General features: G+C 41.2%; 7 protein-coding genes and 1 non-coding gene across 12 annotated transcripts; 2 read left to right on the forward strand and 6 right to left on the reverse strand.

The window, feature by feature from the left end:
- Nucleotides 1-2,595: 2,595 nt before the first annotated feature.
- agla (amylo-alpha-1, 6-glucosidase, 4-alpha-glucanotransferase a) lies at nucleotides 2,596-29,707 on the forward strand. Of its 2 annotated transcripts, none has more exons than XM_046408412.1 (35): nucleotides 2,596-2,725; nucleotides 5,505-5,632; nucleotides 6,928-7,138; nucleotides 7,995-8,164; nucleotides 8,947-9,150; nucleotides 10,840-11,021; nucleotides 11,687-11,798; nucleotides 12,355-12,481; nucleotides 13,186-13,288; nucleotides 14,049-14,146; nucleotides 15,002-15,141; nucleotides 15,220-15,407; nucleotides 16,194-16,317; nucleotides 17,156-17,319; nucleotides 19,543-19,644; nucleotides 20,329-20,484; nucleotides 20,632-20,782; nucleotides 20,973-21,097; nucleotides 21,198-21,310; nucleotides 21,440-21,574; nucleotides 21,683-21,813; nucleotides 22,307-22,443; nucleotides 23,137-23,270; nucleotides 23,412-23,587; nucleotides 23,771-23,873; nucleotides 24,006-24,129; nucleotides 24,929-25,030; nucleotides 25,135-25,246; nucleotides 25,447-25,582; nucleotides 25,827-25,939; nucleotides 26,058-26,269; nucleotides 26,358-26,455; nucleotides 26,559-26,646; nucleotides 27,029-27,162; nucleotides 27,330-29,707. In XM_046408412.1, exons 2-35 carry the CDS (start codon nucleotides 5,545-5,547, stop codon nucleotides 27,445-27,447), a joined length of 4,611 nt encoding a protein of 1,536 aa, XP_046264368.1. In that variant the 5' UTR covers nucleotides 2,596-2,725; nucleotides 5,505-5,544; the 3' UTR covers nucleotides 27,448-29,707. The 2 variants fall into 2 exon arrangements, with proteins under 2 accessions (XP_046264368.1, XP_046264369.1); XM_046408413.1 differs by lacking the exon at nucleotides 16,194-16,317 and adding an exon at nucleotides 16,602-16,725.
- Nucleotides 29,708-31,792: 2,085 nt separating this feature from the next.
- Nucleotides 31,793-37,464, reverse strand: LOC124068995 (putative ferric-chelate reductase 1). The gene is made up of 7 exons (XM_046407640.1): nucleotides 36,936-37,464; nucleotides 35,131-35,335; nucleotides 33,820-33,897; nucleotides 32,809-32,885; nucleotides 32,584-32,681; nucleotides 32,209-32,299; nucleotides 31,793-32,120 (listed from the first exon to the last, which is right to left on the reverse strand). The coding sequence occupies exons 2-7, from the start codon at nucleotides 35,333-35,335 to the stop codon at nucleotides 32,061-32,063; spliced, it is 609 nt and encodes a 202-aa protein (XP_046263596.1). The 5' UTR covers nucleotides 36,936-37,464; the 3' UTR covers nucleotides 31,793-32,060.
- An 868-nt stretch (nucleotides 37,465-38,332) lies between these two features.
- On the reverse strand, nucleotides 38,333-61,446 carry si:ch211-267e7.3 (ADAMTS-like protein 2). Of its 4 annotated transcripts, XM_046407637.1 has the most exons (21): nucleotides 59,461-59,710; nucleotides 55,292-55,381; nucleotides 54,585-54,688; nucleotides 51,474-51,549; nucleotides 51,211-51,313; nucleotides 50,638-50,783; nucleotides 50,343-50,466; nucleotides 49,146-49,226; nucleotides 48,148-48,323; nucleotides 47,889-48,023; nucleotides 47,612-47,801; nucleotides 46,927-46,995; nucleotides 46,194-46,524; nucleotides 45,724-45,824; nucleotides 45,347-45,473; nucleotides 44,061-44,274; nucleotides 42,746-42,901; nucleotides 42,429-42,599; nucleotides 42,137-42,313; nucleotides 41,458-41,611; nucleotides 38,333-41,264 (listed from the first exon to the last, which is right to left on the reverse strand). In XM_046407637.1, exons 1-21 carry the CDS (start codon nucleotides 59,551-59,553, stop codon nucleotides 41,116-41,118), a joined length of 2,967 nt encoding a protein of 988 aa, XP_046263593.1. In that variant the 5' UTR covers nucleotides 59,554-59,710; the 3' UTR covers nucleotides 38,333-41,115. The 4 variants fall into 4 exon arrangements, with proteins under 4 accessions (XP_046263593.1, XP_046263592.1, XP_046263591.1 ...); XM_046407636.1 differs by lacking the exon at nucleotides 59,461-59,710 and adding an exon at nucleotides 61,187-61,446 and having other exon boundaries at nucleotides 47,612-48,023; XM_046407635.1 differs by having other exon boundaries at nucleotides 47,612-48,023; nucleotides 59,461-59,711.
- rnf2 (ring finger protein 2) lies at nucleotides 60,964-72,050 on the forward strand. Its single transcript, XM_046407639.1, has 9 exons — nucleotides 60,964-61,100; nucleotides 64,253-64,349; nucleotides 64,669-64,829; nucleotides 66,220-66,302; nucleotides 66,432-66,564; nucleotides 66,653-66,752; nucleotides 67,145-67,317; nucleotides 67,711-67,900; nucleotides 68,499-72,050. Exons 2-9 carry the CDS (start codon nucleotides 64,263-64,265, stop codon nucleotides 68,598-68,600), a joined length of 1,029 nt encoding a protein of 342 aa, XP_046263595.1. The 5' UTR covers nucleotides 60,964-61,100; nucleotides 64,253-64,262; the 3' UTR covers nucleotides 68,601-72,050.
- Nucleotides 72,051-72,479: 429 nt separating this feature from the next.
- LOC124068996 (actin-related protein 2/3 complex subunit 5-A-like) lies at nucleotides 72,480-76,580 on the reverse strand. The gene is made up of 4 exons (XM_046407642.1): nucleotides 76,305-76,580; nucleotides 74,370-74,442; nucleotides 73,716-73,892; nucleotides 72,480-73,271 (listed from the first exon to the last, which is right to left on the reverse strand). Exons 1-4 carry the CDS (start codon nucleotides 76,442-76,444, stop codon nucleotides 73,209-73,211), a joined length of 453 nt encoding a protein of 150 aa, XP_046263598.1. The 5' UTR covers nucleotides 76,445-76,580; the 3' UTR covers nucleotides 72,480-73,208.
- Nucleotides 76,581-79,913: 3,333 nt separating this feature from the next.
- LOC124069290 lies at nucleotides 79,914-85,780 on the reverse strand. Its single transcript, XM_046408307.1, has 7 exons — nucleotides 85,531-85,780; nucleotides 84,046-84,190; nucleotides 83,839-83,934; nucleotides 82,510-82,654; nucleotides 82,223-82,368; nucleotides 81,960-82,099; nucleotides 79,914-81,608 (listed from the first exon to the last, which is right to left on the reverse strand). The coding sequence occupies exons 1-7, from the start codon at nucleotides 85,628-85,630 to the stop codon at nucleotides 81,460-81,462; spliced, it is 921 nt and encodes a 306-aa protein (XP_046264263.1). The 5' UTR covers nucleotides 85,631-85,780; the 3' UTR covers nucleotides 79,914-81,459.
- Nucleotides 85,781-89,741: 3,961 nt separating this feature from the next.
- Nucleotides 89,742-104,436, reverse strand: c13h5orf22 (chromosome 13 C5orf22 homolog). Its single transcript, XM_046408306.1, has 10 exons — nucleotides 104,119-104,436; nucleotides 102,965-103,110; nucleotides 101,367-101,516; nucleotides 101,068-101,201; nucleotides 94,925-95,226; nucleotides 93,517-93,579; nucleotides 91,992-92,113; nucleotides 90,573-90,639; nucleotides 90,204-90,343; nucleotides 89,742-90,098 (listed from the first exon to the last, which is right to left on the reverse strand). The coding sequence occupies exons 1-10, from the start codon at nucleotides 104,185-104,187 to the stop codon at nucleotides 89,942-89,944; spliced, it is 1,350 nt and encodes a 449-aa protein (XP_046264262.1). The 5' UTR covers nucleotides 104,188-104,436; the 3' UTR covers nucleotides 89,742-89,941.
- On the reverse strand, nucleotides 99,686-99,846 carry LOC124070103. Its single transcript, XR_006845148.1, has one exon. It is a non-coding gene; the product is annotated as a U1 spliceosomal RNA (small nuclear RNA).
- Nucleotides 104,437-131,910: the final 27,474 nt, after the last annotated feature.

Here is a 131,910-nt window from a genome sequence, read left to right on the forward strand (position 1 = left end):
GAAAGCAGCAAATTCTAATATTCCAGAAGGTGAAACCATGAAGACTGACTTGAAAGATGATCAAAATTTCCATTTCTTCTGCTTTATCCAGGGCCGGGTCACGGGGGCAGCAGCTTGAGCAGGGATGCCCACACTTCCCTCTCCCCAGACACTTCCTCCAGCTCTTCCGGGTGGACCCCAAGGCGTTCCCAGGCCAGCCGAGTGACCTAGTCCCTCCAGCGCGTCCTGGGTCACCTCCCCAGGAAGGTGTCCAGGAGGCATCCGAAACAGATGCCCAAGTCACCTCAACTGGTTCCTCTCGATGTGGAGGAGCAGCGGCTCTACTCCGAGCTCCTCCCGGGTGACAGAGCTCCTCAGCCTATCCCTAAGGGAGCGCCCCGTCTCTCACTTACTTGTTCATGAATAATAATTTAAGAAAAACCTTATGTCACCAAGTTTGATTTCTCTCAAAATCTCTGCTATATTCTATTTATTTACATGCTCATCCTGACCTACTGGATACTTTCTAGAATTGTCCTCAGAAAACACCTAATGAAAAGTCATTACTATACAGGATCAGCTTGTTGACCTAAATATGTTTTCACGTCTTGTTTATGCCTCTCCCACATCTTACCACATGATGGTAGCAGGGGGCAATAAATGAAACTGGGAGCTGGCAGCTGAAAAACCTGTGGCTTGTTCTGATGTTCACACTTAACACACTGTAAAGGAAGGTAACTGGACTTGAGTGTGACCCATTGGTTAAGCTGAAGTTAGCTGAAGAATGACCTCCGACTATGCTGACTCCTGGAAATGTACAGTCACATTAGCTGTCAGCTTTCCCGCATTACGCCTTAAACAAAGATGTCATATGTGATGTGGGTCTACTGTCAAAGAGTGATGCTGTAGTTTGTGGTTTGTGTATCACTGTTGTCTTTTGTTTACTGAATAATGTCCAATTTGGCGGTAAGGGAATCCTGTAAGAGATTCAGGAATGTGTTGAGACAGAATTGTTTGAAAACTTGAAATTTGCATTTATACTGTAATATTTGTTAACTGAGAAGTAGCAAGCCATATAAAAGCTAACTTTGAATAATTTAATCTTTATTGTACTTCCATGGTGTGACAACGATGACAACAGCACTCAACTTAACATTCTGTTTGCAAGAGTTTCTTAGCTTTCCTCAAGTTGTCATTTCATTTAATTTTCATTTTCTTTTCATCGTGGATGAATGACAAACTGCAAAGGCAGAATTAGTAGCATGCGAGTAGGAACAGCTATACATACATTGTTCAGAAAAGGACAAAAATGTCAATGTTAAAAAACATTTTCCCACTGCCTCGGCTTCTCTGGGTTCAGCACTCAGCTGCAGCTTGGGATTTTACTCTAAATTTGAATTTGTTTGTTTTGTGGAGATATCATTCACCTCATAATAACATAAAGTACATAGTACCTGACGGTCATTTGTGTGTCTTTGTTCAAATCATGTTCACAGACCCCTTGTGAATGACATAGTCACTGACAAGTCTCACCACTTGTGAGTCAGGGGTCTGATGACACACAATCTGTAATAATTCACAGTCTGTGAATTATTTTACCATTAAATATGCTGCTCAGTGATGCTCTGAATGAATGATTTGTGTATCTAAAGGCAGTAATAATGTATCCCAGCATTTGAAGGCTTGATAAGTCACCTTCACTGGTCATGTGAAGTTTGATCAGCGGGGGTTACAAATTAAAGCTTTAGTTTCCCCTGACAGATCTGTGACTAATGTCTAAAAATGTCAGTGTTTTTCAAAGAACGAGGCTTGCTTTGGATGGTTGTGTGTGATGCTGAAAGATATTGTGAATGAGACAAGAGACGTCTATGATAAAACAAAAGTAGAGATGCTCAAAAATTTTATTTATAACAAATCAGTGACAGTAATCTGATCACAGAGGCTATGAGGTAATTATATTATTTCAAATTATTGTTTAATTGACCTTATCTGTGTCAACAGATGACATAACCCTAGCCAGTTACGAGCCAGTGCTCTTACAGTGCAGGCCCGGTGTGCTGCTTTCAGCCCAACAGCTGCACTGCAGTGTCGGGTTATGCAACTCCCCTGTCTGTTTGTGCTTGTACGTGATGTGTGTTTGGTTCTGGTAAAACTTCGAAATTGCGCAAAAGAAAAGGTGTAATTGAGGGGTGTGAGCATTTTGGTGGTGGTGGCTCTATTAAAATAGTTATTGCTGTAAATATACGAAACTGCATTATACGCATACCGTTACAATTAAGCACAGTCCATTATCTACGCAAGACTTTATTAAAACGATTGACTAATAGGCTAGATCACGACTTCGCCTCTTTAAACTTCTGTAAAAATTCAAGCAAGAAAATATGATTGTGTCCATTTACAACCAACCCTAAATGTCCATATCGGAAATATGGGTTTTTTTGTCAATACAGAGGCTACGACACGATGGTTCGTCAACAAATGCACGCGATAAAGGTAGATAACTTCGTTCACTTCTTAGGAAACGTCCACCTTAATTGAGCTAAGACACCTTTAACACAGCAAATTTACTTATTGCATTGTTGTTCCATTTTACTGGAGTTATTACGGTAAAGGACGCTGTTTTGGACTCCACCCTCCAGTTCAGCCACTGTCCATCCAGGAAAAATAGAGCTGTCTGCATGAACGAATCTGTCACACTGTAAGCTGTCCTCCTGTTGCTGTGACTGACCGAAAACACAATTGGCAGGTGAGCAGGAGTGGATATGCATGTTTTTGCACTATCGTATTATTGTCAAATTTTACTAAGCTTCTACGAGTTGTGTTCACCGCCAGTGGCTGGCAGGTCGGAAGATAAATCGATAGCTACGTTAGCTAACTGATAAGTTAAAATAACTGTTACCTTAACATGAGAATTTTGATTTTGCGCTTGGCAATGCAGCTTTACAGGCTAATTCTGGAAAATACATACGGTTGCTTTTGGACAACGAGTGTTGAAGAACTCACAATTATCTGTTAGTTAACGTCTGTAAAGTGACCTTGCGTAATGACGAAGTTATCTAATGTTGCAATACAATCAATTAAAATGTAAAGCACGTTCTGAAGTTCCAAGGCGATCCGACCGCCGCTCATTTACTTTCTTCAGTATATTTCCAACTTGACGGCACCGCCCACTGCAGGGCATTCTGGTGAAGGCGACTGTATGAAGTGCCAAATGAACCACGATTTAACTATGTTACTATATTGAAATAAGGTGCCTTTGGGATATTATACGTATGCCGAATTGTTAAATGGCTACTACAAATTAAATCGGGTGTTTGCAATATGTTTTATGGTGAATGAAAATATCCCAATAAGCGAGGCAACTCTGCAGTACCACTGTTTTGTATGGAATTTGGAGTCCGGCAGCGAACGGGACGTTAGCCTCACAGATTCCTGCATCATCGCGGCGAATTATTATCTGCCCCCATCTCGATGTAATTGCACGTCTGTATCACAGTTTGTCACACTGTTTCGGTGCTGACTCGATGTTCCAAGCGAGAAGGACGAGCTTTATAAATAGATTGTGTGACATTAACGGCCGGATTCCTGACCTTGTTCTGGTCGGAGCGAAGCACTGCGCAGACTCAGAGCGAGGATTCAGTCGGGTTCAGTGACTCCGGATGCATTAACCTGCTCCAGTTATTACAGAACTGAACCCAAACTCAAAACCCTCAACATGTGGTGCTGTGTGCGAGTATGGACTAGTGTATGGCTACTACTGTAGTCATTCAGGGAGTTCCAGGAAGTCATTGGCAAAGTAAAAATAAAAATTCTATTGGTCGTGCAGTTTAATCAAAATATTTCCATGTGATTTCACTGGAATAAAATCCTATGTCTGTGGGACATTAGCACAAGAAAATATTTATGGATGTATAATGTAACCCCATCACATAATATAATTATATGTAGTATATCATTTGTTGTTGCTAATGAATTATGTGCATGTTTTAATGTTGTAGTTGGTCAAGGCAGAGATCATTTTAATTACTTCATAAATACTGATTCTGTGGCAAAGCACCGTTTCAGGTACTTGTTTTTACTTGAAATACTAAAGAAAAGAACAAGTACCTCAGCACTGTACTTAATAAATAAAGTACTTGAGTAAATATATGTAGTTACTTTCCAACAATTGATTGTTGTTTTTATTCTTTCCACTCATTACAGTTTCAGAGGGTCAGTCACACCAAATTAGATCACATCACACAACATATATCTGAAAAAATCTGAATCACCAAGCTCTCACAGCAGTTACATCTGATTTGTAACAGATTATTATTTGGAGCCAGTTAAAATACAGTTCTTCTTAAAAGGTAATTTATAAAGTTTTAACTGCTCCAGCGTCTGACTGATGAGTCTAAACCGCCAGCTGGCAGAATGAGGAAAACTGGTGTCCAGAATCAGTACAGGCAGCTATTGTCTGTTTGAACTAAAGCGCAAACTTCATGTGCTTCCTTGTCCTGCGTTCCAACAGTTTGCACAATGCGTGTCTCAATCAACTGATTGCCTAAGAAATCTTGTTTAACATTTAACCCTTCTTATCTTCGTGCCACTTTGCCAAACTTATATGTGCTGCTTATGTCTGTCACCTGGTGATCAGTTTCAGCTGTGAATACATCTCATTTTATTCAGTCCATCTTGTGTTTGTGATGTGTTGTCATTATTTCCCACGTCTTTCCCTTTGACTTGTTAAATTTGCAGTTTTTTGAGTGATGCATCCGTAGTTTGATCACAGATGCTTCTGGCCTGTAAGAGCTGTTGAAAAATGTACATATCCATCAGATCCCTAACAGCAAAGAAATGCAGACAGGTAGCACTCAACCTACAGCAGTATGAGACACTTCAGCAGCAGGTTTTCTAACTTGTAACTTGTTAACTTCAGAGTTGAAATGCTTTTCTTTGAGACAAATTTGTCTCTTTATAGGTAGTGGCTTAATTGTCGGTTGGTTCAGATCTTGGATTAAAGGGATTGTCTTTGCTCCACATAATCAAAAAAGCTCTACCTCTGCATACCTTCAGCTACAGTCAGACTGTTAACTGGTCATCTAAGTATTAAAACAGATGGTTGGTTAATTGGGTGCAAAATAAATAAAGACAGGGCTATTTAAAGAGGATCAGTATGGTTTATAAGTATAGCTTTGTTGTTTTTGGAGAAGTAAACTACAGTAGGACCCCAGACTACAGCCAGACATTACTATTAAGTTGAATAATCAGCACTATAGTACGTGCTTGATGATGTGGTGTTAATTAATATTAGTTTTAACAAGAAATTCTGCAATTAAATAAAAACAAAACAACACAAAGTATCTTAATAAGGTGTCAGCCATGAAACGCCCAAAACCAGGTCCTTGTCATAGTTTCTGCAGGTTTCTCTGGAACTCTGTTGGAGAGATGAACAGCAGTCTTCCAGAACATATTCCCTCATTTGGTGTTTCGATGATGAGGCTGGAAAAAAGGCTATTTAGTAACCAGTGTTTTTCTTTTTACAGGAGGCCGGGGATCAACTAACCTTAAACAGACGTTCTTAATATGTTGCCTCAACACCTGAAGCAAATCAGAGTCCTGATGCTCAATGACAAAGAGAATTTGCAGAGGACCCTGTTCAGACTTGAACAAGGTAATGTCTCTTTTAAACAGTGGCACTCTCAGGTGTTCAGCTTTACGTAATGGCTCAGTGAGTAAGACAGTCTCCGGCTGGGTGGAATATGTGATTCACTGCTATGCCTGGCCCAGTCCGCAGGTGTCAGAGTGCAGGTAGGCTGAAACCCTCAGCAGCCCCGACTGTCCTGGCTTTTATAGCCGTTCACAGTTGCTTTCTTTGGTTTTGGACTGCTTTGGATGGTTTCGGAATCCTTGGCTGGTTAAGAGGAGATGACAATCCCATACAAGGGACCACATTTACAAATCAGAGTGCTACAAGGAGGGAAATCCTATCCTTCTCATTTCTCTGTTTGTGCCTCCTCGTGTCCTTTCTCCTCTGCTTTCCTGTGTGTGACCCAGAAATCAGTGTCAGCATACCGTATTTAAGTTTGTCTCAATTCCTAAAATGCATCTTGGGGAGAGAGGAGGGAGAAGGCTTAAGGAGGTGACATGAGTAAGGATGCACAGTTGTATCCTTTACAGAAGCCTTTTTGGTACCATATGAAAAAGGTGTGACACACAGCTGGAATATTTAAACCATGCTTTGTACTCATAAGTACAATGTCTGTTAATTCTGTATGTGTTACTGTATGTGTTGCTGAGGTGACATTTATTAAAAATGGCGTCACTGCCCTTATGTTGTCCTATTCGGGTGTCATGACACAAAACTGTTTAAGAAGTCCTGCTTAAAGTAGTACATTTAATGATTAAAATAAAGACAAATTGTGTGTGTGGTGTGTGTGTGTGTGTGTGTGTGTGTGTTGACTGATAGTTGTGTGGGAGGGAGAAGTGTACCTTTTGACATTTGCAGCACTCTGAACCTGATATGGATTTTGAGGGTTGGCTGTTAAACTGAACTATTTATAGAGCACCATGTCATGGTCCAGACTCTGGAAGTTCAGAAAGTCTGTCTTTTTGTGGCTAATCTCACATGAGTGACTTTCCTTTTTGTATATTTCAGAGCTGCAGAGCAGTCGCTATGTGTGTGGAGTGTGTGTGTGTGTGTGTGTGTGTGTGTGTTTGTGTTTGTGTTTGTTCTCTGGTGAAAGAGTGGAGAAACCATAAAAGGACCAGTGTGGATGGGAAAGTGAGCAGAAAACAAGAGTTTATCAAATGAAACTGATACTTTCACCCACAAAAATCTCACAAAAATGAAATTAAAATTCAGTGCAGAATGGAAACAAAGTAGTTGGATTTCGAGATACCAGTTTGTCTTTCATGGTTTCATATGTTGAAATAAAGCAGTTAGTTAAAACATGTCTGTCTCCTCAGGTTTTGAGCTCCAGTTCCGCCTGGGGCCCAGCCTTCAGGGGAAGAGGGTCCTCGTGCACACCAACTATCCGCTTGAAGGACAGAAATTTGAGCGAAACAAATTCCGTGTTTTGGCGTGGAACAACCCAACTGGAAGGGAGGATGACTCTGATAAATTCTGCTCTCTGGACCTCAAGATAGCTGGGTCCTATGAATACTTCTTTGGATGTGGGTAAGTCCCTGCAGGTAATGGGCTAACTACAAAACCTCCATTTAGTGATGAAGACAGTATGCTAAGGATGAATTGGTTGGTTGGGGGCAGCCGTGGCCTAGAGGTTGGAGAAGCGGCTTGTGATTGGAAGGTCGCTGGTTTGATTCCCCCACTGGACGGGCAGGAAGAATTTGTGTGTGGTGGAGTGATTTATGTGAAAAATGCTCCCCCTCCTCCATTAGCCGGCTGATGTGCCCTTGAGCAAGGCACTTAACCCCCCAATATGCTCCCCGGGCGCTTGATGCTGCCCACTGCTCCTGTGTGTGTTTCACTGCATGTAATTTGCCGGGTGTTGCATGTGTGTGTTCAACTAAGGATGGGTCAAATGCAGAAGACGAATTCAGTGTGTGTATGTAAAAATATATATACTGTCAATAAAGCTGATTCTTCTTTTAGAAAGTCCTGGAAAAAGTTATAAAGTACACCTTGAGTTAGGATGGGTGACGTTTTGCTAAGAACTCCCATTTCAGTCACTTTAATGTATATTTATCTTGTAGGACAAGTCCTGTTTTGCTTCGTTTTTTTCGTTCCAAGTCCTATCCAAGTCCAGGTCTATACTTTTCAAAATGTAGTTTTTGGAAAATTTGATTAATAATGATTGAAATAATAAAGTAAAGCTATTAGACTGTGTTTGACAGCCATGTAACTCTGCATTAAGAAAAAAATAACCTGTCCATTACAATATTACTCAGTGTTCTATATTATTATCATACTCTTTGCTGCTCAATCACTCTGTGGCACCAGTAGTACACAATTTAGCTGGTAATGCTAAGCGTTTCTTCAACTGAACTTTTCCTATGATTTTCTTTCCCCACAGAGACACAGAGCGTTCAGGAAAAGGATACATAGTTGTGGACCCGGTCCTTCGGGTTGGAGCAGATGATCACGTCCTTCCACTGGACTGCATCACTATCCAGACATACCTGTCCAAATGTCTGGGACACTTGGATGACTGGGCAGATAGACTGAGAGTAGCCAAGGAGTCAGGTGTGTGTCTATTTTATCACTTTTTTTTTTTTTGGCAGAAATGGGTCAGTGCCATGGATGCAGCAGAGCCTCAGAGTTGTTAGCGACTTCAGGAAAATACAAACCCTTCAACACATTTCAAACAGTTTGGGACAGTGACAACAAAAGATCTGCTTGGAACATTCCCCATGTGAACAGGTTAAAGTTAGAGTTGGTGAGACTGAAGCAACCAGCAAGAGCAAACTAAACTTTAAATATATCCAGCTGAAAACATCCCACCCTCTCCCATCAGGCCTCTCTTCAAAGCTGCTCCTCAAAAACACACGAGCATGCGCTGCCTGACTTCACTCAGCTTTCTTTTTCTTTTTTTTTGTCAGAGTGAATATATTGATTGCTGTCAGAATGTTAAGACATTTTTATAAGCATAACAAACCTAGTGATACCAACCCTTGCTACCAGCTACTACCAGCTGCTTAGTAACAGGTATTATGATTGGATATGAATGAAGCATCCTTGAAAGACTCAGTCATTCACAAGCATGGATGGGGAAAGGTTCACCAGATAATACAAGTAATCTTATTATTTCAACCAGGTTCACTGTCTGAAAGAAGGAAGAAAAACATAGTTGTAAGAATGTGATCCTCCACTCTAACCTGAGAGGTCCCCTGAGGTCACTGGGTAATACTGATGGGCGTCCCCTTGAGCTTAAATGGCTGAATACGGATGAATCATTGCCTTTGTGGTGTGCACATTATCATTATTATCGAACAGTATGAGATGTTGTTTGTGTGTTTCTCTCAAAGGATACAACATGATCCACTTCACGCCACTTCAGACCCTTGGAGAGTCCAGATCCTGTTACTCTCTGGCAGACCAGCTAAGCGTTAACCCCGATTTCAGTCCCAAAGGACAGAGCTATGGCTGGGGAGAGGTGGGGGCGCTAGTGGAGAAATTAAAGAAAGAATGGAACATGCTGTGTATTACAGATGTGGTGTATAATCATACTGGTGAGTGACTGTGTGTGTGTCTTTATGTGTGTGTTTAATGTCAAACCAGAATGAAGTGCAGACTGAGATACAACAAACTAACAACATTCAGTGCATATTATATGAGTGCTTAACTATGGAAGGTTCTTGAAACCATGGCTTTAATACTTGTACATACTTCTTGAGTGTGTGGAGTGTAGGTGGTCTACTTAAAGAGCAGTTGCATCACCTGTAAGTTTCCATTTCCATTTTTAAAGAGCATCTTGCAAATTGAATATATTCCAGTGCTTGTAGATCAGGATACTTTTACTGTTAAAAGTTTTGAGGTCACATCAGGTGCAGGGTCAGTAGTCCATGGGCCTCTTCCAGAGTTCAGTAACCTTATTCTATGTTGACTGTGTGTTTACATGAGTGTAAAGGACATAGGCAAGATCAGATCGGGTCAAATGATTTGATCCTGGAGTCTTGAGACCAGGTCTCAGTAAGGATGCAGCAACAGATAACAAAAGGTGCCAAACTGTTTCAGTGTTTTCACTTTTAAGCTTTCTGGGGAGGGCAGGTTGTTGCTGACACAGGGTGGTAGAATTGTCAAAAAGTTTAATTCAATTTTTGGATTTTTATATTTCCTTGATATTGATTGATTGATTGATATTTCCTACATACCGATAAGTTATTGAGATTATATCATCATAGTTTTTCGTATAGTTTCACACTTACTTACTTGATCAAATGTGTGTCAGATACTGTATACTGGCACGCCGCTGGAATCAGCGCAACATATTTTTTTAACAAAGCATGATGGGAACTATTTTTTCCCCCAATTTCAGAACCAAACAGAAACAAGAAACTGAAAGAGCAGAACTACACCCCGGTTTAGGGGAAACATTGAGGAGAGGAATGTGACCTCAGTAAACAAAGTGCTACACAAAGTACTGTATAGCATTTGTGGACTTCATAGTCATACAACGTTTTGACACAAGACCAAGAACACATTCATTTGTAATCTAATGATGACAGATTTAGTGATTTATTAGTGACTTATTTTAAAAAGAAAAGTCTCCCTGAAAATATAGCATCAAACCATCGTGATGTCAGATTTGTTAATCACTAATAAGAGTAAACAGAAATCAATCACAGACTTTTCTGGAGGTCATTTATGCTGATTAAAATGCATGTAATGATGTGTAGCTTATGAATAAAACCTGACAGTGCAGCTCTGCACTGTATGTGCTGTCCTGTGTTAACATCATCTACTTGTGTATCCTTATCCCCCATCGTACCTTTCACAGAAAAGGTCAGTAAAGGGCAGTAAAATGAACCTGATTAAAAGGTTAAAGACTGACTGAGTGGTTGAGTTACTGTCTGGCTAAGTCTCAGTCTATCTATAGCTCTCTAGAAAGTTGCTTTGCATATGCTAATCCTTTCTAAATGATTTAAATAAGGTTCACTGATGATATGCAGCTGAAAGTACGTGATAGTATTGTGTTGTATATATGTGTGTATATATTTGTATATATACTTGTTCAATGCAGGGAACAATGTTAAAGGATTTTCCAACTGTTAATAGAGTCATTGCATGGCTACTTTTTCACTCATCCTCACCATGCCAAACAGTTGTGTTTTTTTCCAAGATTCATAATTAGGACAGATGAATCACTTATTAATAATGCTAAATGGTGGTTCTGTTGAAATCTGTGTTTCTCTTAACAGCTGCTAACAGCATGTGGATCAGAGAACATCCGGAGTGTGGCTACAACCTGGTGAACTCGCCCCACCTGAGACCAGCCTGGGTCTTAGACAGAGCTATCTGGCATTTAACCACCAGAGTAGCAGAGGGACGCTACAAAGCTAAAGGACTTCCTGCTGACATTACCAATGAGAGCCACCTGAATGTGAGTAAAGAGTAAAGTTCAGCTGGGGACTCACTATGGACAGAGTGGACTTGAGTGGACATGACTGGAGTTCCACTGCTGTGGAATGGAATTTGTGTATCATATGAATGCATTAATTAGTCCTAACAATGACATTGCCATTGGGATGTAACCAAGGTCATAATACTAAATTTAGGACTACACCCTTTGACAGTGTGGCGTGATACCCATTGTAGAGCTGGGCCAAGGTAAAAAAATTTCAGATCTTTGATTTCAAGCCAAATACTTCAACGGTCCAAATTTTTCCATTCCATTCCATCGCATTTGCCTTGAGTGGAATATACTGAGAAACTACCCAGGCTAGCTCTCTGCACCTATACCTGACAAATGTCAGTCCAGTCGGTTCGCCTGTTTAACTTGTAGAAGCTAGATTAGAAGCCTACCTAACCCAAATGTCCACACCACATCATGAAAGAGATGACAAAATATTAGTTCAGTTCAACTCTTTCTGTTATTGACTGTTAGTCATGCACACGTTCAGTAGGATTACGGACTACCTCATACTGATGTGTGAGATACAGCTGACTGTTTAGGACTGGAGCACTCTGTGAAACTGCTTTTGCCAAACCCTTGAGGTATTGTTAATGTTCTCTCTCTGTCCCTGTATGCTGACGTGTGTGTTTCAGGCCATCCGTAGTGTGCTGTGGGAGGATGTGTATCCTCAGATCAAACTGTGGGAGTTCTACCAGGTCAAAGTGGACACTGCCGTAGAGCAGTTCAGAGGCCTGATACAAAATGGTTAGTACTGTACAGCAGTTAATATTCAAAGTATTTCTGCAAAAACAAAGTAAACACTGCAGTCGTTGCAACACTTCATGTCAGGTTCAGCGAGCGCACAGAACTGCTGTGTAGGTCACCTGTGTTCAGCAGGGCTCAGAGTCACTGATGTTACCCATTTGAAAATGAAAAAAGTAGCCCTAAAGTGTAGAAGTGCATGCCTCCATAAATACCTGAGCTGAAAATAGAAGGCTGTTGGTTCTGCTTGACCCACATGAGACTGATAACTGAAAAACACAGCTTTGTGTAGGCAAGACTTTACAGTTAAGAACTTTTGTTTTAGTGCAGCTCTTTACTGTATGCAAAGAGTATTCTAGTAATCTGTTATTTATAGATGAGGAGTCTCCAGTATATTGTACAGAACTTACTGTTGTGTCAAAAGAATTCAAATCATAGACAAAATGGACAGCAACAAAGTTAGTGCTAAATGCTAGCTGCTAGTGTGCAGCTAGACTTTAGCTGTAGAGACTGCTTAACACACTTCAGATACTATTGTGTGTGCTCTGTGTGTTTTTAGGCACAAGGCCAGACCATAATAAGACAGGAGGGAAGAAGGGCCTGAAAATCATTCAAGACCCAAATTATCGTCGTTATGGCAACACAGTAGACATGGACTCAGCTCTGGAGACATTTGTACCTCACAGGTCAGACCCATTACTTCAAGCTGCTGGTGTACTTGGAAGTTGGGATGCTACTTGCTTGTCAACAACTGAGCCAAAAATGAATAAAGTTGGTGATGTAAAGCATTTAATAAATTGTCTTTGTACTGTTTTCGATTGATTACATGTTAAAAAGGATTAGCAAATGATCCCACTATGTTTTCAATCAAATGCACCATGATTTGTTACCCTAGTATGAAGTGACAGTTTTAGTGGTTCTTTGGGTTCTTTCATGAATGTATGTCTGTTGATTTGAAAGCTGTCAGGTCTGTATGATGAATCCCTTCAGTTAGGTACTGCTTTCAGCTCTGTGAACGTCAGTCTGTTCTCTTTCGTAAGTGTCCACCTCCAAACCACAGGAAGTGTGACACTTGTGTCATGCATTGCAAAAAAAAAAAAGGAACATAAATGTTTACTCTAAAGTAGACTGCAGGATTATATGTTTGTGCTTCACATTTCATTGTCAGCCATAAATCGTAACAAGAAAAGCTAGAATAAATGCAGCATACAAGTACAGTCTAACTTGGCAATTTCTTACCACTGAGGTAAGTTTGAACAGGTTTGAAAAGCACAAATAGCTCCAGTGAGTTATCTTGACCAGACAGGCTAGTATTTGTGTACACAATATGTATGCATAGAGTGTATAGTAGTGGTATTTTTCATTTCCTGTTACTTCACTCTCTCTACAGCTTTTCCCCACAGCACATTGAGGAGTGCTGTGGTTGGCTGAGACAGAAGCTGAATCAGCTGAATGACGAACAGCTGCACATCGTGCACCAGCATCAGGAACAGGTGAGGTTAAGCGCGATGTCGCGTCGGCCAGGGTTCGAACTGTTTCAGCTGTTAGCCTTTCCTGCTCAGTCCCCACACTGTAGCTGGGGAGCAGAAGGAGTTTATTTTCCTATAGAGCTAAGTCGATTCTTGCTTCAGGACTAACCCCCTTCACCTGTCCAGCAGTTGGGGAAACAACATGCAAGAACTTAATTTTAGTCTTGACTTGGGAAGCTGCAGTGAAGTCCACCTTCATCTGTTGGGAACAAATCACTGGCAGCGTCCATCTGCTCACTGGCTTCTGCACAACCACATGCTGCTTAGGCACACACATTACTCACTGCTCTATTCTTTAAAGGAGCTACCGCTACTCCTCTAACACATCTGTACTGTATTCAAATTGATTTAAAATCCTCAGTAGAAGTTTCAGATATTAAAAATGACTTTCACAGGCCTGTCCTGTATAAATAAGTATAATACAGTACAACAGCATAATGTGAGCGAGCACTAAGAATGATTCACAGGTTTGAGCAGCTGTTTGTGAGTGTATATGGGAGTGCGCTGGAGCTAAACTTGACACTTTTTGTTTGTGGTTCTCAGTGCTGATGTCAAAATGCCTCATATCTTTTATCTGCCAAAATAGTGCACTGTCCACATCAACGCATAATGTATTCTGCATATTGTTAGCATAAAGTGTGGAACTGGAGATGCGCTAAGGGTTCCCAAAATGCATTCTGTGCATCAGTCAATGTTCATTATGTTTTCTTTTTCTTTCCTCAAGGCTGCCAACTGTGTTGTGGGAAATGTAGTGTATGAACGTCTGGCAGACCACGGCCCCAAACTTGGCCCTGTTACCAGGAAAAACCCTCTGGTTACCAGGTAACAAATGGCTTTATGGAGAGAGGAAAAGACCTCTGCCAGACCCCAGCATAGCATCAGTTAAAGTCACTGCAGCTCGGTACTATGTGAAAACACTAGTAGAGAGATGGTGTCACCATACTTTGGTTATGGTATGAGTTTTAGGTGAACGTGCGGTAGCCATTGCTGTCTGCTAACCTGGGCGTGTGGTCATGCCAGAAGGTCAGGAACAGACTTGTGGTCCAGAGAGGTGGAATCACACTCTCTTTGCTCCTCTCGTCAAGACCAGCACTAAAATGGTGGCATAAAGTTGAAACAGAAAAGCAGTGTATAAAAAAAGACAGCCTTAGTAAAAAAAAAAGAAAAAAAATCTGAAGATTGTGGTTGAAAAACACATCAACACACCAAAAATATCAAAATAAAATCAAATAATTTTTAAGGTCTGTTTTTTTTTCCTGATGGAACTGCTATATGAAATACTATACCCTGCTGAGACTTCAAAATAAGTGAGAGAGGAATTAATAGAAGAGATGGGATGACACCAGATGAGTGAATACCTGCTGTAATTCAAATCTTTGGGTCCATTTACACCTGAGAGTAGCATGCTGTCTGCGTCACTGGAGTGCAGGACATTCCTACTTAAAGCAGTTGCACAAATCAGCTTTCTCTCTGATGTTGTATGCAACATGTTCTTACTCAAGACAGCATCTTCCTCTTTTGTGAACTGTAACAGTTGAGGTAGATGATGCAGACACAAATATAAGTGTTACCCCTCCATCCTCCATCCCTAACAGGCATAAGGGGTCTGTGTTAATGCCAGCTGTGAAAGGAGGCTCACTGTTGGTGGACCTAATTGTTTTCATCTGTCTGTCTCAGATACTTCACCTTCCCGTATCAGGACATGACTCTGGAGCAGGAGATGAAGCTGCTGGACCAGCCAGACAAGATGTGTCACTTCCTGGCTCACAACGGTTGGGTGATGGGTGACGATCCACTGCGCAACTTTGCCGAGCCAGGTGAACATATTAATGCGGTTAGATACCCTGCACTAGTGACATTGGACTCACTGTATCAATCTCGGTCTGTGTCTGTAGGCTCCAACGTGTATGTGCGTCGGGAGCTGATATGCTGGGGTGACAGTGTCAAACTTCGCTATGGCAATGGGCCTGAAGACTGCCCGTACCTCTGGGCACACATGCAGAAGTACACTGAAATCACAGCCAAATATTTTCACGGGGTCAGACTGGACAACTGCCACTCTACACCACTACATGTAGCTGAGGTATGGTCATATATTATCATAGATGCCGTTAAATACTCTGAATTCCTGCACATTGCTTTCCAGTACAGCTCTCACTGTAATACTTGCCAGTTTTGTTAGACTTAAAAATAATAGCAATTGCTGACACCACGTCAGAAAGGTTGTGGGGGTTTGTTACAATGTTGTTTATGTTGGATGATGTCACATCATATCCAGCACATATTCCGATTCTGAAATATGTAGCTGGAGTACTCCAATATTAACCAGTATATTATACAATAAATAATTCATCAGTTAATCATGAAAATAATAGTTAGTTGCAGTTGCAGCTTTATTTGATTTTAAAAGCTTATGCTGTCTTGCCTGATGATTAGCTAACTAGCCTTAAAATAAAACAACACTGTTGCTCGCTATGGTCACATTATCCTGACAGCTTATCGTGACAGCAAACTTACCCAACTACACTGACTGACAGACATGTTCACATCAGGGTATCACATCAGGTTCTATAGACAGATAGCAGGTATGGAGTATATATCCTGTGTATTTATGGGGGGGGTTTTTAGCGTTGTAAAAGTTTGTCATCTTAAATCAGGTTAGTTCAAGAAGAATACTCAGCAAGAAATAGTCAGAATAACCATGTAGATAATTTGAAAAGAAAATCTAATCTCATTGCAGAGCGGTTTAATGTCACCGAATGTCACTAAAGCCAAGTGTTCTTGTGTGTTGAAGTGCACTGCACATCAGTGTTAACAACAGACCCTTCTTCTCTCTCTGTCTGTAATGCTGGTGTACTGTCTTGTCCAGGCCATGTTAGATGCAGCCAGGGCGGTCAGACCCAATCTGTATGTGATAGCTGAACTGTTTACAGGCAGCGAGCTCATTGACAATGTGTTTGTTAACCGGCTGGGAATTAGCAGCCTTATACGAGGTACATCTCTCATGCATGAACTAACTTTGTATTTCTGTCTTTCTTCCACTTTCATTCTCTCTCTGTCTTCATGGACTGTGTGACTGCATGTTGTGGTTCCTTGAGGCCCCTTATCACTCACCTGGCTGCATCCCCTTCACATTAACTCTCCTCTTCCTCCACTTCTTTCTTATCTCTTCCTCAACCTCCTCCTCCTCCTCCTCCTTGTCCTTCTTCTCTCCTAATCATGACCTCTTGCTCTCTCTGCACTGGTTTTGCTGTGTTGCCTTGCTGTGGTTGACCAGTTCATGCTGGACGTGGCCAGAACAGTTTGTCCTAATCTGTATGTGGTGGCTGAACTGTTCACCGGCAGTGAAGAGCTGGATAATATCTTCGTAACCAAGCTAGGGATCTCATCGCTCATACGAGGTCAGTCAGTCATTTATATATTAAAATGCACACACACTGCATACACTTGCATATGCATTATATCTGTTAACACTAACAAAGCAGACAGTTTGGGGCACCAAGGTAGGTTTATATGTTGTTCTCCATAGTTCTCCAGTATTATAATATAATGCATAATGACAGACATAATGCCAGATATGTAGTTGAATGTGTCAAAAACAAATGTCAAAATGGAGAATATTTCAGAATATTTTAGCTAAACGTGTTTATTGAAGATAAGCTTGCGTTGTTCATCAGCTCTCAAAGACAAAATACTTGCATTGCCTGACTGGAATGTGGCCCAGCTTGAGTGTGTGAAGTCACCCACAGTGCTGCAGCAGTACGGATTGAGTTGTGATGACTGTCTTCGTGAATTTTTCCTCACCCCTACCCCCTTCTACCCTGTACACAGAGGCCATGTCAGCTGGTGACAGCCATGAAGAAGGAAGATTGGTTTATCGTTATGGAGGCGAGCCAGTTGGAGCTTTTGTTCAGCCCAGTCTCCGCCCACTCATGCCCTCAATTGCTCATGCCATGTTCCTTGATGTAACCCATGACAACGAGTGTCCCATACAGGTGGGTCTCTTACAGGGTCGTTCAAGGATAATAATAACAAATGCATTTTATTTATAGGCGCCTTTCTAGACATTCGAGGTCACGTTACATCATTAATCATAAAAACAGACACAATATTAGCAACAATAAGAGACAGTAAAATACAATTTAAAATGGACAATGCAGTTGTGGTCAGAGGGGGTAGGCTTGTCTTAACAGATGGGTTTTGAGTTTGGATTTGAAATGTGGGAGTGAGTCAGTGTTATGGAGGTCAGGTGGAAGTGAGTTCCAGAGCTGGGGAGCAATTCAATTCAATTCAGTTTATTTATATAGCACCAATTCACAACAAAAGTTATCTCATGACACTTTCCAATTAGAGCAGGTCTAGAGAGGAAGAGAGAGCTCAGTGCGTTGTGGGAAATCCCCTGGTAGTCTATGACAACTGAATTTCCCTGTTCATCTTATCTTATCTTATCTTAAACCTATAGCAGCATAACTAGGGGTCAGCAAATGCCAGCACAAGTATAAGCTTTATCAAAACTCTACTCTACTCTACTCTTAAATGTAGAGAGGGTGTCCCCCTCCTGGACCAAAACTGGAAGATGGTTCCATAGTAGAGGAGATGATAACTACAGGCTCTGGTTCCCAATCTACTTTTGAGAACTCTAGGGACCACAAGTCACCCTACATTTTGGGAATGCAAAGCTCTGGTGGGATAATAGGGTACTATCAACTCTTTAAGATAGGATGGTGCCTGACCGTTCAGGGCTTTATATGTGAGGAGGAGAATTTTAAAATCTATCCTGAATTTTACAGGTAGCCAATGTAGAGAAGCCAGAACAGGAGAAATATGATCTCTCATGCTGGTTCTTGGGAGTAATTGTGCAGCAGTGTTCTGGATTAGCTGGAGGGTCTTTAGGAACTTATTGGGGTAACCTGATAAAAGAGAGTTACAATAATCCAGCCTGGAAGTAATAAATGCATGGACTAATTTTGTGCCAGTAGGAGGTCAGTTGTGACTTTGACCGATGCTGTCTCTGTACTATGATGAGCTCTAAAGCCACATTGAAAATCCTCAAATAAACTTTTACTGTGTAGAAAGTCATGAAGCTGATTGCCGACTGTTCTCTCAAGGATCTTGGAAAGAAATGGAAGGTTAGATATTGGTCTATAGATGCTTAAAATCTCTGGGTCAAGTGTGTGCTTTTTCAGGAGAGGTTTGACTACAGCTGCTTTAAAGGACTGGGGTACATAGCCTGTTATCAGGGACAGATTGATCATGTCTAATAGAGAGGTGCTAAGTAAGGGTAGAGCTTCTTTGAGCAGCTTAGTTGGGATGGGATCTAAGAGGCAGGTTGTTGGTTTAGATGAAAATATGAATGAATTTAGCCAATGAAGGTGACTTAGTGGTTCTTGGGTTCTTCATGACAGTTCAAAATAATGTCCTCTCAGCTGAGGGTGAGAGCTTGGGTTTTGTTCCAGACCTCGACAAAGTGGCAATACTTCCCAGTGCCTTGTACTTCAGTACAGTTGTTTGAAATGTTGATCTTGGAACCTGTAGTTGTTTAGAAATATCTTCAATAGACATCCCTGACTTCTGCAAATCTACAATCTTTTGTCTCAGATCTGCGCTGAGCTCCTTGGACTTCCCCCTTGTGCTTTGTGTATGTCAATGAGTGCTCTGCAAAAAAACCTTTTATTTTGGTACACATTTGTAGTCAATCATGATTGTTAACAGAAAATTAAGGCAGGTTAAAAGACATTTGGAAACTTTCTGTATGATGGGAAAATGTGTCGACTAAGCATTTTCATTGGTTGCACCGCTACATTCATAACATAAAACTCCATATTGTAGAGCAGGCTTGGTCTGTTTTATTTTATTGCTGTGATATTTATCCCAATCACTATACAAATTACCCACAAGTGTCACGTGTCGCAGCGTCACAGTCAGCATCACAAAGAGTCTGATAATGGACTAATACATGTGAGAATAAATAGAGCAAAAACACTGCAGCCAGTGTCCCAGTAAGAGAACACTATGGTTTTAACATTACGTTTAAACCTTTTCATCAATAAATGTTTTATAGTACCTTTGATTTAGATTGATTTATGCTTTGTGCTCAATGTATATACTTTTTACCTTTATTTTTTTTTGCTGAGCATGCTGTGTACACCTTTATTCCAAATTCCAGATGTGAAGTGCATACAGTAACTGCTGCGTGTTTGCCTGTCTTTGTTTAACAGCTGCGTTCAGCACTGGACTCCCTTCCCAGCTCTGCTGTGGTCTCTATGGCCTGCTGTGCTACTGGTTCCACCAGAGGATACGATGAATTAGTGCCACATCAGGTTATTTGCATACATACGCTCACAAGCAAGCTCCTACACAGACAGCAGAGGACAGAAGCAGCACGCCTATAAATAAATGACACCAAAATACAGTAGGGAGTCTATTGGATCTACCTGCATTTGCCACTTGGCGGATGCTAATTTTGGACCCATGGAGTTAACGTTAGTTGTTCCGGGAAATGAAGAAACTAATTGATTCATGACACAGGTTTTAAATAAAATACTGAAGTTTCAAGTGGGAACACTAAAGTCATTAAATTTGGGACTTGAGTCTGGCTTGAATCCAAGTCGTGTGACTGCTTGAGAGTCAGAGGCTACATGATTCGCATTGCGCCGCTCACATTTAACTTTGAATGTCTGTCTTTGCTTAGTGTCTGTGCACAGGTTTGGATGAGTTTAATCTTATTCTGTGGTTTTCTAAACATTGAACATTTAAAAACAGTTCTTTTCTAAAATTAATTAATTTGAAATGTATTCAGGATACACAGATTCCCTGGGTAGTAAATATCCTAGTAAATGAGTAATAAACACTTGCTTATGCACACTTTTCACATGGAAATATCAGCACAAAATAGGGCATAGACTACAGTATATGCAGTATATAGACACACACACACACACATACACACTGAGCTACTGTATCACAGAGTGATACTATCTGTTACCTGCATTATGTGTGTGTAGATCTCTGTGGTGAAGGAGGAGCGTTTTTACCCCAAGTGGAACCCCTCAGCTCCCCCCACCTCCACTGGTGAGGTCGGATTCCACAGTGGCATCATAGCTGGAAAACTGGCACTCAACAAGCTCCACCAGGAACTGGCTGCCCAAGGATTCATGCAGGTACCATAATACACAGTTTGTGTGCATGAATAAAGCAAAACATCAGCTCACGCCAAAAGCGGTTTCAGCTCATTGAGCAATTTTAATATAAAAAGGAAAGCGTAGCAGAAAAATCTGCATCTTTGGTTTTTGCGTCTTCCTGTCCAGGTGTATGTGGACCAGGTCGATGCAGATATTGTTGCAGTTACTCGTCACTGTCCCAGCACACACCAGTCAGTGGTGGCAGTGTGCAGGACAGCCTTCTGGGACCCCAAAACCCACCAGTACGACACCAACGTCCCACCCATGTTCATACCTGGTATGGCAGCGATAACACTGTCACTTTATGTTAGAAATCAAATGTGTGTTTCTGAAAATGTTGCTTGCATTGGCTTTGTAGTTGGCGTGTGTTTCTTTCTCATGCTTCATCAAAATTTTATCAAAGAATCTGTTAGCCAGGCTTCCCATTGCTGAGAATATTTCTCTCCTCCCCCTCTCTGTCTCCCAAGGGAAGATAGAGGAAGTGGTACTGGAGGCAAGGACAGTGGAAAGGCATGCTGGGAGTTATAAGAAGGATGACAACTACATCAACGGCATGCCAGAATACACTGTGGAAATAAAAGAGCATATTCCTGTAAATTATGATCGCTTTTAGGATCTTTGTTTCATTTGTGTGATTGAAATATATGAACTTATCAGTAAAATAATTCTAACATATTAGTATGTATATATAGTTACAGGAGAGTACGTTGGTGAAGCAAGCAGAAGTGATGTCCAAAGGTCGATCAGAATTTGTGCAGGAAATCATCTTTCAGAAGCTGACACCTGGCAGCGTCATTGCCTTCAGGTAATCCACACTCACATTTACACAGACCGTCAGCACAAGTCAAATCAGTAGAGTTTGCATGATTACTGAAGAAACATTTCCATATTGATCACAAAGTTTTCTGAAGCTCTCTCTCTCTCTTCCTCACAGAGTTAGTTTGGACCCCAAGGCCCAGAAGCTGGTGGGGATGCTGAGGTATTATCTGTCCCAGTTCAGCCCAAAATACAGGAAAGGCAGCATAACAGAGGAAAACCCACCAGAAGCACTGCAGAAACCCCTGGCACAGTGAGCACACCTGGACACACACCACTCCTCCTCTGGTCCTGTCAATATCGTGAAGATTAGATGAGCTACGTATTTGTAAAATGTTTTTATCTTATGTTCTTTTGACAGGCTGATGTCCAAGCTGACATTAGCAGACCTGAATGTCTTGCTGTTTCGCTGCAACTCAGAAGAACAAGAAGATGGTGGAGGCTGTTACAGTATCCCGGGATGGGAGACCCTCAAATATGCTGGACTACAAGGTAGTTAAACTAAAGAGAACTGGCCAACACTTGTTCTATTGGGAAAGTGTCATGAGATAACCTTACTTGTGATTGGGTGCCATATAAATGAACTGAATTGATGTAATTATGTAATTTCTTTACATAGAGTACTGAAACATATTTTAATATTCTCCAAAGATGAGCTTTGGACAGAAAACTTGTTGTTGTGCTCTGCACTCAGAGGGATTGTTCCTTCTTGTAGGCAGCATCTTAGTGGATTTGTCCTGGTGCACACTCACAGCACTCACACAGACATTTGCTCTGTGATTCTGCTGAACATGCAGATGAGATAAGGAATCAGTTGCGTCTCATACTTTATGTAAAACACTTGAAGTGAGGGGGCCAGTTGAAGTGAGAGCAAACCTCTCTGATGGTGTTGTCATGTTATCACACTGATAGCTAACCTTGGTATTTCTCACATTATGGCCACATATGACATGAGATTGTACATGAAGTTGTTGTGTGTCTGCAGGTCTGATGTCAGTGTTGGCTGATATCCGGCCCAACAATGACCTGGGCCATCCTTTGTGCGCTAACCTCAGACAGGGGGACTGGCTCATAGACTATGTGTCCAACAGGCTGATACACCGAGAGGGACCACTGGCACAGGTGAGGCTTTTACAGCCTTAAAGGGCCACTCCACCCCAGTGAAACAAAGAGCCAAGGGTGCCTCCAACACTTCTATCTGCAGACACAATATTATTACTATTATTGTTAATATATATATTACATTATAAATTTGGTGGCATGTTTAATTTTCTATGCTTTATTTTGCTTAGAAAACTAAACAAAGTTGTTTGTTGGTTTGTTTTTTTAAAGCCACTCATCTATACTATGGATACATCTTTTCTTGTACTTCTGGTGTCACTTGTCATTGGTTTGAGTGTTATTTCCTCAAAACAACTGAGATATTTTGCATTGCCAGACACAACTAGGTTTGAGGTTGTGTGAGAAAACATGTATGCAATGTAATTTGGGCCATGAAACAACAGAGCCACTTCCCTGCCTGCTGCACCTTTGCTCATTGGAAGGTAATAATTCCTCAAAAGAGCTCAAACAACTAGGAGCAAGTGGCCAGTTGTGATCCGAGGACTTGGTCCAGGCACAGTTCAGTTAGCTATAGGCCACTAGCTCTGTGGCTAACTGAGCTAACTGTAGCTACAGCCAAACGTAACCACAGCAGGAGTGTAGTAAGCAGCAGCTAGAAGTTGCTCTGGTGATATGCTGCCCCATACGTTTCACCAGTTGCCCCTTTAAGCTTATTTGGAACAGTTTATTCATTGTAATATTGTGCGTCTGCAGGTGGGTCAGTGGTTGGGAGCCATGTTCAACTACTTGAAACACATCCCACGCTACCTCATCCCCTGTTACTTTGATGCCATCCTGGTGTCAACCTACACCACAGCTCTGGATGCAACTTACAAACTCATGTCAAGGTGAGACAGACTCTGGAGACTGTGTTTTTCAGACTTTAATTTTCAAATGACTGATGTGTTACAGTCGAGGGTAATTTTCCCCAGCCAAATTTCAACTGATGAACTGAATGAACAACTGATTTTCCATCTCCTCGTCCACAGTTTCATCCAGAATGGCTCCAGCTTTGTTCGTCACCTAGCGCTGGGTTCAGTTCAGATGTGTGGTGTCGGTCGCTTCCCTGCCCTCCCTCCGCTCTCTGCGAGCATCGAGGATGTTCCCTACCGCATCAGTCCAATCACAGGCCAGAAGGAGCAGTGCTGCGTCTCACTGGCTGCAGGTAGCCTAGCAACAGACACTTAGTAGTGCTTTGTGGACAAATTAAACTGAAAAAATAATTGTCTAATGTGAAGTTAAAAACTGTTTCATTACCTTTAGAAATTTGTTGAGAATTTCATGGTTTTAAATTGACAGGAGTGTGAGATGAAGATAAATATGATCCTGATTCTATTATGTTGTTTAGGTCTTCCTCATTTCTCCGCTGGGATTTTCCGTTGCTGGGGCAGAGACACTTTCATTGCTCTCAGAGGACTGATGCTGCTCACAGGGAGACACTCCGAGGCTCGGTATGTTGTGTGTATAGCTGCTTTAGCTGCCGTTTAGCATTAAAATTGACTTTCCCTCAGTCTTATAACAGCATCAGCCTGCGAAAGCACACAGTAACTTAACTCTAAATGAACCATCCCGCCTCTCCACAGTAACATCATCCTGGCCTTTGCGGGGACACTGCGTCACGGTTTGATCCCCAACCTGCTGGGCGAGGGTCGCTGTGCTAGATACAATTGTCGTGACGCTGTGTGGTGGTGGCTGCAGTGCATCCAGGTAGGGAGGCTCTGTAATAATGGGGAAATAGATGTAGACAGGCAGATAAAGGAGTGTAAGTGGGGGCAGCACAACAAGCTGTAAACACAACACTCACATATTACGGTAATACATAATACAGTAAGGATGTTATATTGAATTTGTTAAAAACTGTAACTCTGAAAAGACACAGATAAACTTTAGCTTTCATTTGGACTTTGTGTCTGCCCAATCAATCCACTATTCCCGCTCTTTTAGCTCTGGTTTGGTCTCCACCAGAGCAGATGCTACATCAGCCATATGGTGCTGGACAAGCAGTGTACAGCGATTTTTCACTGAAAGCAGCTGAGGGAAACTGCTACTAATCATGATTTCATATGTCAGATGTAGTAGTTTGACTTGAATTGAAATGAGAAACAAGGAGAATATAGGATTGCTCACAGGCAGACCAAGCTCAGAAACTCTCAGACTCGGTAGGAAAGAAGGCCTTCTGTCACGTCGTAATTTTGCAAAATTTCATTTAGAACTTCTAAATGCCTTGTGTCACATTACATATATTCAGAATAATTTGGTTCAAGCTGTTTAATTTAAGGGATTATCCCAGTTTAATATATTTATACACATTCATTATGCCTCCGTTGCTCTGTTGCTGTAAAGTTATTCCTAACTATATTTATAGCATATACATCTCACTCTATATTTAGTTTAGAAGTTTGTGTCTTAATATTTATTTAGCTTATTATTCCAACAAATGGTTGTACGATCTAAAGTTATGACATTATTACACTTACACGTATACTTATCATGTACTTCTGTTCAGGACTATGCCACACATGTTCCTCAAGGGCCTGAGATCCTCCGCTGCTCTGTTACCCGCCTGTACCCTGCTGATGACTGTGAACCCTGCAAACCTGGAGAGGTGGTATGTACCGCTGCTCGGCGTCTCTCTACTACACTGCGCCTACAACCACCGTGATGCTAATGTTCAACATGTGTGTTTGTGTGTGTGTGTGTGTGTGTGTGTAGGAGCAGCCTCTGTATGATGTGATCCAGGAGGCTCTGCAGCGCCACCTGGAAGGAATTTCCTTCAGAGAGAGAAACGCTGGACCCAAGATAGACATGAACATGAGAGATGAAGGTAGGACAGGCTGTGTGTGTGTGTCTGTGTTAAATAGCCCTGCTTTACAGCACCACCGAACTCACAAAGTGAACTGATCATTTCCTGTTCTTGCGTGGAGCCACTTGGGGGGGGGCTTTAGATGACTTTACAACAGCAGCGTTCCAACTGGTTCTTCATTACCAACCGCAACATTTCTGAGCTCTCCTGCTCCTTCACAGGGTTCAACGTGGCTGTTAAGGTGGATCCCGCCACAGGTTTTGTGAGTGGAGGAAACCGCTTCAACTGTGGCACGTGGATGGACAAAATGGGAGAGAGTGAGAGAGCAAGGAACAAAGGCATGCCTGCTACTCCGAGGTAACACACAAACGGACACAAAGCGCACCTTGATGCTGTCTTTGAATTTTCTTTGGAACAGTCCATCAGCACTTCCAGATGTGAGGCTTTTCTCACTTTTACTTCATTATAGTTGTTTCTGTTGGACATTTTGGCTGCTGGTTGAACACCTTGTTCTGTTTTGTTTGGGTGAACTGTTTCAGAGATCTATGAGTAGTAGTTACAAGTCACCTAATTTGTTTCCTGCGTCACCGTTTCTGTGCAGAGACGGAGCGGCGGTAGAGATAGTTGGTCTCAGCAAGTCGACTGTTCGCTGGGTTGTGGAGCTCCATGCCAAAGGACTCTTCCCTTATGATGGAGCCAAAGTACACAGAGATGGTATTAAACACACACACACACACTAACAGAAACACTGAGGCTTTACCTATATGTTCTCCTGCACTCCTGTGTGAATTCCAGCAGCCATCTCTCATAAACACTTGTCACTGTGTTCCAGGTAAAGAAGTGTTTGTTTCGTACTCCCAGTGGAACCAGCAGCTCCAGCATTCCTTTGAAGCAAATTTCTGGGTGTCTGGGGCCCCAAATGATCCCAATGAGAAACGCCCTGATCTGGTGCATAAAAAGGACATCTACAAGGACAGCTTTGGAGCCTCCAGCCCCTGGTGTGACTACCAGCTGAGACCCAACTTCACCATTGCCATGGTGGTGGTAAGTAGAGTGAAAGCTGCAGCCAGTCCTCTGAATGGTCTTGAGCTAATTTCTAACCGGCTGTTTGACGTGACGCCTGTGTTCGCAGGCTCCGGAGCTGTTCACAGTGGAGAGAGCCTGGAACGCTCTGGAGGTGGCTGAGAAGAAACTGCTGGGACCACTGGGAATGAAAACTCTTGACCCTGAGTACTGTATATTCATACACTCTCAATACACACAAGGAATCTGCCTTGTAAATGCAACCATGTTGTAAAATAGATGCTTCCTGACAAATTGTGTTGGCCTACAGTGACATGGTGTACTGCGGTGTGTATGACAACGCTCTGGACAACGACAATTACAACCTGGCAAAAGGCTTCAACTACCACCAGGGACCTGTGAGTGTGACCCAGCCTGTACTTAAAGCTAAAGCCAAGCCGCCGCTTTATTGATGATGTTAGACAAACAGGATCCGCTGGCTGAAGTCAGCCATATGCAGTATCTTCAGATAAACTCTAGTCTTTTAGCTAGTTATTCAAAGGTTTGGCGCTGAAAAGGTGTTGACAAAACACTGCATGACATATAAATTATTTTTTATCAGGGCTAATTTAGAAGTGACTGCACTTTTAAATGAATGTTTTGCTTTTGTGTAAATTGGTCAGATGCTTCTTTTTAATTGTGGTGTGCAACTTTTTTCTCTGCACAAAACTAACTCTGAGTATGTGTGTGTGTGTGTGTGTGTGTGTGTGTGTGTGTGTGGTTGTGTGTCTGTGTGAGTAGGAGTGGCTGTGGCCAGTAGGCTACTTCCTGCGTGCTAAACTCTACTTTGCCAAAAAGCTGGGAGTTGAAACTTACGACAAAACAGTCACTCTGGTGAAAAATGTTCTGTCCCGACATTACACCCACCTGGAGAGGTAGGACTTTGATCTGTTCATCCACACACTGCGCTTTGTTTCACGTCTTAAAGTCGTGGCAGGTGACATATCAAGAGCAGGATTCAACACATCTAAAGGTTTCACTTTCAGAGCTACGCAATAAGGAGCTGCTTTTATTTCTCACTGCCCCTCTACCTTCTTTTCAGGTCTCCATGGAAGGGTCTGCCGGAGCTGACCAATGAGAATGGCCAGTACTGCCCGTTCAGCTGTGAGACACAGGCCTGGTCTCTGGCCGCTGTGCTGGAGGTCCTCTATGACCTCTGAATGGCCATCACCCTGTCCCCTCTGCTGTGAGGCTGTCTTACTTCCTGAAGTAGCGTTGTTTGAGAGGAAGAAACACACAGAAAGCGACGAGGCCTCCCAACGCTCTTGCTGTAGTGATACAGACTGTGTGTGCGGGAGCTACATCTGATTGGATGCTTCAGGTTACATTTCTTTACAATAAATATTTGAGAGAGTCTCAGCTGTGACAATGTCCCTCCTCTTTAAGGTCACAGCCTGTCTATTTGAATGTTGTCCCGTGCACGACCTGCCCGTCTCCAGCTGTCCCATCAGCCTCCTCATGAAAGACTTTCATAGACAGTAAACGGGAGCTCACCTCTCTCTGTGTGTTTCTGCCCTCAGTCTGTGGTCCTCTGACATCATTTCCTGTGATCAGAGGTCAGTCCACTGCTACAGTCATATCCTTTGAGAATGACTGAAGAGCTTCACAGCTCACAGCAACGACTTGGGAAAAAAATTTTAAGTTAGTTGCTTTTGATAACCTTAAACACCCTTAACTGATAAATGTTAGTTCATGTAGAAAGCTCAGAGTTCCCATAAGACATAAATGCAACATAGTTCCTGGTTGAGCCCTTAATTAAACGTAGTCCTGAGCTGATGTGTTGTCAGTGTTCTTCAGTGTTCATTCTCAGACATACAGAATGTCTGTCTGGCCACACAAGTATTAATATCAACAACTCTTGAACATTTCCTTCTCTGTATTCTGTCACAGTCAACGCAACTGATGCAAAATCTGTATTAATATATAGGAGTGCGACTTCAAGAAGTAAAAATTGTAAAATTAATTACCATAATTAATTAATTAAAATCACCCAAAAATCTTTTGGTCCATCAAGTATATGAACAATTCAAAAAAAAAAAATGTTCTCTTATATTGGGACTGAAATGAATCTTTGGTGTTGATATGTATGTAGTATCATACCCTTATACACTGAAGCACTTTGACCCCACAGCCAGCAGTTGAACAAAAAACAAAAAACAGGGCATAATTTTTTTTCCTACCCAAGTAAGTGCTTTTATTTTCACAAGTGAATTTTATACTGAAATTAGAAAACTTGCCACTGTGTGCATTGACGCCTAGAATCCTACCTCCCAGCCTGCTCTCATGTAACCCATCCAAACAAGTGACCTGAACACCTTATGTCACCCTAAGGTGGCTCATTACATGCTGTTGCACTAGTGATGTCTGTTCCATAAAGCATACAGTACTACACCTTCTACCTGATGCCTTTATACTCACACATGGTCTTCCAGCTGTTTCGCCACATCTTCCCCGCAACACTTATGATGTAGCTCAGTGTTTCTATACTTCAAGTGTGTATTATTGATGTGTGCATGAATGCTGTTTTGGTGTTTCCAGAGGTTTCTGAAGCGATTTCCTCTAGCGTGTAACCGTGCTGTAGATGCGTGCTCATAGCCTTGCGCTGTCTTTTAGCTGTAGATGTTACACATGGAAAGCGTTCTGTGTTTCACAATCCTCCTGACTCGATCACAGCTCATCATCTAGTCTCTTTGGATCCTTGTTCGCTAAGCAGAAAGATTACATGGACTCAGAACATCAGGATTCAGTGTGGCAGCTGCCAGCGTTTGGAACAATGCCAATGGGTATCTGTACAGAGCACAGTACAGCTGCAACAATTAGTCCCCTAATCCAGCCAAGAAAATTAATTACCAGCTATTTTGATGATCAATTAATCTTTTCGGGTTTTTTTTAAATCATGTATTTTTTTTTTTTTAGTCAATAAAGATTCTTTGGGTTTTGGACTGTTGGTTGAACAAAAAAAAGCAGTTTGAAGACTCCAGACTCTCGGAAGCAGCGCTGAACACTGAACTGAGAAAATAATTGACAGATTAATCCCTATGATAGTAAATGTGACTTGCAGCTCTGCACAGCAGCGTCTTACATCCATTTGTAGGAGGTGGACACACTTTGTCAAGACTGGAGAACATGGTTGGGAACCAAGGGATTTTAGAACTTTCAGAAATAAAACTACTCACAATAAAGTAGCACTTTTAATATTTTCCTTTGGCACCAATACTCGGCCGTGCGCTTCAAAGAGTGTGAACCTGTGATCTGGCACTGTTAGAGAACTGTTTTAACAAAGGGATATCACACAGCCCAGTCATGCAGAATCATACTAAGCTCTGTGAACTCAAACCGTGTTGTTTCATCAGTGTGTCTGTGTAATGTTACTGCATTGTGTTACGGTTGTCATAGACAGAGAATAAACTGTTACATGACTTGGCTGTGCTTCTGTGTGTGTGTGTGAGAGAGAGAGTGTGTAATCACGCTGATGTTTAAGGGGATGATTTGAGTTTCAAATAGTTCATGTATCTGAAAACTGCTGCAAATGGCTTTCTAAAATATTACACTTCTGAGCTGTGAAGTCAACTCTTTAGTGAGGACAAATAAATGTCCACCAAAAGACATCATCTCTGAACCTCTTTAGCCTCGTTAGCTAATGAACTGAGGCCAAGAGCAGAAGAGAATGATTCCTTTATTTAATGATGGTGGAAAAACCAGAAAGAGCATTTGGGAGCAGTCAGAGATCCAGCTGCAAAACCACTACCTGGAGAAGAAGACCAAGTACTGCATCAGTCTGTCACTTTGGTATCTGAACTAAACTGCTGTGTGCTGCTCCAAAATACAGATTCGAATACTTTATGCTGACAAGCCAATTAAAGCAGAACCATCACACGCATTTGATTCCCGTGTTTTCATGAAAGCTGGATTGATTTGCCGCAGTGTGGAGCTCCGTCCTGAAACAGACTGTGAACACTGCCAAGGAAGCTACGGATAGTAAGAAAGTAAGGATGCAAACATACACTTAAACTCATGCATGACTCCTGCATCCTATGGCAAGAGGAGGCTCATAAATGTGTTGCATATCAAATTAATCTATTGAGAAACTTAAACTTTCATTAACTGATTAAAAATATGAACTAATCACAGTCACAGTGACTTGATACATTTTTAATGCTGAGCGACAGGAGTTCATGATACTTCCTGAGCTGATGAACACTTACAGTCAGGTATTAGTAAAACATACTTGCATGTGTGTTTTGTACACTGAGGGTTAATGTGACGTCCATGCAGCAAGAACTCTGTCAAATACTGAAAACTTTAGAGCCAACAGCCCTTGTTCAGTGAGGGAGATTTATTTAAAAAACAGTGATGCTAACATTAATTCAATTGAGTTCAATTCAGTTTATTTATATAGCGCCAATTCACAACAAAAGTTATCTCATGACACTCCAGTTATTCCAATTAGAGCAGGTCCAGACCAAACTTTTTAAATAAATTGTAATTGAGAACCCAACATTCCCCCTTGAGCAAGCACTTGGTGACAGTGGAGAGGAAAAACTGCCTTTTAGAAGGCAGAATCCTCGGAGCAGACCCCGGCTCAAGATGGGCGGCCATCTGCCTTGACCAGTTGGGTTGAGAGAGAGAGAGAGGGAGAGAGAGAGAGAGAGAGAGAGAGAGAGAGAGAGAGAGAGAGGAGGGGGGGCGTAAGGAGCATACAAGCAGATGATGCATAGCAGCAGTAATCCATCCATCCATTTTCCATACTGCTCATCCGTCAGGGTCGCGGGGGAGCTGGAGCCTATCCCAGCTGACTACGGGCGAGAGGCGGGGTTCACCCTGGACTGGTCGCCAGTCAATCACAGGGCCACACACAAAGACAAACAACCACACACTCTCACACTCACACCTAGGGGCAAGTTAGAGTAGCCAATTAACCTAATGTGCATGTTTTTGGTATTGTGGGAGGAAGCTGGAGTACCCGGAGAAAACCCACGCAGGCACAGGGAGAACATGCAAACTCCACATAGAAGGGCCCAGACCGGGATTCGAACCTGGGACCCTCTTGCTATGAGGGTACGACAGTGCTAACTAGAAATATTGGAACTGTAGATAATGATAATGAAGTATACAGGAGGTACTATGGTGATTATGATAGCAGTATTAGTAACAGTAATAATGGTAGTAGCTGTACAGAGTAGGAACAGAATTAAAAGTTAGATTGTTGAGCGTACACTCTGCAGTGCTTTGTTAGTGTGGACTGTTTCTACTGTCTGTATGATGTGATATCATGTGTGCAGTCATCAGGTTCGGACCGTCATTTGTTTCTGTTCCTCCACTGCGAGTCAATGTCCCAGTGAAGTTAACCAATGAGTCAGCAGCACACGCTGATGCAACAGCACCACCACGATGCAGTACCACTACATACCACCAGATGGACAACAAACCTGCAAAGCCACAGAGATCCATTTGAAAACACAGAAGTCAGTCCACATCCTGCAAAAGAAGTTTTGAGTCTCAGTAACTTCTACGACTTGTTTGTGCTTTTTAAATATGATTTATTTAAAACACACACACATCCACTTCCATTTTGAGGTGAGCTTCAGTTTTACAGACACAGGATTTTCTCTAACACGACACTGAGGTTTTCTGTTTAAACTCTACAAGAAAATAACACTGGACAGCAGCCAGTGCAAAAAGACATAACTGGATAAGTTAGCGTGGCTTGTTCTGACTGGAAAAACGTTGTCGAAAAGGGATCCCACGTAACTATTTCATGTGTGTGTGTGCGTCAAGAGTTGGCAGAAAGACTCAGCAGAGTGATGAGGAGCAGAGCTGAGGGGGAAAAGACCTGAACGGGAGAGGAGAAACATGTCAGAATCACAGAGCAGCTCCATCACAGAGTCAGTCAGTCAGTCTGTCTGTCAGTCAGTACTCACTCCGGCTGCAGAGTTCCCACTGCTGTCCAGTCTCAGAGCGCTGCTGTTCAGCTGGACCCAGAATGTCGTGTAGTCCTGGACCACACTGACACTGTCATGTTCACAACAACGACACGGACGTGACACATGAGTCAGCGAGTATTATCAAGTCAGCTCTGCTTTAGTTATTTGGGTCCATTTCTGTTTGTGATGTTGATATTTGTGTTTGATGTTGTGTGTTTATCATCAGCTCCATGATGCTTTCACAAGTTTGAACTTTGGTTAACCAGTGAAGTTAGAAGCAGATTTGAGTTTGAGGAAATAGTGTAGTAAGCAAAACCCTTGTGTGTGTGTTGGCGTGTGTGTTCCGTGCGCACGTGCACGTCTATCATCTACCTGAAGTAGATATCTCCATAGTTACTGTTGCTAGGTGCCTCCCAGGTCAGCTGGACTTTCTTCCTCTTAGCTCCTGAAGCCTGACTGACGGTAGAGTTCTGCACAAGGATGCACACACACACACACACACACACACACACACACACACACACATCGTATGGCATCACTGTTGTCATGCCGTCACATTTAGTCAGCAAAGAAACAACTGAAATGCGACGTTCACACCTTCATGTTTTTACAGTGCAGTGCAGTAAACAGGGTGGTGTCGATGTTGGTGAACTTTCCCACAGGCCATAGCAGAGCTGGAAGCACAAAACAATACCTCTAATAAGTCAGTAAATAACACTTTTCTCATCACGTGTCTTCAACTTTATTTAATGACAAAGAAAAACATATATTGTCATGTTTTAATGTAATATTAGAACTGATTTAAGTGTTGGCAGAACACTATAGTGAACACTGAAGTGTTGGGATGCTACTTTAATTAAAACAAAACAGGTCAATTAAGTGAGGAGGTTGGCCTGCCAGGTGTGTAACCATCCATCCATCCATTTTCTATACCGCTTATCCGTGAGGGTCGCGGGGGAGCTGGAGCCTATCCCAGCTGACTACGGGCGAGAGGCGGGGTTTACCCTGGACTGGTCGCCAGTCAATCGCAGGGCCAACACACAAAGACAAACAACCACACACGCTCACACTCACACCTAGGGGCAATTTTAGAGTAGCCAATTAACCTAATGTGCATGTTTTTGGTATTGTGGGAGGAAGCCGGAGAACCCGGAGAAAACCCACGCAGGCACGGTGTGTAACCAGTTTGGTGAAATATTTTGATAAAGACATATGAATTGCTATGCCTGCGCTGTCTACAGGGACACACTTGTAGACAGTGCAGGCGGTGTGGGCGTGCCGGGGCCCACGGAAAGCAGGCCCTACAGTAAAGTGTGGGGTGGAGAACAGGCCCTTGCAAGTGGTTCTGATTGCTATCTCTGATATGCACTTGTGTTCAAAGAAGTGTTAGCAATAGTAATTTAAAATCAGTGTCATTTACTGCCCTCACAGAAAGCCAATCTTCTTTTTGATGTTATAGTTATGACAAAATTATATACTTATTCTACATAAACTGAACTGTGGCATTATGTCATCATTTTCATTTTTTTCCAGCCTTTATTTATTTACATTTTTTTTCACAGTGCAAAACAACACTGTAACACACAGACACGACAGATTTTGTGTTACCGTTTCCCTCCCTGCTCCTGGCCTGTAACAGGAAACCCTGGAACTCTGTGGAGCTGTTCTGAACCGCTTCCACCGTCACTGCAAGGACAGCATCAGGGAGACGGCGTTAATGTGAGGCAGACCGACTCGAGCAGGAGAGGAGATAGTGAGGAGCGGCATTGGCAAACGGGAGAGGAGAAACAGCAAAGTTAGAATTATTAGTTTCAAATGTACGTGCAACTAGTCCAGAGAGCAACTAGTCCAGAGAGCAACTAGTCCAGAGAGCAACTAGTCCAGAGAGCAACTAGTCCAGAGAGCAGCTAGTCCAGACAGCGTAGCTACAGAAATGTGAGGCCGGAGCAGAGAAGAGAGGGACTGGGGAGTCTGGGTGTGAGGCTGGAGCCAAAGTAAGTTCCTCTAAACATGACCTCTGACCTCTGAATTGTTGCACAACCCCTCCCCTGGGATGGAAGGCAGGGTCGGGGGAGAGAATGAAAGGGAAGTAGAAGGGAAGATGAGGCGAAGCCAGAGGGTGAGGAGATGTGAAGTGGGATAATACAAAGAAGAAGAAGAGAGAAAGAGCAGAGTTGGGAGGGAAAGAGAGTTGAATGAGCCTGACAACATGGTTCCTTAATTTCCAAATACAAATACAAATACATCTACAGTTTGACAGCTGAGAGGCCAAACCTTCAGCAGGAAGTTTGCATGGTCTCTTTTCTTTACACTGTACTTTGATGTTTTGACTTCACAGACACAAGGAGGGAAGAGGGGCCATGATGACGTGTAACAGGGCTTCCTGCCCAGAGTCAAACTGTGCACACACACATCAGACTGTGTGCTGTTGTTCAGGAACAAGTGCAATAAGCACCAGTCAGATACTCTCAGCTTTTAACACGGTTAAAATGCGTAAAGAGTGGCTTCAAAGGGGGAAAATGTGGCACGAAGAAAAGACATTCTGAATAATGCATCACTATTTCAGCTGCAGCTGGTGGACTTTCCAGTTTGTTTCCATTTTAAGGGCAAAATTCTGCTGGTAGTTTCATTTTATTTCATCACCATTACTTGTTGACCATGAAAGTTCATCTATGACCTGTGATCTGACACATTATTAGAATTATTGTATAATTTGTTATAGAATATTATTATAATACACAACCAGCAGAACATTATATCTCTTCATTGGCCTGTTCAGTTCAAGGTTATGAGAGCTGTAGTCTTTGCCAACACGCTTTGAGAGGTGACAAGGACAATCTAGAGTCTCCACTTGACCTGAGCTGTCATGTCATTTTACTGTTATGTTGTAATGCTTTGCAGGAAGTGCTCAGATGCTACCTGAAATGACTCCGCCAGGTGTGTAGGTGCTGCTGGATGTAGTCAGTGTGAACGGTGGGCTGCTGGTGGAGGGGCTGAAAGGTGGATGTACAGGCATCATGTTGCCACAGGAGAACGCCACCGAGCCGTTGGGAAAACACGCACACTCCTCTACACACCACACACACACCACTGCTAGAAGCAACACGACGGCTTTAAGGGGCATCTGAAACAGACAGCAGTGAGAAAATGGGTTTGCTTTGTGGCTGGGATGAATGTCCAAACAATTCCCAGTTTTGATAAGAATGTGACATCGGATCTTTAATGAACTACCTTCCTCCTGAACAGCGTAAGCACACTATCAACATGACACCAGGACATGAAGAGAAAAGGCGAAATGAGAGTCTTGGAGACCCCTCAGTCATGGCTGTTGTAGAAAACAATAAGATGGGAATTTCACAAGAATGTAATAAGTGTGAGAAGTGCACGTCCAGAGGCTCAGGGACATGCAGCCCCATCTGGCTTTCATTGAGCAGGTGATGGCTGTCTTCCCACAGGGCCAATAATATCAAATGCTTGCGAGTTTCCAGTCTGGCTCTGAAAGTGCAGTAAAGTCAGATTTACTGCACACTGGAAATGGTTAAGGGGAAATCTAGGATTGTTCCATATTTATCCTATTGTCAGCAAATCCCACGAAAAGAACAAAGCCAACAACGTGTTAATCCGTCTCTGAACACCTTCTGCCTTCTTGCACCTGTCGGTGGCTCTTGGCTTCAGTCCCAGTGTTTCCCACTGAGGACGCAAATTTTAAAATGAATTCTCTGTGTAAACGTTGATTTTATACAAAACCTTTTTTTGGAGCCACAGATTTAATGTACATTTAGTGCTCTAGTGAGTGTTTGTGGCAGCAGGATGGTGTATGTGGGAGTCAAAATAAAAATAAATCAGAAAAAAGCCCTACAGGTTATATACTTATGTACATATCATGTATGTAGTACAATTTTCACTTGTACTTTGAGTACATATTCTGTTATTTTATACCTCTCCTTTACTGCATAACAGAGGGAAACGTATTTGTTGCTGTACAGATTCAAAATGTCATTTAAAAACTGTATGGTAGGCTTAAAAAAATACAACAAATTGTTGAAGATTAAAGCAGCGGTTCCCAGCCTTCTGCGCTGTGACCTCGAACATGAACAACAAGGAATGAGATAACTCAGGCTTTGATAGTCATGTCAGCAGAAAATAACAGCACTGTCCTTTACATACAGCCACTATATTTTGTTTATATATTTTGATAAATTCTGAATGGAAAGTTTCATTCAGGAGCTTGGTTGTCAGAAAATCCCACACCCACTAAATGCACCTTCCAGAGTTTGATCCGCGCTCAGCCTCTTCTGATAACGTTCTGAATGTCGACAAATGGATTTTTCACAGCACACCGAAGTGAGCTGAAGCTGAAGTGTCACTGCAGATCCAACTATGACAAGGTCACAACATGTTTGGCTTTTATTCCTCTGCGTTTGCAAGAGATAACTTCCTTCCTGTTTATTTGGAACGTGTCATTTACCTGAATCATTCTCTTGAGACTTAGTTCAGCTGCCAACTGTCATCATCATCAAAATATTAGCGCGCTTACGGTATTAACAGGCTGCCATTCAGCTTTGCAAGTGTATTTAGACTAACCTGAGTCATAACTTGATTTACATTTCATATATTTAGTATAGTGTATCACAACATAGACTGAATCCCTGGATCCAGTCTCTTACACACAACATGGACCAAAGCTTGAACATCAGGTTACCTGTTTAGATGCAAGTGCTTACCTTGTCTCTGGAGCCGTTTTATTTCTTCAGACGCACACACACAGGTTTCCACTTCTACTAAAATGACAGCTAAATTATTTCAGAAGCTGCTTGTGCCCCAGAGTGCCTTGTCGAGAGCAGCTCAGATGAGTAATTGGTGTTCGTTCATGTGTGTGAGTTGGTTTCACCGAGGAATCATCCACTGGGATCCCATCTCTTGTAACCATGACAATGCTAATTGTTCGTGGTAAGAGGGGGCGAGTACTCTTAACAACACAATGGTCAATTATGACACACTATCACAGACACGCCAGAGGAAGCGGGTCATGTTTCGGCTGATAGTGTAATTAGTACCCACAGTTCTCCTGTGTTAAGTGGTCCTCCACTGAAAAGACATGAAAACCCTACTATAGAAAAACTATTTTCTTCCCATACGAGCCCTGCTTGAATTACTGTGGTGACGCTGGCAGCCCCTGAAATTAAAAGTTTTCACTTCTACTTTGGTAAGCTGCTTGGTTTTTAGGACTTTATGCTGTTCAATAGCCTCCCTCCATATTCCTAACACTACCTCCTGCAGAAAGCTTCATTCACTGCATGTAGTCCAGTTCAGAGTCCTGTGGAGTTTGTCACCAGGTCGAAGAGCAAACAGAAGTCAGAAACAGATGCTTGTCAAAAACAGCTCATCTTTTATTCTTTATGTGTGATACAGTAAGCAAAAACAACAGCAGCTCTGTGGTCAACAACAGGTAAACAACAGAGAGACCAACACTGACAGTTGTGTACACAGCGCATTGGATAGATGGGAGTCTGGCCCTAACAGCTTTCACTGGCAGCCATGTTGGTAAAGCACCACACCTGTGCTTCTAATCTCTGGGATGAGCTGCATTTGCACTATTCTATTTTCAAACCAGCAACTCCTGGGATTTTTCATTCAGCTACTGGTTGAACCGTCTCATCTGAAGTGTTGACAAGTTTCCTCGTCTTACAATTCCTGAGAGGAAGATTATTTGGAAGTACCTTGGAATTCTTGTTAGGAAAATCAGATCATTTTAAAAGAACATTCCAACATCTTTAGAAATGTCCTTGTGCCATCTTTCCCAGAGGCATATGAGAAGACCAATATCAAGTTTTATCTTTGCGTGTCCACTTAAGACATAGATCGTGTGGCTTACACCAAAGACCCTGTTGAAGCAGGGGCAAACAACTCGCTTTTCAACTCCTCTTTGTAAGTTCACATTGTTACTGTCTGCTACTAAGTCAGCTAATCAAAGGTTTATGTTATGTTGTTCATATGTTGTTGTTGTTCAGTCGTACACATCACACAGTGAGAACAGCACTTCATCAGCAGCTCTCAATCAAGAAATATCTCCAGTGTATTATTACTTCAACATGTATCAAACAAATGTGTAAGTAACAGCTGAGGAGAGGGTTTTTTTTTTTTTAGGGCTGTCAAACGTTAACGCGTTAACACGATAATTAATTAATTCCGACAATTATTTTATTGCGCAGTTATTTTTATTATAATAATGATTTATGTCCGTTGCTCACTAGCTATCTAATCGCTGCTCACTTGCTCACTAAAAAAACTGCGTTAATGAGCGCTAAATTAAAAAATAACAATTGTTGGCGTTAATCAATTATCGCATTAACGCGATAATAACAGTTTTTTCTCCACATAAGCAGTTTTCCTGTCTTTATGCTAAGCTAGGCTAAACATACTGGTCATATCTCTTTACTGGACACACAGAAATGATACTTACGGTGACTATAATATGTGTTCAAACCCTTAGAATTAGTCTTGTTTTTTGTCTTATAACATCAAATCACACTGGATTTAATTTTGGCTTTTTTAAAATAAACATAAATATTATTTTATTTCAAATTGAAAACGTTGAGTTTGACGTAAAAAGATGTTTTTCTTTTGGTGAAAGGAAAAACTACTTAAATTCACTAAAACTTAATATTGTAAGACAACCTCCAAGGGGGGGGGGCACATTTTATAGCCACTGTATATTGACCTTCTCATCTCACTCTTGCTAACTCAACACACCCACATTGTACAGAACATCACTGATTCGCAATTACACAACTGTTTCCAGGTGTTGGGGAGTACTATTACTACTACATATGTGATAAAGATGGAAGAAGGCTTTAGTGTCTCCACAGGGAGCTGTGCCAGGTCTGATAAACGTCTTTAAGTAATGTCACTTCAGTCAGTGTTGATTGGGGCTGAAGTCTACAAGTTTGAAAAGATGCAAATCTCTTGGTGTGCTGTCAGATTAAAGTAAGCTTCTCAGACCTCTGTAGCCTGCTGCTAATCTCTGTTGCAGGCTAGAAGCTTCAGGCTACATCAGCTGCTACTGGTATTATAACTGTCGTCAGTTGAGGTGCATTGTGGGAAATGTAGGCATTAGATTTTGGAGAAAGATGAATGTGTGTGAAGATCTACCTCTAGTTCTGCTGCATCTATTTTGATCTTTTTTGTCGAGTTTGACAGTGTTATGCGAGTGCCATGCTAAATACTCTTAAACCAATTACTTAGAGCACTCCACAAGATTTTAGAATGTTTCTGTGGGAATGTGTGCCCATTCATGCAGCAGAGCATTGGTGAGGTCAGACACTGATGTTGGACCAAAAGGCCTGGCTTGCAATCTCTGTTCCAGTTCATCCCAAAGGTGTTGGATGGGATTGAGGTTCTTCCACACCAAACTCATCCAACCATGTCTTTATGGACTTTGCTTTGCTTGGTGTGCTGAAGCATTAAGATTTCCCTTAGCTAGAAGTCAGGGGAGTCCCATACCACACTTGAATTCAACAATACATTTTGTCCCAATACTTTTGTCTATATAGTGTGGGTGTTAATAAACCTATTATTATAGTTATCATCATTATTATTGTTTCAGTGTTATGTTTTGAATATATTTAAAAACAAAAGTATTTTGACTTCTTTAGTCTGCTACTATTACTGCATTTATTACCATCAACTGTTGCCTGTCTTGATGTTGCAGTAGTCTGGATGCAAGTGGCAATAAGCTAGTTTTTTTATAGTTGCTAGATCCAATTTCATTTTGAATGCCAGCTGGATGTATTAACGGGCTTCCTTTTTGAGAGAAGACTGGCAATTTGCTAATTTGGAGGCAAAGTGGAGCCACGCCACGGTCAAAATGAAACAGCAATGAATTTTATGGTACTGTATTGAAAAAAAAGCATGTGATAGTAATATAGTTGGTAGTAACTCTGTTATATTTGTCAGTCCAGCGCAGTAGTAGTAAGTTATGTCTGTTGCATATCGTGCAAATGAAGTTTGTGAGTGGCAGAAAGAAAAAGAATCTAGCACCAGTAGTACGACGTGACCAAGTACAGGGCCAAATATGTATACAGGAACTAGACCAAGGCTGAAGGGGCTCATTGTGGCCTCGTCTGCCGCCACAGTAACAAGCTTCCTGGATATTGGTGGAACATAGCACCAAAAGAACTGATGGAACAGAGAGACTGGAGATATTTACTATAGGGAGCATCGCTTTTAAAATGTGAGGGGAAGTACTTGCGGTGATGGATGAATGGATGGAGACCCTTGAGGGTTTTTGCCCTTAAAATGCTGAATGCCACAGTGAGGTGGACAGGAGCAAAGAAGAAATAAAGAAAATAGGAGGGATGTTGATCAAAGCAATGGATTGCTACTTCTGTTTTGGAGTTAAAGAATCAGATGGACAGTCCTAAAGTCAGTCTTAACCTCATGTTGCTGGGGAGGAGAGGTCAGTGACTGGATATGGTATGGTATGGTATGCTGGCTGAAGGTCAGGGGTTTGTGCCATGAAGGGGTCCAGAGCCGTTATATCCTTATAGCACTTAAAAAAAGACTTCTGGCTGTAAAATATTGCTACAGTGCATAAACTGCACTTTGTTTGACTCTTTGAGGAGGCATGAAGAGTAATTTTGATTGCGTATCTTTACCTGTAGAAACAATTCTATGTGCGAGGAAACAAGATCAAAGTGGCAGCATTGACAGGCACAGGGTAAAGACCACAGGTTTGGCTTTTTTTGTCAGTGAGAGGAGGAAAAGTTACAGGGTTAAAATGAATGCTGTAAGGCCTTACATCGCTAGCAGCAGGCTTTTGTGTAGCACCAATATGAATGTAATGTGACCTTGGTACCAGTGGTTTGTTTTCAGGGGTCGAGGTTAGAGGTTACAGTTAAAACGTCAGGGTCTTGGTGCCTTACAGGACTGGCAGCAGGCCTTTCTGTAGTACCAATGGGAGCACAGTTTGACCTTTAGGACCAGGGCACAGTTAGCCGTCGGTTTGTCTCGACAGGTGTCATCTGCTGCTACTGAAGCTGCTGGGGCTGTTGCTGAATAAACACACAAAAAGCACAAAAAGCCTGAAATAAGACGACAAAGGAAACAGTCTAAATGCTCATTTTGATTCATTAGGGCACCGCAGAAAAAACACTTTCTCACTTTGTCCTCCGCTGATGTACCTGAAAGCACGTTGACATGTTGCATCACCTAGAGCAAACGCGGACACTGTGCTTGTTTTTATACCTGGTGCCTCGGTCGGACAGCTCTGGATTTCGCAGCTCCGTCTGGCTTCTGGCTTGAGGGCAGAGTCACAGCTGTGGCCTCTGGTTACCAGCTCCTCCCCCTGGTAACACTTTACTTCTCGAACCTGGACGCCACTACCACAGCTCTTGCTGCACTGAGGGGACACGAGGGAACGTGACGTTTGTTTTTTTTCCCCTCTACGTATTACTGATGTCACACCTGCACTCAAATACAGTTGGATCTACTAAACAAGATCAGTTAGAAAGGATGGACACAACGCACACTGAGAATATTTATGAAGGTGCAGAAGTCCATAAAATGCGATGGTTGTGTACTGGTTGGTTGACACATCAGTAAGTAGGTAGGTATTCACCAATCAGCTGCAACATTAATACCACTTGCTTAACATTTTGTGGTTGCCCTTCGTGCTGGCTAAACAGCTCTGACCTGTCAGGAGAACACAGTGGATATTTTATAGTCACTGGCATCAGAATGTTGGATCCTTCAGGTCCTGTACAATGTGGGCAATGTGTGGTTGGGTGGTGTGTGTCAAAGAACATCCACATGATTGCCAAAAGGTTTCCCGCCAGAACTTTGCACTGTTAATATATTAATTCACTTCACCTGTCAGTGGCTTTAACGTTGTGTCTGACAGCTGTACATACAGACAGTCAGTTACCTGAGACCAGGATGTGGTGAACCATTTGGAGCAGGGTCTCTGGAAGCAGGAGGAGCTGGTCTCTGGTTTGTTGGTTTGGTCACAACTGGTGTCTGGAAACTCTTTGAACACACCACCATCCAGACCAGCACACACCACCTGACGCTGACGCACACCCCGGCCACATGTAGCATTACACTGAAACACACACATATGGCCCGAGCACGTGGACAAAAAACAGTTTTAACAAATACGCTCTACTGTGGACAGTTTAAGGGCACCACACTTCAGGACTGCTTCTTTAAATGTTTACCGGTTGCCACTCCTGTTCGACCCAGTGGGGTGCACAGTCTTTGTCGCCACAGGGATAGATGGCCAGCGGTCGCAGTGATTGGTCACACTGCTCCTCTGACATCACTACCCCGCCTGAGGATCGACACGTCACCGCACGCACCATCCGTCCTTCTCCACACACACCTGAGCACTGGTACATTCATGGATAGTTTGAACTGAAATGTAAAACTGAAACTACGATTTTCATAAATTCAATAAATATAGAATGCGAAGTGTTAATATGCCTGCTCTGGCGTCTGCCGCTGTGCTGAATGTGTGTGTTGTTGTTAAACTCACAGGTCCCCAGTCAGAAACTGTCCATCTTCTGTCACAGGGCGGTCCTTCACATTCCTGACTTTCTATTGGCTGAGAGGACTTGTTACATAGTCTCATTTCCATGGAGCAACGAACCTCCCGAGTAAGCACACCTCGAGAGCCGCAGCGTGCCGAACACTAACACACACACACACACACACACACACAAGTCAATGATGTTTTTATTTTTTTATAATCTCAGCTGATTTAACAGCAACCTGATATTAACATTATGGGAACCGACTCTCACTGTCACTGGCATCATTTATAGGTACGTTCACTGTGCTAGCAGGGGTCCATCAAGTTGCAGATGAACAACACACGAAGAATACGAAGAAAACTATTGCTAATGTGTTTCCTTTTTAATTCCCTTTTAGTATTGCTGTCAGTTTACTCTGCTCTATTTGACAGCTTCATCTATCTCAGGCACACGTTTGGCCACAGTGATGCAGCTAACAATTACTTTCATTATCGATTAATCATCCAATCTATAAAATGTCCAAAAACTGTAAAAACTGTTGTCACAATTTCCCAGAGGCCAAAGTGACAACTTCAGGTTTCTTCTTTTTCTCCAACCTACATTCCAAAACCCAAAGACTCTTCGTGTACTATCATAACTGACAAAGACAAGCAAACAAATCCTTACATTTAAGAAGCTGGAACCAGCAAATGTTTGACATTTTTGCTTGAAAAATGACCAAAATGATTTATCAGTTAGTGAAATACATGGCAGCTCCTTTGCTTTTGAGCCACTAACTGGTTAATCGACTAATTGTTACAGCTCTGGCTGCCCGTGAGCTCTTTGTTCCAACCTCTCCTACTGTCACAAGCCACAGTCAGGTGTGGTATTTTGCAGTTCTACACAGCCTCAGTGTCACATTACCACAACTTAAATTTGAGAGAAACCAGCTGAGGTGGTGTAGATACGTAGCGTGGATGCCTCCCAGCTGCCTCCTGGGGGCACCAACTGAGAAGACACCCCAGGGAAGACCCAGCATAGGGTGGTGGGACCAGATGTCCCAGGAGGCTTGGCATTTGAACAAACCAATGAATGGATGGCATGGGACTTTTCTTTTATTTCTTCAGTGTTAGGTCTTTACACTCCAGTTTAATTTTACTCTAATATGTTTTTTATTATAGCTAATGATCCAATGTTTCTAGGTTTCTCAGTTTCTCTCAAGTTTCTCAATGTTGAAACTTGAAGATGTTATCAAATTCTGAATTTGAGCCATCAATGTGGAGAACAAAACAGCAAATCCCTTCATCAGGAACACTGAACAGTGTCTTGCTGTATTACCTCTGACCACTCAGACACCTCCCACTGAGGCCCGCAGCTCTGACCAAGGCAGACCTTTCTGCTGGCTGGTTTGTGAAGGTCGTGTGACAGACACAGTGAGTCGTAGACGGAGGAGTCAAGGCCAGGCGACAGCATCTTCCAGCAGCGTACAGTACGGTACTGAACGCCCTCGCCGCAGGTTCGAGAGCACTCACTCCAACCGCTGGTCTCCCATCTGAGGAGTAAGTGGTGATATGTTACACTTTGGTAAGGTCTTTAGCCAAATGTAATCAGGTTTTAGGGATATCTGCTGAATAAAGCCGTTCAGTCACACTAAGAGATGTTATTCATTCTTCTGCCTGTACTTTGAATTTCTTAGGGAAATCTTTAGTCTCAAACTATTATATAATTTACAAAAGAGATAAAAATAATATATACAAATGTTTACAATGATTTGCGTACAATTTCTGGTTACCCACAAATGCATGTTCCAATCCACACAAGAGTCTTAACACTAGTTTGCTGTTATGACAAGGAGATAAACAAGTAAAATAAGCAGCGCACAAAGCTAATAGACTTAGATATACCATAAAGACTGAAATGAAATGTTGAAATAATGAGCTTATAAGGATATTCATATCGCAAAGCGTATGTGTTTTGTTTGCAACAAGTTTTTCAACATAAGTGAGGATGTGCCTATAACAGGCACATGTTTTCTTAGCTGGATCGGATGTAACGTTATCCTCAGCAGAATAACATGGTCACCATCGAAAAGTAGTATAGTATTATAGTATAGTATTTAACCACATGCATTTACAGCTATAAAGTCTAGAGCTGGCAAAAGCAGCTCGCAATTGTTTTAATGATATCTGCACACACAGGAAAATCTTTGAAAGAGAAGATAATCAGATCTGTCAAGTTAGAAATCTGTATGTGAAACGTACTTATTTATTCAGGTTGTGACGTGTGCATCTGTGAAATGTGTAAACGTTTGGTCTAGAACTGCTCTACTTGGAAAGTGTCATGTGATTTGGCGCTATATGACTAAATTGAACTGAAATTGAATTGAAACAGAAAGCTGTTTTACTTGGGTTCAAATTGCTTGGCATTGGTGTGCGGATTGGAACATGGAGACAAATTTCTGAACGTTTTGAGGCTAATTTCTCTCAATAAGATTTTCGATTCAGAGATGCGGGTATGTGCATATGCTGTTCTTTAATTTAGTAGACAAGTTTAATATTTTAAGTTTAAAAAAGACATGTTGGGGGAGGGGGTTACTTTAACAATCAGTCAGTGAGGGTCAGTACCTTGGGGGACACTCCTTTCCAGTGCAGAACTCATGTGTGGGCTCAGGTCTGGTCAGAGAGTCACAGTAACCGTCATCGACTTCAGTACCATCGTACCGTATACACAGGGCATAGCTAGTGGTGATACCTGGAAACACGGTGATAATGGGAAGTGTAGGCGAAGATCAGAAACATACAGCTCTTCATGTGTATTAGAAGAGGATGAAGCTGAACAGAAATAATTTTTTAACATCAGTATTAATTAGAATCAATTTAACCTATACTTAGTTTCACCGCTGAGTTACCTGCTAACGCAATGTGAAGAGAGCGGCAATGATAACGCACTTTTAACATTTCCGCTGTAATTGCACGCAGTACAGGTGCTTACAGGTGCTTACCTGTCGTACAGGTTGAGCTGCATGGAGCATAAGCAGAAACCTTCCAGCGATACATGTCTGCCAGGCTGATGTCTGGGTCCAGACCCACATCAAAGTCATTGCTAGAGAGAGAGACAGAAACACATTTATTTTCCTGTTCATTTTATAGAAACCCATAAATGTATCAGTTGCTATGCTGACAGGAGAAAAGAAGTATGATGTTAATTAAGTTATAATAAAACAACCATGAAGGCAAGCCTCAGCACATACATTGAAACAGTTAAGATACAAGATAGCAGGATTGATCAACAATTTTTAACATGAAATACGTAATATATAATTTACGGTGAGTATTGCTCATTATAAACTGTAAGCACATAGTAAATCTATGATGATTAGGATTATGAGAGTGTATCAGAGTGTAATTTAATATGGACTAAAAACAGTGACCTTAAAGCAAATTTAAATTATCTACAGCTGTTCCTTCATACCTCTCTGCATTAGCTGCCTCGACTGCAGACACCTGTTGCAGTTGCACTAGGATGGCAGTGTGTGTGCCACTTTCTGTATGTCCAGCAGAGTGTGTGTCAGTATCTGAGTGTATTTCCAGCTGTGGGTCTGGGTCTAGTTTTATGTCTTTGGCTGATGTTTCCACATTTGTTTCTGCTCGTGAATGTGAATCCGAGAGTGCATGTTTGGAAGAGTGAGTGTTTGACTGTGCGAGGGTGTGTGTGTGTGACGGCGTCTGATTGTAATGTAAATTCTCCAGTAGCAGATAAGCGGTGTCTTCTGGCAGGGCTGCAGAATGAACACTCTGACTACCTGTGAATGGATATAAACAAATGAATAGCGATGATATCTTTGACACTGCATACCAAATAAAGATTACTGTGACATAATGGTTTGACATCACACATTACACATTGACATTAGTGTGTCTCTTGTAGTTTACTTAGTCTTTTGCCTTTTTGATATTAGCTTTTATAGTAAACAGCCACTTTGTTTTCACTGAAAATGCCATAGTTGGTAGGGTAATTGAACAATATTAAAATGATAATATTTTTTCAAACAAACATTTTTAAAGTGTTATGGTAAAATGATTAAAATCTCCATTCTCGTGACAATAAGCATAACAACAAGAGGCATTTTAGGTCAATGTGTCATTTTCAGTATTAAGTTGGTATTAAGCATTTAAACAGTCAAGCTTCATTTTGTCTGTCCTACCTGGGAAAGAGAGCAGGAGAGTCTTGTCATCAGCAGTGGAGGGCTCGTCGATTGAGTTCGAGGTACTCCCTTAATAAACAGAAAAACACACAGAAAGAGGAGTTTGGAGTTTACAGAGAGGAACTGGCAGCAAGAATTTATTTTCAAAGTCATGGCTAAATATTCAGCAGTCTAGATGAAGAAACAATTCACCTCTCATGAGATCTGAGAGGTGTTTCTGGCTTAATGAAAAGGTCTGTCTCTGTAGGGAACCTTTCTGAGATGTTGTCAGACACTTACAAAACCCATCGTACAAAACCCATCTAACTTTGACTAACTCAAAGGATTATGTTGCAGCCATTGCAGCTGTGTCGCAGCTGCCAGCTGAGGTGATCTAGTGGGCCAATTCCACAACTTTTGTTAAATATTAATCATTTACATACCAAACTATGTAAACATAGGGGCACGGATTTAAAAATACTGGAACTGCTGCTGCTAAAAAAAACTGTAACATATAATGATATCAAACTATATGTTACTACTAATTATATGAAAAAGAGAAACAATCTAAACTTCAATTCTGAAAAGTTTAAGGTCGAGTTAAAAAGGCTGTCTACTGGAGGTTTCTATGCACAAAGTTGTTATCAGGTAAGGTAGGTAAGGTAAGTTATTAAAGGAGGTTATTAGAGATCAATCTATGACTCACGGTAGCCAGATGGCACTGGGGGTCCCTGCTCCTCAATGTCATTATGACTGAATACATGACTGGTGACATCAGAAGGTCTGTAGACCACAATGGCAGCAGGCGGTGGTGGGCTGGGTGTTCGGATCTCCCACTCCACTTCCTTTTCCTTTTCTTCCTGCAGCTGGACATCTGACTGGTCATCAGCTCCGAGCTGAGTGTTGTAGTGATGGACAGATGTCACACTCCCTCTACTGTGATTTGTCACTCTAAGGTGTTCACCTCTGACATCCTCTTTTACCTCATTATAGGTGAGGTTAAGATGGGAGTGGGAGGGGCCTGTGGTAATGCCTTCTGCAGCTGTGATGTCATGAGATGTGTGGGGGATGGTGTACTCATAAGTGATGTGGGGGAGCTTCCCATTCAGGTTGTAGTACTACACATTCAACGACAAAAACAAAAACAAAACATGTGAACTACTTCACACTGGAGATTAAACCGTTCCTTTATTTTGGTAAAATGACACTAATACACTTGTACTGTCTGGGTGTGTGTATTACCATAACATTCAGGCCCTCAATTGTTGGTCCCTGGGCAATGATATATTCCAACCCATCAGAGAACACATTGCTTGGACGTCTGTATTTAAACACTGTTCCTGCCACATGGAAGTTCTGAGGATTGTCAAACACAGTGTTTCCGTTGAAGAAGAAATGGCCAGCTTCATCTGACAGGGCTAGAAAGGAGGGAAACATTGGAGGGGGGGGTAGACAGCGATATTCAAAAACTGGGTCAGAACCGAAACAGAACAACACAGAACTTTTAAAACACAAAGACAGACGACATGACGACATGATAGCTCCCCAAAAAAGGTGTCAAAACATTTTATCGCCCCCTGGTGGCTGGCTCCAGGACAGGTGATAAACTCCTCCCCCTCCAAGACATAGACCAAACTATGGGGCAGCAAATCATTGTTTCCTAAAGATGGTTTCTGTCATTTTAGGCAATTCTTATCATATGTTTGTCGTATGTTCAAGTGTTCATTTTTCTGATAAGTTTGGTTTTAATAAGAAGGAGGTGACATGTCAACACTGACAGCGGAGCACTGCTCCTAACTGAGTGAGGTGGTTGTATTGGAGGGAACGCTGTACTGGGGCTTCACATCCAAATCATTACTGCTCAGATTCTGGCTCCAAATGACATCGGCTGCTAGACGCAAGATGGTATTAGGAATACTTAATGACTGTGTTGGTTATGGCTTCTTTCTAGAAGCTGTAAAGCTTTTTTGGTATACGTGCAAGTAATTCTCAATGGACTGAATAGGCTCCGCCTGGGGGACGCTTTGGCTTCATTTTCGTACATTGTAGAGACACATCGTCCATCTTTCTATAAGTCAGCAGTCCAGATAATGTTTAGAGTAGCTTATTTCAAATGCCCACGTTAAAAAAAACACATGATGCTATAATGAAAACATCCTACTTTCATGCTCTAAATGATTATTTAAATCTGCTGATTTCAAACTCAGTTTATTGACCTTAAAGAAGTTGTAGGTTCTCACCCAGGATGTTCTCAGTCTTATGTCTCTCTACGATCTGAATGTCTGAAGCTCCAGCTGGAACGTTGGTGATGAACACGTAGCCTGATGACAAAAACACCCATTTTAGCACTAGCACGATTGTCTGTTGTGAAGGGTCATCAGTGGGCATTGTAACAAAACTGTGTGTACTAAATGAAGCTAAAGATAAATTATGCTGGGGCAGTTAACCATTTTTTTTAAATTGTTTTAATAAACTTTATTCACCACAGCTGTACTGATGGGGAAGTTGAAACCTGGACTAAATGGACAAAAATGCCCAACATGAGTAGATATCAACACATGCACAAACACACAATTGCTTTAGCAAAAACCTATGAAATATGTTGGTCAGCAACCATTTTCTTCCATAATGAAGATGTATATGAGATGACATTAAAGTCAGTAAGGGATTAAGTTTTTAAGTGACATATCAGGGATCTGGATCTTAATAATAATATACATACAAGATGATTACATTTATTTTCATTAATGAAAAACAGGGGACAAAATTAGACAGACTATTTTTTCAAACAATCCAAATCACCCTTCTTTTCACTGGGTGGCTGTACATTTCTCTTGCACACCCAAATAACCTTAATGGTGACTTTGCACGCCAGCAGCCCCACAGACCATGTACCCTCTATAGACAAATATATTGGGACACCTGACCATTACACCAACAGTAACTGACATCACTGCATTTAAATGCACAGACAGCTTTGCAGATTGAACAGCTTCCACTCTTCTGGGAAAGCTTTCCACAAGAGTTTCAAGTGTTTCTGTGGGAATTTCTGCCCATTCATGCAGTGGAGCATTTGTAAGGTCAGACACTGATGAAAAGGCCTGGCTCACAATCTCTGCTTCAGTTCATCCCAAAGGTGTTGGATGGTGTTGAGGTCAGGGCCAGTCAAGTTCTTCCACATCAAACTCATCCAACCATGTCTTTATGGACCTTTGCTTTGTGCACTGGGGCACAGTCATGCAATGAACGTTAATAACAGTGAAATTTGGTGAGAGGGCTGCTCAAGGCCTAGAAAACTGATTCCTTCAGTGTATGTAGTACAGTTGTGCAAGTGTAACCAAATCCCACCAAAGACAACTTGACTTAAATCATCCAAATGGTACATAATTTAACCTCATATGCACATCTGTCTACATGTGTGTCTGTGTGTGTGTTACCTAACTGTGTGAGTGCCTTCCTGTATGATCCAGAGATGCGCTGGCATGACGTCCCGTTGCCTCCACATACTCCACATCTGTCTACCGTCGTACTGCTGTACAGCTGCCCATCACAGCCCACAGGCTGAAAGAGACAAATTAAAACACTTCAGCTACAGAACTGAGAGAATTGTTTTCATCAACAAGAAACATTCGTTTTGATTTGTGGAAAACCAAAATATATTTTGCGTATTATTTAATGCTTTTAACACATATTAGTAATTCTTACAGAGCAAACAATGAAATGTTGGGTTACCTGACATACTCCCTCAATACACACTCCATGGTATTTAGTGTCGCGGCAGAAGGTACCATCGTGGGCGGGAACAAGCAACTGTCGTTCACCACTGATGGTTGTACACTGCAGGTCACATGGCTTATTGGAGATGCTGATGTAATCAGCTACACAGAAGATTACACATTTAAAAAGAAATGTATTTAATTGGCATTACAGTATTGAATTGCTGTGTAATGAAGTTTACAAAATTCAATTTGTTACATGCTGCAAAGCTGTTTGGTGCAGTTTTAATTGATGGTAGCAGATGAGTAAACTCAATCATTCACATTTGCTGGACAGAGACTTAAATACCCCATAGAAGCAGTCAAACTCAGCCATTATTAGAAAACAAAATTATCGACAATTTACAACAATTTATTTTCCAATTATTCTAGAAAAGACAACATGCAAGTTGTGAATATTAATGCCCAGTAGAGACTGCAAGCACAGTACAGACAGATGCCATACCAAGGCACCATGATTTCCTCTGACTGTGTTAATACCTGAATGGGTGAACAGTCAGACAGACGGACTGACTGATAGATATTATACCTGGGTAAAGAGGTATCCACCGGTAGTATCTTCTTCCAAAGGCTTTAGAATTGAATTGGGAACACTGGTGCTGTTTGAAGCTAACACTGTTGCTGGGACATGGCTGAAAAACACAAGACGACACACACACACACACACATTGAATAGGATACTTGAGCTTAGAGGCTTATAGTTTGTTTTTTTTTTTAAATCATCACCTCATTCTAAGGTTTAGAACACAGAGAATTAATCACAATAGCATCAACATCGCTGTTGTGTCATACCTGGTTTGGACAGAGTTGGTATTGTTTAGGAGAGCCAATGCAATATGAGCTGTTCACATTGTGTGTGGTGGACAGTCTGGGACAGAGACAGGACACATTAAGATCGAGAATACAGTATGGTTAGTATAGTGTGTTACATGGACCACACAAATTAAAATAGATACATTGTATGTACATGTACAAGAATGTCTTGCATCATGTTTCACCTGCTAAGTATATAATGGATGAAATATCATGAGTGAAATATCACTTAACGATAGCAAGGAACTGAACTGCCAGTGAAAACCAAAACTTAAGAGCTGAGCCTGCGGACTGTGAGCTGATGAGCCAAAGCTGGGTGGGTGTTTGGAAATGTCAGAAACCGAGGTGAAGAAAAGAACACAGAGATATGGTACCATTCACAAGCATCTTTTTCCGAAATCGTTCTTCTGGTATATATTCCATTATGCCCACACACAGCTTACAAGACATCTCACACATTTGTGTTGCTTTTGGAATAAACAGTGACTCACTGACGTTTAGTGCTGATAATAATAAGTCAGTATGTTTCTGTAATGAGTGGCTAGAGCAGCTGTCACTGTGAGCAAACGGCACTTACAAACACTTCTCAGACACTTGGCGCAGATTCACCCAACGCATACAGTGCTTTGACTGACTAATGCTAATGTTATGCCCATTACTGTCTCACATTTTATACACTGACTACTTACTAACAAACTTATTACTTCATTACTTCATTCATTGCAGTTTTTCCTCGCCACTGTCGCCAAGTGCTTGCTCAAGGGGGAATGTTGGGCTCTCTGTATTTACAGTTTAATTAAAGAGTTTGGTCTAGACCTGCTCTAATTGGAAAGTGTCATGAGATAACTTTTGTTGTGAATCGGCGCTATATAAATAAACTGAATTGAAATTGAATTGAATTTCCAGTCCTAAACTGCACCTCCACTTTTCAGCAGCTCTTTGAGACAGTATATTGTAACAAAAGATGTTGCTTAAGGAGGTACACAGATACACATACAACTTTACACACACTTAAGCTTCCCCTGAGCAACATTTGTTTCATTAATAATGCGTCAAAATGGCAATATGCGGTATGAGAAGTGACACTTTCAGTGATAAGTTTGGAACACCGCACAGGTAAACAGGTTCATTGGTAACAGGTAGCGGTATTGTCACTGGGTAGGAAAGGGGTGTCCTCAAAAGGCTCAGACGTTCACAAGCGGGGAAGGGCCGAGGTTCACCGCTTTGTCAAACACGTGATGCAACAAGTGTATATTGTCTTGCACGTCTGAAGCAAGTACCAATTTGAACGTGTTTTTCCAACAGCAAGTGAATAAAGACCTCTTTCGTCACTTTACACCAGCTGATAGAAACGCATCTCCAGGGTCTTAGAACTTCACATATTTACAAAAGTTGGCAAAAACACACAGCATGTGTCTGCAAAAGTTGTACCAAGAAAAATCTGAGTGCTGTAGTTTATGGTTAACACAATTCCAATTCTGCATGTGTGTGTGTTGGGAAGGACCTACAGAACTACAACATGGAGTAAATACATCTGTCTTTCATTACCATGTTAACTGCCCCCCCCCCCCCCCCCCACACACACACACACACACACACCTCCTCTGTGTATCTATCTGTGTGTGTCTTTTTCTTCAGCCCATCCTTCTACACTATTTAGACGCTAAAGTAGGAGAGACAGCAGGAAGAGGTGAGCGGGAGGTCACTTTGTGAGAGTGTCACATCTAATTGCTAGAAGGTGATGAGGGTAGGACAGGAGAGGAAAAGGAGAGAGGAAAAAAAAAAGCCTGGGGAGAGACAAAAAAGGGAGGAGAGGGGGTAGGGTGGAAGAAGAGACGAGTGCAGGAAAAAGAAGTGGAGAGGAGAGAAAAAGGGTAAAAAAAAAAATGCAAAGAGTGGTAAACGAGGCAGACATAAGAAGAGAAAACGGGAAAGAGAGGAACAAAGACAGGAGAAAAAAAGAGGTGGTGGTGGGGGTTCAGAAACAGAAGGCCAACAGTGAGGGCAGAGTAGTGTTAATCTTGGTTGACAGAAACTTCCGCAAGTGTGACAGGGGGAGGTCAAAGGTAACAAGATGGCTACAAACACACACATTCTGTCAATGCTCTAACCTTCCTCTGTACAGGGCCATGTCTCTACTCACTCTTCCACAGTGTGCTATTGCTGTGCCCATAACTTTACATGTGTTTCCTTTGTGTCTATACATACACCATGTGCACATGACATGAATGAATCAAATACCCAAGCTGCTTTTGGCACCAGGTTGAATCCCTCTCTATTTTCCCGCCAGCCCAAAGCCATCAGTTGCCCTAGCTCAGTTGCAATGCTATGGGCTGGTAGCCCATTTGCCCTTGTTTGGAAATGTCCTTGTGCTCATTTTGGCATAAAGTTTAGACCACCTCTTATCACAAACTAAGCTGGTTTCAGTAGCTTTAATTTGCAGAGTCATATGATTAAAAAAAAGACAAAATTGATGCATCTCCACTTGAAAGTGTACAAAAGTGAAACCAAAATATCCTAGATACGAGTGCCGCCATCTTGCACATTCTGACTTCACTGGAGTCTACACATGGTCAAGGGTCAGTGTAGAGTCACAGTACTGAATTCCTACCCTCAAACACTCAAACAGACATCAGTGCAATGAGAACTACCTAAAAAATTGTTTGACATGAGTTTTTAGTTTGGTCTACGTCCCTGATAACAGAAGGGGAGGGGTTTATGACCTACACTGCAGCCAGCCACCAGGGGGCAATCAAGATGCTTTGGCTTCAGTTTAGGAGAGCTGTCACATAGTTTCCCGAAGTGACATAAGTCATGGAACTCCAACCGTATATTTAACATACTCTCTCTAAATGTTGCTTCATAATACAGGCAGATCTACCATTACATTCATAAACTCAACTTATGTGAAACATCAATTAAAAATAAATAAATAAATAAAAAAAAACACTGTCTACAACTGACAGGATATTTGGGTTGATGTACTATCTAACTCTGGCATGATGCTGTTATGAATGAAGTGCCTGTGATCGACCATAAAAACAAAAAAGATGAAATACTGCACCCCAGTTTGGTTTTTAAACACACTACCTCTGTATGAGACAGTGTCTTTCCTGACTCCTCACTCCTCCTCCACAGCTCCTGGAACAGGAGGACCAGCTGGACCACTCCCCCCACCACTGAAACACCTCTTCCTGGGAGAAAATATACACAGCACAAAAGTGAGAAATAAACTCGCCGATCGAGCATGTAATTTCCACAAGGTGTAACACCAATTGCAGTTTGGGGTTTGAAGTTAGAGATTTATCAAAATCGTGCTAAAGATTAACCAGCCCTCATAAATCAGAGTAGAGAACACTTTGAGGTGATAAAAACCTGTAGTGATGGAAACTTGCAGCCATTGCTGTGTGGGCTCACCACTGACAGCGATATAGGTATGTGGCTGTCGCCTTTTACATTAATTAAACAGACTGAAGCATGTGATTGCTAGTTCTTGGAAATTGCCAACTGGCAAGAAACTTCACAGACACAAACTGTATTTGCCTGTTCATACCTTGGCATAAGTTTTTAAACAACCCTATGCGAGTGTGACTTATTAATTACAGTCAGACACAAATTAGTCAGCTTCTGCAATCAGGCTAAAAGATTCTTCAGTGCCCTTCACTGTGAATACTAGTTTGTTGTTTTGTGAAAAGAACCACAGCTCGCATTTTTCTGTCCAACCCTGTGTTGTTTTGCTTTGTCTTTATCATTTACACACTTGAAAAGCAACCCGTTAAAAAGTGAAATTACAGTACCTTGTTGCTTATCTGCTTAGCATCTTGACTCCCAAAGCTGTGTGACTGTAGATGGATGTTACGCTGCTCCACCCTCCCTTCACTTCTGTCCTGGCAGACACACGCCACATACGCAGACACAAACATGTGAACATGGAACACATCTGCCGTGTGAGCCTGCATGTGTTGGGACAAATGCACTGATGCCAAGATTAGAAATCTCAGTTTATTCGAGACGAACCATGAATTCACTGGCAAATGTCCTATGTGTCAACTACTATACTGGAAGGTCTTTTTGATTAGATCAAGTCACAGGTGTGGTGATTAGTTAGCACATGTGAGTGCAGTTGTAACACATCCTGAACCTGAATGAGGTCAAATAGAACCATGTCTGTCTCAGTTAAGTAAAACTTTGTGGAAAAGTAAAAAGTAAAAAATTCATATCAATGAGGGTGAAAACGCTTGAGTACCGCTGTGTTAAAGGATGTGGATGAAACTCCAAGGACGCTATATCACTATATAGACAAAAGTATTCGTAGTATTATTATTGACTTTAGGTGTGGTATAGGGCTGTTTTTCAGTTGTTGGGCTGGGCCCCTTACTTCCAGTGAAAGGAAATCTTCATGCGTCAGCAAACAAAGACATTTTGGATGATGCTACGCTTCCAACTTTGTGGCAACAGTCTGGGAAATGAACCCCCCCAGTACAACTGCACCACCAGTGCACAAATCACAGTCCACAAAGACATGGCCAGATGAGTCCAAAGCAGAAGAACCCAACTGGCCTGCACAAGTCCCGACTTCAACCCCATCAACACCCCCAGGCCAAACTGCAACAGAGAGCCCAAAAGCCCAAAGCGAGCAACAGCCCAAAACCCAAAGTTTCTTCATGTAACCTAACCCTAAATGACAAACAAAATCAGCAAATCCTTATATTTAAGAGGTTGGAACAAGCAAATGTTTGACATTTTTATGTTAAAATTGATTGAAGCAATCACTCCATTATCAAAAGAGTTGGCGAGTCATTGTCTTTTGATCCACTAGTTGAGTAACAGACAAATTGTTGCAGCTTTGGCTACTATACTAAAAGCCACAAGTATAAAAAATTTTGTCACAAAAAAAAAATCAGTTCAGCAGTCAAACATCTGTGTCTTACTCAGTCTGACCATGTAGAGAAGGTTATCAATCAGCACTGAAGCCAGCAAGCATTAGCAATTTTGGAATCAAGATGGTTAATAGCAGGTTCCCAACCCAAATTTATATATCCAGGTGTCATTCAAAAGCATGCAACTGTGTGCGGACACTATTTGGACATGAAATTAGTTTTAAGAATTTGATTTGCTTCAAGTCAACTCTCAGTTAAGAGGTATTTTTTAATGCCTCAAATGACAAACTCAAAGACTCACTAATGTGTTGCCTCAACACGGTCCTAAACAAGACCACACAGGCTCCTTACTCTGTCAGATTACCCCCTGGCTAATTCAACACATAAACACATACACCATTACAGTGTGTGTGTGGGTATGTGTGTGTGTGTGTGTGTGTGTGGGTATGTGTGATATTGATGAACTCAAATGGACAGTAGTAGGTTCTTCCTCTCAAAGCTATGGCACTCAAAGTGTTTCTAGGATGATGTAAAAAAACAAACCAAAAGGATTGTAATGGAATTTCACTGCAGCTGCTGGACAACCCGTCCTATATGTCTACAGTAATGTTAGAAGGTAATGTAGAGACCATTAATAACACTGTTTATTAATTAACTATCATATGTTGCAAGGTGAGATGATATGTCAAAGAAACTGTTTCTATATTACAGTTTGTCCACCGGATAAATTGATTTTTCAAGTGTGGAATGTCCTGTTCAGTATTTATCTTTGTCACAATTCATTAATTACCAAACTTAAGGAAATATGTGTAACTGTACTGATTCTCAAAAACACTACATGCATGCAAAGATACTTGTTGTCTGGTCTGCCAAATGTACCTCAAAAGGTCTACGCAGTGAATGTAGGCGAATTAACCAATTCAACTCTATGTCTACTGCTGTTTCTGACTGAGCAATGTTACCACCATTAATTCAACCATTTAAAGAAAACATTACCTCACTGTTGCTGCGATATATTATGTTTGTGTGTAATAATGTGCAATGAGTGCTGTAGAACTGTAAGAAGACAATGTCATTTAATAGTCTTTGCAAAAAAAGGTTCTTAGCACTCTAACACTAATAGTATAACAATAATAATCTATGCTACTTTCCTTTTTTAACGCTGCCATCAGTTTTATGCGTACTCAACTTCATCCACAAAACTCAGCTTAACATCCAGAAACCCAGACGAATTTTAAGTTCACAGTGAGTGAATGAATGAGTTTTTTCTATAATTGGCAAGAGTGAACGGACTGAACGATAAATGCAATGCTAACTCGATAAATATGGGCATTTCAGATATCTCTGGGCCATTAATGTTCAGTCCATTCATGTATATAAACCATGCAGTGTTTATGGTATAGCAGAGGGGTGCTGGTGGTTGCCACAGGTGAGGAAAAAATGTGTGCAAACAATTATTGGCTAGCGTTTCGTTAATGCATCTGTTTAGAATTTCAACCGTGAAGTCCAAAGACTCTCTGATAGGCTGGCTCGTACCATGTTGCTTAAGTCAGGCGAACGTTCAGACAGCGTGAGCCTTTTGGTCGGGCAGCAGATCAATCTGTTGGTTTGTCAGTCAGCTAGCTGGTCATTTAGCCCACAGTAAACAATGTAGTCAAAAGGCAAAGATGTTGTCAATCCTGAAATCTGAGGCACGGTTTCTTCCTTATAGCTGTTGTTCATTTAACAGACTGAAGTACTGAATCACTTATATAATTGGCTGCACGACAAAAGGCATATTGATTTTTTTATTGATTTGATTTTTGTGATGGTGCCCAAACCATGTTTCTTTGCCTGAATGAAACACTGCATTTACAAACTGTTTTCGAGTCATTAGAAGTTGGTTGCGGGCGGGACTGTCACACCAGAATCCAGGGTTCTGTGGTTAGCTTTAGGCAACAAGAGCGCTTCGGTTAAGGCTAGGAATTTTTTTTCGGTTTGTGAAAGTCACAACATTTAAACTATTGGGTTCACTTTAATTATGTTTAGGGAAAGGTTGTGATTTTGGTTATGTGTCAATAAAAAAATCGGTTAATGAAATACTGACAACATTTACACAGTTTTTCCATCTTTAATTCGTAATGTGGGGGAAAAAAAATGGAAAAACCCATGCATATGTATATTGAATTTGTTCCCTATTTCACAAACTGCCAGGATACTGGGCTAACTGTGCAGATGAGTTTGTGAACATATGTTTCAGTAAAAAAAATATATGAATATAAAAAGTCCTGCTTCTGTTACATCCAATGGTAAGATGGTCAAGCTCAGGAAGGCTGTTGTTTATAGCTACACCATCATACACAAACAGGCTAGTTGAAAGGAGGTAAGAAGTACTGTAGTCCAAACATCGACCCCCCCACAACAGAAAGCATTTTAGGCTGGTTATAAACTACATTTTATAAGAGTCCACCTTCATTTGAGGAGATTTGTTTTGACCAGAATTAGAGGAGTAGTAGGAACCTCATTCTTCAGCGTTGTTCTAATTGGTTCGGTGAAAGGATCCACCAAACACCATTTACAATTTACATTATTTATGACATTTCCCTGCTGCCCTGTTTATCGTCTAATGTAAACACATCTTAAGACAGCCGTTTAACAAGTCGTTACCGTTCATTCCTTGACGCAGCATGCATCCAAGCATCCGACTGGGGTTAATTCAAGAAAGTATAAACTTTTCTCGGAGGTTCGCCGAAGGGAACAGTGACATTCCCGCATTTGGTAACAGTTAGCGTACCTTCACACACACAATTAGTTACACTCTGGATAAATGGTTTTCGAAACTCGAGCTACTAGTGATTTCAGAAGTTCAGCTAAGTCATTAACGTTAACTGTCTTAATTAGCTGTATCTAACCGAATGGAAAAGCGGTTCAAAGAATTAATTTAAGGAGGAAACTAGACAGTGCCCTTGGCGAAAGAAAGGCAGAATCAAAGTGACAGACTTAGGAGCCAACTACCCAGACATTGTCCCCCTGCCTAACTTCTAACCATTTTGAAAATGCGCTCAGTTTTGAGAGGGGGACGAACAGCCACTCTGCGAGCTATTTACCTTAACCGGCCAGTTGTTCGTTAGCGGGAGAACCGGGAGGTGTAGCAGGAGAAAGGACCAAACCGGGAGCGCTAAGCCTCCGTTACCGAACATGGTTCATTCATGTCACGGACCGATAACACTTCCCCTCCCATTACCTCCGCTCCCCTCCTTACTCTTCTCCTTTTGCCCTCCTTCCTCCTCCCATTTCGACCCCCCTTTTGATGTAGCTACGCCTTCTGGTCTCGCTCTCTCTCTCTCTCTCTCTCTCTGACACACGTGTGCACGCGCATACGCACGCACACCACACAAGGCATCCCCACTTTTTGTTTCATTCTTCACATCCACGAGAAGTTTTGGTTTTTTTTTTAGAATTTTTTTTGTACACTTGTTTTGTGTTGGTGTTTTTATTTTCATACGAAATTTCCGAATTTATTTTGTATATTTTTTATGATAGGACGAAATGTGGGCAACATTTTAATTTAATTATTATGTCACCATTCTAGCCCTTCGCATAAGAAGAGCTTAGAGGCTAAAGCAAAAACAAAAGTCTTTTCACATTTTTTTTTTATCTTAATGTATTTGAGATTCTTAAAAATATTTTTATTGTTTCAAGTGGTGTAGTGATGATTTTTGATGATTGATTTTAAATTAAATACATTTCCCCACCTGTCATTTTTAAAAAATAAACCACAGCTGTACTGACTGTTGATAGACTCTTCTGAAATCAACACAATATGTGTAGCATTTATGGGAAAAGTTGTTGGGGTCACTTTGCGGTAAACAGAAGCTTTCTGGTCATAGTTCCTAAAATGTTTTTCAACTTGTTGTTCAGTCAAATAATTTAGAGAGTGCTATTGCCCATTCAGTCTCATCATTTTTTACAAGCCAAGTAATTCTATTAATTAACCAGTTTTGCAGAGCCCTTTGTCCTTCTTGGTGTGCAAACAATCACTGTAAAATCACAGGCTACAGCTGTGATGTAACCACACTAATCTGTTGAAATTCAGTGTTGCAGAAGCTGTACGGAATTTGCAACTGTCTGTTTGTACATTAATTAGGACTGCTTTGAGCTGGGATATCTGGTCATTTAAAGGGTGAAGTTAAACAGCGGTTTTATAAATCTAGACCTCCAAAAAGTAATTCCATGCTACCAGTTTAGATGTCTTTTGACGTGCAAGTCATCAAGTTAATTTAAGATACAGTCTACATCACTAATCCATTTCTAACACAGTTTTCTAACACTAAAGCTCTAACGTTTTCTAGTGGTATGACCAGAACCATCTCAGCCTCAGTTTCCAATGTATACTTTTTAGGGAACATATATCTGCTATGTTTTACGATTGTTTTGTCAGGCAATGCATGGGCTTGCATGGTTTCCTAAGCACCTGCTTTCAAAGCGTGATTTATCATGGATTCAATACTGGGGCCATGGACGATGTTTTTTAAATTAAATAATGTAATTTTAGATCTAAAGTTGTTTCAAAGAGGGCTGCCTGACGTTTTCAAAGTACCGTGCGCCTCCATTCTATTCTTATACAGACCCCGGCCCCTCTGGTTTAGTGCCTCAATTTCCCAGATTACATCGCTTCTTTTCCATCCGCCATATTGCCTTCGCCTAAACGCGCTGGCTGGATCGGTTCGTACCCACAACTGAAAATGTAAGTACAGAAACAATAATATTTTATGCAAGGTAGGGATAATATGGTTTTTGGTGTGTGTTTGTGTGTTATGACCGTTGACTTACGTGTCTGCAGTTGTTTAAATTTTGGAAATAAGGTTCCAAAAGCATGTAGCTTGCCTCAGGAGATTGGTGCGTCGGCTCTTTCTCTGTTGTTGTTTTTCCCTCTGTCACAGCGATAAATTACATACACGACTCCCTCGCAATATTTTAGATACTGGCTTTTTGCGTCGTTACCGGTAATATTTAAATTGACATAAAGGAACTGCCCGTCATTCTTTGTCTTCGGTCGACTATACACGCTATATCTTGAGGTTATTTTTCCTTTTAATGTTTGGCTTATGAAGAATAGCTAGCTTGGTGGTAGCTAATTAGCATTAGCCGAGCCCAAAAGATTTTACGTGAAATCTGTGTGCGGGGTCTGTCTAATACCGTTAACTGCAGATGCTAATGTTACGTACCCATAATATGGACCGGAGCAAATTTCATTGTATAACTACTCCTTGTCTTATGCATGTTATCAAAACTAACCTTCTCTAAAATGCAACAAGCGCAGACAACATGAAAGATCATTTAATTGAGTCAGTAACGTTAATTCACTTATCACGAACAGAGCTTTGTTTTGTTTTTTTTAAACATGAATTGATGATTGCAGTGGGGAATGTAGGGTGTACGTTATTGTTTTTCTTCACATTTTTTAAGCTCGTGTGGAAAAATCTGTCTGCCTTCAGCAGCCCAATGTGTTAAATATGGACCACCCCCTCCTCATCGTCTGTCACATGTATGGCAACATGGCCACACAACTGCGGGAATCTGAGAGTAGAATAGAATTTCTCCCATTCAAGTTTCTTACCTTATCTATTTGCCTTTTCTAAATTTTCTTTGACAGAAATGTACAAGTAGCTTGTCTGGCCCAGTAACCGTTGTGTGTGTCTTTGTGTGTGTGGGATCTTTTATTTACTTAGTTGGTACCCAAGAAGATCCATATTTACTCCTGCGGAATAAGGAATAAATTTGACCAGGATTTCTCATCAAGGTGCATACTTCTGTAATGTTGTAAAGCTGGAGGGTCAAGCCAAGGTCTGACCCCTTCTGCGTGGAGTTTGAATGTTCTCTCTGGTCCTGCTTGGGTTTCTCCGGACACTTCGTCTTCCTCCCACAGTCCCAAATACATACACATTAGGCTAACTAGGTTAATTACCTAAATTAATTGCCCTTAGCTGTGAGTGTGTGTGATTGCGTTTTTGTGTGTCAGCCCTGTGATTAACTGGCGACCAGTCCAGGGTGTACACCGCCTCTCACCCGTTGTCACCTGGGATAGACCTCGCTAACCTGTGACCCTGCATGGATAAGCGGTATAAAAAAACATGGATGGATCCCACAGTAATGCCACAAAGATGACCTGTCATTGCATCTGTTTTGCTTTTTTACACTGAACCATACAACATATAATGTACCCAAGTGTGTAATGTTAAATTGCAAGGCGCCATTTCAAAACTAAAAGAGGAGTGATGTGTCACAGAGTGTGTCCTGTCCTGTCCTGCCTTCTCACCCGTTTTATACAAACATTGATTTGGCTCTGTTACTGCATCTGCTACTAGTTTAAAGGTGGAACAATAATGTCCCCGTTCCATGTCCATACCTCTTTTATGCAGGCTGGTGAGGTGGAATAATGGCACAACGTTCCTCCCTTTAACAGGCTGAGTAAAAGGGACTACTGTGTGTAATATCCATTTCTGAAGTCAGAAGTCCTTGAAGCAGCTTTGTGTAAACTTCTTTACCCCATTCATTCGTGTTTCTACCATAAATAAGAATGAAGCAACCTCTGTTTTATTAAATGTAAACTACCACTGTATCATATAGATTTATCAGTCCTTAGATGTGTTTTTGAGATGCAGTTTCTCACAGGAGGGATAATCTTGAAATAAGTAATCTTTCAATGCGCTGTATGCGCATGAATAGATGTTTTGAACGTATGTTAATTTGGAAAGTTTGTCTGTCAAATTCTGTTTATCTCACAACAAAATTATGAATGTGTCCATTCATTGCCCTAATGCTGTTATTAAATTAGTTTAACACAGAACTTTTAAAATAGTCTCTGTTTTGGAAAATGTGTGAGAATGCCAGCCTTTGCAATGCCTGATTCTGTATGAATGAGGCCAAAGATTAGCACAGGGTTGTGGGACGACATAAGTGGGCAAGTATCACTTCTTGGTCTTTAAACACTACCTGGGTGGCAGCCAGCTCTCAGCTTGGGAGCAACATCTCATCCATAGAGGCTTTCTCCATCCACAGCAAGCTTGCAGAGTATTCCTCCTCCCTGCGCTTGCTCCAAAGTTGAGTCAGTTTCAGCTCTTTCCCCTTTTTTCCGTAAACCCCTGTGGCCTCCAGTGCCGCAGCCTAAACACACAGCCCACACTATCCACACTCAAAATCAATGGGAATACTGGAGTTTTAGTCACAATGCCTGAGTTGGTCTGAATAAAGCCTTATGGTTCCATGTCACTTCTGAACATCTTTTATGACAGAGTTGTAGGCCTTTGGATAACAACCTCACATAAAGACGTGGCTCCAGATTTTTTTTTTATTTATTTATTTATATTTTTTTTTTATGAACTATAGCCTTCTGCCCTACTGTCGTCAACTGTAGAAATGGCCTTAAGTGTTTCTCTGGGCTGAACTATTCTTGGTTATATTCAGCAAAGATGTCTTGTACATTGTTATGAAATGACAGATGCTGTATTGTTCAAATGTTTTTTTTTTTCTTTGTGTAGGAAATGCAAAAGACAACACACATAAGATGAATATTATCTAAATATGCAATGACTGAAGTAAACATCAGAAAAAGTTGACAGTGATTTATTAAAACGGGGCAGCTGTATGCAAGGATGTCCGTTGAAGGGACATCCATTATTTGCAGGGCCGGTGATTCCATCCCTCCTGTCATAAGTTCAGGTGTCCTTGAGCATGACACTAAACCCCAGTTCCTGCCGTTAAGTAGTCTGCTAAGGTAGAGAAGTGCTAACAGCAGCCCATTTATTTGGAGGCAGAAACCTCACTGGTAATCATCACCTGGTCATCATTACATCTCAGATTTCAAGAGAATCTAATTAAGCTTTTTTTGTGTTTCAGTGTTGCAGTGATGACTCAGACAGTTCAGACCAACGGGGTTCAACCCCTCAGTAAGACTTGGGAGCTGAGTCTGTATGAGCTACAGAGAACACCACAGGTAACAGTTGATCTCGTCAGTTCTTTCACATAAGTGCCTTATCGAAATCATTTTGCTTCAGTTTGTTTTTATCGGTCATTTAACATGTTGAGATTTGTTTTTGTCTTATATATATGTAAAGCACATTATCAGTTCAGATTGGTATATAGTTATGAGTTAGACAGTTAGCTCCTCTGTGCTCCTGAAAATAGAACACGGACATGTTCAGTCAATCAATCTGACCCATGAGCTGTATTTGTATCAGTGATGAATTGTTCTGTACGTAGATGTATCTTAGTGCGTGCTAACCTTCACCCTGACCTGTTTTGTTCTGGCACAGGAGGCTATAACAGATGGACTGGAGATAGCAGTGTCACCCAGGTCCTTGCATAGTGAACTCATGTGTCCTATCTGTCTGGACATGTTGAAGAACACAATGACAACCAAAGAATGTCTGCACCGCTTCTGTGCTGATTGTATCATCACGGCTTTGAGATCTGGGTGAGTTTTATCATGTAGTTTAAACCAAGAGAGCCCTCTGTGCTCCTGTAGGGCCGTTCAAGTTTGGAAATGTTGGGACTGTGCAAAATGAGTAGTGTTAATACGGTAGTATTGTTTACGATAGGCTCACATTTTTTCATATTTGTACTAAAACAGTACTCACATGGCCAAATGTACATTGAAAGCACCATTGAAGCCTTTAATTGGTCTCCCTGTCCATTCAGGCTCAAAGAGATCCTTGTTAAAGCAACGTCACTGTAAATGGTAAAACTCATAGCTGTGTTTCTGTTAGCCTTAGCTGAACTTTAGAAGGCGTTTCTGCCCAGAACGAGGACTGTCGATTTTGTCCCACATCCCTTACATTCTAATTATTTTAGAAAGGAATCTCTTCATGGCCAGTATTGACAGCAGGAACAGTTAAAGCAACCACCAGTAATGTTCACAGGGGCAATGTACATGTGAGTAATGACAAAACGTGAACTTTAAAACGTTCACTGTTTGAAGTGTCAGGTGTGCTCGGTTGTACACATATTGGCTCCGGATTAGGTGTGTATGCTATTAGATCACTAGTCATTTAAATGTTCCTACACTCGCTAGTCGGCAGCAGTCGGTGATGAAACCAATTATTATTATTTTATTAACATACATGTAGGAGCATGTATGATGTCACATTGGTTGGTTCAGTAGGCCCAGTCGTGCTTTGGGCCGCACACAATGCAGGTTTCACTCGGGGACGGGTGTTTCAAATGGTTTTTTTGAGCGCTACGCTAGGTGAATGCTCAGTTGTTGTATTAGTGAAATGTGTGGTTGTTATGGAGAGCACATCAGCAGCTGCGGGAATTAACTGAGGTTTTTTGTTATGTTTTTTTTGGACAGTGTTTAACCTTATAGATTAAATTTAGCCTAATTTTGGCTGTTTTCTGAGTAGACTCTTCCTTTTAGGCTAGTTTTCACTTCCTATTTCAATGTCAGAGAAAGTGGTTGTTAATAACCTCCCTAGTGTGGACAAGCTACTGCCATCAACCAATAAATCATGGCAAAAAATACAAAAATACACAAGCCTAGATGAGTACATACTCGTTAGCCTGCAGTTCTTTTATTCCTGTAAGCAGTGACATTTGCTCCGATGTTCTTTTGACCGTAAACTCTAAAAGGTCGCTGAGTAAATGTCAAAGAAAGTTTGTGTATGTGTTATCTTGCAATGTGCGCTGAGTTACCCACCTGAATCCTGAAGCACCTGTGCATATTCAGTTTTGACTCTTCTCACACTGATTTACTTTAAGTGATGGTTTGATTTAAACCTTTAAATGTGTTGCATTTCACGCTGTTGCACTGACACTATTATTTTGATACATGATGGTGAAAATGTCTGTCCTTGCGGTCTTTGCAGTAATAAAGAGTGTCCCACCTGTCGTAAGAAGCTGGTGTCCAAGAGGTCGCTGCGTCCAGACCCTAATTTCGATGCTCTGATTAGTAAGTAACAATGGCTCAGGGAGGTCTAATCACTAATAGAAGAAGTGGATTAACTGAAAAATTGTCATGATTTTGTGAGTCAGGATGCTACACTTGAAATTTGATTTATATTAATTTATCCGATCTCAGGCAAGATTTATCCCAGTCGTGACGAGTACGAAGCCCACCAGGAAAGAGTGTTGGCCCGCATTAGCAAACACAACAACCAGCAAGCCCTTTCCCACAGCATAGAAGAGGGGTTGAAGATACAGGCTATGACCAGGTAAAGCTGGCAACCCTCAACACACACACATAACATTTATACACTTCAATGTCTGTCTTCTCCAATAAGTTGAATTTGCTTTGATCAGACTGCAGCGTGGTAAGAGGCACACAGTGGAGAACGGCAGCGGAGCAGAGGACAATGGAGACTCCTCCCATTGTAGCAACGCTTCTGTCCACAGCAACCAGGTATGTCATAATGTTTAACACATTGTCGAACATGTTTGCATCTTGTGTTCCTGTCACTCGTTTTGACTTCAAAGTACACTATTCTTAGGCTAAAATACATGCTACATGCAAAGGAATTGTTAAACCTTAGAAACACTTGGAATCAGTTGTTGTGATGTGACCAGTGAAAATACTTCAGTTGTGGAGCCATAAAGTTTTCGAGCAGGATAATGGTGAGACATTGAGGAACTGCTGAGAGGCCTACTGCTTTTAAATGAAACTGGTGTGGTAATCACTGGCACAATTTGGAAAAACATGAATACAATACATGAATGAGAGATCTTCAAAAGCTTCTCTTCCGGGTGTGTTTTGTCATCGTACAAATCCTGTGTATTTGAACATTTTCACCCAAGGAGGCAGGTCCAAGCATTAAGCGCACCAAGACAAGCGATGACAGCGGTTTGGACATGGATAACGCTGCTGAGAACGGGGGCGGGGACTCTGTGATTGATGGCGGCGCCAGTGAAATAGAACTGGTGTTCAGGCCACATCCCACCCTGATGGAGAAGGATGACGGCCACAACAGGTAGTGTCACACACATCCAGCTTGAATTAAGCCTTGTGCTGATCTCACTGGTTGCTGTATAGAAAGAGAGGCTGTTCACTGTGGTGTACATATAGATCAGGCATGTCAAACTGGTCCACAGGAGGGCCGGTGTGGCTGCAGGTTTTTGTGCCAACCAACCAAGAGCACACCGTTTGACCAATCAACTGTCTGAAGACGGAGATCAGTTGATTAAATGAGTCAAGTCTGGTGTGCTGCTACTTGGTTGGAAAGAAAACCTGCAGCCACACCGGCCCTCCTGTGGACCAGTTTGACATGCCTGATATAGATAGTAAAATTAATAGAAGGTAAAATACTTAATGTGAGACTGTTTGTCTTGACGAGACCTGAATGAATGCATGTGTGTATGTGCAGCGTGGAGTTTGTGCCTCGCTACATCAAGACGTCCGGTAATGCCACAGTGGATCACCTGTCTAAATACCTGGCTGTCAGACTGGCTCTGGAGGAGCTGAGAAGAAACGCAGAGGCCAGTCCTGTTAACGTGGAGGCAGCTTCAGAGAAACAGTACACCATCTACATACCTACTGCTGGAAACCAGTTCACTGTGAGTACACGCACACACAGTGATCACAACTATACTTAACTTATGTGTAAAATGGCATCATTTTTCCTGCCTATTGTCCAATAGGCCTTCTTCACAGAAGACATTTTGACATGTCGCAGTAGGAAACGCGCAGGTGTAATAACAAAATGTAAGGATGGGTTCCATTTAGCTGCTTTAGTTTCAAGGTTGTTATTGTTATTGTTCGCAGGGGTTACTGTCCCTGTTATGGCTTACTGGGACACTTGAACAGACTTAATGTTTTTAGTAACACCTGTGCTTTTGTTTTTGACAAACCTTTAAAGGTTGAAAAATAAACAAATACAGTAATACAATATTTATTTATTTTTTTAAAAATGTATTTCTAACTTACCTTAACACTAAATCCATTTTATGTGAGCTGGTAAATTGCACTAATCGGTCACAACATTAACACCACTGGCAGGTGAAGTGAATTAGGGCTGGGTGGGGAAATAGTCTTGGCGGTAACACGGTAACATTTATGCTGGTAACGATGGGAGTGAAGAGGCTGATTATAGGCCGTCGTGGTCAGAGTGGAAACTCCTCGCGGATGTTTCAACTGTTAAAACTCCCTTCACAGGTTCTGAATGGTTCCTTCTCCTTGGAGCTGGTCAGCGAAAAGTACTGGAAGGTCAACAAACCCATGGAGCTCTACTTTGCGCCGACTAAAGAGCACAAGTAGTCACACATAAAAACACATGCATACACACGCACTCACCAGTGGGAAGTAAACGCATGGACATGGCTACACCTGTGCACACAGAAACAAGAGGAGGAGAATGTGTGTCTGAAGGAGATGAGAGGGGTTAGTGACACCCTCTAAAGGACTCTTGTAAAAAGAAAACACTTGTTTTATATTCTCTGTATCTTTCTCTGTGTCTCTTTCTATCTTCCTCTCTGTAGAAGGTAGCAGATCAGAACAGCAGGTATATCAGAGACATCATTCTCTGAAAACCAGGGTCCATGCTGAACTAGCAATATGTTGTTTTTTGTTTTGTTTTGTTTTTTTTTTCAGGTAAACAAATTGTATTGTACTATATTGGTCTTCAGCAAAGGCCCCTTTTTTTTTGGTCAAGAGAAATGTGATTAAATCTTTGACCTTCCATCCTCAACCATGATCACAGATGTCAATGAGAGACAAGTCCATCAGCCTTTGATTTGGAGCTTTGGAGATCAAGATCACTACCTGTGTTGGTGAATTTAGGACCTGACTGTCAAAATGGGACTGCTGCTCAGAAAATTATTCAGAACACGCTGGCTCGCGGTGACGCTGGAAATGCCCATTGACATGTCCACGTAGCTACCACGTGGGTGTGCGCTTTTCAGCTACACACGCCCGAGATAGCTGAAAGCTTAGCGAAAGTAGTGAAATTTAATCACTAATGAATACTTTGAACTTTGAATACTTTGAACTTTGAAACACACTCTTGAAATTTCAAGTCATTTTAAGATTTACAATTTCTAAAACTATCATTTTTTTTCACAAATTAAAGAGTCTGGGTTTTCTAGTTGCTCATCTGAACTTGTGTTTCTCAGATCAGTTGACTGACACAATGAAATCCCACAGATTCAGATTGATTAGCCTTGATGCTCTGAATTGTTAAAAAATTTCTCATTCTGAATTTTACCCAATTCAGTCTTAGTGGTGCCTTTTAATTTTTGGATCTGAAAATTATCAGCGCAACCTGAGAAGCTTCGGGTGTATTTACTTTTGGAATTGCAATTACATGAGGTGAGCTACTGGACATAGAGGGAAATTCAAACCCCAGACAGAAGAGAAAAATATTCAGTAGTGATTCAATTTCAGTCAGACACAAACTGAAACAAAGATTTTCGTCGACCCATGTGGCAGCATGTGACATGCTGTTATCACACAGTGTGTAGGGGCCCTTGAGAAAGCACCTTTTAAACCACGTGTTGAATAAAACCAAGTAAAATGTGCGTTCACACTGAGGAACCTGATAGTTTTGACGAGCAGCGGACAGTGCGGGTGTCTCCACTTGCATCTGTATGGTAAAGTTACAGAGATTGAAGCGGGCTGCTAAATTTTCTCTAAACTCTTTATTTTATTTTTACATGTGTCTGTAGCCTTTCAAATAAACAGTAGAATTGTGAAGGTTTGAATGAGTGCAGTCTGTGAAAACTGAATCACTGTAACTGGCAACAAGGGAGGGCACCAAATGACTGGAGCTCTGATGGCTCTTGGACTGCCAGTGTGAACGCATGCTAACGATGGTGCCACGCCATCAGCGGAGCTCGTCTTGCTGTAGCTTGTATAATATGGTTTAGTATACAGCGGGAGAGCTCGTCTCACACTCATTGGGGAACCCTGAATTAATGAGAATCTTGTAGCTGTTGTCTTGATCTGTTGCCTGTAGGAACCAACTGTTCTTTAATATCTGTGGCTTGTCCTTTTATAAATGTCTTTTGTAACATGGAGAGGAAGGAGTGTGTGTGTGATTGGAGGTGGGTGGGGATGAGAGGGGCTTTTTGCAGCATCCATAAACAGCCAGACCATTCAAGTATTCACTATTTCCACAAGCCTTCAACCCTTTGCTGTCAAGCCACTACTGACTCCCCAGTGGAAAGTGGTTGTCTGTCACTGGAATATTTTGGAATATTTTTTTTTGTCTTACATGTAGAGAACAGATGTCAACATGACACCCGAGCTGTCTTCATCTGCAGCTCAGACGTGCTCTGACAGAAAACATTAGGCTACGTTTATTTTTGTCGTGTTTCTTTCTAAGTTCCACAAAACTCCAGAACAGCGTCAGCGTGTGGGTGAATGAGTGAGTGAATGTGTGACATACCATAAATGTCCTTTATTTTACTGCCTTGTTGTATTCCACATCTGCTTTGGTGCGTGAGGGTTCAGAACACCCACGTGAACCCCTAACTGGACACAAACTTAACACAATCACGTTAAACCCAAACATCCATGATGTTTGTGGGTAAGAACATGCACCAATTTGCGTGGTAAAGTCTGCATGTGAGAAGCTCCTTCTGGTGATGAGCCGTGTTGCAACAAGGGTGTCAAACATGGCTTGTAGGCACTGCCGTGGGTGCTGCTAGTGACCACTAGGGGGCAGATACACTAATCATGGGTGAGTGGATGAATTAATACTGAGTACTGAGGAGGATTTGGGCAACATGTGAAAAAAAAAGTGTTTTTGCACAGTTTAAAGTCAGAATTCAGGCATTAAATAAAAATTAAATTCACATGTGGCCTGAATCCTCTTCTGTAAATGAGTGTGTTGATACATCTGCATCTGAAGGGAGGTCTTAGCAGGTGTGACGAATCCCTCAGTACAGTCTGTCAGGGTTCATGATGACATCAAGGCCTGGTCAAAAAAAGTATGTTTTAAAGTCAGGCGCAGAATTTATTGTTTCATAAGAAGCTGGAAATATTTCTCCTTGTTCACATGTCACATATTTAGCAGTGCAGTTCCAGCGTAGCTCATTTATTTGATCCGAGAGCCACGATACCTGTAGCGTTTCAGGGGCAGTTGGTTACAGTGATGAATAAGAAGATACAAGTGTTTCACATCAGCAATATCCAGTCAGGTGACCTGACAATCAGAAAACAGTGTTATCTTATAAATATTTCACTACATTTTAAAGAGAATGCAGCCTTTTTTCTGATTGACTGGTTTTTTTTCACTTCAGTCAGTGTTTGTGAGAATATACTACAGCTTCTTTAGTCCACAAACTGGCACTACAGGAGTACTACTGCTCCTCATGAGCCTAATGATTTCTGTTAGTTTGACAAAATCCTCATCAGCAGATGAAGTTTGCTCGGTCGTCTCTATTAAAAACAAAAAAAGAAAAGTTGTTTAGTCAAGAACAGACTTTTACATTTAAATTCAGTTTCTGCTCTACCTGTTAATGTGCCAACTTAGTTACGTCTGTTGATACATTTAAAGTCAGTGCAGGTGACTCATTTACCGCGAACTGAAGGACTCCTAGCTTAAGGAAAAAGGAAAAGCAACAAGTTTGACAGACTACCGTGACTACTGTCTCACTGGGTCCCTGTCTGTCTGATAATCTGTGTGTGTGTGTGTGCGAGTGTGAGAAATGTGTATACTGCATCTTTCTGTTTGGAAAATAAACCTGAATCTGTGTTCAACATGTTGCTTGTGTTCTCACTGTCTGGTCTTTGATGATCCTCTCAGGAAATGTTAGAAATGAATCTGTTCATACCTCAGTTTAACAATGGGCATTTCCAGCAGCTTTGTCACACGGTGCAGCGACAATCAACAATTACGGATGTTGCTGCGAAAAGCTAAAACTGCTTCATGCACGTCTTCAACCCAGCAGCACAGAACATCTATACACTCAGCACAGTTTCAACACGGACACCTGAGATCAGTGTCACCAAATCACCATCTGACCAAATGTAAAATATGGTCCCAGTGCTTTGGTATTCTCTAATGATCTTAAATAAATCATCAGCATAAGCTTTAACTGAATGAGAAATCAGTCACATTTCATGCCTTAAGAGCACAGAAAAAGCTGATTTGAAGCCTGGAGTTTTAAAGTAATAAGACAGAAAAGTAATGAATCCATGTTCAGGTTCAGCACTTTATTTTTGTTGTTCATTTCATATATATTAAAAAAACCCAAAAGAAGCAGTGCAGCCTGAGAGCCAGGCTACACACATAATAATGTGGCTTAAGTAGAAAAAAAAATAGAAAATTAACAACAGGTTCAGATGTTCACAAAGATAGAATGATAAGGGAAGAAACAAACTCCAGTCCCAGCATGCACGAGGCAAAAGGGCAGGGAAACATCCTGGACAGGGTCACCCGTCTGTGATAATCTTCCACAACCTGGGTGACTCAGAATCTGCAGAGGAGGAGGAGGAGGAGGAGGAGGAGGAAGGTAGGAGTTGAGGGGTAGCAATGTTAAAGTGAGCCAGCAGAGGCAATCAGAGCAGCTGTGAAGCAAGCGTGCTGCTTTGGAGACAACGTGTCCGAGCGAAGCATCTGAAATATGTCTGCTCTCTCTCTGTGGCTGGCAAATACAGACAGCTGAAAGTGCCAGCACCTCCCCGCCTGAACGCCAGCACTTCTAAATCCCAGTGGGGTGATTCAAAACAGTAAATGCAGGAAAACAAGAAAAAAAAAAGAAGAGAAAAGAAGTGCATCGCGAAGACGCTCAGCTTCAGTATAAAAATAAACGGGAATCACGTCCAAAAAGAGAAAAAGAAGAAGCTCGTCACTGTACTCAGCTCCGGTCAGATTAATGACTAATGTCTGTTAACAGCTGCACTCTGCGAGTTGTGGGACCATCAGACAGTCTTCCTGGCAGTCAGGACTCGAACTATGGAGCCCACTCCTCCCACTGCCAAGGCCTGTGGACACACACACATATTAAAAGGTAGACAAGACAATCCTTTAATAGTCCCAGAACTGGGGAACTGCAGTGTTAAAGCAGCCAAAAGGACACAGAGGGTGAAGAGCATGCAAAGATAAGAGCAGGTCCAAATCCAAATCCACTACTTCCTCCTGTTGTCACTAGCACAGCTGTGCTTAAGCTATGTATTTGTCAACCACATGTCAACCAAGAGACAGACTGACACACTGATGGATTTGGTCTTTCTGTGGGGTCTCTTAAAATAAGAAAGCTCAGCATATCAGCAGCCTATTTTTGCACTGTGAAATACCATTAATGGCACATAAGAAACATTTGTTTTTCTGTATGTCTTACTCTTCCAGGACAATGACCCTGCAACAAGCTAGTCTGCTCATCCAAAATGCTGGAGGTGGAATTAGCTTTCTTTTAACTCGTTCCATACCTTCTCATGCCACTGCAGCAGCACGGCGCTGCTGTTGTCAGAGGGCTTCTCGAAGCCTCTGTAGATGTACTTCATGAGCAGGTCCACTCCAGCTCTGTCCAGCGAGGCCACAGCCTTCTCTATGTCGCTGCTCTTAAAACTGCTCAGCACTTTGACCACCAGCAGCTCTGCTCGATCCTGTACAAACACACACACACACACACACACACACATAAGCCTTTGTGAGGTTTTGGATCCAAATAAAGTGCTTCGGACCGCAGGATCAATCCACGGACATTCCAGAAACACCCGAGAGAGCTTTTGTGCGTGTTTTCCATCGAGAAACACCAGTCGTATCATTTATGCCAGCATGTGATCCAATCCAAATGAGAGACGGGAATAAGTACGGATTGTATGCTATGTGCACATGTACAGGAGTCGACACCAGTAAGCCTACAAGTTACTGAAAGATGCAGAGAGCTGGAGAGGAAGAAGAAGAAGAAGGTCTCTAAACTTTGCAGAGACAGGTTCAGGATGTAAGAACTGACAATAAGAGAAGCAAAGAAGATGAAGAACATACTGACTCAAAGCGGAGAGGCGTTTCTTCCATCATCACCTTCTCAGAGTATTATTGCACTTATGTAAGAGCACATGGCAAAGAAACACCCCTGATACCTTGGTATTCTGGTTCTTGGTGTTGATTGGAGGGTTCTTTAGCACAGCAAGGAGAGCTCCATTCATGTTGCCTGTGCGGAATAACAGTCAAGGACTACACCATTTCCAATGGACACACAGACATTTGCATTTTCAACTACATAAACAAGTAGTAATGCGAGGAAGTGTTTCCTATCAGGGATGCACCAAAGGGATTTTTTTTCCCCATGGCACCAATAATAATTAGCTGCTTGTTGTGTCCTGTAGTTTAAGTCCACAAGAGGGCAGGAGAGGCTAAGATGTAGTGAGCAAAGAATGATGATTCAATAGTTCTAAGACGTGACATGTTTTACAAATCACAATCGAGTTGTCTTCCCCTCGAACTGTAACTGTCCACTCTTGTCTACACTACGTGGCTCTACCCAGGTACAGCAGCGAGCAACAGCCCACCAACAGCATCCTGTGCTGCTTCTTCTCTTCATTTATTGGTGTGGCACAAACCAACTTTGAAGGTCCATACTGCCACCTACTGTATCGGAGGGAGTTCTTGTTAAAGCGGTACCACACACTGAAACGTATTTTCTGAGCTGGAAAATGAACTGTATGGCCGTACTGGGATGAAACACATCAGTGCTGCTGTTAATGTTGACATTTCTAACCAAAAGTATAATAGGATCACTTCAAGCAGTACATGAAATACCTGAGAGTTTGATCAAGATGTTTTGACTTTACTTTTTGGGAGCTCTCATGTCATCCATCTTTATTTAGTCAGTGCACAATAAAAGTCATGCTGTGCTTCCAACTTTGTGGCAGCAGTTTGGGGAAGGACCTTTTCTTTTCCAGCATGACTGCAGTGCACAAAGCAAAGTCCACAAAGTTTTATGTGGACTTTTGTGTGGAATAACCCGACTTTCCTGCACAGAGCCCTGACCTCAACCCCATCCAACACCTTTGGGATGAACTGGAACAGAGACTGTGAGTCAGGCCTCTTGGTCCAACATCAGTGTGTGACCTCACAAACGCTCTGCTGCATGAATGGGCAAAATTTCCCACACTTTCCACAAAATCTTTTGTAAAGATTTCCCAGAAGAGTGGAAGCTGTTATAGCTGCAAAGCTGTCTGTGTATTTAAAATGCAAAGTCATTCAAGTCCATCTTGGTGTACTGGTCAGGTGCTCCAATACTTTTGTCTATGTAGTGTACAGTTGGGTTTAAACTCCTCTCTACACACCAGTGCTGGAAAACTATCCATTTAGCTGAGTAACATGCTCTCCCTGTTGGTGTAACGGTGTCCCAATACTTTTGTTTATACAATGTATTTGAATCCAGTGAGCAGAATTAAAGGTTTGAAAACGGATGCTCACTTTACGAACACATCAGCAAAATTCAAAATACGCAGAAGTTCGAGTTTGCGTTCAGCCATTTGATGTGCACAACTCAAACTCGTTTAACGCTAAGCAGGCTCGCAGCTCAGTGAGCTTTTTGTTTTTCAAAAGTGGCAAAATTATTCGACACCGCTAATTATTAGCAGCTATTAGCACCGGGTAATTAAAGAGCGCTTCACGGACATATGGACATTAAAGCGTGGTTAAAACACTAACTAATTTCACCGATAGCTTCAAAAGTAAGGGACCACACCCTCCTGGGAACTGACACCCGGAAACGCTACTTTGACAGCTATTCTGCCGACTGCAAACATTATACCAGACAAATATCACCCCTATCTCGTTTAAGATATTATAACAGTTTAAATATCTTCTGAAATTATACAAAACATGGCGCGAAGCTGTATCATTAATCCATATTTTTGCCCTTCTTCCATCCCTCAGCTACACATGAAATGTGTTGCGAGTCCTGACTTTAGCTCACATTATTGTTGTTAAGTGCTGGCTCGCAGCATCTCTCAAAAGTTCTTGTTAGTGCTGGATTAGCTAATTAACGTTAAGTTAAAGGATATTGTCGGAGCAAGCCGTCTACTTCTGCTTCGTCCGGTCCATCTTGGTTCTCTCCTCCATCTTCCTCGTCCACAAACTTGTTCTCGTCGTATTCATCGACGTCTACTTTTCTGAACTTGTTGGAGTCTGTATTTTTAGACATTTTGGACACGACAAGTCAATGCTGTTTAACACAAAACTGAGCGTTATGGACAGCAAGCACAAGCAGCTAAACTGTCCAATTTCCAGTGATAACACTTCCTTACTTCCTCACTTCCTCACCACTTCCTCTACTTCTTCTTCCTTGGAGTTGTTGGTGGTTGGTAAACCAGCGCGCATCTTCATTAGCGCCACCTAACGAACGGGAATGTGAACTAGCAGGAAGCTTAGATTAAACAAGAATTTAATGGAATCAACGAATCTTTTGTTTTCATGAACTCAACATACATATAGTTTTATTTGTTTCAAAATTTTCGTTTTTATTTCCAAACCACTTCACAACTCATGAAATAAAGGTTCTTCTAACTTAAAGTATTTTGAGTAATGCCTTGTATGAATGTACTGCTCAATCAGCACGTTTGCAGACTTCCCAGCAAGCACTGCGTGAGAGTTAAAACTCTCCTGAGACCCTTTTTCATAGGTTGCGGAAAATATGCATGATGGAAACTTGTTACTTGGCTTTAATATATACCTTAAATTCATTGAACAAGTAAGAAACTATTTCCTTGACATATATGTTAATGAAAGAAAATGTGATGCAGTGCTATACAGTCACAGATGATACATAAATGCATCTTGACTTTCTGTATGTTGGTGCGCTGCAGATAATCTGAGTCCCCCACTGCTCTCTTCCATGTCATGGTGATACATCGAATTCCAGCAACTGACACCATTTTATTAAATCCTCTTGCTTATATCCACCAGGCACACCCTATAGGTGTATATCAACCCCTGTGATCAGAAACCCTTGTCTCACATGTAGCGCTCCAGTTTTGCACTGTACCAAAACATATGAATAAGGGTTGCTGTTTTACACTGAGTGTACTTTTTTAATGAAACACAGTTGTTCTTCCTGTAAATGAATATTCCAGTGTTCCTGTTGACATATATTTCTCTGAATGTGCTGTGCATTTCTATGTTGTTAGATTAGTTAATATTAATTGCATGGACCACAGCAGTTATTACTGGATATGCGGGATATTGAAACCTAAAAGCTTTGGTGAACCTTTAACAAACAGTTCAAAACATGAGGGGTTATTTGCAAAAAATGTGATGATATAAATATTATTAATTCAATTTCAATTTCAATTTATTTATGTAGCACCTTATACAATCAAAATTGTCTCTAGATGCTTTACAGAAACCGAGAGCCTGAACCCTCAAGCAAGCAGACAGTGGCAAGGAAAAACTCCCTTTTAACAGGAAGAAACCTTGAGCAGGACCCAGCTCACAAGGCAGAACCATCCTGCTGATGGTCGGCTGGGTGAAGGGGGGAAGAAGAGGTAGACAGGACAGAGAGGATGAAAGAGAGAGAGAAAGAGAGAGAAACATACATGCAATAAACATCATAAATTACTAAGGACAAACATGACAGGTTGTTATAATTGGAATTCTGAAGACTATGTGTTGTATGTATTTGTTTTGTAGCTGATATGTTGTTTAAGTTAGTTATATTAGCACTACATAGAAGAACAACATGGGCAGATGTTGATAGTAGACACTGGGTTATTAAAACTGCATTACACAAGTATGACCGGTAGAGGGCAGAAAAAGGCAAGCAAAACAAAGCTACAGCCTCCACGTGCGACTCAGTGTTCATGTCAAACACGTGACTGCAGCTTTAAATGACAACAAGAGCAGTCATACTGAATTTAAATGAGAGCTGCACTGAAAATGTCACTTAAGCAAAAGTAGAATTGCATAAGCATCAAAAATCAAAGTCGTCACTTCAGTAAAATGTGGCTGGTGTGCAGCTCTATGTGATCTCTTGTGTTATTATGACTCATGCATTAATGTGAAAGCAGGACTCTACTCTTGTAGTTGGTTGGCATGGGGTTAATTTTGAACGATTTCATACAAGACTTCAACTAATAATTATTTTCATTATGGATTCGTCTACTGACTATTTCCTCCATTAATAGATCCCTTTGTTCTAGCCAATAAAGCAAAAAATAAATAAATAAATACAAATAACAAATAAAATGAATTAATTCAAATTCATCGCATGTGAGAAGCTGAAATGGAGAAGTGTTTTTGCATTAAAAATGACTGGAGCGATTAGCAAAATATTTGCCAATTAATTTTCCGCTCTACTTGTGTGTCAAGTTCTTAATTTTTGAAATAAAAGAAATTATAACTATAAATTATATCATTCTTTCTGAAATGTAAAGGAGCAGAAAGCAGCTGAGTGACTGGAGTCGTGATTTATGTCAGAGTCATGGAGCATTTTAAAAACAAACATTAGAGTTCCATCCATCCATTTTCTATACACCCTGGACTGATCGCCAGTCAATCGCAGGGCCAACACACAAAGACACAGACCGGGATTCGAACCTGGAACCCTCTTGCTATGAGGCGACAGTGCTAACCACTGCACCACCGTGCCACCCCAAACATTAGAGTTAATTTATTCATTTTAGTTTGACAGTTAAACATACATGACTTCATCACACAGTCAGATACCATCAGCCAGTGGTGCAAATGATATATTTTATCTTTGTTCTTCAGTGAGCTGCCAATGTGTTTCTCCACTCTCACCCACACTCTTCATTTTCGAAACAAAGATGGCAGGTTAATTTCAAACTCTACCACTGCTGGAATGAAGCAGAACTTGAAAACCTTCTATCTGTTTTATCAACATATTTCCTGCTTCCTCTTTCACTGGACTGCAGGATCATCATAAAACGATCTGCTGACATGCACTTTTAACGAATGAACATGAAGAGCAGGAAGAGTTGTGCTTTGATTTGGAGCTGCACTGACGAATCCTGGTATCACAGCAGCCATCGAGAGACTTTAACCGCTGAGCTGAAGAGGACAGTCACTAAGCTGGAAGAGCTTTCGCACACAGCAAATGGCCTCCATTTTGATCACCGGTACCTCCTGTTGTCCTGTCTCAGTGACTCAGTAGACATCTGTGTCCTCAGTAGATTGGTACCGGGTGTGTCAGTGAGGATGAGACAGTGCCTGTATGCATGGCCAAATATAAACTACAGGAAATTCTTACTGAGGAATTGCTTAAAATCTTACCAATGGACACTTAAGTGGATGTCTAAATCTCTAGCGGAAAGCAAAACATCAGAATTCTTTATGCATAACTACGCTGAGTGGAAAGGATTTTTGCACAGGTCTTGGTGCGATGGTGCTTTTTCTGCAAAGCACCATCTCCAGATGTGTAACAGAAGAAGGCCAGATGTGACAACAAAGTCAAAGTGTTGAACTGTTAGCGGCGGATTCACTTTGAGCAACACGGCAAACGTCGACGTGGGTGAACGCTTGGCTGCGAGCTTCAAGCTGAAGCCAGTTGTGCTTTAACAGAGCAAACACGGGTAAAGGCAGACGATCCGTCAGAACTGGGAAAAAGGTCAGAAGAGCAGAGGAATGAAGGAATGTTTCATGAAAACAGACCGCAATCAGATGTGAAAAAGAAAACTTTAATTGGACATTCAGACTTAATGTAATTAACTTCTTCAGCACTTTTAGTAAGGACGCCTTCATGTACTCGACTGAGCTGTTAAAAGCAAACAAATGTTGGCAGTATATGTGTTGTCGCCATATGGATGGAACATAAAAAGGCCACAAACGGAATCATAAAACTGTCATAAAACATCAATATAAAACAGGATCAAATCACATGCATGCATTCGTGTAAACACTAGTGACGGCGAGTAGTGAGGACAGTGGTAGCTTGTTAGTATTTCAAAGAAAGTTTCAGATGTGAGAGTGTCTTACCCCGCGACCCTGACGGATAAGCGGTACAGAAAATGGATGGATGGAGTATTGTCTTACTGCGGTTTGAGCAGAGCACAGAGCAGACGAGAGGAGGAGAGGTTTTCCCGTAACAGACTTGCAACACCTCCCCTTTCTGTCTCTCAAGACAATTTCAAAGGTTGCGTTGAAAAAAAAAAAAAAAAAAGAACAGTTGTTATCCCTGTTGTTTATGCAATGACTAGTTGAACACTTTGACAAGAGTACAAACCTCATGTGAAAGGTGATGGATTTATCCTTGAGCTTTGCAGTGGATTTTGTGGAAATGTACAGAAGGCAACGTCCACTCTAATGCGTTTTCGTTTTTACAACAGAAACCATTATCAGGAATAATCTCCATCAGTACTGTCACGTCTGATGTCGTTTGAATTATGATGAGGCAGGGGAACGTGACTGCTCTTCAGAGTCCTCCTGGATAATGCTATATTTATTAAAATATGTCAATTCTGTCAATTCTCAGAACCAACAGCCTTGTACTGGACCTTGTCTTTGGTTGAAGTTGATTAGAGCCAGTCTGGACATTCACATTACTCAGCCACCACAATGTCATTTTGATAAAATCGCAATCAACAGGCACTGGTTCTTCATGGTTGGTCCCCCCCCCCCCCCCCAAACCAGGGCTTCATGTAGATCTGATAACTCCAGCAGACATGGACATTGTCCTAAAGTGCTCTAACATTAACCTGTCTCCTGCACATGTAGGCAGCAGACCTGGAAACATTATAAAATGCACATTATAAAATGCAACATTATAAAATGCACAACAGTCAGGTGAATTGATAAGGTCATCAATGCCTGTGAATTTATGTCGAATCAACCTGATTAAGCTTCTCCTGCTTGATTTCAAGAATCCCATGAGAGCAGTGTGACAAATCAGGTTGCGGCCGAAAAAAAACGAATCACGAAGCAAAATGTGTGCTCCTGTGTCATCGTTCTCAAAAGTCCCCCACTTTCTGCTCATCCAGACTTAAAAAGCAACCCCACATTTCGAATTAAAACGCTATCAGCAGCTTTTGCTCCATTTTAGGGGTTCTGAGTGCTGTGAGGACACTGGGCATAAATGTAGCAACAGTTAAAGGTTATGTGTTTGAAAACAAAAATGCATTAGTGTGCATGTAGGCTAAGAGAGGGTCTGGGCTGAGAGATATAAGGCTGCAGTGAGGCAGAAGGTGCTGGAATAGTTTCTATTGTTCACGAAAACAGCTTGAATTTTCTGCCGTCAAGAGGTGATATCATCAGCCGTGCCGAGCCTGGCGAGTGAAGAGGCCGCCAGTAGTTCCTCCAGATGACGGTGCAGACACGGAAAAACAGCAGGACACACGCCAACACCAGCAGCACAACTGATAGAGCACAAAACAAAGAAAAACAGCCATAAATGATAGGTCAGACACCAGAACTTCAATAAACTCTTTAAAACTGGAAATTATTTTAAGGAGTAGAGAAATGGAAGAGTTGTATTCGAAATACAATAAGGATTTTTGGAAGCTACTGTCATGTCTTTTCATATTAAGGCTCTTTTGATACAGCTGAGAGCAAATTCCACGGATAACTTCCACGAACACAGCGTGCATGGATTTGTTTTTGCCCTCTCCGTTCTCTTCACCCCGGAGTCATATATGATAAGCATTAGTTATCTTGTTGAGCTTTGCTATAAAGATAGGTGCTGCGGCGGGTCGTCTTGTTAAACTCACCCATGAACACTGAATTTGCCGTGGGATCAGCTGGGTTAAAATGTTTCATGACGTTTCCGACCAGAGCCACAATCACCACGGGGTAGACTGTCAGGATGTTACGCACCCAACGGTCCAGCACCCAGTTCTCAAGGATGAACCTGTGCACAAAGACAGTGATGACAGAAATGTTATCCCATATGATGTTTCTTATTGGCTAGTCTGACACAACTTTTTCTCCTTTTCAAATGCCCTTCATTTAACCTTGTCCAATCAGAGCTTACCATGCCATCACCTCTCCAAAGAGGATGCACAGAGAGGCTGTTGCTGCTGTGCTCCTGTCCACCCCCCACAGGTGGAGAACCAATGAGAAGTTTATCAGAGAGGCGATGGATGTCCATGTGGTGTACAGAGCCAAACCGTTTTGGACCTGAACATATAAACACATAGAAGAAGAAAAGATCATCACTCACAGGAAACACAGTGGGAGGCTGTTTTCATCAGCACAGTGCACTGAGGCTGCCAACTCTCAGCCTCAGGTAACATCTCTTACACACAAATCAGCTCGTACCAGTATTCTAAGGCAGGCCAGGTCTTTGCGATGGTATGTCTGTAACCAGAGTCCATAGTAATCCGTGGCAAAGCAACAGAAGAACAAAGCACTGTAGTTGGAAATCACTATCATGATTAATACGACCAGAGCTGCTAGCATCAGCCTGCAAGAGAGAGAGAGAGAGAGAGAGAGAGATCATAAATGCAACATATCAGCAGCACGACTGTCTATTGTTTCATTCTAAGTGGACATTTCAAAGATAATTCATGAAATTAATTCAGTTGCACCACGTGACACAACAACAACAGCAACAGGGTGGACTGAGTATTGAATGCAGACGGTAAAGAAGTAGTTAATATAAAAAGACCAAAAGTGTGAAGGTAGGCGTGATGAATCAAGACTAGCTCACCAGACCAAAATACTGCTAAATACATGAGCGTGTGGCAGTTAATAATCCACAGGCAGTTTCTTGGGTTGTACTAGTAGCACTAATAACAGGAATATCTCAAGTCAATTAGAAGAGTAACATGTAGCTACACTGTAGACATGCGTGGTGAATTGCTGTATGGAGAGCAGCTGTGTGTGGAGTCCATCTGATGTCTGTGGCAGCATTAATAACAGAAACAAGCAAAAAAAGAAGGTCATTAGAAGATTAAAGAAACAAACATGTCTGAGTTTGTTGTGACATTAGCTTAGCAGCAACTTAAGAACTTTAAGAGGTTTACGATACTTTACACCCAGATGTTCCGGTTGTTTCTTGTTTGAGATTTGGAGCCATGTTCTGTTTTTCCAGCTTAGTAGAACAGCTTCCTCAGCGACAGAAAGGGTTACCAGCAGATGTGTGTGTTTATTGCGATGCGTTCAAGTACGCTCTAGTCTCCTCGTCTGCTTATGATGGGGAATGCTACACCCAAAAGTGAAAGTTTAGTAGCCTACTGTGTATATACTGTGTCACGTAGTCTTGTGTTTTCATAGGAACTATTTCTTCAGTATAAAGTAGATCTACTGATTCTGAAAAGCAGTTTTGTTGAAATTTTTGTTGAAATAATACACGCTCGTTTTCTTTAATTAAATGTGTTTTGAAATGTTTTGGAATGGTATGAAATTCCTTTCACTTCTAGAGAACTCGCCTGATATCCCGTCACCTCTCAATGGCAGGACATCGCTGACTACATGTAAACACAGGTTCATTTCAGGGTGCGCTTAGTCCTCCTCACTCTCTGCTCTCCATAGCGTCACCAGCCCAAATCCAACTTACTAAGTCTCTTTTGTTTTTCCATTGCTGTTGTTGTTGTTTTAAAGTTTTTCTGTGCCATTAAACATAATAAGTAGAAGTAGAAGACGTACTCTCTGTCCCACAGCAGCAGCCATATCATGTTCATCACCATGTTGGACAGCCAGCAAAAATAGAAGGCGTAGGGAAGCAGACACTGAGCCCAGGATCTATTCACAGGAAGACAAACAGCACTTTCACTTTCTATGTTGCTCCGACCAAAAAGTTCCATCAGACAGATTAATGATACAGTATGTATGAGTAAGTAGATGTTAGCTTACCCTCTGAATACATATGAAGTGATGTATATGACCATCAGGGTGAGCCAGGTATAGATAACACCCCAGATGGAGAAGGTCCAGCCAGCTGGAGTGATGTCTGTCTCATAGCGGGCCGACACGTTGCCTGTAGAGAAATGGAATGGACCTGGAAAACAAAAGAGACACGCATGCATGAGCTCTAGCCCTCAGTCAGCCCTCCAGGTTGTCCCAATGGGACATCAGGGGTAAAACTATTTCATGAAGTAATATTTTGTGTAGTTGTGTAATTTGAGTAGACAAATTACATGAACAGAAACTTTAACCATTTAACCAAGACAATGTTCCCCACTGAAGTACAGCGGTGGAAACAGTAAGTGAAAGTAATTAAGTTCATTTACTCATGTACTTTACTACTACTTTACTACTACTCCACTACATTTTAGTTGGAAGTTTTGTACTTTTCACTCAAGTACTTTTATCTGTCAGCCACAGTCAGCTGGAGTATAGTGTTGAATTTGTACTTTTAAACACTGCTTTAAAGGATACAAACACACTGCCTGTTACCTCACAGTCAACTGTTCAGAGGGACTGATTTTGAAAATAATAAAACTTAAAAACAAAAAAATTTGAAAACTATACATAGTTTTATGACATAAATAAAATCCTATTTTGAGAACTGTACTGACTGGTTAAAAACAGAACACCATATGGGCGAGGACAAAAGACATTAATATGTATCAACACACTCCACAATTTCAAGTTCCCCATCCATTTGAGAGTCTTGCAGTAGATTTCTTCGCCACACCCTATCTATGGGTGTGGGCTTTTTTTCCTTTTAAAGAAGACTTTTTCCACATCTCAGCCACATCTCAGAGCACCGGTGGGTGTGGAGGACATCACAAGCAATCCTGTTAGCACTCTTTTACTTTGTTCTATTTGCTGCTGGAGTACCAACTCTCCTCTAACACCATTCAGTGATGTCCCTTTAGATTTTTCAGTCTAATTTTTGGCGACAAGAGCACCATAAACTAAAACAATCACATTCTGCTCCATTCCACTGCTGCGCAGAGCATCTTTCCCACTGCTCAAAGTTATCGCGTCTGTTTGAAACGAAAACGTCAGTCCCTTAATGAAAAGTAGCTTTTCGGTCGCGTTTTGTTTAGCCAGTAGCTAAACAAGCTAATTTGACGTTAACACGCATGCTATGGAAATAATTCCTCATTGTTTCGCTTAACAACGGCAGAGACGTAATGAACTGCCTGCTACATACCATTAATTAACTGGGAGTCTCCTCCCAGTAAAAATAGTTTCGTAACGAGTGAAAACACAGTTGTGTAACTGTTACGGAGAAAAGAAATAGCATGTGGCTAAACACACTAACATTATGTCAGCCCATAAGAGCAATAAGCGTAGATGAATCCTGAAATTAAAACTCTTTAACTTCAACTGTTCAGCGCACTGAAAAACATTCGACCGTGCGTCTGAATAACGTTATTTTTAACTCACCTCTGCCTGCTCCAGCCAACGCGTTAACAACTAAAACGGCAATAAAAACCGCCGCACATAAGATAATAACAAAAATTCGTGGCAAACTGTTGTCCCTCATTTTGTCGAGTTTGCTGCTCTGTCTGTATTCTCTGTGGCGTCTGCTCCTAGTTTGCTGTCAGCAACCGTCAGGGCGGGCATAAAAGACACACACGCACGTTGACTGAATGAGGCATTCACGTGCTGTATGTAAACGCTCACTGCCCTGGAACAGTTGTAAAAGACAGTGCTTAGTCGTCACCATTAGTCAACCTTTTCATCTATTTATATGACTAGACCTGTTTTTGATACGGTTAACAATACTAATTGGGACTAATGATGGCTTTCGTCATTGTTCTGAGGTTCTAGGCAGACATGTGACGCATATAATGGTGTCCTCGCCAAGAAAAAACATACATCTTCTCTATTTCAACATATTTTTTATTACTTCATTTTTCTATTTCAAGCACATTATTTTGTAGCCTATATTTGAACAATAAATAAAGTTCAGGAAGCTTATTAATTTCAGTGAAAACAGCTGTATAATCCTTTCTGTGTGTTTGGAGGAGCTTTCCCCAGCAAACCGGAGATGTTGATTTGGAAATAAATAATCCGGGAGGGGGTGGGGGGTTTGGTTTGGATCATTCTTTTTTTCCTTTTCTTGTAATATGCAACTTTTTGGACGGGCAGTACTGGAATACTCTTTAATATTTTAAAATTGGTATTTATTTATCTATTTCTAATATTAATATAAAAACACATCTGTTTGATTGTACTGCACCAGCACAGACCATGCCCCAAAAACACCTCTTAGCTCATACCAATGTGCCAGTAAAACATCAAAGTTACAGATATACATGTATTACATTTATGTTTGTGAAACAATGGCATACCCTTAATACAGAAGGGGTAAAAAGACAACACATATGGTTTCATTAGTAATACATCCCTTCCAGTGATGGAATGTAAATGGATGGATGCAATCAAACCATGAAGATGTGAAGTAATGACATAGCTAAGATGGACACTAGCACACACTACAGGAAATTGTTCTCAGTCTCAGTCCTAATTACCAGCTGAGCCACTGGTAACTCTATTAATATCCAACAGTTAAAGCAACATCATCTAACTACTTAACTTTAAAGGAGTAGTACTGATTACCCGTCTAGATTGTTCTGGTGTGAGTTTTGTAGGTAACAGCTGTAGAGATGTGGTGCTCAAAGTGGGGGAAAAAAAACTAATTTGAAAAACTCAACAGCAATGTCATTGCATTGCATTATCATTAATAATCCACAGACCTTGTTGTGAGCTGTTTCATGTGGGAACTCTTTTCTTTTTTACTAAACTATACTGTACCACAGCGCAGAGGGAAATGTGCATCTACTCATGAATGTAAACAACAATGGCGTCGTCCTCGGCTGAGCTGCAGTTTTGGCTAGCTTAGTTAGCTAGCCTCTCATCCATGAGAAAATACACGCTTCCATCTGCACATTTATACGTGAAGTACTCGCTGCGTGAGGAGGAAGGTAGTAAGAGGAAATAGGGACAGTGGCTGAGTAAGAGGACAAACAAGAGTAAATCTCGGACTGGCTTTTACTTGATGGTGAGAACTTTGCAAAGTAAATAAAATACTGCAAGACAGTTACTGAGCTGGACTTCCTGTTATTGGACTAGTAAATGATGTTAGCCGGCTTTCTATGTCTCATGGTGTTGGCTGTGTTTGCTTAGTTGTCAGCTTGCTAGTTTATAATCATAAGCAGTAAACATTACAATTTCATGTTTAGAATTATCCATACTTACGACACTGGTGTACAGTATACAGTAAGTGAAATACAATCTGAAACTGTAGGGGTACAAAATCCCCAAAATACCAGTTGTTACATAATTCTTACATAATCTTCTTGTAATAGCTAGTTGGTATATTTCTGTTGATTTGTGATAATAAGTTTAGAGAGCCAATTAAGATATGGTAAAATTTAAAGCTGCATTAATTGATTTTTGGCCACTAGAGGCAGCAGAACAAGCAAAGCAAGACAGCTTATTATCAACTTATAATACTACCTAATACTCTCCTTTCTGCTCTGCTATTCATCTATTAAATTGCTTCCTGCTCCACAATGTTCACAGGCTTGTTTCTCACAGTGTTGGTCTGTTTGATGTTCAGAGGTCACATGCAGTGAGTTCATTAGAGCTTTTTCTGAAAACAGCTGCCTGCTGCTGGCAGAAACAGGACTGCTGCAAGGCCAAAATGACCAACTGCAAACTAAAATGAGCTAAAACACTTCACAGAGCATGGGAGAAATTACAGAGTTAGTGAGAATTCTCTATGGCTTTGTTAGAACCAGCAGTCCAAACTGACAAACTCTCCAGTGTCACCATTCCCTGAATTCCTTTTTGCTCAATCAAGTTATGAATTTTTCTCCTTCATGCAGACACACCATTACAGCATACATTCTAGCAATCACACATAAAAACTAATTTAATTAACATGGCACTCTTTAAACCAATTAACTACAAAACTTTCTGTATTTAACATCTTCCATCTACACCCTTGATACTCTGTCTACAACTTAAGAACCACTTTAACCACCACACGGCATGCCATGAAACATTGCTCAGAGTTACAAGTCCTATCGGGCTATTTTCAAAACCCTTGAATAATCTTCTGTACAGTCTGTGCCTTGTTAAGGCTCAATTGCGGACACATTTCAAATTTAATGTTTTGAAACATTTCAACACTTTCATTATTCAAATAATTGATCTGATATTCTCCGGCAAACCAACCACAATGCAGAACTGCAGACTGCACTTGTCAAGGCAAGGCCAGTTCTTTAACACAGGCTATCAGAGAATATTGCTGTGCAAATTGGAAAACTGGCACAGTCCTTACTTGGTTCAAATCCTATTTGACTAATTTGCTTTGACTGGTAACTACTAATGCCTAATGCGTACTGGATTTTGACCAATATTGATATTTGGGAGTTTCAAAAAATTAGTTAATAACTGTCCAATTGTCTGACTATGTCATGGAATTACAGTTTTTGTCTTCAAACTCATCATTATCTTATCAAACTCATAATTTGTGCACGTCTCTGTACTGTAAGTAGTGTTACGGTGTCATGTACACCCATATCCGTACCCAGGCACTCAGCTAGTATTCAATTTCATTCATAAATTTTGGAATTGTACTCATTGGTTTTCATTTAGGAGAAATGTTGAGGAAACCTTGACTTGAAGAACCAGAGAGAATATATCTTCTGTTTCTTTTAGGAGACACCATATATTATCATGTATGAAAAAAAGTGTATTTTAAGGAAAATTCTAGCTTTATGAAGTTTGGGGTTCCTGGTCAGATTTTATGGAAGAATCTTATCCAGTTGCTCAATTAACCAAATATTTATTTTTTTATTTTTATTTACTTATTGTGGGGGAATTTTCCTTTCTTTGGGGTGTACTGTTTCATTCTTTGCAAACAGCCCATCAAATTTTGAAAACAAGTGCACTAAAAAAGCGAATCAGTCTTTGTGGAGGTTCCTCAAACAGTATCAAAATTATTCTGTATTTTCGGGGAAAGGCTAAAACCACAGTCTACTGTTGTGCTGAGATAGTCTGTTCTGTTGTCTAAGATATTACAGACAGCTGAGGACTGAGGAACTATTTTAACAGAAGTGTTCTGGAGCCTCACTGCAAAACAGTGTTGCAGCATTCTCCCAAAAAAATGAAGAACCAGGGCAGTTGTTTTAAAAGGAAAATAAAAAGCAAACTAAAATTGCTTCAGTACAGTAATCTAAGTCTCCAGTAGTCCAAAACGTTATTTACACCTTCTAAAAGCTGAAAACTTATCTGTAGCCACTCAGCTAAATCTGAACCCTGTCTCAAGTGAGAGCATGAGATCAAACACACACATTCGCACTGCTCAACCAGATTTGATGTAAGAAGGTAAACACTGACGTACACTATATAGACAAAAGTACTGGTGCACATTACCCCAACGAGGACTTTACTGACATTGTATTGTAAATACATGGACAGCTTTGCAGTTAAAATAGCTTCCACTCTTCTGGGAAGGCTTTCCACAAGAGTGGACATTTTAAAACAAGTCTCCAGCTTCCTCAGTTCTTAAGGGGAATGCTGCAATGCAGTTCACTAGTTAAGTTCCAGAAATGTTTTGTGAACAGAAACTTTAAATGACCTTCCATCAGCATTTTTTTTTTTAACACATCACATAAAGCAATCATGACCAATCGCCATAAAATATGTTTCAGCTGTTGTATGCAGAACATAAATTTACTTTAAGACTCATTATAACAGCATCTGATGTGTCATTGTTCATGTGGTTGTCTTTAAATAGTATATCCACTTTATCCAAAAGTGACATGTGTGTTAACTTTTGTTAAGAGGCCTGAGGTTGGCCATCCTGAATCTCCAAGCTGCTGTTTTCATAGTCTTTGTGTAAATCCAGTGGTCCATACATGCTCTCCAGTAGAGCTAGTACTCTGCTCTGAACTGAATCCACCTGCTTTACTGGGCAGTATTCGTCTAAACTGGACCTGAAAACACAAAAATTAACAAACCCATTTAACCCATCCTTTGGAAATTCAAGTTTTAGTGCAGACTCTCGTAAATGTTTGACTCTGTGTGGCTTTGTTGTTTACCTGGACACAGTCACCAGTGTAGGTTTGGGCAGACCCTTCAGAAACAGCTGTACAGCTGAGATGAGTCTGTCGATCTCCTCATCAGTGCTGATGTGGTGAGGGAGCTCAACGGTGTCGCAGGTTAACCCTGCCTGATGCACCTGAGAGAGAACAGATGTAGAGAAGAATGAGGAGGAAGAGTAGGAGAGAGCAGGAAGAAAGGAAAGTCAGGATGAAGACTGCAAGGAGAGAACACGAAAGCGAAAAGAAGCCTTGGAAATCTGCTAAACAAAAAGCCCAAAATGTAAAGTTATGAGCACCACTCTACACATAATCACTGCTGCTGCTGTTATGACCATATCTGATAAATGACACCTTAATCATTCTTACCATTTCATAGTCAGGGGACAGATTTTTCAGCTTCAAACTGGAAACCAGCTGGGCTAATGAAGCCATGCTAAAAACACATGTAAGAAAAAAAAAAAGGAAGATAATACGCTTTAGCTGAAGACAATGGACAGAAAAAGGAGTGGCATGGACTCCATGCTAACAGTCACAATTAAAGGCTCTGCATTACTTCTGTGCCTTTGTCTTCATCTGTCAGAGATGATGCAAAATTATCATGATTAATAGCTGTCAGAAATATGAATCTTTACTGCTCACAATAGAGTTAACTACTAAGTGTCTATTACAAAAGCAGTCACTACATTTCACAACACCAAAACAGGTGTTTTCACAGTTTGACAGGTAGTTTTATTGGAGCTATAACACCTTGACTTGAGACTTTTTCACAGAAGACATCTGGACTGATACGGGAAAAGCACAGGTGTGATTCCTAACACTGTAGCAGTTTTGCCAGTTTCAAAGCTCTGGACTTTGTCAATCAATCATTACTCCTCATATAATAAACACTAAGTGGTTTACTCTGTATTAGCCCTCTGTCAAGATCGTTAAATGCAGACAATCACTAATCATAATCATCATAATTAATTACCATTGCTTTATGGGAGTGTTAGCCATTGCATCCACACAAGTCTTCATTGAAAGGGTGTACATTAGTGTTCTTCACCAATCCACCCCAACCCTTGAACCTGATCTATTACGGCAGGTCCCGCGTCTGTTAAACACTATTTGTAATAAATCGACTGGATCCGAGTAGACCTGGCTGTGATGAGACAGTGCTGATCATGTTAGCGCAAATGCAACTGCAAAGTGCATCTGTGACCTCATGATGGTATCAAATGACGCGTGCTCCTACTCAGGAGGTTAAAGGTCAGAGAGCACATATCAGACTCCTCTTAGAGAGTGCAGATCATAACAAATTGGCAATGCTAACGTTAGCGGCCATGGCAACAAATGAACAATCATTACAATAGTCCAAATGGGTAAACAGCCAAAGTTATCTTTATTATGCGTCGATGCAAAAAAAACAAAAAAAACAAATGGCATTTGTTGTCTCTTATCCTGACTTTTAAGTTGACTGTTAAGCTGAAACAACAAACTAGTCATGTTGTCTCAATGAGCAAGAGAGAAATAACAGAAGACCTTGATGTATTTTACCAGCTTTCAGTTAATAATGGGTCAGGGTAGTACATTTCCAGGTCTTTACTCGGGCATAACATTTTGGACCAATAAAGACTAGGATATATGCAAGGCACAGAATACAACACCTCACATCACCGGTTAAGTACTATTCCCACTGAGGAGTAAACTGAATAAGAAACCAGTGAAGGTCCACTTCAGTGCAAAGACAGCACCTTGTTTAGTTTTCTGTGCTGTTACAGAGAAATGAACCCAGAGGAACATTACCCAGGGTGGCTGGCCCAGCGTGTGACTGTCTCTTCCCCGTCATCCTCTAGCAAATCAGCGAATGCCGCTTCCAGGTCTTCTAACTGACGTACACGACGATCTACGCACTCTCCAAGCTCCTCCTGGAGACAAACACACACATATACTTAACTTAATGGTAGATTTCAAAAACAGTAAATGTAAATAGGCCATTTTCACCAATTATTTATTAAAAATTTACTTACTTTTAGTAATGGTAACAAATTGGTAATGGTAACAAATTTTAAACAATTCTTTGTCACGTCTAAAAACATGCGTGTGAGACATACATGGACATCAACAATATATATTTGCATCTTACATATTTTGTTATACATCACATTTATGTATACTGGGCTCATCCATTCTACATGTGAATTGTGGACTTGGACAAGGCCTGTGACCATGTCCCCCGTGGGGTCCTGTAGAGGGGGGGTGACTGCGGGTGTATGTCGCTACAAGTCATCTGGTCTCTCTATAAATAAAATGAGAGTAGTGTCCGTATTCTTGACACAAAGTCAAACATTTTTTCAGTGAGTGTTGAACTGTGCCAAGGCTGTCCCTTGTCTCTGCACTGGAGCAGATAACAGTCCAGGGGGAAGCGGCTTGGATAAGAGTCAGAACCTCAAAGTTCAAGCAAGTTCTCTGCTGGAAAACGGTGGATTGTCCTCATTCCAGCAGGAAAGGAGTTTAAGTATCTTACAAGTGATGGGAAAATGGAGCATGAGATGGACAGATGGTTCGGTGCAGCATCGGCAGTAATGCAGGCATTGTACCAGACTATTGTGGTGAAGAGGGAGCTCACCTAGAAGGCCAAGCTCTCGATTTACCAGCTGATTTACGTTCCAACTCTCACCTCTGGTCATGAACTTTGGGCAGAGACTGAAAGAATGAGATCGCAGATACAAGCAGCCAAAATTAGTTTCCTCTGTAAGGTGGCTGGGAAGCTGTAAGGCTGCTCAGATATCCAGTGTAAGCTTAGAGAGGAGTCACAGCTCCTTTGCGTTAAAAAGAGCAAGCTGACATGGTTCGGGCATCTGATTAAGATGCGCCCCCTTTGGAGGTTTCCCAGGCATATACACATTCCCCATCTTGTCTGGGAATACCCCAGGAGGAGCTGGAATTCTCTGCTTAGCATGCCATCATGACTGGACCCCAGATAAGAAGATGAAGGTGGATGGATGCAGATGAAGGTCAATGGATGGATGGATGGATGGATACTGAACCACTCAGGCTGCATCTAGGCTGGTTGTGTCCGTGGGCTTAATGTAGTGTTTACATTTACTCTTGAAAATTACATTGTTCCTCACTAACCCAAATGACCGCTCCTGTAAGGCAATAATTACACGTTCACACCGACTACACTGTGTATATGTGTACATAAGCATAAAGTCATTGTTTGCATACATGTTTGCATCACTCCTGGGGACTTGTGTGTTTGTAGTCCTACTCTGTGTTTGCATGTGTTACAGGGTTGCAATCTGTGGCCGTAAACAAAAGGTCTGACCTCATCAGCATCAGGGTTGGGTCCTCTGAAGCTGTAGAGCTCCTTAAGGATGGCGTACTCTTCCTTAACACAGACACAACAGAGCTGAGGTCAGTTCAAGGAAACATGTTTAAATGTGCTGCATTCTAAGTACAGAGGGATGTTGATTCATATTCCTATATCACAAACCAAAACTAACAGCAATTTTAGCCTTTATGAGTTTCATTGTCATGGTAGGTAAGATGATGAACATCACAAGGGGGCCACGGGGTATTGGATTTCTTTGCTGGTAGGCGGCCTTTAATGATTACTTTTAATATCAATTCATTTGCCAGTTATTTTTATGCTCGATCGATTAATCACTGAGACTGTAAAATGTCAAAAACAGTGCAACCAACAGTCCAAACCCCACAGACCCCAGATTTAGATTTTTCTTGTGGTGATCTGTTATCTCCCACATTGATTTTTATTATGAATACAATTAAAGTCAGAGAAAATTGACCTGACTTGTTCACATCATTTATGGTCATTTCCATTCAGTCAAATGTTCAAATGTAAGGTTTTTTTTTATGTCAAATAATTGAAATTTTTCCTGAAAATTTTCATCTAATAAATAATTCCCATTCTTCAAAAGAAGTGCTAATCATATTTTGGGTTATTAAATAAGAAATTCACAAACAGAATATCAGTGAATACAGAAGCATATGATGAGCATATGACATGCCTTCCTGTGCCTCTGAGCATGACACAGTATAAATACAGAGCGCAGCCTGCTATTCAGGTGCAAACGTCTGTTAAACAGAGAGCAGACTCTGCTGTTCTGCAGTCTTAGCAATACCAAGGTGTATGGGTCTCTACAGCTGCTAAAGCCGACTGGCAGCTGATCCAGCATGACAGAGGAAAGAACATCTCACTTTGCCATAAAAGTCTTTCCTTGTTAGTTCATGCACCCTCTGTGGAGGAGACTAAGATGCAAGGGAGGGAAAAGTGGATGCAATTGAAGGGATTTGAGATGTACCCACAGATGTAAATTAACCAAGCACCAGCAAACAAACCACCCTATGAGGGTGATACAGTATCAGGTGCGCTCTCCAGTTTGTGTTTCTAATGTTTGTAGTAGCAACCCTTTTGTTTCTATTACAATAAAAGATTTTTTCCTTTTAAAACCCCATGGACTCTTTGCTTCCTGGATATGATGTACTTCCTGTTTAACCAGACAGTGAATCATTCCAAACTCAATACTGAGGCTAATTCTTGTTTTTCAGGAAATCTCTCTTTGTTAGACAGTGGCTCTAAGGAAGAATAATACGTGTAGAGAGTAATTGTAATACTGAATCGATGTAAAATAGATGTTTGATTAAAAACATGACTATTATTTAAAATGTAAAACTACCAGGTAAAAATGAGGTGGTGTATGAGTGGGATATACCTCTGTGTACAACTCCTTGAAGGGATTCTTACATGAGAAGAAGTCCAAGTCAATGTCCAAGATGTATGGCTCTGTCTCACTTAGAAAAGCTGACATTATCTTAACAACATAACTGGTTGAGCCTTCCTCATCATCATCATCGTCGTCATCCACCAAGCTTGTCCCATTGATGCCCTCTGCTGGTTGCAATGCGTCAGTACATGTTAAGAGGGGCTCAGAGCATCCGGCTTCCTCGCTGTTATCCTCTTCTGTACGAGGTCTCTTAGCAAACCATCTATCTGTGTCCTCTCCTGTTTTCTTCTCTGAAATGTCACATAGCATAAAAGAACTGATTTAGAAAACCAAGTATATGGAATATAATCAAAATGGAATGAATGAAGAAGAGGAATCAGCTTTATTGGCAGTATATTTTTACAGAATTTTACCTCTGCGTTTAAGCCATCCTTTGTTGAACACACATACATTGTTAGGGCCAAAACCAAAAATTATTTACATTGTTGACTAATCTATTGTCTTGATTAACAAATTAGTTGTTTGGTCTATGAAATATCAGAAAACGGTGAAAAATGTCATTTCTGTCCAATATGATGTCCTAAAATGTCTTAATTTGTCCACAACCCAAAAAATATTCAGTTCGCTGTCACAAAGGAGTAAAGAAACTGGCAAATCACATTTAAGAACCTGGAATCAGAGAATTCTGACTTCAAATCAATCAAGTTTCTCTTGCGAATACATTAGGTATTCATGACTAAACAAGCATCAGTCAACATGAAAGGTTTGAAAATAACATCCTTAGATATTATTTATTAAGAGTTTCTGACACTTAAAAACGTCTCCTCTCTGCTTCATCAGGACTGTGGGCGTCCTTTGATCAGATCTGACTGACAAATCAGAGAGCACAGAAAAAAACAGAACTACATATAACTTTCATGTAAAAAAAAAAAAAAAACAACACAAACTGTGAGCTTGAACTTTGGCAACAAATTGTGTGCTCACACAAGAAGCCATCACTTGATCGAGGACACAGGTTTTCAGGGCCTTTACTCTTTTAACTACAAAACTGCAGCTCTGTTCCTGCCTCCAAGTACACCCCTTCATGGAAATGGTATTCGCTGATGGCAATGGCCTCTTTCAGCAGGATAATGCACGCTGCCACACTGCCAAAAATTGCTCAAGAATGGTTTGAGGAATCTGGGGAACCTGGCTTCCAAATTCCTCAGATCTCAATCCAATCGAGCACCTGTGGGGTGTGCTTGAAAAACAAGTCCGATGCGTGGAAGCTACACCTTACAACTTACAGGACTTAAAGGATCTGACGGCTTGGTGCCAGACACCACACGATACCTTCAGAGGTCTAGTGCAGTCCATGCCTTAATGGGTCAGGGCTGTTTTGGTAACAGAAGAAGGACTTGTTCATTATTAATCAGGTCTTCATAATGTTATGGCTGATCAGCGTACTTACTATGCTGAAGGGCTGTCCTATACCTGCTGACCCTACTCACTGCAGTCAATGAACAATTAGTTCCTTTAAGATGCCTGTCTAAATTTTTCTTTTGTATATTTCCAATTGCGTTTTAATAAAGCAGATTAATCAGATTACTTGATTAATTGTTGGAATAATGGGTAGAACACTCCAATACTAAAATAATCAATATCTGCAGCCAGGATATGAATTTAAGAACATTTTTAAAAATGAGACCCAAGATGACTGCTGGGTTTTAATGAACTGAAGGTGAAGCTTTTCATACAGTACAAAGCAACTGTAGATCATAAGAATCACTCATATTCATAACCAGTCCAGACTGATTATGGCTGCTGCTGCTGCTCCCGCTTTAACCACATCAAACATTATTTCTATGCCTCATATTAGCTTCCACTGAACTTTAACCCCCCCTCTTTTGTTTACTCCAAAGAATAAGGAGTCATGTCATGAAAGGATCACTTCAAGAACAGCTTGGGCTTAGAGAGTTTTTCCAATGACAAATAATTCAGTGTTCATACAGGTATACAAGCATTGTGTGAAAATAGACTTTGGAGCTATCCTTTAAAGAGGAGAAAAAAGAAGACTGCACACTGTTGTAAACAATAAAGGTTTCAAAATATTGCAAAAAGACTTAGCAAATGTTTAATTAGATTGGAAATGTACTGTTTCTGTGTTTTAAATTCTAAACGGAGGTGCGAATACTGTGATTACCTGCATTCACCAACTTATTTCCCTGGTGATCAGGGTGAGTGCCTAAAAAGCCAGCACATCGCAATTTTGCAGCTCTGTTCCCATCGGCACTGCCACGTTGTTGTGGCACTAAGAGAGGAACCAATCACTTGAGTGGTAGCACTAGAGATAGCAGTTAACAGCAGCCCCATGCAGGCAAAACATAGCTGATGGAACCCAGAGTGCATAACAAAACTCTTCAAACCTGATGTAAACATTTTTTGCTCCTAATAATAGCATAATCTGCAGAGAATAATGGATATTTGTAGGTGACATCATGGAAAGGATTTTATTCAACATATCACTCAGACAAATAAGGGCTTGGGTCATTCACAAAATGGCCTTTGAAATTAGAGCTGAAATGTCACTTAGTCAATTCACTGATTGTTAGAAATTTAACTGCCAATAAGTTTAATAATCACTTAATCACCACAGTCCTTTGTCAAGCACACAAGTCACACATTCTCTGTGGGAGGATTTGCGGTTTAGTCTGCTTTCAGACTAAATTGGAAACTGAAGTATGTTTAAATGGCTGGACTGTCAGACGTTTGAGGACGTGACTTGGGCTCTCTGAAATTATAACAGGCAATTTCCATCATTTTAGGGACGAGGCTCAATCAGGCTCCATCATAAAAACATGCCTCCAACCAGGGGCATCACTAGATTTTAAGGACGGGGGGAGGCTTAGCCCCCAGGAGATGCACAGGATGTGAATGAATGTAGCATGTGAAATTTCACAAACAGCTAACAAAGACTGAGAAATGATTTATTATTATTATTTCAGTCTGTTTATGTAACACAGTAGAGCAACAAACATAGGATGGCACAGTAACAGTATGTTTACAGCATTAACAAGAAATAAATGGCTACAATTGAGAGCTACTTAGTGGGTGGAAGCATCAAAGAATGCCGTCTGTTTTAAGAGTGGCAAATCTGTCTATCATTCTGTTGTGACTCAGATGCTGAAGCTCTTTTTTCTCAATTGACATGAGCGCAAGACTGTGAAGTCATGTGAAGTCTTTGCTGACCCATTGTTCGACGCAGCCAGGAGTGCAGCCGACGCAGCGCACTAAAGGATCTTTCACATGAGGATTCAAGGATTCAAGGATTCAAGAGTCTTTATTGTCATTATGCAAGCATAATGAAATTTTGTGCAGATTCTCAGCTTAAAAACAGCTGCTTACAGGCACTGTAGCACAGGTAGCACTGTTCAGAGACTGCGATTACTACTGTTTAGTCATAATCTGATTTAATTCTGTTACGACTCTGTACAGCTACTACCATTATTGTTACTACTATTGTTATCAAAATCACCATAATACCTTCTGTATACTTCATTGTCATTATCATTATCTACATTTCCGATACTTCTGGTATTATTACTGCTGCTATGCATCTCTGCTTGTGTGCTCCTTCTCTCACACCCCACCCCCTCTGCCTCTCTCCCTTGCTCTTGTTTTCTCTCTCTCTCTCTCTCTCTCTCTCTCTCTCTCAACCCAACTGGTCAAGGCAGATGGCCGCCCATCTTGAGCCGGGGTCTGCTCCGAGGTTTCTGCCTTCTAAAAGGCAGTTTATCCTCACCACTGTCGCCAAGTGCTTGCTCAAGGGGGAATGTTGGGCTCTGTATTACAGTTTAATTATTAATTAAAAAAGAGTTTGGTCTAGACCTGCTCAAATTGGAAAGTGTCATGAGATAACTTTTGTTGTGAATTGGCACTATATAAATAAACTGAATTGAATTGAATTGAATGTCTGAATCAAGGAGGTTGTGCACAGACAATATCCAGCCTCTCTTTTCCGGGCAAGAAAGTTTCTGGCCACCAGAACCTCTTCTGTTTTCAGATCAATGCTGTAGTGTTTTGCAAGTTCATTCAAGTGTAATTCACTCAAGAAATTCTCACATTTGGGACTGCATGCCTGGATGCCTTTTAGTAGCTCTGCATATACACTGCACAATCTTTGCTCAAGCTTGCCAACCATCCTATCCACACAAGGGAAAAGTAACTCTCCTTTCAATGTGTCTGAGTTGTTCAATTCAGTGCGTGAACCTGCAGTTGCATCCAGCACAAAATCCTCCATTTTCCTCTGTTTATTCCTTGTCTTGGCACCTGGTTCAGGAGATACTGCGGGTGTGGCACATGGCTTTGGTTCTCTCTTACAGCTCCATGGCAAAAGCATCTGTGCGTTTGCCTTTAAGTGTGTCACACACTGCTTGTTTGCAGATCAAAGCTTCTGCCAGGTCTGAAGTCTCTTTCTGAAGGAGCTTGTGTAGTCCTTCGGTTACAGAAGTGACTGAAACATCAATAGTGCACAGACTGCTGAGAACTTATGGAGCTTTGCTCTGAGACCAACAGCTATGGGGGATCCAATGGCAGAAAAACACTCCAAAATGTCTCAAGAACTGCACTGATCGATCGCAACTGACATGCCCAGTGAGTGTTTGAAAGTTGCACAAGCTCAATTGTTGTCAATCCAAGCCTTGCAAGTCTGGTGAAACACCAGGTTAAGATGACTGTCCACTATACTAGCAAGGAGACCAAAAAAAAAATCAGGGGAGAGCAAGAACGCGCCCCCCCACTACCACAAGTTATGCAGCTGAGATTCCCACATTTGGGGAATTCGCAGGGGTCAGCACGACCGGAGTGTAATTGCCGAGTCTCGCCCAGGGTGAACCTTCGGGATCATGGTATCTCTCCTGCCAGGTAAGTAAATGTGCACAACAATGCACATAGATCGCTTCAGGATGGAGCCTTCTAAAATGTGCTTGTACACCTCCAGTGGACCCACTCGTGATGGCTGTATCATCATATGTTTGTGCTACACACTTAAGCTCTCCAAGAACACTGTTTTGGATCTGCTGCTGCAGCTCATTTGCAATGGACTGGGGATCAAATGATTTTATCTCTGCAAGTGCTAGGAAACTAACTGCTCTGATTTTTCATCCCTTGCCTCATCTGCCATGATGGCATAGATTTTGGACTTTGTCATTTCAGACACAATGACACTAGTAACTTCCTGGGCACAACAGTCAATCATCTCATTTTGGGATGTTGGTGAGATATTCTGAGCATTTGATGGGGGATTATGTTTTTGAAGGATCAAATTCTTTCATAAGCTCCATGCATGCAAAAAAAATTCCCTCTCTTCCCTCCTTCCTGTCTCTACCTTCATCATGGCCACGAAAAGGGAGTCCCTGTCTCCCTAACATAGTAGTGACTGCAACAATTCACCTGGTAGCTTTTCCATGCAACAACACTGTCCTTATGTGTTTGTGCCATCTCCTGCTTGCCAAACATGACTAAAGCTTTCTTCCAGTTCTTGTAACCACTACTGACCAAACTGTCATGTTTGATGTTTTTGCCAAGCACTCTACACAGGAAGCAGAAAGCTGTACTCTGGTTGACTGAATATTCTAACCAGTTGTGCTTTTCAAACCAGCTGTGGTGAAATGCTTGCTTCTGCGTACCAAAACTATCTTGTGGGGAGCTCTTCAGCTTTGCCTGTCTGGGCCCTGTGTCTTTGTCACCTAAATCAGACCCTGTAGAGGAGCGAGTTGCTGCAGCTGCTTTATCATTTTCCCTCTCTTGTTCTGTTTGCTCTCCTTCTCTCTCTGTAATAACTTGATCTTCCTCGGCCTCTGAATCCATCTCTGGATCCCCTTGCTCTCTCTGACTTGACCTTGCTGGTTCATTTTTTCTCTCTCAACATATCCTTCTGCTTGACCCTTCAAGATACACTGAAACACAATGAACCGAATTAATGACTGATAAACGTAGAGGCCTAACGACACCACTGCCTCCAACAGAGTTCAATCAACTGAGGCAAAGACATTTCTGGTTGGCTATCACGGTAATGCAAGTACTGATGTGACAAGCTCTACTGGAGACTCCCTGACTGCTTTCCACCAGCACTTAATGGCTAAAGTACATACCTGGAGGTGACCTGTGACTTGCTTTGACAGGATTGACTTTGACCACATTTAGCCTGAGAGGTTTAGAATTCTCCAGCTGCTCCTCAGCAACATACAGACCATCACTGAGAAAGTAGTTATCAGTACTGGTCACCCTGCAGACAACCAGAGAGAGACAGAGAGAAAAAGAAGAAAGAAAAGAAAACACCTGTGTGGGTGGAATATGGATGTGTTGGGGCTGAAAAAGATAAATATTTAATAAAGTAACGGATGATTTCACAAAGCAGTGTGACTATTTTGGTGAATACTGTATATCTTACCTGATGGTGGTGGTGGATAGGTCTCTTCCGACAGCCATTCTGTGCTCTCCTTCTCTGATCTGCTGGGCCCAATAAGGATGCAGCCATGCCACACTGGACACGTGGCCAGCATACACCATGGGCATAATCCAGTTTTCTATACTCAATTCACTGAAAACAAAAATCCATGCAGTGATTGGTCCAACACAGTGCTTATCCCAGTACACACTGGGTGAAAAGCTGTTACTGATTCACAACTAAAGGGCTGGTTTGCCCCAACCAAGGTAATGGACAATTCCTCAGTTAGCCATAATGGCATCCAGGCATGCAGATTGTTTTGTTTTTTGTCCATGTGCTATATATCTGGAATAAGGTTTGGACAACTGGACCCAAAACACCCTTATTCATTACATTTACGTACACATACTTTTATGAAGTCAAATACATCCCAGCTCCAAAAAAGGTTGGGATGCTGTGTAAAATACAAATAAAAATAGAATGCAATGATTGACGTTCTCTCAGGGGACCTCATATTAATCTCTTTTATTGAACGCTAAATTAAAAGTCAAAAGATTATGACATTTATTTCACGTATTCAGTGGTTACGAACCTCTGTTTGATCTCTTCCATAACTACATAACTCAAAAAATAAGCAATATTACAGACAGACATGAATAACACATGGTATGGTTTCTGTTATTTTCACAGACTGCATAAAACATGGATGAAAGTGCTTGACCCTGCCTAACTCCTGGCTAATCTAAAAATGGGCAAAGCGGTGGAGCAAAGACTTCTGTTAATTAGGCCAATTTATATGTCTTATATTTGCAAGACAAAATTCTCCATAGGGCACCAATTTGATCTATAGGAATTGACTCTTGATTAGCTTATGGAGCCAATCTCAAGTATCCATTTGGCACTTCCATGTTGACATCATTGTCTGCACACTTGCTTATTTCTATTACTCTGTAAGAGTTAGATTAGACACTGAAGGTCAAAGACATCAGTTGACACTGTTGTGCTGTGAGAAACAATGCAGACTGAACTGAAATTATTTGTACTAAGGGTTGGATAATTTCTGGTAAATGACAGCCTGAAGGGATTCATTTACTGAAGCTACTGGTAAGACTTCATTTAGTTATAGCACAGAGGCAAATACACGTGCTTCTAATGGGGATTCTTAAATTAACATAAACTTGAGGATTCAAAATGTTCGTTTCAGTAGATGTTTGGAGTCAGATGTGACAAATACAAGCCACAGCTTCAAAGCTTGAAACAAGCTAATCTGCCTTGCAACATACTCAATTCAATTCAATTCAGTTTTATTTATATAGCACCTTATACAATCAAAATTGTCTCTAGATGCTTTACAGAGACCCAGAGCCTGAACCCCCGAGCAAGCAGACAGTGGCAAGGAAAACCTCCCTTTTAACAGGAAGAAACCTTGAGCAGGACCCAGATTGCAAGGGAGAACCATCCTGCTGATAGTCGGCTGGGTGAAGGGGGGGGAAAGAAGAGGTAGACAGGACAGAGAGGATGAAAGAGAGAGAGAGAGAGAGAGAGAGAGAAAAAACATACATGCAATAAACATCATACTGTATGTCTGAAACAAAGCATACCTGAAGAGTTTCTCCTTATCAAAGACAGTGTCAGCAGGCATGTTGACAGGGATGAGCAGATCAGGATGGGAGTCTAAATGAACCATCTTTATGTTCTTCAGTGGGAGGTGTCTTGATGCAATGGCACGATAAATATGACACACCACCTAGAGAAGATACAGTAAAATTCTGACTCATTAATATGTGTCGTTTTTTTGAATAAAAACTGATATTTAACCTATTTTGTCATCATTCATTGGAAACACAAAATCATCTAATACTTTCATTAAAAAGAGCACAAATTACATTATACTGCTAACTAACACTTCAATCAACCATAAAATAAGACCTGTGCAGATTACAGAGGAATTATATGAACATTACACCCAAAGTTATGCTGTCCTAAAGCAGCAACTACTGCTGCAGCATTAACACAGAAGCTAGAGAACGGAACGCAGATTAAGATCTGGGGTGCTGAAATTTGTCAAAGCATAAATTGACAGTTTGGTTGCAGTGGCTGGCAAAATAAATCTGGGCTCATATTACAGGAGCTTAAGGATCATTTAACCAGTTTAACAATCCCAGCAACTGGAGGACAAAACTGAAATTACAGTCTGACCAGTCAGACTAGTCTGATGATTTCGGATATCTGCAAAAATCTGGTTGGTAACATCTCTGATTTCTGAATGTTTTGTGAAATCAGACAAATTCAATAAGAGCATGAGAGGGGTGTGGGGCATTCTAAAATGACAAAGCTAAAAACAGACAAGCTAACTAAACTAATGGATGGAGGGGAGATGTGATCATCTTGTGTGTGGCCGTAGTATGTTTGTGGCTCATCGAAACGAGATATATTCTAGAAAGATTTCTGCGTCCCTTCCCCATGTTCTCACAGACCACGTTTGGTGCAGGAGCTGGAGAGCTTCTGAGGAGGCTGGTAATTGGCTAAAAGAGCGAGCGACGGACAAACAATGAAAAGTATCAACAATGAAACGAAAAAATGCTAATAAATGATCACATAAACTCCCATTTAACAGGCTCTGTAAAAACAAGTCACGTTAGCCAGCATGGGAACACATTCTCTGTAACATTCATCGCTGTTTGCTGTTTCACTAGTGGCTTACTGCGTTGTGTATGACATGTTACAGCTATGCTCAGAGAGAAACCAGGCTTACATCATGGTGGTCCTCGACTATCCACACTGGCAGCTCCTTGTAAACCCTCTTCAGCGTCACAGAAGTCATTGTAACCTAACGTTTTACTCATTCGACCCGCGAAGGTAACGTTATCCTCGAACTTAGCTGATTAATGTCAGGCGCTCACAGCCCCCTCTCCAGCACATATTCTGATCACGTTTCATCAGAAAGTGATTGGAAATTATACATATCAACACCAGCTAACAGCCATTCAACCGCCTGGTACCAGAGGAGGACTGTGCTGGCATGCAGAGCCACCGGAAATGACACCAGTTTTGTTTTTATGTCCGGGTGGAAACAAGAGTTAGGGTAAAGGTTCGCTCACTCTGCACTTACATTTGTTGGAGGCGGGGGAGGGGAATGATGAGTGGGGATATAAATCTGTAAAGAAGGTATAAAACTGATACAAATTCAGAAAAAATTAATCCAGTTCACGCCTACTAAAAAAATCAAAATTTGTCATCCTCATGGCGCTAATATACCTAATCTAGGTTACAATGAACGTCAAAATTTGCCATTTCTCATGTACACAAAATTAAATTAAATTAATTTAAGAATTTCTGTAAGTAAGGTAATTTGACAGCATATCGGAGGAGACACATTGCAGTGTGCACAATCTGGGCCAGAAGCATGAGCTGGTAGTGATAACAAATGAAGTGTAAGGGGAACTGATCAGTCCTAACCAGGAGAAAAAGAGGAAACATGAAGAAAAATAGATTATTAAAAGAAAAAAAAAGATCCCACCAGCTTGTGTAATCAATAACACATCAAACACACACATACACACAAATGGAAATTCAACTGCTGAAAACATTTTTCTTCTTTACCGTCTTAGACCAACTCTATCAGCAGAACCAATATTCCTGTATAGATGTGGGATGGGATTTCTCCAGTATGTGTGTGTGAGAGAGAGTCTACTTATATATCCACCCTTTGATCTTGGTGGCCTTTGAGAGGAATGGTAGTCTTTGATCTCCCTTCCTTTTGGTTTGGGCTGCAGCCCATAGGAGATGACAGCAGGACGATGAGTGGAGGTAACAACACAGACAGAAGAGGAATGAGTGAAGCAAGAAAGAAAGAAAGTGAAAAGAGCAAGATTAAAAGTATAGCCGCATACCTGGTGTAGGTAGGGGGGGGTGAAGAGGGTGACAAGGCAGAGGAAGATGACCAGAACACAGCTGGAGATTTTCTTTCAATGAAAGAATGAGAGTAATGGGAGCAAATAGAAAAGAGAGAAAATGTAAGAAAAAAAGACCTCTGTGTTTGTGATGCTAAGTGTATGTACATCTACATTTAGTCTAAGAACTGCCATTTTTATTATTATATAAAAGATTGAGGTCTGAGAAATGATTTCAAAGAAATTCAATTAAATTTAAAAAGTTTTAAATGATTATGGCTTGCTGATAAACCCTAATGTGTCATAACCACGTGTGAAGCCACCTGTGAGTTTTTTCATTTCTCTCTTAGCTCAACATGCTTTGTCAGGGTTTGGCAAAGGTTGTGAGTTCAAGACCCAGATAATGCAGACTGAATACATCTACTCAGGCAGTGTGCTGTGTGAATTAGAGACATGACTTCAAGGTTTAATGATCACTTTGGTTCAGTCACTTTTTGCTGATGGATTTATTTGCTCTGATTTTGACCTGAGATTTTTTTTTTGTACATTCATGTTTGCACAATCAAGGTGGAAGTAATTGTGTTTGTGCATAAAAAGAACACTTTGAATATGCATATACCTTTTCTTTCCAGAAAGTATCCTCTTTCCTCTGTAAAAATACACTAAACACACTGTCAACAGTTTTCATAGAAAATCTCTGTCAGAAAAAAGTAAAAAAATTCTGTTTCACAATACAGCATGTCAGCATAATTTCTGTGAAAAATAGGATTAAAATTAAGGGTAAATCTGTAAATTATTGACCAACACAGCCTCAAAAATGTCATCATAACATGATGACATAACAGTATGAGAAGTTCAGACTCTATGCATACTTATTCTCCTGTGGGAACAATTCTGTTGTATTTGTGTGAGTGAGAAGATCTGTTGTTGCATCAGACTGAGGCCTACTAATTTGTGTCTAAGTTATTATGCATCAAAATGAAAAACTGCGCTTAACACATGCATATTTAACATTATAAAAAGCTCCAGAAAAACAAAAACAAAATGACTCAAATATGTAAAATAAATGAATCAAAGAATCCTTAACAGTAATGCTGAGAATAAATACAGTCATACATCAGTACTTCTGACAAAGATGCTTTCGTTCCTCTTATGTGAAGAGAGAGAGAGAGAGAGAGAGAGAGAGAGAGAGAGAGAGAGAGAGAGAGAGAGAGAGCAGGAGAGAGAGAGAAGGATAGACAGGCAAAGAGAGACGGGGTGAGAGAAGGAGCACACAAGCAGAGATGCATAGCAGCAGTAATAATACTAGAAATATTGGAACTGTAGATAATGATAATGTAGCTAGCTTTAGTGCATATCCTGGAAACCATGTGAAGCTTGCACAAAGATGAACATAACCCAGTCATGGAATCAGTTACTCAATATGGAAGTGTGTGTCAGCGTCGCGACTGACTGGTGACCAGTCCAGGGTGTACCCGGCCTCTCACCCGTAGTTAGCTGGGATAGGCTCCAAATACTCACACATTTCAAGAAGTTTCTCATTGCACAATTGACAGAAATTAATAATTTCACCATCTACTCTCCATAATATCATCAACAGATTGAGTGAATCCAAAGAAATCTCTGCATATAAGGAACCTTTATGTGTGACCTCTGATCTCTCAGGCAGCACTACATTAAAACAGGTATGATAGTATTAAGGATTTTACTACATGACCTCAGAAACACTTCAGAAAACTGTTGTCAGTAAACACAGTTTATTGCTGCGTGTACAAACGCAAGTTAGGCCTCTACCACGTAAGACAAAAGCCAGCAGAACTACTGCTGACTTCTCTGAGGCTGAGCTCACCTGAGATGGACTGAAGCAGACTGGAAAAGTGTGCTGTGGTGTAATGAAGTCCACATTTCCGGTTGTTTTTGGACAACATGGATGTTGTGTCCTCTGGGCTTAAGAGGAAAAGGACCATCCAGATTGTTTCCAGCATCTGTTAAGACAGTGCGTTAGTGGTGCACATTTGTGAAGGCACCATTAATGCTTAATGGTGCTTAATGCGAAATGCTTAACATTCAGATGTCGGAGCAAACGGTCTGCCATGGAGATGATTATTTTGTGTCTTTTTCTCACTTGTCACTGAAAATGTGTGGCACATAATGAAGACCAGAATATGACAACAGAGACCCTGAAAGATTGAGTAAAAGAAGTCGTATATCAAGCAAGAATAAGAAAGAATTGCACTTTGAAAAGTCCAATAATTAAAATCCTCAGTTCCAACACACTTACTCAGTGTTGTTGAAAGAAAAGGTGATGTAACGCAGTGGTAAACAAGCCCCTGTCCCAGTTTTGGAAAGTGTTGCTGGCATTAAATTAAGAATGAGTGTTTATTTACAACAAACATAAAAGTTGATCAGTTTGAACATTAAATATCTTGTCTCTATATTGTATTCACTTGAATATAGGCCCAACCTTTATGTAGTCATGGGTGTATATTTAGAGACTCTGTGCTTTTCTTGTATTTACATGGCTGTGGGATGATGATATATGGACTAAACCAAAACCGCACATTTAGGATGGTACCACGCATTTTAAGTTACATTTTGGCTGCTTTTACTGGGAACTGTACAATTATTTTCTTAGTTCTATAAAGATAGATACTGATTTTGTAAATATGGATGATACACAAATGTATATTAAGAATAACAGAATGCAGATTGCAGTACATGCGGATTATTGTAAGTGATTTTAATATCTCATTTGGTATCTTTTCAATTCAAGCTGCTCTCCATAATTTTGCTTTACTGATGGCCATTTTTGAGATCCTTATTTACACAGAACTCCCCTATTGATATAAGGAGCTCTATTAATATTGTTGCTTTTCTGTGTTTTTTTTTTTTTATTTCACTCTTTTCATCAATATCTGTAGTATCACTTTTTAATTTTGTGTGAATTTGTATTTTCTATCATGGCTGTTCTGAAAAACTTCTAAGAGGGTCTTCTATGTGAGTACTTGAACAGCATATTTTCAGCGTTCTGCATGACTGCCATAATTCTTTTCCACTCCTTCCACTAAGCTTTGCTATCAAATAACCCATATCTTGCTCTAAATAACTTGTGGTAGTCTCTCTATTTCCTCTTTAATCAAATTTACAAAAAGATTTTCCTGTTCTCTGAGGAAGAATTGTAAATTGTTCTTCAGTTGCAATAAAGGTGATTGTTGTAAGCTAGAAGATAAAAGGTTCTAAAGTCCTATTTTTTTGAAAGTCTTTTTTTAACTAAGCAATTGAGTTACTGTCCTGAGAGGTCCCACAAAAGTGATACTCAGTCTTTATTAGACATTTTAACAGAAAACGGAACAATACGATTTGCAAACTTAATAAACTGATTTGGAGCTAATACTTCAAAGATGTAACAGGCTTGTAAGTACCGGTAGTCATATGGTACAAGTCTACAGCCCTGCCCGACATCGATGTATTATTACCATTCAGAGGGCATATCCTAATATTAACAATACACAAATTAGATTCTTTTGAAAATGTAATCATGGACTCCCTGTGCTTGTTTATAAAATCATCCAAAGAAGCTCAGGAAGGAGCCTCATCCACTTCTTTTAATGATCATAAAAAGCAACTATCTTGCTATTGAAATCGCCACAAAGAAATTGCCTCAGCTCCTGAACATAAATGAATTAGACTTAGAAGATGGTTAAAAAAAATCACCCTTTCCCCATACAGATGTCACTGGTGACAAGTAGCGAAAGAAAACAAACCTAGAATTCCATCCACTTATTTATCTAGAACATCAGTTCTAGAAAGTTTCAACACAACCTTATTGCAAAAACAAACAAACCTTTGGGGACTATTTTGGTAATAGTAGTTTTACTTCATTATAAGCAAACCAAATATAACCTTCCCTAATGTATGCAGTCTGGTTTCATGGGTTTCAGTATTATAGATCTATGTTTCTGCTGTCCATGCATCAACATTCCAGTGCACTACAGTTCATCCACTGTGCTTCCAAGATGGTTCAAATGATTCTCATTCCGTTTCACACTGTGCCCATTTCCTGTCACAACCAAGTCTTCCCTCTGACAGGTTCTCCCTCAGGGTCATATGGAAATTTAAATTTAGTAGTCCTTCCATGTGTGATTTTCAAGAGAATATATACACTCTCTAAAATCACTCAACATCCTGTAATTTCTGCTTCCTTCTTTATCTCGCATTGAGGCCAGATGGAAATTGATTGGACCCAGTCTATGACCTCTTGGCTTCAGCCTTTCTACAGCAGTCAGGTTGGGTATGGGACTGCACTGCAACCCTTTCTGCAGCAGCCTGGATACTCTGTTATAAGGTGTGCGTGTGCAGCTGGTGATCTGATTTAAATGACAAATTAAAATTAATAATAACACCTAAATATATAAATGTACATGCCCTTTAATAACAGGGAGACAGGACCACAACATTAAGACCACTGACAGGTGAAGTGAATAACATTAATCTTCTGTTTACAATGCAATGTTCTGGAGGGAAACCTTGGATTCTGGCAATCATGTGGATGTTCTTTGACTCACACCACCCACCTAAACGTTGCAGACCAAATACACCCTCCATGGCAACAGCCCTTCCCCTCAGCTGGACAATATACCCTGTCACATTTCAAAAACAGCTCAAGAATGTCTCAAGAACCACAGCAGTGGCTGCAGACTCCCCTGATGCCAACCTGAATCTGTTGTATACACTGGAATAAGCCACCCTCTCAATGCACAGCACCCACAGGATCCAACATTCTAATCCTGGTGACCACACAATACCCCCAGAAGAGTTCCTGTATCTGTTCTCCCTGACAGGCCAGGGCTGCTTTGATAATACAGAGGGGACCTACAAAATATTAAGCTGGTGGTTTTAATGTTGCAGCTGATTGGTGCAATATCCTACATAACATGTTATGCCAGTCGAGAGAAACTTGAAATACTCAGCAAAGAAAACAATTATTTATGAAGTTTTAAAAGAAATATTTAGGGATGCACAGAAGGACAAATATCATGGTACTAAACTACTTTTTTATATAACATTTGTTGTTTGAGCAGTGCAGTGATGCCGTGGTTAGCACTGTCGCCTCACAGCAAGAGGGTTCCGGGTTTGGGTCCTTGTGTGGGCCCTTCTTTGTGGAGTTTGCATGTTCTCCCTGTGCCTGCGTGGGTTTTCTCCGGGTACTCCGGCTTCCTCCTGCATTCCCATAAACATGCACATTAGATTAATTGGCTACTCTACATTACCTCTAGGTGTGAATGTGTTAGTGTGTGGCTTTGTCTATGTTTGTGTATTTTTGTGTCACACTGCGATTGACTGGTGATCAGTCCACGGTGTACCCCGCCTTTCAACCACTGTCAGCTGGCATGTTTAGGCTCAAGCTCCGCCCGAACCTGACGGATAAGCGGTATAGAAAATAATGGATGGACATTTGTTGTTTTAGTAATCGTGGAGATTTTGCATTACAGGACACAGGAAAGAACCCAAATGCAGATAGGCTGAACAGGTTGGCATACAGTTTACTTGATAGATTACAGCGACAGAAAATGTGTTATAGGTTAACAAGAGTAAGGTACAAACAAAAACTCTAGAAGATCTGAGTAGATAGCAGTCCTGTACATAAATTAAAGGCACTAATGACTATTCCCAGAAGCCATTTTTTGCACAAGCCAATAATCTTCCAGAAGCTACTTAGAGCTCTGTGACAAAATTTAACTTACGGTAGTAATATTTTTAATGGGAAACAGCTGAGGATGTAACAGTGTAGTAAGGAACAAAGTAGGAAGGTACTCCTTTTCAGCAGGCAGAAAGTAGAGCTCACAGCCAAAATTCTGGCAAATTGCTCAGAGTGAGTCATAAAAAAATGAGATGAGCAGATTTAAACAAATAAAAGAATGGGGAAGACCAAGAACCTGCGACACAAGTAACTTCCATTGACATTCCTCTGTGCAAAACCATGAAAGACGAAATCCCTCTGGTGAGGTGCGCTTTGATGCTCTCTGGAGCATCCTTCCCAGAGGAGAGGAACATCTGCGAAACAGCTAGTGTGACAGGCACTTTTCAGAAAGAGGAAGCCCCAAGCCCACTAGCAGGAAAGTGGTTGCACCTGGAAAAACTCTCATATCACGATGAAATAGAAGCAGCAAGTTTTAATAGGTCAAATTCCTGTCCACTTACAGTTGATGAAATGAAAGCATGAGATGTGAGACATACACTATTTAGACAAAAGTATTCAGGCACACTTCTTTATGAAGCTGTTGTTTAGGGGTTGGGCCAGGTCCCTTACTTCCAGTGAAAGGAAATCTTAATGTTTCAGCATATCAAGACATTTTGAACAATGTGATGCTTCTAACTTTGTGGCAACAGCTTAGAAAAGGCCTATTCCAGCATGACTGTACCCCAGTGCAAAGCTCCATAAAGACATGGCTGGATGCGTTTGGTGTGGAAGAACTTGACTGGCCCACACAGAGCCCTGACCTCAACCCCATCCAACACCTTTGGGATGAATTGCAATGGAGATTGTGAGCCAGGCCTTTTCGTCCAACATCAGGGCCTGACACCACTATTCTTGTGCTGCATGAATGGGCAAAAATTCCCACTGAAACACTCAAAAATCTTGTGGAAAGCCTCCCCGGGAAAGTGGAGGCTGTTAAAGCTGCAATGCTGTCTGTGTATTTAAAATGCAAAGTCATTCAAGTCCATCTTGGTGTAATGGTCAGGTGCTCCAATACTTTTGTCTATGTAGTGTACAGTTGGGTTTAAACTCCTCTCTACACACCAGTGCTTGAAAACTATCCATTTGGCTGAGTAACATGCTCTGGTCAAACTGCATTCTTGAAGGATGGGTTGAGTGAGTATGACCTGAGTAAAATCTATGTGCGTGATGAGGGAAATTCCTTATTGGGTTGCTAACTGAAGTTTATCAAAATCATTGATCTGATGTTTGATTCTGAGGCTTTTCCATAAACTGTTTTCTCTTGAATATTAATGCCAACTTGGAAGCTGGCGGGGGACACAAACATGATCAGTTCCCCCACCCCCTCAACACCACCACCATCTCTACTCCCCCACCTCCTCTCCTCTTCTTCCTCTCCCCTCCTCTCACCAGGTCAACATACAATTCATTATTTTATGTCATTCTTCTATGGAGTACTATTATAACTAACTTAAACAACATATCAGCTAAAAAACAAATACATACAATACATAGTCTTTCAGAATTCCAATTATAACAACCTGTCATGTTTGTCCTTTGTAATTTATGATGTTTATTGCATGTATGTTTTTCTCTCTCTGTCTTTCATCCTCTCTGTCCTGTCTACTTCTTCTTCTCCTTCTTCACCCAGTTGACTATCAGCAAGATAGTTCTCCCTTGTGAGTTGGGTCCTGCTCAAGGTTTCTTCCTGTTAAAAGGGAGTTTTTCCTTGCCACTGTCTGCTTGCTCAGGGGTTCAGGCTCTGGGTCTCTGTAAAGCACCAAGAGATAATTTTGATTGTATAAGGTGCTATATAAATAAAACTGAATTGAATTGAACTGAGTATGTTGCAAGGCAGATCAGGTCGTTTCATGCTTTGAAGCTGTAGCTCAGGAGAGTACAGGAGATCAGTGGGATGAGTCATTTTAGTCACGTTAATGCCAGGGCTTGACTCCCCAATTTTTCCTGACACTATTTTTGAGGAGCACCATCTGCATTCTGGACTCAGTGCTGAACAAGGACAGACAAACAAGCCATAGCATTTCTTCCCCTTATATTAACTGTCTGGTTCCTGCCTGGTGCAGCCAGACCTTTCTCCAGCTCTGACACAGCACTGGGGAGATCCATACATGGACAATTCTGTTTGGATTTTATGAAAGGAAATTTCACATTGGCATGCATGCATAAGATTTTACAGATCAGAATATTTTTTGATTTACCGGTATGTTCATTTCTTCATTTGTCCGTATCCAAATAAACGGTAGTTTAATAAATGGTTAAAAGAATACCTTTAATATTAATAAGCACGTAAATGTCTTTGATAATGTTGGAAAAGATTTTTGTTGGTAGTCATAGCCCTGGCCTTATATACAAAAGATATCAACAACAATCTGTTCACCCCCCCAAAGAATTTCCACCTTAAAACAAAGCGGGAGTCTGTGGGTCCCTGTGAAGCTGGGGTCTATGTTGTTAGGGGCAGCACACCCTGCTAGGGTCTACCAAGGCAAATTGGTTTTCTGACATTCGAAGACTCCAGTGAAGCGACCAGACAAGAGCTGTCGAACCTTGCCCAGAACAGGGAAACCAGTGGCCACTCCTGGAGTCACACCTGAGAGAAGAGTGCTGGCTGGATGCCTCGTGGCTAATAGGTCAGGCACAGCATGAAAGGAGTTGCAGACCTGTGGACAAATCCGTTGTAGGTAGAGTGTCTGAGGTTGGGTGCACTATATGCCAGGTGGGAGGCAAAAGGAGATCCGGATGTGCTGATCCCTGGCCTTGCATTCTGGTCCTGTACACATAGCATGGGTTCTGGAACTAAACTTCTGGAGAGGGACTGGACTGACTCCTTTTCTTGAGATGCCCAGGTTGAATGAACCATGCTGAGTTGGATTTCTCCCTAGAGAATGAGAGGGGCACCTCTAAGCTATGTTGCTGAGGGGAAGGTTGTTGTGTGTGCTTACGTACCAAACAGCAGCTCAGAGTAAAGCTGCTGGTCCTTCGTGTTGAAAGGTGCTAGCTGAGGTAGTTCAGGCATCTGATGAGGATGCTTCAAGGGTACCTCCCTTTGGAGATTTTCTGGGCAGGTCCAACTGGGAGGAGGCCCCAGGGTGCACCTAGAACTTTCTGGAGGGATTACATATCCTGTATGTGTCGGAATTCCGTGTTATCTCCCAGGAGCAGCCGAAAAAATGTTACAAAGGACAGGGATGCTTGGATACTTTGTGCTGGGTCCCATCATCTCCAATGTGTGCTTTCCTTTCAGCCAGCCCTGTCCACTACATGCCAGCATTAAAGGCCAAATCCTGACTGATGCTGTGTTTCAGAGAGAAAGAGGTAATTTACAGCGATGAGCAGAGTCAGAAGTTAGGAATTGAGAACACCAACACACACACACACTATGACGACACAAACAGAGAGAGAGAGAGACAGACAGAGGAGTAAGTACTGGGATACAGGGAAGGGGAAACATATAAATCCTCTGGGGCAGCTGTGACACCTTTGCCAATGCACCCCTCCCTACACTGTAGGTGATGCAGTAATGTAATGATATGCCACATACATAAATATTTTACACATTCTCACACTGCAAATTCACATCCAAAAAGGCAATACACATACTGTAAAATCTAAAACGTGTGAAAATATTTCAGTCAGAAGGCGAGAGGGTTCAGAAGGGGCCGGTGCAATGTGGTTTGGGCGGCAGCTGTGGACGGGGATCCCGGCGACCCAAACCCCGGACAAAAACTCTAGCTATGGGGACATGGAATGTCACCTCACCTCCTCCTTGAACCGCCACCTTAACGTGGTGGAGGGGTTTGAGTACCTGAGTGATCCTAGGGGCTATGTTGTCGGGGGCTTAAGCCCCTGGTAGGGTCTCCCAAGGCAAACAGGTTCTAGGTGACAGGTCAGACAAAGAGCGGTTCAGAAGCCCCAGATGAAAGAAAAAACAGCAAGGATGTGTACGTCGCCCGGATTGGCGTTACCGGGGCCTCACCCTGGAGCCAGGTGGCGGGGCGCTCCCTTAGAGATAGGGTGAGGAGCTCTGTCACCCGGGAGGAGCTCGGAGTAGAGCCGCTGCTCCTCCACATCGAAAGGAGCCAGTTGAGGTGGCTCGGGCATTTGTTCCGAATGCCCCCTGGACGCCTTCCCGGGGAGGTGTTCCGGGCATGCCCCACCGGGAGGAGGCCGCGAGGAAGACCCAGGACACGCTGGAGGGACTATGTCACTCAGCTGGCCTGGGAACGCCTTGGGGTCCACCCGGAAGAGCTGGAGGAAGTATCTGGGGAGAGGGAAGTCTGGGTATCCCTGCTCAAGCTGCTGCCCCCGCGACCCGGTCCCGGATAAAGCGGAAGAAGATGGATGGATGGATGGATATATATATATATATATATATATATATGTGTATATATATATGTATAGATATGGTGATACATACATGACTTTTTCTTGGCTTGAAGAACGTTTAATCTGTGGCCTAAATTCAATTGTACTAAGTTCTCAGCTCCTGTGGAGTGGCTCTTTGAAACATGTAATTCTGTGTTGTGTGTGTGTGTGTGAATGAGTGAGTGTGTGGTTTGTGTACTGGGCACGTTTATGACGAATTGCTTTGATGAAATGTGCTCAGTGCTTTTCACCCATTTGCTAACACCCCACCATTTCCCATCTCTCTCTGTCTTGTGCCCTTTCTACTGACTCTCCTTTATTCTGCTTTCATTTCACACTGCCTCTGAAATGAAAAGGTGTAAATTGTTTTTCCTTCTGATCAAAAGGATGAAAGCTGGGATATGCTTGGCTTTGCTGATTGCATTAGATGGGAAGTGAATAGAGCGACATAGATTTGGAAATTCCTGAATCATTTTTCCCTCACAAAATAACATCAGGCATCAGAGTTCAAAGAGACTGATTTCAATGCAGTCCTTGGATGATTCACCAGTGCAATGTTTTTGCTGTCACCTCTGGTTAGAGAGACATACCAGGTTATATTGTCTTTCAAAAATAAAAAGAGGAAAAGAAAAGAAAAAAATAGGAGCTGGTCCAGAGGGAGTCACACATCTCAAATGTGATAGTTTGTTCAGTTAAATGTTCATTCAAATCATTCAAATAAAAGCAAACAATTAAGCTGCACAGAGGTCAAAATTTTAACAGAAAAGATTTTATTTGTCTTCATTGAAAATGTATATCACTATCGTAGAATACAGGCAAATAAAAGATTTGATTTATTTAGTCTTATTATGCTACTGCCCATGACAAAGGCCAGGTTCCCTTTCTCTGTCTTGACAAAAGCACAGTGGAAGAGACAGGTAGACAGAGTGGTAGACAGAGTGGTACTGGCTTTTATTTGTACTGTCACTGATGCAACCTGCCACAGTACTGTTTTACAATCCAATTATAAGGTAATGAGTCCAATGTGATAGGGTCAGTTGAATTTGGGCTGTCAAGACAAAGCTGAATTGTTTTCAATGAGTATTATTATGATCTACTTTAGCTGAGTAGGTGGAGGTGTTGCATTTAATTATGATTTTAATTTGCCAGATGTCAAGATTTGTTACTTGTGAAAATTAAATTTTTTTTTTAAAAAAAATAAAGGTATACCCATATTTACAATGATCAAAACTGACGTTCTACCTCCTATCATGTGTATTTTGAGTGTAACTTATTTGCCAAAAATATGACATAACACAATAAAAAGATGATGAATTTCATGGATAGCATTTCTTTTCAAAATTTCTAGACATATCCCAATAATACTGTTAGTGGGAATTCTTTTGGTCACCATCATCATGTGGTGAAAATAACGTGAGATTGTGACAGCCCTACCTTCATCAAATGACATTGATTAATGCATGTCCATTAATGCATGTCACTAACTTGACGTCTTCCCCTGAGTCTTTGTCCTTCCTCATCTCTCAGGTTCCAGTGGATCAAGTTTGGACCTCCTGCTGTGGTCCTGCTTGACACTGACGGCTATGGTTACCATTTCATCAGATTTCCACATTGCTATTATCATTATTACTACCACTACCACTCCTACTATTATCTCCTCCTCTGCACTCCAGCAGTCCGCCAGTCCTGCACACAGCCAGAAACCAGATGCTTATTCAGTAGCCAGCTGACAGTCAAATCTTCTGATGCCGGATGCCATTCCTAATCCCCATCCTCACTGCCTCTGCCTTCTGGCCTCCAGAGTGGTTCGCAACTGTCAAAGGCCTCCAAAGTAGGCTCACCTGTATCACAGACCTCCAAGTCATTCTTCAGAGTTGCTGAGCAGTTCTGCTATCTGGTCATCCTGCTGTCTATCCTGAAGAGCTGTGTTTCCAGAAGCAGCTCCACCGGCACTGCCAGCATCCAGGCCTTCCATCGGAACAGCTCCTGTCTTTGGTCCTGCCTCTGGATCGCCCTGAGACCTGCTTTACTCATCAGTCTGGACCCAGACCTGAGAAAACTTTGCTTTTTATGTCCATTTGGGTCCTGCTCCTGTTTCTCTTGCTAACACACCGATGATATTTCCTGTCCCTTTTTCTTAAAAAACACAACACAATAACTGGCCACCTCAGATACACACCAAACCTCCGGCTGTTCCTGTTCAGGGGGCTACAGTAGAGGCTTAATGAATATGAAGCAGAATGCTTCGTCAACTCATTTGTATTGAACAAAAAAAAGAAGTTGTGCTCATGCACAAATGCCATTAAAAAAAATCAAGTGACATTATTGCAAAAAATAAAATCTCCCTTTTCTTGAAGCTGGTGGTTGGGGTAATCAGTGTCTGCATGGATGCAGCAGTCAAAGAGAGATGTTTGAACTTAAGTGCCCAAGGATGCAGAAACAGCTTAAAGCTCCACAGCCCACACAAGGCTGGCACAATGGATTCTGAAAAGTGTGAGTGGGTGGGTATTTTTGGGTGCGCACATATGCAGTTATGGTGTCTGTATTTGAGTATTTGAGTATGTGTAGACAAATCTGTGTCTTCTTCTGCTATGCCTTAAGAAAGTCAAGACTTTGTATTAGTGTGTGCGTGGATGTGTATTCATGTTGATGTGGGGGACAAAAATCTGTTTACACAGTCACATTGATAGGACCCATTCTACTTATGGGGACAAAACACAAGTCCCCACAGTGTAAATCATTAAATACCAGGATGAAGACTTGCTTTAAGGTTAGGCTGAGGTTAGGATTAGGTTAAGGTAAGGCTTAGGATTAGGCAAGTAATGATTATTGTTATGGTTAGGTGGTGGTTAAGCCTCCAGGAAATAAATGTAAGTCTATGTAATGTCCTAAAAAGTGATGGCAACACAACTGTGAGTGTGTGTGTGTGTGTATGAGTGAGAGAGAGAGAGAGAGAGGGCAGTGTCCTTATCTAGTGTTTTGACTTCTTTTAGAAGCATGAAAAAGAGGATAAGGGCGTACCATATCTGTCACTTTTAGTTTTTGTTTTTTACACTTGACCATGCCCCACAAATGTCAAGTGAAGCACGAAAGATAATGCCACAAATCAATAAAGGCTTGGCTTAGATGGTGGCAGACAGCCTCAAGGAGACCTGTGTTTTTGGACACATCTCAACTTTTGAACCTTTTCAGGCCTGGCTGATCAGAGCCAATTTTCTATGTGGCTACACCAGAGCAGCTGTGAACACAGCACATTGGATGTGTGAACGTGTTTAGCCAGTGGATCAGAGAGCAGCAGTCCTAGCCAGACAACAGGCTGTCACAGATCTTAGGGGACCGAGGACTGGAGGAAAACCTATTTGGTGCATGCAAACACAAAATAAGCTCTTGGGACAAAGATATTTATTACTTGCCTATCCAAAAATGAGTTAAATGCTGACATACTCTCTAGAAAATGTGTCTCATTAACTATCACAAACAGGCACAAATTCTCAACCCTCCATGTCCCTTACCCATTGCTGTCCTTAGATGAACTAACAACCATATGGTCTTCTTTTTCTGGTATCTTTTGAATTGTACAGTGCTAAAACAGGGGAGCATTTATTCTTATTTGACTGAGGAAGTGGCTGCGCTCTCATAATTTCATCATCATTTACATGTACAGTGAAAATGTATTATCATATTTGATGATACAGTGGCGAATATAAAAATATTCAAACTCCTTTCTATTTATCAAAACACGTACAAAGCAGTGTTTTTGCTGAGTTTTCCTTCTTGTAGTGAACATCACCGAGTGAAGCTTTCCACAAATGAGACCCTGGAGAAAAAATAAGATCAGGTGTTAGTTGTTCATTAAAAGAGAAAAGCTCAGGAAATGAAATACATTAGATGGAGATTAAATTCATTTGTTGTTTGTGCAATGATCTGCCGGATGGAGCATCCTTCCATGGCTTTAAATTAAATAATCGATTACTGGAAAGGAGAACTCAAATAGAATGCATTGCAGTAAACGGTTCTGTTTTATGCTACTTCTCAGATTTGGTTATTTCCATCTGTATCGTAATAACATATAAGAATTTCAAGGTCACAGTTTCCTCCCGCACTGCTTGGAAACAAGGTAGCACAGTGCTGCACTACTCCTCTCCTTAGCAAACAGCACCACCAGTATTGTAAGAGGAGGATGAGGAAGTATTGTCCACAGTTTTAGTCTCAGGAGAAGTTGCATAAGACGCAAGAATTTCTAACAACTTGGTAAGCAGGTATCTCAAAAACTACTGGATGGATTGCCACAAACTTTAGTTCGGGCATTCATGCTGCTATCAGAATAAAATGGGACCAATACTTTAGTGTATGACCAAATACTAGCAATACAAGGAAATATTAACACACTGAAACTCCAAACTAAGATGGTCATCATGGTAACCACAGGTTAATTCTCTTTGCAATTACATTCTGATTTGAAATTATTTATACGCTCTTTGCAATTAATCCAAAGATTATCTTCTGTCCTCTGTGTTTTTCTTCTTTCTTCAGAGCTGTGCATTTTCTCAAGAGAGCAGTTGTTCTATTTTACAAGAACCATTAGTAGAGCCACTCAAGGCCGGTGCAAAATAAATAAATAAATAAATAAAATAAAATAAAAAAACAAACAAACAAAAAAACAAGTAATATTACACTCACACTAACACACTACTAAAAATAAATGTGCAAGGTGCAAAGACATCAGCACTCGATTGTGCAGTGAAAGGAGTGGTGTAAATGCTGCACCAGATGAGCACACACACTCTGGATTAAGCTCAGGCCTGGGGACACAGAGAGAATACACACACAGCTTTACGGATGCAGGAGGGCAAGTATACGCATACATTAATTAACTTTAAAAACAATCTCTTCACCCATGACGTAAAACGCAGAAGATGCTAGAACCTCGGACACCCCCTCCCCCTCCTTCCCTGGCTGTCAGTGTCTCATCCAGATGTTTGGATCTGGATCACTGTCCCCCAGGAGACTCAGTCTCTCCTCTCGTCTTCCTAGTTTGCATGTTGTTGTATCTCTCTCTCTCTCTCTGCTCAGTGTCCTTAATCTGTACATGTAACACCTATTGTCCGTCCGTCCGTCCTTGGAGACAGCCCCCTCCTCTTGCTGCTATTCTTTTTCTTTATTATTATTATTATTATTTCCTTCTTCATGATGCTGTCCAGCTGGTAAAGTCCCTTGGGGCAAATCGTGATTACTGGGCTGTATGAGTAAACCCAATATGACTCTCACCACAGCCCCACGGAATGAGGACCACCCTGATAATTTGCCTGTTATACTGTGTAGGGGGAGCATAAAGGAGCTATGTCTATTGGACCATAATGAGTCTTGAGGTGGACTGACCTAAGGTAGACCAGCTAATCCTACTGCACAGGCTGGCGCTAATAAGAAACTATTAACAAAGATACAGAGTGCATGAGTACACCAACATCAGAGGCATATTACTGACTGTGCATAATCAGACAACAAGCTCTCCAACAACATGTCTCAGTTTATGCTCTCAAAGTTGTGCGTTACACAAAACATATCGCTTTATGTCAAGACACTTCCTCTGCCGTCAGGACACCAAGGCTCCATAGGAGTGAGTGGATAATGGCTGTGTTGATGCACAGCTGCAGAGAGAGTTGGTACAGTCAGTGCAGCAGCTCGTATCTATAATTTAACAGCACAGGGAGAGTAAGAAGGTATGAAGAATTCAGAGAAGTGTGGGAAGAGGGTAAGCCACAAGACTCAGAGGTCCCCCTGCCCCGCCCCCCTTACACACACACACACACACACACACACACGTGTACAGCTAAGAACAGTATGTCTTCTGTTGGGGAATCTCAAAGCAGATACCATTAGTTGTCTCTTAAGTCCAGACTCAGTAGACTTGAATCAGAGATTTGTTTTTCTGTTTCAACATCATGTTTGGGGATTTCTTTTAACACTTGTATGTAAAATAAATTCACAAAATGTTTGTTGAAAATAATATACCTTTACAGAAATTCATTTATTTCTGTTATGTTTGAAAATTGTGCTTTCAAAAGCCAGAATTCCACCCATCTCTTTTTTTTTTGGGTCACCTTTTCAACTGAAAATGAGTTAGTTCAGTGGACTCATTTGTATAACTCTGTAGAGAACCCACAATGCCTGTGCAAGTCCAAATGAGGAAATGAACATACACCAGAAAATATTCTGAATCATAAGACCTTGAGTTTGCCTGTCTGTGTGCAGTTTACTTTTATAAATACGTCAATCAACTCAGAATTGTGCACATGTCGATCAGCCTCTTAACTTTGCCCGCATGCCAACATTCATCCATAAATAGTCAAAGCACCTATAGAAATGAGACTTCTGATGTTTATGGTGAATCATGGCAACAACTGAGAAGAAGATGAGGAAAATGATTTTTTTTCTGATGGAGGTGGAGGTTAGAAAACACATGCTGTTAATTCTTCCACTGATGTAGTCCTCTAGCAGTGTGAGGACAGTGTGGGTCTCTGCATCCATCCTGCAGTATTACACACCAGAGTTAGCACACTATTCATGTTCACAGCAGTCTGACTGCTTCACACTTTACCAAATGACTGCAGCAATCAGTGGTATCCCCCACAGTGGGATGTCATTTGGAAACAGAAGTTTGAATGATATTAAATGCTTGAGACATTGCTGTCAAATCTGGCTTCTGTTCACAACTCCAGCATTTGCGTCTGCAAAATGCCCATATGCATGGGTCAGAGTTTCTGTAAAGATAGGCACATTTCATGTTTTTTTCTCTGGGAAGATGGAATGTTTAATCCTTATTTTAACAAATGGCCATCCTGAGAGTAGAAGAGTCCAGAGCCATCACCATAACTAAACTAATTAAGTTTCTGCTCATCACTTTGTGAAGTAGCTTGGCTAATGTTTTAGTAAAAATAATTACCTTTTTATACATCCAGCAGACAGAGCATTGTTAGCATTCATTTGTGGTAGTGTCGGTGTCTGCTAAATGAATGCTAATCAAATATTCACTCCTTTTAGCTCTCATTTGGTCTTCGCCAATTCCTGAGAAAAAATGTCAGGCTTTTTAGTTGCCATTATATACGTATGTCATTATGTACTACTGATAGCTGTGCTTTTGGTTTGTACTGAAAAAGAATTGCCAGGGTCCATTCTTGTGAATTGCTCCTTTTTTAGTCAGATGTGAAATGACAAATGCAGGAAATTTACAGTACACGTCAAATCCAATTTTGCAGCAGTGTGTCAATATTCAGAGAGTGGTGCTAAAAAAAGAGTCACATGTGTTGTTCTGGCTTTTAGGTATAAATAGATAATCTTATCCCATTACAAACCTCAGATCTTTCTTCCTTGTATCAGAATCAGATTGTGGGCTGATGCAAGAATACAGAAGACAAAGTCAGCTGATCTGCTTTGCATTATTGTTAGATTTACATGAGGTTGTATGTATGTATTTATCCGTCATTTGAATGAAGAAGGCACAGAAATAATCACATGTAGTAGACTGTTTTTACAGCACGGAGGTCTTGTCTTTGATGTTGCATGGTTGAAAGGAAAATTTCGTAAGTGGACTTTTGCTTAAAGTGGCATATTGATTAAGTTAGAGTGGTGCAACACTCAGCCATTGATGGCCAGATGCATTCAGTCAGTCTCAATCGATGGGATGTGGGGAACAGAGCAAAAAGGTGTGTTTTAGCTGTGTGATGTGAGACCCACATGATGAGATGTAATTAGCGACTTCAAAAAAGCAACAGCACCTTCATTAAACTCTCTCTGTTGAGTCTGGCAGACGAGAGATCCAAGTTCCAGCTCCAGCTAGAAATTATTTCTCACTCTGCTCATTTTAATCGTTTGTTGAGTTCTGTTTCGAGATCTGTAGTCACTGTGCAGTTCAGTCATTTTTCTCAAAGCATAACTTTAGTGTTACCATTCATCACATCACTATTTATGTCATCACTTCAGTGGTAATGTTCTCTCTGCTGTCCATTTAATCTATTTACTAGGCAACCAAACAAGGGTAAATATGACGTAAGGTTGATGCCTGAGCAACAGAGTCAGTAATTATAAAATATATTGGAGGGACAGCCAACAATATTCAAATGTGCTCAAAATGTCCCCCCCAATATATTGATATAAAAATATAAATGAAAGTCCATGAAAATACCAAATTTAAATGAGCAACTTTAATGAATAAATTAGCATATCACCTTTATCATTGCTACCACTTCTTGTCTACTCAGTCTGTGCTGTTACATCTGACAATGGCAAAGTTGTCAAAAGACTTTCTCTTCATTTGGCAGCCCTGTGTGTTTTGTGCTTCTTTTTTGCTTTCTGGAACACCTGATTACATCTGATTATTTTCTATCCTTAACACACCTAAACTCACTTATTCGAGGAATCAACGATTCGCTTTGAAAACAAAGTCCCGTCCCCGCACCACCCCGCTGCCTGCACTGGGGAAAGCAGATCGCAACCTTTTTCTGTGGGATGGGATGAAGATCATCACCGGCTGCAGTTCAAAGCGGAGTGCCAGCATTGAAGGACATGTGGGGAGAGTGAACCAGCTAAATAACTTCTTTAACAGGTTTGACCAATCCAACTCACTCTCGTTTCAGAACACCACACCCCTCACCCCCCTTCTGCTCTCCCACTCGACACGAGCACAGAGGTGAATGTCCCCCCACTCAAAATCACGGCAGCCCAGGTGTGCGGAGAGCTGACAAACTTCATCCCAAGGCAGTGGGTCCAGATGGAGTATCCCCACGATGCTGAAGGCCTGTGCATTGGAGCTGGGAAACCCTCTACTGCACATGTTCAACCTGAGCCTGGAACTGGGGAGGGTCCCTCAGCTGTGGAAAACATCTTGCATCATCCCAGTCCAGAAGAGACCATGACCTGAAGAGCTGAGTGACTTCAGGCCGTTCGCCCTGACGTCACACGTGATGAAGACCATGGAGTGGCTACTACACCACCTGAGGCCATAGGTCTGCCATGCCCTCAACCCTACCTGGAGAAGGTGTGAGTGGAGGACGCCATACTCTGCATGCTATCCCAGTCCCTCCCTCACTTGGACAGGGGCAGCGGTGCTGTGAGGATTACATTCTTGGACCTCTCCAGCACCTTCAGCACCATCCAGCCTCTGCTCCTTGGAGATAAACTGATAGAGATGGGAGTAGGCTCACACCTGATGGCATGGATTACGGACTACCTGACAGGCAGACCTCAGTATGTGTGACTGGGGGACTGCAGGTCTGACGCTGTGGACAGCAGCATGATAGCGCCACAGAGGACCGTGTTCTCTCCAGACTTCTGGACTCTGAGTCCTGCAAATGTTTGCAGACGACACTGCTATCGTGAGCTGTATCAGGAGTGGACAGGAGGAGCAATACAGGAAACTGATACAGGACTTCGTCGCATTGTGCAACCCCAACCACCTGCACCTCAACACCACCAAGACCAGGGAGATGGTGGTGGACTTCAGGAGGTCCAGGCCTCACCCGGAGCCTGTGACCATCAACAGGGATTGTGTGGAGATTGTAGAGACTTATACCTATGAATGCAGCTGGATGATGAAGTGGACTGCCATCACAGAAGCTCAATGCAGGAGAGGACAGAGTCAACTGTACTTCCTGAGAAGGCTGGCGTCCTGCAACATCTGCACAAAGCTGCCGCAGATGTTCTATCAGACTGTTGTGGCAAGCACCCTTTTTCCCTCTTCTCGGTGTGCTAGGGAGGTAGTGTCAAAATGAGGGATGCCTCACGTCTGGACAAACCGGTGAGGAAGGCCTGCTCTGTTGTGGGCACTGAGCCGGACAGCCTGACATCTGTGGCAGAGCAACAGGCACTGAGCAAGCTCCTGTCAATCATGGACAATACACAGCATCCACGGCACGGCATCGTCTCCAGGCAGAGGAGCAGCGTCAGTGACAGGCTGCTGCCACTGTCCTGCTCCACTGACAGGCTGAGGAGATCATTCCTCCCCGACGCCATGCAGCTTTCCAACTCCACTCGGTGACGGAAACATTAACAACTGTAACATTGTTCACTGTTCTGAACTGGAATCTGCACTACACACTGTTCACCAATACACCTTAAATTATTACACATTCTGCTTGTACCAGACTTTGTACTTTGTAATTTTTGAGTCGTGTTCTTTTATTAGTATTTATTGCATGCCTTTTTATCTGATACTTCTGGAATTTTGTGAATTTTCCTTAGGGATGAATAAAATATCTATCTATCTATCTATCTATCTATCCTTCTAAGACGTCTGGCACAATTCCCCCTCACGTTTTACACCTTGGACTTCTGTTACAACTCTGACTCCTGCCACCTCCAGGACTGTGCCTTGGGGAGCACCTGTGTTACTCGCCATGACCTCAGAGCTAGTCCATGTAGATCACATTTTTATAAAAGATATATATAGAGAAAATTACCTCCAACTCTGCAGTTGCTCTCAAACTCAAATCTCATCAGCATGATTGTCTACTGCCTGCAGCACCAATTAATAGTTATAATAATAACCATTTAAAAATTAACAGCGATTTTTTGGAACACTTAACATGAGGTCCAAAGAGGTGTCTACATAACTGAAAGAAGCCATCAAGAGGCTGAAAAAAATAAAATAAACCCAACAGAGAGGTAGCAAAAACATTGGGAGTGGCCAGAACAGTTTGGAACATTCTTTAAAAGAAGGAACTAATTAGCAAGCTCAGCAACACAAAAGGCCTGGAAAACCACGAAAGGTTCTCCCAATATATATGTTGTATTGTTATCAATATAAACTACAATAGAACAAACAGGTGCAAACATATGCTGAATACAAATTGTGGAGACTGTCCAAAATAGACCATCATTTAACCGCTCTAATTAAAGTTTATCCACTGGTTCTGTGAAACCCCTAAAAACTCCTCTGAATCAATCAAAATTACACACTTAGAATATTTTGCCTTGATAAAAATAAATAAATCAATAAAATCCTCTCATGCTGTAAAATGGCTTAAATGTACTCCTACACCTTTGTCTTCAGGTAGTGCGTGTCCCCTAAATAGTCCCCATCTCTGTCTCTACCCACCCCTCCTCCACTTACCTGCAGCGCGAGCATTTTTCTGATTTTCAGAACTGTGCTCTGGGAAACGGCAACTGCAAGCCTGAGTTTCGTCTGGAAGCTTTCAGATCTTGCTAATTCATGAAGGCTCATCATTTCCCCTTTTGAAGCTCTACAACCTGAACACGAACCGAGCCATTGTTTTGAAAGTAGTGATATGTAGCTACACCACGTTTCACTGTTGCCCCTCCCTGAAAATTGATGGGATTGGCTCCTTAGGAATGTGATGTATGAAACCCTGGTCGTCACAATCTGTTTCTCACTAATTCATTAGTTCCAAGTTGGAGATGCTCATCTGTGGCACTGTAGTATATAGAAAACACCATGTGGACATGTTAACAAGGTTAAAATCTTGACTTTCACTGGAGGGCTTGTTAAAATGTTTGAGTTCAGCGCGCTGTTAAATGTATTTGATCTGAAAATGGAAGACATATAGCTCTTTGTTTGAACTTGGAACTTAAACAGTGGATATGTGCCATGTTTAGAAAAGCTAAAATTGCCTTTAATAATTCCAAGTGTGCCTTCAAGCATAAAGGAGGAAGGATGAGTTTAATTAGAAAATCTAATCGTGTATATGTTTGGAGTTTATAATAATCAAAGCAGAGGATAATCTTTTAATCATTTGGAAATATTATTAAACAATTTGTAATTAATTAGAACATATCTGATTAAATATTGAGTATTAAACATTAAGATTAAGGATGTGATTTGCTCTCTCTCTCCCTCTGCCATCTGTCTCTCATTTTATTTGTCTGCTTTGACTGTACTGCCTTTGTAGTTTTAAGAAAGAAAGAGAAAAAATTCTGCTTTTTTCATCTTTGTTGGACCGAATCTGATAATAATTCTCATCTCTTCAAAGTGGTCCAACAAAATCTAATGTCCGCCCTTTTCACTGATAGGAATTTAGCTCTACCCAGTGATATTCTAAACGATGTCTCACAATGGAGAAACACAATTAAAAAAAAGCATAAAAGAAACAAACAGGTTGCACTGATTAACTGATTAATTAGCATCAGCTTAGCCAAGCAGAGCAGCAGTTGGTGATTACTCTCGTGTTTCACTCTCCCATATATTTTTAGAGCAACCTTGGAATTCTGGCCATATTTCACAGTTTGCTCCTTTAAAAGTTCAACGTGCAGATGGCAACATATTAACACTGATGCTGAAACCGCATATTAACTTTGGTCGCCCTTTGCAATGCATTTTTACACAAAACAAGCACGGCTAATGTTCTGCCACACTGAGAAAGGATCATCGCACAGACAGCATGAACAAGAAGAATTATTACAGCAAGTAAAAATATTTAAATGCACATCTGGATACCATATTGTTAAACCAGCATGCCTGTGTGGGGAAACCCATGCAGATGTGAAGAGAACAGGGAGAATGATGCATGGAAACTGGAAACACAATGAACTTTGCCATGAAATTTTATATAGACATTGATGGTCCCCAGAGGATAATTAGAGACTCGTAGACCTGTTCAAAAATAAAGACCACCTACTTGTCTTTACTGAGTTTACTGGACTTAATTTTGACTTTAAATGGGATTATTTGTCTTCATCACAGCTTCAGCTCTGACGAAAGAACACAATGCTTCATTATGTTATGGGTCACTGTTGAACAGGCCCCTGATCTTGATAGTGAAAAACACCTAAGTCATGTGTAAATGCACCTTTTGGATCGGACTGACAATCCACAACGTAGATTGCTAACTATAGCCCCTCCAAAATTGATCTTTTTGTGGACAGTGCTGAAAACTCATTGAGAAAAACACTCAAATCTATTGCTCCCTTAAAAAAATCAGAGAAAATAATAAAGCAAAAGAGATTAGCGCCATGGTACAACTCTGACGTCCGCAAATTAAAGCAAAACACACTAAAACTCTAAAGGAAAGGGCGTTCCACCAAACGGATTTATCTATCTAAATCTAAATTAATTTCTTTCAAACATTCAATCAAACTTTACCTTATTTTAAACTTTCAAATATTACCTCATCATTTGTACAGACGTGCTGAAGTCTAACTGACACGGTGCGCTAATGCATTCTTTTTGTGGGCAAAAAAACAACATTTTCATTCAAACACTAATGAAGCAGACTGCTTTTTATTCTGTGTAGATGACCTCAATTACATCTCCAGTCTCACAGCGCAACACACAACAAAACACTGTTTGCCAAATCAGTATTATTCTGATTTTACACTGTTAGCCCAATATAATATAATAGAAAATGACATTTGCCATCAGAAACAATTAAAAAATAACTTAAAAAAATGTATATATCATACTTTCATGAATTAAAAGAAGTAATCTCAACATGCATGCAGGCCTGCATTTTCACTGGCTTGCTGTCGTAGTGAAAAAGAATTCATGACGGTGTTTGGAGACTGAATCCCTGTCAGTTTCCCTGTTTTTATTTTATTTTATTTTAATGCCAGTTGACAGTAAAGACAGTTTCTAATGTTGAATGGTTACTAAAAGAACTGATTCCTTCTCTGTCCGTCATCTTCTCCCCCAGTGTGTGTTGTGCCTGTGGTGAAGGGAAAAGCCCAGCCCTGCAGGCCACACACAGCAGAACATCCCAGTGAAGCTGCTCAGCAACTCCTTCAATCCATGTCTTGAGGAATGAATAGTAATGCATTTTTGAGTGTATCTGTCTGTGACTTTCTGAATATATATATATATATAGTGTGTGTGTGTGTGTGTGTGTGTGTGTGTGTGTGGTGCTCTCTGACTAGGGGTCGGGTTAGTGAGTTTGACAGTCATATTTTATCTTCTTACACGACAACCTCATCAAAGATTAACAGAGAAAAAAAGTATGAAGCACTAATGGAGGCACGCGGTGTACTCATAGCATAGCTGTCATCACTAATGCTGCTACTGCGTAACCACACACACACACACACACACACACACACAGAAAGTCGGACTGAAGTGACTGATGTGCTGTACCTCTCACAGTTTCCTGCTGACAGATGGTGAAAAAATAGCAGTGATGGTACACAGAGCAGAACAGGGTTAAAGGTTTGAAATCATTCCTGTTAAAAAAAAAAAAAAATAATAAAATAAAAATCTGCCTCCATCTAAAAAAACAACAACAAAAAGCAAAACAACAGCCCAAAATCACTCTGTCAGCATCATTAGGGATACATGCAGCCCAGAACAAAAAAGTGTGCATCTTTTATGTAACTCCTTTTTTAATCTATGTAGGTTATTTCTCTGTTTTATTTACTGACAGAAACATGCTCATGAGGGCTTAGAAATTTACATCAACACAACAGTGGCCCATTTTTGAAAAATAATATTGGTGAAAGAAAAAAACAAAAGGAAAAAAGAATAACAATATGTATAATGGAGGTATGTACTGCTGTGATGATTAAAAATGATCAACTGTCAGAGCACTGTGATAACCAGCTATGAATGACAGGGCTGGACTAAACCTCTATGGGGCCCAGGGGCAGAAATAATCTCTTGGGTCCCCATTAACACTTTGTTTCTCCTGCTGTCTCTACATTGCGTATGTACCCTGACACCCACAAATGGCCACAGGGCAAGATACATTTTGCCTTGACAGACAGTCAACAACAGCACCGCTTGGTTTACTGTGTATCAGTTATTTATTTATTTTTATTTTATTTTTAGTAAGTTTAAATAAAAGATACAATTCTATTTAAAGATCCACCAGACATGTTTAAACATGTTTATAAAATGCAAAATTTTAAATAATGATATGGTTTTATTGTGGCATTGGTTATTGTGTTTATGGTTTTAATTACTTGTAGCGCTAAATAGCCAAAAGTATTGGGCCATCTGATCATTACACCAATTAGGACTTTACAACTGTAACAGCTTCCACTCCTCTGGCGAGGCTTTCCACAAGATTCTGGAGTGTTTCTGCGGGAAAGTTTGCCCATTCATGCAGTAGAACAATAATGAGGTCAGACACTGATAATGGACTAAAAGGCCTGACTCACTCTTTATTAATCCCAAGCTGGGAAATTACTTCTCTGCATTTAACCCATCACTGATTGAAACACACACATATGCAACATGCAGTGAAACACACAGGAGCAGCGGGCTGCATCAAGCGCCCGGGAATCGAACCAGCGACCTTCCGATCGCAAGCCGCTTCTCCAATCTCTAGGCCACAGCTGCCCCCATGAACTTAAAAGGTATAACATGCAGCGTTTCTAAAAGAAAAAAACAACAAATAGACTCATACAAAGCAACTTTTCTCAGTCCTCACTTATGAGTCTCCAGGTGTGTGGTGGTGTCTGTATCTCCATTGCCTGTATTTCCTTGTTTTCTTAGGACTTTGTTGTGTGGGGACCTTTCTGGACATTGCCTTTGTACACCTTTGTGTAGCCTCAAGCCAATAACAGTGTGGTCAGGTTTACTGTTTCTGTTTCTCTGTCTGTTATGGACAGATGCAGGTCTGTGTGAGCCACAGACAGACAGGGAGGCTGAGCAGAGGCACGCAGTACAAGGATGAAATCTGCACTCCAACTATATGGACATAAAATCTCGAGGGTTGTGTGGCGAGAAAACTTATTCAGAAGAAAAAAGATCTTCAAAAAATATTTTTGGCTGAGTGCCCCCCATACAAAGAGGTCCTCAGCAGGTAAAGAAGCAGAGTTTACTGTAAGATTTGCAGAATTTTAATTTTTAATTCTAACATTTTTAGAATTTTAATGGCTGTGGCTCATGAGGTAGAGTGGTTGTCCACTGATCAGAAGGCAGGTGGCTCAGTTCCTGGCCACTGCAGTGTTTTTGGGGCAAGACACTGAATCCCATGTCACTCCTGCTGGTTGTTCCATCGGTGTGTGAGTGTTTGTGTGAATGACTGTTGCTCCTGATGAGCAGGTGGCACCTTGCACAGTATCCTCTGCCACCAGTGTATGAATGTTTGTGTGAATGGGTGAATGCTGGCTCACGTTGTAAAGAGCTTTGACTAGTCAGGCTAGAAGAGTGCTATATGAGCACAGTCCATTTACATTACCATTTATTCCAAAAAATTAGACATTTCAAGTTAAATAACTTAATTAATAATAAGAAAATATAAACAGCATATGTGAAGCATGTCAGGATAGATCCTATGTTCCAATTTCATACAACACATTAAGGTAACAGTATTCAGCATGGACTAACCACAAAATACTATTTGTGCAGTCAGTATAGAGAAATTCAAATAGGACAGGAAGTGGAAATGATACAATACATGCGACTACGGCAAGCCAATTAAACTTCACAGATAGAAAGCAACATGTTTTTCTGAAAATGCTCCTCTTCTGTTCATCAGATCTGAAGGTGACATTTTAAGTTTACTACAAATGTTGACAATGACTCTTCTATTCAAGTGTGACAGTGAACCTACATAAAAATAGCAGGACCCTGAAGCTGAAGCAGTTAAATGTAACTCAGCCATTT

The sequence above is a fragment of the Scatophagus argus genome, chromosome 13 (assembly GCF_020382885.2).
Source record: "Scatophagus argus isolate fScaArg1 chromosome 13, fScaArg1.pri, whole genome shotgun sequence".
NCBI lineage: Eukaryota > Metazoa > Chordata > Actinopteri > Scatophagidae > Scatophagus > Scatophagus argus.

What these genes read in the sequence shown, in the direction of transcription:
- LOC124068996 (XM_046407642.1), bottom strand. Translation starts at nt 76,444, where the DNA reads ATGTCTAAAAATACAGACTCCAACAAGTTCAGAAAAGTAGACGTCGAT. An exon ending in CCAAGAACCAGAATACCAAG is followed by an intron (nt 73,893 to 74,369) that starts GTATCAGGGGTG and finishes GTGTTTGTACAG; the next exon opens with GATCGAGCAGAGCTGCTGGT. An exon ending in TGCTGCAGTGGCATGAGAAG is followed by an intron (nt 73,272 to 73,715) that starts GTATGGAACGAG and finishes GTGTGTCCACAG; the next exon opens with GCCTTGGCAGTGGGAGGAGT.
- rnf2 (XM_046407639.1), top strand. Translation starts at nt 64,263, where the DNA reads ATGACTCAGACAGTTCAGACCAACGGGGTTCAACCCCTCAGTAAGACT. An exon ending in AAGGATGACGGCCACAACAG is followed by an intron (nt 67,318 to 67,710) that starts GTAGTGTCACAC and finishes GTGTATGTGCAG; the next exon opens with CGTGGAGTTTGTGCCTCGCT. An exon ending in CTGCTGGAAACCAGTTCACT is followed by an intron (nt 67,901 to 68,498) that starts GTGAGTACACGC and finishes CTCCCTTCACAG; the next exon opens with GTTCTGAATGGTTCCTTCTC.
- si:ch211-267e7.3 (XM_046407635.1), bottom strand. Translation starts at nt 59,553, where the DNA reads ATGTTCGGTAACGGAGGCTTAGCGCTCCCGGTTTGGTCCTTTCTCCTG. An exon ending in ACCAACTCTGTCCAAACCAG is followed by an intron (nt 51,314 to 51,473) that starts GTATGACACAAC and finishes TGTGTTTTTCAG; the next exon opens with CCATGTCCCAGCAACAGTGT. An exon ending in TAAGACTGAGAACATCCTGG is followed by an intron (nt 48,324 to 49,145) that starts GTGAGAACCTAC and finishes CCTCCTTTCTAG; the next exon opens with CCCTGTCAGATGAAGCTGGC.
- LOC124068995 (XM_046407640.1), bottom strand. Translation starts at nt 35,335, where the DNA reads ATGCCCCTTAAAGCCGTCGTGTTGCTTCTAGCAGTGGTGTGTGTGTGG. An exon ending in CAGGAGCAGGGAGGGAAACG is followed by an intron (nt 32,886 to 33,819) that starts GTAACACAAAAT and finishes TTGTGCTTCCAG; the next exon opens with CTCTGCTATGGCCTGTGGGA. An exon ending in GTGGGAACTCTGCAGCCGGA is followed by an intron (nt 32,121 to 32,208) that starts GTGAGTACTGAC and finishes TCTCCCGTTCAG; the next exon opens with GTCTTTTCCCCCTCAGCTCT.
- LOC124069290 (XM_046408307.1), bottom strand. Translation starts at nt 85,630, where the DNA reads ATGAGGGACAACAGTTTGCCACGAATTTTTGTTATTATCTTATGTGCG. An exon ending in GTTGGCTGGAGCAGGCAGAG is followed by an intron (nt 84,191 to 85,530) that starts GTGAGTTAAAAA and finishes TTTGTTTTCCAG; the next exon opens with GTCCATTCCATTTCTCTACA. An exon ending in TTTGGAGAGGTGATGGCATG is followed by an intron (nt 82,100 to 82,222) that starts GTAAGCTCTGAT and finishes CTTTGTGCACAG; the next exon opens with GTTCATCCTTGAGAACTGGG.
- agla (XM_046408412.1), top strand. Translation starts at nt 5,545, where the DNA reads ATGTTGCCTCAACACCTGAAGCAAATCAGAGTCCTGATGCTCAATGAC. An exon ending in GAGACATTTGTACCTCACAG is followed by an intron (nt 12,482 to 13,185) that starts GTCAGACCCATT and finishes CTCTCTCTACAG; the next exon opens with CTTTTCCCCACAGCACATTG. An exon ending in CATTACACCCACCTGGAGAG is followed by an intron (nt 27,163 to 27,329) that starts GTAGGACTTTGA and finishes CCTTCTTTTCAG; the next exon opens with GTCTCCATGGAAGGGTCTGC.
- c13h5orf22 (XM_046408306.1), bottom strand. Translation starts at nt 104,187, where the DNA reads ATGACTTCTGTGACGCTGAAGAGGGTTTACAAGGAGCTGCCAGTGTGG. An exon ending in CGCTGGGCCAGCCACCCTGG is followed by an intron (nt 90,640 to 91,991) that starts GTAATGTTCCTC and finishes ATGTGTTTTTAG; the next exon opens with CATGGCTTCATTAGCCCAGC. An exon ending in TGTCCCCTGACTATGAAATG is followed by an intron (nt 90,344 to 90,572) that starts GTAAGAATGATT and finishes GTTCTCTCTCAG; the next exon opens with GTGCATCAGGCAGGGTTAAC.